The sequence below is a fragment of the Dermacentor albipictus genome, chromosome 8 (genome assembly GCF_038994185.2).
Source record: "Dermacentor albipictus isolate Rhodes 1998 colony chromosome 8, USDA_Dalb.pri_finalv2, whole genome shotgun sequence".
Classification (NCBI taxonomy): Eukaryota; Metazoa; Arthropoda; class Arachnida; order Ixodida; family Ixodidae; genus Dermacentor; species Dermacentor albipictus.
The window spans coordinates 41,760,850-41,885,833 of NC_091828.1; the positions used below are offsets into that span (position 1 = coordinate 41,760,850).

At 48.0% G+C, this 124,984-nt stretch overlaps 2 protein-coding genes across 2 annotated transcripts; both read left to right on the forward strand.

Annotated features, from left to right (window-relative positions):
- The first annotated feature begins 48,690 nt into the window (after positions 1 to 48,690).
- On the forward strand, positions 48,691 to 49,197 carry LOC139049230 (uncharacterized). The gene has a single exon (XM_070524600.1). It carries the CDS (start codon positions 48,691 to 48,693, stop codon positions 49,195 to 49,197), a length of 507 nt encoding a protein of 168 aa, XP_070380701.1.
- A 6,310-nt stretch (positions 49,198 to 55,507) lies between these two features.
- Positions 55,508 to 117,183, forward strand: LOC139049231 (uncharacterized). The gene is made up of 2 exons (XM_070524601.1): positions 55,508 to 56,086; positions 117,079 to 117,183. Exons 1-2 carry the CDS (start codon positions 55,508 to 55,510, stop codon positions 117,181 to 117,183), a joined length of 684 nt encoding a protein of 227 aa, XP_070380702.1.
- The last annotated feature ends 7,801 nt before the right edge of the window (positions 117,184 to 124,984 follow it).

Genomic DNA, 124,984 nt, shown 5'->3' on the forward strand with positions numbered 1-124,984 from the left:
TTGAAGGCCCGTTTCTGCAAGGTCAAACAGGTGGTGTCGTCCGATTCAACAGCCTGTTAAGACACTATCACGGTCTACAAACATTGACCCTGGAAAATTTTGGTTTCGCTCAGTGACGTAGCTAGCTAAACGTAGCAAACAAGGGCATTCATGGCGATAACGGGTAGCAGGACAGCTCCAAATCTAAGCCCGTAGATAGTCAACACTTTTCTTCTGAGAGTAACGACAGTTCTGCAAGTCAAAGTTGTACGTTTTACGTAAAATGTTATGTATTAGTCTTGAGGCGTAATGTGCGTGTCTTTTCTCTGAAAAATTGAAATAGATACTTTCTGCATAGCGAAAGAACTTAGAAATGCGCATTGCGCTCCAGCGCAGTAGACTCATAAGGCCCGTGACCAAAAGACTGTTGGGGCCGCACTCTCGCTTCTATTGTTGAGCAAGGAAAGCATAGAGTTTCTCAATGTAACACCTAGAGGAAAATCTGGCGCCACCGTCTTTGAGATTTTCTTAAGGGGTGCTGTGCCGTCATGGGAAGGACGGTATATGTGTCTGCGAGGCTTGTGTTGGCTTGTGTTGTAAGAGGCTTCGTCTAAAACGTGGGTATGGCTACACAAATAACGCGTTCTTAAACTAATACCTTCATAAAGTGTTTCAATTCACGCAAATTGCATCTTTACTTACCTACAATGCACGACGAAGGAAAAAAAAGCAAGGACAAACAACAAATTGTTTCATAGCGACGGCATCTTGTCGTCGGCCCTCCAACTTTAGCGGCCCGCTGATACTTTTTACTTTTTATGTAATTGTACATGCAACAACAAGTTCTCATACATAAGCAAAACATGTTCTTTGTGTAATAATAAAGCTAAAACAGCTCATGACTTGCTGTTTTAGAAGAAAATTTATCCTTGGGACAGACAGAACGGTGCTTGCCTGGCTCTCCGAGAACGATGCCAATCAGAAGTCACAATATACCGGCATTCCCGTGCATACCACAGTGCAGCAGCGCCAGATTGCTAGAGAGACGCGTTCACACTGAACAATGCGATGGGTCGCTTTTGATGCGCCATTTTGCCTTGTTGGTCCTTGAAACCTTCGCGTATATCAGTTTCATTAGTGCATCCGATTTTCACACTTTGTTCTTCCGATGAAGTGTCTCCTCCTCTACAATGTTCACGCAGGGATGGTACGTAAGCGAGCTGACGTTCCGTGTCTCCAAAGTGGAAGAACTCTGGGACTTCGCTATAAAACGGCAACAGCTTGAATTTTTCCAGCCGGAATAATCGTTGTTGCTGTGAGATGACCGTTATGCAGAGAGTGAATAAAAGAACACTGATAGCTGAAGAATTGGACTGATATACCTGCACTCCCACTTTTCTGTAGAGAATGACTAATAGTATGTACTCTGTGAAAGCTGAGGGAATCCCCATGCTAATTGTTGGGTGTTCAGAATCCCTAGGCGTGAATAATTTTTGCATAGTTGGCTCCATTCGCAACCATTCAGGGGTTGAGGTCGATGTGTTGTAGATCACATAGAGGTGGACAGGTTGCTCTACCAAACGTAGTCCCTAGAAACGCTACCACTATGCCTTCCCGTATGTTAATTATGCCTACGTGTACCATAACTGTGAACGTAGTGATAGCGACACGGCTACGATTGGTATGTGTTTTCCACACGCTGACGACATAACTAATGTGCACACTACATGGAGACCTGGAACACGGCCAGGTCAGCTGGCATACCCTCGGGTAAACGGCAGTTGCGTCACGAACGCGAAATTCTACCCTGGTGCTGGGCAGGCCAAACTTCGGGAGGAAAAAATACAAAGAAGAAATGAAGCCTGCTTCCATGGCAATGATTTTGTTGATGCGCGAGGGGGAAACGCCCTCCCGCTTTCTCTGCAGGCACTAACGGTAAACAACACCGCCTGCATTTATCTTTCCATATTGTTTTTCCTCTGTCAGATTTAGTTTCCTACGCCATTCGGCTTCTAATTTTCTTTTTCTTCTTCTCTTCAAGATGCGCGCCTGCATGCTATGCCGCGCGGCAATTTTGTTTCCGCAAAACATAACTTGGCAGAAAAGTGTGGTTTATTCACTGTCTCTATCAGTAACCCAACGCAGAGCAAGTCCTTCAATACAGAGTACAATGTATCACTACAAATTGGCGCATTCAGTTCTGTGATGGCACATACGTAGGAATGGAATGGAATGGAAAAACTTTAATTCTCTATATCTCAGAGAGATTGGCGGTGGGCCGGTGTCTTCATGTTTTGAGTCCTGGCCGCTTCACAAGGTCGGCGCCCCTATTCCAGGGCACCGCTGAGTCTTGCTGCCTCGCAGGCGTGCTGCACAATTGCCCGTTGGGCTGCGAGCTCGCTGCTGGTGAGCAGACCCTCCCATTGTTCCGCACTTGGGTTATTTAGGACAACTTCCTACAATTTTTGAGACAGAACATTGTACAGAAGCCATGCTTGATTGCTGTTCAGAACACAACGTAAGCAATTTTGCCCCAACAGTTACTTGTGAACATTACCAAGAGCGGGAGATCTGCATATTTCGCATACCAGTAACAAAAGCTTTCTTTTTATTTCCATACAACGGGTATACTGGCTTTTCCGAACAACATGCCACACCTAGTCAATTTTCTGCAAAGCTCTCTGTGTGCTAATGCACCGATAAATATCTAGCAAATTATTTTGAAAATGTAGTCTATTTAAATGGGGTTTTCTTTCGCCATAGAGCACGTAAGAACACTACAGCTTCATTGAGATCTCTAACATTGCGAACAAGGTATTAATACAAGGTCCCTCGCGAGGAGATTGCATTTGTAATGCAGTTAGTTTGCCCTATCTTCATATACGCACAAATGGCACAGCTCCAAGATAACAAGAAGCCGCGCTGAGTTTTTTGTTGAGAAATTTTTAATCCAGGAGAAGCATGTGTCAATCGCCGGTTGGTCAGTAGAGAATGGGCAAGGGCAAAATATTGTGCACCGCTAGTATTGAGTGCGTAGCTTCGGGACATGGAGATATATTCTAAATGCAACGCAAGTCGGCTGCATTCAATGCATAATGGTAACCTGCTGAAGACTATTCTCTTTTGATTGTTTTTAAAGACCTCATTCTAATACGCTTAATGTATCTTACGTACTTTCTTTAGATGAGCCTAGAGGCTAAGTTACTTGCAATCTGTTTGAAGGCTAGGAAAGGTATTATTAGAGTTATGTTACAAGTTTCATCATTGGATGGAGGTCATTCGTTATGAGCATCTATGTGCGGACACAAAAGAAAAAAACGGAAGACATTTTTGTCGAGACTAAACTTTGAAATGGCGGAAGTCTGACAGCATTGCCAAAGGCGATTTGTTTCGTCAGAAACACCACGGAGGCACACAACTCGTACACTGGTATGGAAATATTTGTTTATTTATTAAATGCCTGCAACGTCGTTTACGCTGATGTCTATCGTTTCGATGTCTTCTGAGCCCATCATTTCAAAGCGGTCTTCTGGGAGGTTGTCGGCTTGCAACTCTTGGACGGTGAACTCCATCTATTTTAGTGGGTCCAAATCCAAGATGGCTGCTTTGCAGCGCCGAATTGTTGCAGCGCCGTTTGTGGATCAGGTGGAGACGCGTCTTCCATGGCGGTGTCGGGGTGCAGTTGACAATCCACATCATCCACCACGCCCGATTGACTTGCACTTGCTCGGCTTGCCGCGGCAAGAGGGCGGTCACGGCGCTTCCGAGTTTCATTTGCCTTGGTACCCGGAGATGCAGCGAGTCCCTTAAACTCATTGCCACCCTTGCGTTGGACCATCGCGTCCCTCGACTATGTGGTGTCGGACGCGCCTCGCAGCCCGGATGCATGCGACGTATACGCTCAGCCTCTCTTGAGTGCCGCTTGCATTCAGCGGCTGCCCGACGTCGCGTGTTGGGAGACACTGGTTAGGCGAGACGAGGCATCCTTCCCACACGATATCACAGAGTATAACTGCCACCACCACCGCCGCCACACCACAGCCAAGCAGACGGTCGCCACGCGCGCCGCGCGACAGTGACGTCAGGCCACACAGTGCCCAATCGGGACGCCACCTAAAGCGCCTGAAGAGTGATGTCAGGGCGGACCGTCGAACACACGGCCGCCACGCGTGCCGATGTGATCAGTCATCCCGCGCGGCACCGACCCACCCCGACTCCCCCCCGCCCCCCCCCCCCCCAACTTGACGACAGTGACGCCACGCACGCGAGACAATCAGGGGCGCACACCTATGCCTAGTGACAGTGACGTCAGAACATAGAGGAGACCAATCGAGAGGCCGGAAAGCTGCGACAGTTTCTGCTAACGGCAAATGACCTTAACAATGAGCCATTAAAGGCTTCAGCCTTAATAAGGAAGCGAAAGCGTTTCAACTTTCCTACAACACTCCTGTCTGGCACAGCATGCTTTCTTTGCTTATCAAGATTGTTCATAACGTTGCGGAGAGCTTTCCCCCTCCCAGTTTTGCTCTATTAATGAAACCCTGAATACAACAGTGCTGAGCAACACAGTGCTTGCACACATTTACTGAAGTAAGGTCAAGGTGATTCTAGCATCCCAATACCAAGAGAGAAAAGGATGCATAGAAAGGCAGGCAGGTTAGCCAGAGGCAATTCCGGTTGACAACCCTGGATGGGGGAAGGGTGAAGCGGGTAAAAAGAGAACGATAGCGGAAGGGGGAAATAGACAGAAATAGAGATGAGCATGAACAAATCTCGTAGACTAGAGAGTGGTAGGAGGCGGCGTTCTTAAAGTCTATCATGAAGCCCCGCAGACCGCAGGACCCTTATAACGCGAGTAAGGCCTTTAGCGTGGATGTTCTCTGGGAGTACTGAACTAAAGCTGTGAGTTCTCATAGTTGACGATTGTCGAACTGGTCCAGTGTTCTGCACAGCACTTGTCTCTGGGCACTATATCGAGGGCAGATACAAATAATATGTGCGAGCGTCTCATCGATGTTGCATGTGGTGCACGTGGGGCTGCTGGTCATTCCAATAAGGAAAGTATACGAGTTTGTAAATGCAACGCCTAGCATCAGATGGTATGGCATGGTCTGTTCACGTCGTGGTAACCCAGGCAGTACGTGCATACGTATGTCCAAAGACAACGAACGCAAACGACACGCGCTTAAAGCTTTAGAGTCCCACAGAGGCAAGGTATATTCACGGGACATGTGTCGCAGCCCAGCCACAGCGTCTGTTAGCGAAAGCGGAATCAAGGAACGTTTACCGCTTTCATGTGCAGATCGGGCGGCTTCGTCGGTGTGGTCATTCCCGCTGATGCTGCTGTGCCCTAGAAGTCACTGAAAGATTATGTTTTGTTCTTTGTCATGGCTGCGATGATACATGCATTGAATTTATGAGGCCAGTTGACATTGGGTCCGTGGCTCATCGGGCTTTGTATGCACTTAAGGGCTGCCTTGGAGTTACTAAAGACTGTCCATTGTTGCGGGGGTTCTTGATTAATGAAATCAAGTGCAGCACGGAGTGCCACAAGTTCAGCACCCCTTGAGGTGGTTGCACATGAAGTTTTTAGTTTGATTTCTTCAGATTTGTCCAGGGTGATGACTGCGGCAGCTGAGCTGTTTAGTTTTAGCGAGCCATCTGTGTAGACGTGTTGCCGGTATCTGTGGACGTTGTGAATGTGTTCCAAAGTTGCTTGTTTGAAAGTTTGCAACGGCGCTCCAGCTTTCTTTCTCATTCTTTTTATTGTCAATTGCACTTGCGGCCGGTACAGATACCACAATGGATCTGATAAACGTGTAGCTGGCGTAAATTCCGATGGCAAGTAGGACTCATGTCTTACAATACTTTTAGATAAAGTTGAATGTGGCCTCTTTGCTGGCAAGCAAGCAAGATGCTGCGAGCGAATTCGAGTCAGGTGTCGGATATGTGCTCTCAGGACATCTGTATCTATATAGACTATCGAAGGAGGGTATCTGGCGATGACCGCTGTCTAGATCGGTGACGTAGTTTTGGGGAGACCGAGCCAAGTTCTTAGCGCTTGTGCTTGCACACTCTGAAGTTTGCGGGTATTTGTAGTGCAAGTATTTCCTAGTTTAGGTAAGCTTTACCGCAAGAAGCCCAAAAACAGTGTTTATATAGTTGCAACATTGATGGTATTGTTGCGCCCCAGGATTTCCCGCCGAGATATGCAAGGTCCACAACGGCGGCCAAACGCTTTGTCATGTACGAGACGACAGGGCTCCAAGACAAGGCCCTATCAGTGATGACGCCAAGAAAGCGCTGCGTTCCTCTGTATCGTAGGGTTTCGCCATTATTCCACAAAGCATATGGGGACATCGCTCTGCGAGTAAAGGCAACGAGTGCACATTTCTCAAGGGAAAGCTCCAGGCCTTGCCTTCTTAGGTATGTTGACACGGCTGTTGAAGCCTTCTGAAGTCGTGCGCGCAGTTGTAGATGTGTCACTCTTGGAGCCCATATGAAAATGTCGTCTGCATAAACAGAGAGCTGAACGGTTTGCGGTAACGAATTGGTGAGGCGAACGGGCACCTTGCGGAACAGAGTCTGGCTGAGTACTACGCCTTGCGTTTGACTACGACTGGCATAGCTAGACAGCGTTGGTCCTTCTTCAGTCACAATAAACAAAGATATTCCATTCCAATAGCTTCGCGTCCAGTGAAAGGCGTGTCCACCAATCCCTACACCTTCTAAAGCGTCCAGAATAGCATGATGATGGACATTGTCATACGCACCTTTAACATCAAGGAATAAGGCCGCAGTGATTCGCTTCAGGCTCTTCTGACGCTGTACGTATGTTACAAGGTCAATAACACTATCTATTGACGAGCGTCCGTGTAGAAAGCCCGCCATTACCTCTGGATAGACGTTGTAAAATTCCAAGTACCAATCTAACCGTGTAAGGGTCATTCGCTTCCTTACCTTGACGACTCAGCTGGCTAGTGCTATCAGACGGTAAGATGACAATTGCAGTGGAGACTTGCCACGCTTGAGGATCGGAACAAGGAGGATATATGCCGTACTCGCGATTCTTGCGCAGTAATCTTCAGCTATGTCGACTTTTCGGCGTCCTTGATGGAGGGCTGGGGATTTAAATGGCCGGCGCTGTTGAGGAGCTGGTCGAAGTCCGCGCACTGTTCTCCAGACAACTGACAGAGGTTTACGTGGATCGAGAGACTGTCAAAAGGATTTCCAGCGTTGAGTTTGCAGCACGGCAAGGCGACGTTGAATTTTCTTTTGTATACGACTGGCCTCTCTAAGGTCGTAAAACGATTTCACCCGTCTGTACCGTCGCTCCACTCGCCAGCGGATTGCACGGAGGCTCTGCATTTCCGCATCAAAATTTGTGTATTTCGTCAATGGCCGAAATGAACGCATAACATCCTGCATAGCCTTGCCCATGTGAATTTATAGTTTGTACGAAAAGCCTTCGTGGCATGCATTATTCATACGTGATTTAAAATGGGCCAATCTATTGTTTGTTTAAAATGCGATGGAACGGATTTGGTTAGGCCTTTAATCTTCAGGTAGGTAGGAGTGTGGTCGTCTCCGTGGGTTTCTATTTCTGCGAACCAAACGACTGGGCGAGTGAAGCATCACGAGACAAAAGCCAAGTCTAAACAACTACTGTACGTCTGGTAGCGCAGAAACGTGGGACGACCATTGTTTAGACAGCAAAGTTCATGGTCGCAGGCAAAGGAAACGAGGTTTTTTCCTTTGGAATTTACCTCGACACTTCGCCAAAGTGAATGATGTGCATTAAATCCCCAACAACAATCCATGGACGAGGAGTCGCATATGTAAGGCCACTCAATCTCTGTCTGTCGAAACGACTTGATGGAGAAAGGTCAGAGTTCACTAGAGTAAATGAAAGTTTGCGGTTTTTCATTGTCAAACAGACATAATGATTACTGTCATGTGGCAGCACTGCATCAACAATGTAAGTAAGTTTGCATTGTATGTAGACGATCACCTTGCGAATATCGTTACGAGTCGATGACCCATAGGGTTCATATTCTGAGATCCGGACGGGTTTCTGCAGGTTCGGTTCACATATGACAATAGTGGGGATTCAATTGGTGAAAATGTAATGGCGAAAACCAGCAATACGAGATTTCAGCCTGTTACGTTTCGCCTACGACGCGCGGTGTAGCCGGCGCGGATGCAACGGACGCCGGGGCTTCGTTCAAAGCGGCGGACATTTTGGCCCGTTCGGAGCGGCCGCGACGCATCCCCGCCGAGCGCGTCCCGGCATGTTCCGTGCCACGTGTCTTTGTGTGTGCGTGTGTGTGTGTGTGCCCACGCTTGTCAAAGCGCGGCAGCCGGGGAGAGGAGCTCCCCAAGTGTGAAGCGAGGAGGTGTGACCGGTGCCGGCCCGGCTGATGCGTCACTACACTCGTCTCTACATGTCTCTCAGCTCGTCCGTGCCTCGCTGTCACGTGGTGTCATCCCGTGACCTTCCTTCTTGCCCGCGACGCCAAGAGTATAAAAGCAGCTGCCCCCGGACGCCAAGAGAGAGGCTCCGATTTCTTCTGTTGAGTAACGTGCGCTCCCGTCTCTCCACTTCGGTCGACCTGACCGGCCGCTCTTTTGCGATGCTAGAATAAACAAGTTGTTCTGTTAGCAGTCGACTCATGCTTTGCCGGGACCTTTGGATGCTTCCAGTTGTGCCCCAGGCCGCCAGGCCAACGCTACCCTTGGGGCCTGCGACCCATTTGCAACAACTCGTGCCAGCGGTGCGACTGCAATAACGGGTGTCAGCACTGAGGTTCCAACAGCCGGTGCCATCGGTGGGATTCCAACAGCCGGTGCCATCGGTGGGATTCCAACAAGCCCAAGGGCATTCCATGGGATAATAGACGCTTCCTTGATTTGTGTGAAGAACGGCTGGCGCGGTTCACCGTCGACCTTTGTTCTGCTGGAGCACTTGATGTCGGATGTGCAGGCCAGGCGTTTGCAGAATACGTATTCAATGCGTCACCGGACGCCGTGTTGCTAGTGTGGGTGAGCGCCTAGGGAGCACCAGCTGTTGGAAGTAGCGTCTTTCTTACGATGGTCTCAGTATTTCTAGTAGACGAAGACCGCCTGCAGCGGGCATGATGCCGTCGCACTTTGGTGGAGGCATTTTTGCGTTGTCTCTGACCATTTGTTTTAGGACTTTCAGCTCTGTCTTGTGTCTCAGGCAGTCTTTCGACAATGCTTCATGGGGACCAGAGCAATTGCAGACTTCAAATCAGTCGCACGGCAAGCATCAGCGCTGTGCTGCTCAGAACATTTTGGGCACACGGTCGAATTGTTGCAGATGCCGTTGACATGCCCTATCTGCAAACAAGTACGGCACTGAAGTGGTCGTGCAACAAATGGTCGCACTGAATAACGAAAAAATTCAACTTTCACGTGTGACGGAAAGTTTCCTACCTTAAAGGTAATCCTCACACAACGCGATTTTCCAAGGTGACAGATTTCAATAATAGTGACATCTGCTGTGGCGGGTTTAACCAATACAGGCAAAGCGTTGTCGTTGATTTACTCATCCACATAATATATCCCATCACATTCATTATAATCACATTCTCATTTCTGTAATCTCATTTGGAACAAGAGCCTCCAGTGTGACAGATATGGCTTGCCTGTTTAGGCGATTCAGGTCGTCAGTCGGCGTCTCGGGCAAAATTAGGATGGCATGAGTCATGTCGTAGCTCTTTGCCATCCCCGACGTCCTTGTTGTGACGATTCTCCTTTTACTTTTTTGCCTCACAACTGTCAAGTAATCACCGTCATCCGATAGATCCTCGTCTGAAGCAGAGGAGTAGAGCATGGTGTCCTCGCTGCCTGTGTCGCTCATGAGGTGGTTGCGCTTCCTAGGAGCGCTTGACGCTGTGACGTCTGTCTCCTCCGGACGTCTACCAGACTCTGCTTCCATCGCCGAAGGTCTCGAGAGCCGCGTCTTCCGAAAGCACGCAAGCATACTCGTATAATGAGAGCAGTAGAAGACGGGGTTCCGCACAAGAATAACTTCTTCTTTCACCTCCTAAGGCCAAAGAATGCTAGCTATGTAATGATCTAAAGGAGGGTGCAAGTGTGGGAGCATTGACTGCCTGCAGAAATAACACATTGCACGACATTTATGCAAATATTGAAATATGCCTAGATATTTTCAAAAGATAGGCTATTCAGGAGACTGCCCTAATAGCTATCCGAATTACAAAATAATAAAATATCAGTCAGAATTCTTTTTTTTTATTTCCAAGCTTTTAGAACCTTCTTTCTTCAAGCGGTTTTTCTCTCACGCTGTCTCGCGATGTCGCAAAGACAGCAGGTCTATGGGACATTGATTAGAACAAGACATTTCTCATCATACACTTCTGTTTAGCTCATCTGTAAGTACTGCGTACACCTCAAAACTGCGCGACAACACCAAAGTGGTCCGGAAAAATTTATCCATGTTCTTGCCGTCCGCTTGCGATATTGGAGCTTCACCTGGCACTGCAAGAGTTGGTAGAACTCTGGGCTGACAGGATACATATACTTCTCTAGTGCTTCCCTCGTGGTATTCTTCCAGCAGCTCTAACTTGGCTGGCTTGCGATACGTTTGTGAATCATCCCTCAGTCGGTAAATGACACCTGCGGCCTTTGTTGAGTATATTTTCAAAGAAAGATACAACCATAAAGAAAAGTGCTTTTAGTAAAAAAAATAATGAACTACAGAAGCACAGATTGGCGACCACTTGTAACTTGTTTTCCTTACCTTAATCCACGAGAGGCTGCTTTTCCACTCCAACAGTCGGCACAGTCGACCAACCACGTTGGAGTCGGCCCATGTAGAGGCCGTAGCCGTTATACATCGGCTTCCATGTCACCCCCGCAGTACTCCCCTTTTAACATAAGTTCGTCACATGTCACTTCTGTGAAATGGGCAAAGTGTAGCGTGGACGTGATTCAAGAACATTTAAAAACCAAATCAAATTAGGCTGAGAGTTCGAAGAAGCGACTAAAAAATTCTGCCCTTCTAGGCACAGGTTGGAATGTGAACCTATGTGGTCACGTAGGTAACTTGAACTTCTTGTATTTTTTTTTTGCTTCTGCCTTGTTCACGACCCTTAGTAATGTAATAACACAAAAAAAACTCTCCAGCGTAACCAGTTTGTGCAGCAAGCATTAAAATACTACAGGCTGATATAAATTGCAAGTTTTTTACTCGAGGAAAAAGATGAAGAGGAACCGCTAGCACATACCAAAGCGATATTTCCGTCAGCGCGTCAGCTACCATCAATCTACCAAGTAGCTTCAGTCTCTTGCAGTACCGTAGAAAATGCGCCGTGCCTAACCAAGAAAAAAGATATTCACTCGAAAACGAGCGCGGAAAGTCTTTCGTTTTATTCTATAGTTGTTTCCACAGGAACAGCGTTTGTTTCTTCATAGCGGCTGCAGAAGAAGTGTGCTTACCATTTTTCCGCTGGGAAACCGAAAAGTTTCGCACTTGTGTTGCTCCCCGAGCTGCCACATCACATAGCCAAGCAGCAAGCCATATAACCTCAACTCAGTTTTCCAGCACCACCGAAACATTCGCACGTGCATGAAGAAAGTTTTAAACTGCAGAAGCTAAGAAACCACGTGCACTTGCATAGAAAGCGGCAGAAGCAAACGTAGAGAATGACAGCCGTAGGGATAAGAGCAAAAGTTTCGACCGCATGGCGCACCGAATGAAGCGACCGAATGAAGGCATAAGACGCCGAAAAAGGAAATAGTCATAAGCACATTTTCTTTCTACGCAGTATTGCATCACTTCACTTTAATGGACATGTAGTTTGCAAAGATAATGGCACATATGCAAAACCTATTTAATTTTTCCCTGCCTAACCGTGCCATGGCGAAGCATTATTGCCATTACCGGAACATGCCCCACTGGTGAAACCGTTTCTACTAGAGCAAGGCGTTCACCACTGAACTATGCGGCGCGTAGCCCTTGATGCGTCATTTTTCCTTGTTGGCTCATAAAATCTTCGCGTACGTCACTTCTATTAGTGCATTAGTTACATCAAATTTTCTCCATTTCTTCCTTTTTCGTTTTGATCAATTGTCTCCTCCTCTACCATGTTCATGCAGCAATTGCAGGCGAGCTAACGTCGTGCATTCGGGAAGTTTAAGCACTTCGCGAATGTGTTATAACTCGGCAACAGCTTGCATTTTGCGGCAGAAATACTGCTCCTTGCTATGATATGCCCGATATAAAAAGAAGCGATTAAAAAAACGCAGACAGCTGAGGGAGTGCCTTGACATCAATGTACTGTCGCTTTTGTACAGGGAATGAATAATAGTATTTACTAAGTTGAAGCTGACGCAACGCCCAGGTAATTTGAGGGCGGGGATGTTCAGGATACCTAGCCGTGAACAAGTGCCAGGATGGCTGCATTCGCAATGTGTTAGCGGTATACGTTACGAGAGTATACCGAAGACACCCGCCGTGGTTGCTCAGTGGCTATGGCGTTGGGCTGCTGAGCACGAGGTCGCGGGATCGATTCCCGACCACGGCGGCCGCATTTCGATGGGGGCGAAATGCGAAAACACCCGTGTGCTTAGATTTAGGTGCACGTTAAAGAACCCCAGGTGGTCGAAATTTCCGGAGTCCTCCACTACGGCGTGCCTCATAATCAGAAAGTGATTTTGGCACGTAAAACCTCATAATTTTAATACCGAAAATAGGGGCAGGCTCCTCTATCAAAAACATCCAAGACACGTTAATACTGTGCCTTCTCGCATGTTTATTGTTTGTGCATGTGTATTATCTGCAAACTAAGTCATAGACACACGGTTAACATCGGCGTGTTTTTGTACACGCGCTGATGACGTCACAGTGTGCACACTGCATGGATGCTTAGAACGTCCACAGGATGCTCTATAGGAACCCTCAAGATGGTGTGCCCGCATGGGACTAGCATTTTCGGATACAAAGGGTGAAAGAATATTCATCACCAATACACTAGGTCACCGACTTATCCTGCAAACACCCCTTCACCTGAACCTAAGTGGCTCACCCTTGGATGGGCGATCCATGTGCACTCAAACTGGGAACTTCTGGCTCAAAGACAGCACGGGTTGCACGTCATCGCATGATGCTTTGCACAAGGGTTGACACGTCAGCATAGGCTGAAAATCACTTAGCACCTCAGCAGAGGGTCACCGCGCAGGCTCCTATCCGGCCCACTAGCCGAAAGTAAGGACGTATGACACAAAGCTGGGCGAGTTGGATTTCATGTAACTGATGATTAGAACTAATGATGATGATTAACTGATGATTAGGCATTTCTTAAGGAACAGAAAAATTCCGAGTAAGAAAGAACAGAACAGGGAGGACGCTGGTTCTTACACTGATTCCATGTCAAGCGGCTGCAGTAGAAAGAACTAGAAGCATAGAGCACTCATCAACCAACTCGTCAGGGGTGTTAGCATACCAAGCCAACAGAAACCAGCAAGAAGGAAAGCGTAGGCGAAATTAATTTTTAATTTCAAATCAAACGCTCCAATTATACATGAATGTAATTGGATGAAGAAGTTGTATGGTTGACCCTTCATTCACGGGAATCGGTAAATACCGAAAGCGAAACTTATCTTCATAGAGGCTGCTGCATGTTTGCTTCGTGAACTCACGGTCCGCTGAAGCGAAAGGCGCACGATTGGACGGCCGGCGACCGTGTTGCGGGTGTACTTTCCTCTCGGTGTCCTGTTGGCGAGCGGTGTCCTGCTGCCTAATCACTCCGGCGAAGGCATGGTACTTTTGGTACGGCTCCGTAGTGTCCTTTGCAGCGAGTTGTTGGACGCGCTAATCTGCAGAAAGTGTCATAGTTGCAAAGCGAACGTGCGAAGGCTTTATGCTTCACGCTGGCGTGTGTCTCGTCTGACCAAAGTGACATTTACCCACCGACGTCATTGCTTTTCTGTGCCACTTGACGCAGTAGTTCTCTTGGTTGATGGCAACGCTAGCGAAGCAGGTGCCGGCGTGTAAGCATTGCTGATGCGTGTTGAAGCTAAACACCGTAGGCGACGGAGCGTCACAGGCTAATCAGTCGCAAAAGACGAAATTTGTCCGGAAACTGCACCGTCACCTCGGCAGAAGGCCTACACCGCCTACACCAGGCTACATATGGTTGTGGCCTCCGCTGCCCTGAGACAGTCGAAGCAATGACTATCTGCGCTCGTTAGTGTCATGATTCAGCATTTCGCTTCACCGTTACTATGTGGCGGCACCGTCGCTATTGAGATAGACCATAATATTGCGATAGCGTTAAGGTCGCTATGTCGCCAAAAATTCGATGTCGGGCCCCTGCGCCGGCCGACTTATGAGCGGAAAATCCTTCCTAAACACGCATTCCCCCCGCGCGACGCACAGGCGTTAATGAACTAATTGAATTTCTCCACGTAAAACGCGTCAGGAAAATCGTAAAGTACGACTCAAACACAACCTACAGACATGATAGCGTCACGCTTTAATTTGTAAGTAGAAAGCATAATTCTATTACGTGGTAACTCAAACACGAACCCCCTTTTGCAGCGTTTCAGCATTCATTGAGCGGCACACCCCGCTTGGTTCCTTGCAACACCACCATCCAGATGGCGCTTTCTACATTCGAATCAAGCACCTTTTGTTCATTTCTATTACATAAATTTCCTCCTTTTGCATTTTCCATATTTATGTTTTCCCGACAAACCATGTGTCAGCTCACCCGTTCTTTTTTATATAGTATATTCTGTGCACCTGCGGCCTATCGTCGATGGCAGAGTTTATTCTCGTCTGCCGTGTTCTCCTCTTTTTTATTTCCTGATGGTGAAATGGGGTGGTAGGTCTATTGATAATTGAAAATAAATGATGGGGTTTCCCGTGAAAAGACTACGATCTGATCATGGACCTGCATCACTTTTTTTTTGTTCTGGCTTGCACAATATTAACACTCCAACTGGACATGGCGCAGGGTACAGTGCTAATAGATACAACGCGAATAGGTACGAGACTACTACCATGCACTACTTTTTTGAGAGCCTCTGCTGCAATTTGTAACATTGCTACATTTGAAACAGTAAAGCCCAACACTGGAACAGCATGACGCAAGGAAACCAGCACAGAGATAAGACGTCAATTGTCCATGAAATTACGGGCAAAAGCGTTTTGTTAATGTTCCCGTGTGAAGTTTTTGCATTCCGTGTACTTTTTATGTGAGCGATGTTGTCATATACTGCACTATAACAGCATGGTAACGCAGCAGTTCATACAACGTTAGTGTAACGTATTGCACATTGGATTCAAGTGCGTCTATCTCGGCTCACAAGTTTTACACGGCAGTTATCCTATGTTCACTAAGTTTTATCCTAGTTAAACTTGTAGTTACGGCAGGTCAGTGGGCTAAGTTTTGAGCTGCCACTAAGCGATAACCCTCCGGAGCGCTTGCATTTGTACATCATTGCAATGATCGTCTTTACGCGAAACACTTTGAATATGAATAGCCATAATCAATTATGTGTGCCTTTTTCCCAGCTTATGTTAGCGTTCTTCCAAGATTCCGGTAAGCTCGAAGTCATGAGGCATTGCGTATACAGGGTGGCCAGTTTTTCTGGAACAATCTGCCCACCATACCTCAACGATCTGCTGTTACCTGATCCGCACCAGCTGCCTTCCCCTTTTGCATAGCTCGCAATGTTTTCTTTACTTCTTCCGGCGTTACTTGTGGGATTTCAAATTCCTCTAGACTATTCTCTCGTCCATTAGTCTAGAGGAATTTGAAATCCCACAATAACGCCTTCACTAATCCAAAGTGAAGAAAGTATGGCAGAAAGCTGGCTAGTTGGATTTTATGTAACTAGATAAATTTCCTGTGTTTCAGAAGGAAAAGAAAGATTCGGAGTAAAAGAGAACAGAACAGGGAGGTCGGTGGTTCTTCGATATCATGTCAAGAGGCTACAGAACAGAAAACTACAGTCATGGCTCATGCGTCAAGCCTCTCGTCCCAGGAGCAACCATACAAAGCCAACATACACGGTCAACAAGGAAAGCCTAGGGGAATTTGTTTATATTAAATCAAATGCAGCAAATAAACATAAATGAAATTGGATGAAAAAAGATAAGTTTTATCCTTGTTTCATGGGAATCAGAAGAACACGAAATTGAAACCGGTCTTCACAGAAGCTATTGCATGTTTGGATCGTGCTCTCACAGTCCGTTGCAGCGAAAATCCCCGTGATTTGCGGGCCGGCGACCGTGTTGCAGGTTTACTTTGCGCAAGGCGTCCTGTTGGCGAGTTCCTTCGGCAAAGGTACGAGCATTGCGGTGCGAGTGTCTGTGGCAGCCAGTTGAGTTGTGACGCGCTCAGCTTCAGGAATGCGAGTTCGAGAGTTTGCAGCGTGCGCCGCGGACGCGCGAAAGCGTTCTCCTTCACGCTGGCGTGTTCCTCACCGGACCAAAGCGAGATTCGCCCGTCGACGTTGTTGCCTCACTGCAGTACTAAGCGCAGCAGTTTGAGGATTTGGATCCTGTGCGTGTCGGTTTTTGCTAAAAGGCACGTGCTCTGCATTGATACAGTATTATAGTATCTACATTAGCAATAGCATTATTACAGTATTATAGTAGTTGCAAAAAGCCGTGCAATACATGGCAAGAAAGCCGGTAATGCAGGCAGTACGCGGGGGGTCCCTCAAGGCAGATGAGGAGACGGATGAGAATGGAGAGGGCGTCGAATCAAGCGGCACACAATGTGATGTCGATACTACGCTGCAGAAAATGGAGGCTTTCCAGGAAGAGCTCCTCAAACAGGTGCAAGCTAGAGCTAAAAAATGAGCTAACCAGGGAGCGCGATGCAAGGAAGATAGTTGAAAAGAGACTTGAAACAGCCGAGGAAAAGCTGAACAGGGCCGCACTTGCGACCAAGAATGTGCGTGACAATAGAACGCAGACTGCCGACGCGACAGGCGAGGGAGGGTCAGCGAAATACGGGGAACGCATGCAGGGTGATGAAAAGTTAGCTGGAAAGAGTGGCACCTACACTGAGGCCACCATGCCGAAAAAGCAGGAGCCCAGGGGACAATGCCCCTTATCGAGTCCGAATCACACGGAAAAGGACAAAGGGAAGTAGGGAGAGGTAGGAGAGAGTGAAAGGCCTATTATCGCTGGCGACTCAAACCTGGCTGGGTGCTGAAAAGCAATTGTGGGGAGGGTGAACGGCGACAAAAGAGTGGTGGTAGGGACACTTCCAGGGCGGACGCTGAGTTCTGTCATGGAGCGAGCAAAACAAAAGATCGCGGAAAAGGCCCTCGTGCGCAACCTTGTCATAGTAGCAGGTGGGATAAATGACGTCCTAAACTGGAAAGAGCCAGGACTAGCCCAGCGCTTGGCGAAGGGAGTGGACGATTTGCGTGAGCTATCCCCTCAGGTGCAGATCGTGGTGTGCACGGTGCCGGAGGTGCCTGTGCGTGACAGTCATGTACAAAGAGCCGTAGTGCCTGCTAATGAGGCAATCTGGAAAATGAGCCGAGAGAAAGGCTTCGAGGTTGTCGAAGTAAACAGGGAAGTGAGAAGTTGTGGTGGTTTTAAACGAGACGGGATCCACTTCAACTACAGGCTAGCACGAGAAGTGGGCTGGCGACTTGGTGGTGGCGCTGTTGCTTATTTGGAGGACCCGCGGGCGCTCAGGAGGTCAGAGTAGATAGTAATGAAGAAGGTCCCTTAGGGGAACATCAGAAGAGAATCGCCGTTGATAACAGAAAAAGGAGGAAAGCAAGAAAAAGAGCTCGCCATGCAATAGGCTACATAAACATGCAGGGCGGCAGAAGAAAGGAAAAGTGGGCAGAGATTGAGGAGCAGTTGCATAGAGAACAAATAGGGGGGTATGCGGTTACAGAAACGCATCTTAGAGACTCAGAACAGCCGCCAGTTATTGAGAATTATGTTTGGGAATGGTGCAACAGAACTAAGTTGGAAAGAAAGAGAGGGGGAGTCGGAACGCTCGTCCATCAGGGAGCCAAATGGAAAAGAGTAAATTCACAATGTCAAGAGCATCTTTGGTTTTCAGGTACAATGACTGGGAAAGAAACTTGGCTGGGCGTTACGTATTTGTGGACCGGAAAAATTGCACAGAGAAGATCAAAGAGTTAGTGGAATGCATAAGCGCTGATATTAAGGGTTTCAGGAATGGTGCTGAAATTGTCCTATTAGGTGACATGAATGTTCACATACAGGATTTAGCTGGCTATAACGACAATAACGGGAAGTCAATGCTAGGCTTTTGTGAGCAACTTAACCTCGTGATCGTGAATACAGGGCCTAAGTGTAAAGGACAGATCACGTGGGAAGTGGGAGACCGGCAATCGATCATTGATTACTGTCTGATGACAGAGGAATTCATGAAAAGTTGAGAGAAATGGTCGTCGATGAGGAAGGGTTTAGCACCATAGAGAGTGACACGTCATTTTGAAAATGGAATATGTAGTTGGTAAAGAGAGCAAGGAGAGCTAAATGGTGAGTCCACATTTGAACTCTGAACAAATAGCAAATATAGACACTAGAGTTGAGGATGAACTTGGCAAATGGCCAAGTAAAGAGTGCATATATGGTGAACTGCTAAGTGTAATAACGGCAGAAATACGGAAAGAGAAACAACATGTTCGTTGGAAAGGAAAAAGGAAACGGAAAAGCTGGTGGAACAAGGAGATAGGAGAAGCGATCGCCGAACGACAGAACGCATCTCGGGAGCACAGGCAGACAAAGAAGGCTCAGTTGCCCCAGGATGAAGTAACAAGTAAATGGAAAATATACCAGGAGAAAAAGTCATGGTTAAATACTGGCGCAAGCAAGATAAAAGGTGAAAGTGAACGTTGGTTTTCAGAAATACGTGAGAAAAAGAAGGCTGCAACTAGAATATCTTGGAATCACATAAAATGATTAGGCAGGAAGTCAACAACAATGCAACAACATATCCTAGACGAAGATGAAAACAGACTGGAAGGAGAAGCGGCAATAAATTACATCCAAAAACTAACAGCCGAATCTTTCCAAGGCAATGACGAGGTTGTACTTGAAGAAAAAAAGAGCATGAAAGAGACCCAAGTGGAAAAGGAGCTGGTGCTGACAAATTTAAACTGAAAGAATGCGAAAGAGGAAATTCCTAAGCACACAGCCACTGGGCTAGACGAGGTTCCCGTTAGGCTGATAAATGAACTAGGACCAAAAAGCAAGGAAGCTTTGGTCAAAGCAGTGCAAAAACCTTTAAAAGATAGACGAATACCCGACAGTTGCGACAAAGTAGAATGAATTCAATTTATAAAGGTAAGAGGAGAAAGACAGAATTCACTCGTATAGACCATTGACAACTACATCGGTAATATACAGGCTAGCAATGCAGGCAATCAAATTAAAGCTTCAAGCATGGGCAGAGAATAATGGCGTTTTGGGGGAGCTTCAGAATGGCTTTAGAATAGGTAGGCGTTGGGATGATAACTTGTTTGTTCTTACTCAGTGTATTGAAATATCAAAAGCATAAAACAGACCGTTGTATGTGGCCTTTTTAGACATTACAGGAGCCTACGACAACGATGACCGCAACATTTCGTGGGATATTCTGGAAGGGGAAGGCTTAGGTAATGATTGTCTACAGCTTTTGAGAGAGATTTACCTAGAAAATACCGTTTGCGTTTAATGGGAAGGGAAGAGGAGCGAGGAGAAAGTTCATATCAACAAGGGACTGAGGCAGGGGTGCCCTTTATCCCCGCTGCTGTTAATGACGTACATGGTGAGGATGGACAGGGCGCTAGAAGGAAGTAATATCAGGTTTAATCTCTCCTACAAACCGGCGGGTACACTAATAGAGCAGCGACTCCCAGGTTTATTTTATGCGGATGACATTGTGTTGCTAGCTAACAAGCAAAGTGATTTGCAACGTCTGCCTAATATCTGTGGACAGGAAGGCAACGATTTAGGCTTGAAATTTAGTGTTAGAAAATCAGATGTTATGGTATTCAATGAAAGCAGTGAACAGACAGTGGAGATACAGGGCCAAGAAATACCTCGGGTAACAGAATATAAATACCTTGGTATATGGATAAACGAAGGCAGTGGATATATGAAAACACAGGAAAAAATCATAACAGTAAAGGGGAAGAGAAATGCAGCCATAATGAAGCACCGAGCGCTATGGGGATACATAGGTACAAGGTCCCCCGAGGTATTTGCAAAGGTGTAATGGTTCCAGGACTTGCTTTTGGAATGCGGTTGTTTGCTTCAAATCAGGGGTACAATCAGGACTCGACGGGAACCAAAGGTCAGTGGGTCACCTCGCATTGGGCGCTCACGGGAAGACTACAAATGAAGGTGTGCAGGGTGATATGGGCTGGACTAGTTTTGAAGTGAGGGAAGTTCGCAGTAAAATTGAGTATGAAGAGCGGCTGAGGCATATGGAAGAAAGTAAATGGGCTGGGAGAGTGTTCAGGTATCTGTAAAGGAAAAACATTGATTCACAGTGGAGGAAAAGGACTAGGAAGCTTACCAGCAACTATGCGGCCTGTAGAGTGGACAACACAGCAACAAAGAAGGTCAAGCGGAAAGTCAGAGAGGCTGAAATAATCTCATGGGTGGCGGCAATGGAAAAGAAACCTGCCATGAGTAACTACTTAAGAGGAAAAAACGAAATCAGGAAAGAAACCATTTATGATAACTCAAAGGGAAGGTCATTACTTTTCGAAGCGAGATCGGGATGCCTTAGAACACGCACCTATAAAGCGAGATATAAGAAAGAAGAAGAAGCATGTGCTTGCTGGGGTAAAGCTAGGGAAAAGACGGATCATGTTTTATTATTACGTGAAGACGTCTACCCAGCGGTCGATTTAGGCACCACTGGCCTCCTTGAAGCCATTGGGCTCAGCGGGAGCAGTGGTAAAGCAAACATGTCCGCAATAGACATTAGTAAGAGGTGATTGGAGGATTGGTGGAAGAAAAGTAGGGAAACGGCAAAAGACAGAGACGTACAAAAACACCGTTGCCAATAGGGGGTCAGAAAATGTGGGTGTGGTAGTTCCTAGTGTTTCTTTTTCTTTTTTCATTGTTTAACCTAGGTAGGATATTAGGCAGTATATTAGCAACAGCTTAGTGGCGCAACCCACCGCCCCGTTCAAAGGGGATGCTCATAACATCCATCCATCAATGCGTGAAATTTTTGTTTTATTTAGAAAAAGTTAGGTAGAACAATCGAGAAAATAGGAACAGCTTGATGGGGCTACCCACCGCCTGATTCAAAGAGTACGCTCATAGCATCCAACCAATCATCCATCCGCGGCGGCTAAAAATGCAAACAAAAAGAACCAGAAAACTCACTTTCGCACACCGCAGGCAGCGGCTGCGGCATTGGATTAGCTTCTTTATAATAGGCCTGAAGGATACCTTCTGTATTACTTTGTCTGGACACTCAATAAACACAAACTCCTCTTTTGACTCTTTATGCCCTCACACAAACCTTCGCTGAGTATATAGATTGCAACTGGTTGTATCTGCTGCATTTTTAATACCTGCTGTTACCTTCTAGGAGGTAATGTTTTCGACAGCTGGCTGCGTTAGACATCGCGTAGACAGTATGTACTAGAAGTGACCGGGCGCACTTTCCAGCTGACAAAGAAAGAAATTAGGCCACGAGTTTGTCGCCGCAATTCTCTGTGCGTCGCTCATCGTACTGCGGCGAGCAGCCGCGTTTCGCTGTTTACAAACATAGGCCCTGGACTACACCCGGCTTTGCTCACAGAAGTCGCCGGCTAAGCATGAAGGGCAGTGGCGGTGATATCGAGTAGCTGGGGTGCGTTAAATTCTAAGCCCGCCTGTTTTGAAGACCTTTTCTCTAAGCATAACGACAATTCTACACATCAAGGTTGCCGCAAGGTGAACGAAAATATTTAGGAATTAGTCTTGAAGGGTAATGCGCACGTCTTTTACCTCAAAAGTTAAAAACAGTTTCCTCACGACGAAAGATCTTGGAAATACGCTTTCTGTTGCCGCGCAGTAGACTGATAAGAAACGTGATCGTGCATTTCTGGGGGCCGCCCTCCCCCTTCTGTTGTCGAGCAAGCGAAAGCGTCTTAGGTTTGCTTTTTTTTTTCTAGAGGTATGCGCTCCCACTGAACTATGCGGCGTGTCGCTTTTGGTGCGCCATTTCGCCTGGTTGGCTCATGAAACCTTCGTGTACATCAGGTTCATTAGTGCATCCGAGTCGCACACTTTCTTCTACTGAGAAAGTGTCTCCTCCTCTGCTATGTTCATGCAGAGATGGCAGCTAGGATAGCTAACCTCGTGCGTTACCAAAGTGGAAGCAATCCGCGACTTTGCTAAAAAGCGGCAACAGCTTGCATTTTTCCGGCCAAAATAGTTCTCTTTGCTATGAGATGCCATTTGTACAAAAAATAAGTATAAGAGCTCGGATGGCTGAAGCAGCGTCTCGAAATCCCTGAAACTTCGCGTTTCTACAGAGCATGCCTAATGGTATTTACTAAGTTTAAGTTGAAGCAATCCTCGTGCTGATATTAGGGGTGTTCACGATACCTAGCCGTGAACAATTCCTTCAAGTTGGCTCCATTCGCAACGGTGGGTGGTTGTATGCGTTGGCATGCTGTACTATTGAAGTGCGATACGACATTATGTCAAGTATTTGCAAGAAACGCTAGTACTACGCCCTTACGTATGTTCATTATTTGTACATGAGCAGTATCTGTGAACATAGTCCTAGAGACGCGGTTAAGATCGGCATTTTTTTTTTCGACACGGTGATAACGTCACAGTGTGTACACTACATCGAGACTTTGAATACGGCTAGGTTAGCTGGTATACGCTGAGGTAAACGGGAATTGCGTCACGAGCACTAATTTCTACCCTAATGCTGGCTATTCCAATCTCCGACAGGAAAAAAAAGGAAGCCTGCTTCCATGGCAACGGTTTTCTTGATGCGCGAGGATCAAACGCCATCCCGCTTGTCGTCTGCTAAGTGCTCGGCGAGCACACAACTTTCTCTGCAGGCGCCAATGGAAACCAACACCACCTCCATTCATTTCGACTTCGTTTTCAACACCCGTCTGAGTCTAATTTTCTTTTCTTAGTCACAGGATATGTGCAACGCATTTGTGTGAAAACTTTTCTTTTTCTGCTGAAGATTCGCAAGCTGGTATGCCATGCCATGAAGCTAAATTTTGATTTGGCAAAACCTAAGTAGACCAAAAACTGTGGTTTATTCCCTATTTTTATCAGCAACCTATTGCGCAGCAAGGCATTAAAAAGAGAATGCTGTAATGTGCAGCTGAGTATCTGATTTGTCGGCACAGATGGGCGTATTCTGTACTATGATCATACATGCGGGAGACAGCCTCCTACAGTTTCACGTAGAGAGAAAATTGCTGCAGAGGCAGTGTTTGTTTGCTGTCTAACACACAACTCTACCAAACTCTACCAACTCTTTCTGTGTCCGTGTCACTTCGCGCTACAATCCAAGATCATGTTACCGTGCCAACTCGCCCAACGTTCTATCCTATTGCAAGGTATAGACTACCAAATTGAATGCCGAATGATCAATGCAGACGCATATATTTGTAGGAAGAATAAATATTTAGGCATTAGAGAGTACTAAGCCTGTAGTCGCTAGTGTAAAAGAAAACACGCAACTATTAGAGAGAAACGATCAATTGTAAACAATAGGACCACTAACTGTATCAACAAAAACTTAGCGAGGGGTCTCTCCAAAACCCCAGAGCGTGGTTTTCAAACAAGCTTTCAAATAAAGAATGACTGATGTGGGACTAGCATCCAAACACGCCAAATAAGTGGCAGCCGAAATTGGGAAACAAGTTGTGGAATAAGAAAAAAAAACAAGCTCCTGAAGTACTTCTGTGCTGTAGACACATGTAAAAGGGCTGTTGCAAGAAAACCATCGAAAGTTGTGCCATAAATAATAATTGGTGCTAAACTGTTGACTAAACTGCCGAAACCACTAACTGGCCGACTACAAGAAAAAACAAGTTCTTATGCATGATTCCGCGACAACATCGCAAACAAAGTTTCCATCGCGCAGTTTGCTCCTCCATTTCTTGTAAAAACTTTGTTGTTGTTTCACGTCAAATAATTTGAGCTAATTTATTTAGAAGACAAAGCATGGTAAGCGCACTTTCACCCTCGATCCGGGCAAAATGTTTGGCTAGTCCCGAATATGCAAAAATAGTAAATAGTTCCCTTAGAATACGAATTCAAAGAATACATAATATTGTCACGGCTCACTTGAGACAAGAGCGGAGAGCGTTATTTTAACCTTGACAATTAGGACAAGCGTTCAGTGTTCGCTTCTTCTTCTCTAGCACGCTCGCTTGCACACACGAGGTCGTCGTCCTCGTCGTCAGCGTGGTTGGGCACAGATGGCGTCACGGCATTTGCCCCCCTTCAGAAGGAGCATCGTCCCGATGCTTGGCGGGTAGCACCCGGTGTCCAGCCCACCAGCAAGTGTTCATGTCATTCAGTCAAATAAGGTTTCATGCGCACCACGTGCACAGTCTCAGGCAGGTCCTGACGGCGCCTCGAGCAGGATTGGCTGGCAGGAATGACTTCATAGTTGACGTCGCTAAGGCGTCGTAGAACCTTGTACGGTCCGAAGTATCGGCGCAGAAGTTTCTCCGCGAGGCCTCGGCGGCGCACTGGAGCCCAAACCCAGACTCTTTGGCCGGGCTGGTAGACGACGCATCGATGGCGTTGATTGTAACGTCGCGCATCACGGTCTTGCTGGCTAGTTATGCGAACGCGTGCGAGCTGTCTTGCTTCTTCGGCGCGCTCTGTAAAATCTGCGGCGTCATTCTCGGAATCGCTCGAATCATGAGGAAGCATAGCATCCAGCATTGTAGTCACTTCTCGACCGTGGAGGAGACTGAATGGCGTCATTCTTGTTGTTTCTTGTCGAGCCGTATTGTAAGCAAACGTTACGTAGGGTAATATTTGGTCCCAGTTCTTGTGTTTCACATCGACATACATGCACAACATGTCTGCAAGAGTCTTGTTGAGGCGCTCCGTAAGTCCATTGCTTTGCGGGTGATAAGCTGTCGTCCTTCTGTGTGCTGTGCCACTGAGCGTGAGTACAGTTCGCAAAAGTTCAGCCGTGAATGTGGTTCCCCTGTCGGTTACGATGACCGCTGGAGCACCGTGCCTAAGAACGACGTTTTCGATGAAGAACTGCGCGGCTTCGGCTGCTGTACTGCTCGGAAGTGCTTTGGTTTCTGCATAACGCGTAAGGTAATCTGTCGCAACTATGATCCACTTATTTCCTGCAGTGGATATTGGGAGTGGGCCCAAAAGGTCCATCCCAATTTGTGCAAACGGTGTTTCCGGCACTTGAACGGGATGTAATAGTCCGGCAGGTTTCGTAGGTGGCACTTTTCGTCGCTGACAGTCAAGGCACGTTCGAACGTAGTGCTTCACGTGTGTTGCGAGCCGTGGCCAGTAGTATTTCTCTTTGATCCGTGCTAAGGTTCTGGTGTAGCCCGACGTAGCTTCATCGTGACAGGAGTGCAAGATTTCACTGCGGAGAGTTTTAGGGATGACCAGTAGATATCTCTTCCCTGTTGAAGAGAAGTTCCTCTTAAAAAGAACACTGTTTCGCATGCAGAATGATGACAAGTTCCTTGAGAACAATCTGGGCTTGTTTGTGGTGCGGCTTTCTAATAAATCAATTAGTGAAGCGAGCTCGTGGTCATCTTGCTGTTGTTGAGAGATGGTAGCTGCACCAACAACTCCTAAAAAGCCTGCGGATTCGTCATTATCTCGGCCTGACGACTCGATCGGTGATCTGGACAGGCAGTCAGCGTCTAAGTGCTGTCTTCCCGATTTATAGACCACTGTCATGTCGTACTCTTGAAGCCGTAGGCTCCAGCGTGCCAAACGTGCAGATGGATCTTTCATGTTGGTCAACCAACACAGAGAATGATGGTCACTTATGACTTGAAATGGGCGGCCATATATGTACGGGCGGAACTTGGTAATGGCCCATACGACAGCCAAGCATTCCTTCTCTGTGGTGGAGTAGTTCGACTCGGCACGTGACAGTGTTCTACTCGCGTAAGCGATGACACGCTCAGCGCCGTCTTGCCGCTGAACAAGGACGGCACCTAGACCCACATTGCTGGCGTCGGTGTGGATCATTGTCGGCGCATCCACGTCAAAGTGGGCAAGAACAGGCGGAGTTTGTAGACGGTGCCGCAACTCGTTAAATGCCGCCTCCTGTTCCTCGCCCCACATAAACGTGACATCTTCTCTGGTTAGGCAGGTGAGCGGTGAGGCGATGCGTGCAAAACCCGCAATAAATCGCTGGTAATATGCGCATAGGCCCAGGAAGCGTCTGACTGCCTTCTTGTCCGTAGGCCTTGAAAACTTTGCGACGGCTGCGATTTTCTCAGGATCAGGTCTGACGCCTGTGTGACTTACAATGTGGCCCAAGAACTGTAGTTCTTGATAGCCAAAGTGGCACTTTTCAGGTTTTAAGGTAAGCCCAGCGGACCGCATGGCTTGAAGAACTGACCGTAGCCGACTGAGATGTTCATCAAATGTGGCAGAATAAACAATCACATCGTCTAGGTACACTAAGCAAGTCTTCCACTTAAGGTCTGAGAGAACAGTATCCATTAGTCTTTGGAACGTGGCTGGGGCGGAGCACAAACCAAAAGGAAGAACTTTGAATTCATAGAGCCCATCAGGCGTCACAAACGCAGTCTTTTCGCGATCCCGCTCATCGACCTCTATTTGCCAGTATCCACTTTTTGAGTCCATCGATGAGAAGTAACGTGCATGCCGTAGCCTGTCGAGGGAATCGTCGATGCGTGGTAAGGGATACACATCTTTTTTCGTGACCCGATTGAGCTTGCGATAGTCGATACAAAACCGCAGGCTGCCATCCTTCTTCTTAACGAGTACCACGGGCGATGCCCAAGGGCTTTTCGACGGCTGGATAACATCATCGTCCAGCATTTGCTTGACTTGCTGCTGTATTGCTTCACGCTCTTTCTCAGCCACGCGATACGGATGCTGTCGGATGGGTATTGCTGTTTCTTCCGTAATGATGCGGTGTTTCGTCAGTGGTGTTTGACGCACTCGGGACGTTTTAGAGAAGCAGTCTTTAAAATGGTCAATCAGTTCTCTGAGCCCTTGTTTCTGTTGCGGCGCTAAACCTGGGTCAACGTCGACGACGGGCATAGATGGCATCGTATCGGTGGTTGATTCCTGCTGTACAGCAAAGCAGTGTTGGACGTGGTCCATTTCGTCAAAGTACGCCACAGCGGTGCCTTTACTGATGTGCCGGCGTTCATTGGTAAAATTTCTCAGTAGTACCTCTGTGCGACCGCCGATTAGGCTGACGATACCCCGAGCGATGGCAATACCTTGATGGAACAGAAGTGCAGTTAGTTGTTCGGCTACACCGTCCTTGTCAAACTGTTCTCCGCAACTTACGGAGACAAGACTGCATGATAGTGGTGGTATGCAGACGTCGTCGTCGGTGACACGTAACGATGTACGTCGGCGCTCTTCGTCTTGGCTCGTGTCTGTACTAGTTGACAAGGTTATCTCGCCGTCCCGTATGTTAACCACGGCGCCGTACTCCCGCAAGAAGTCCATTCCAAGGATGAGTGATCTGCAGCACTCTTTTAAAATCATAAAAGTGGCGACAAAAGCTGTATTTCCTATCTGGAGCCGTGCAGTACATTTTCCTGTAGGTACCATTACCTGGCCCCCGGCATTTCGAATATAAGGGCCCGTCCATTGCATTCTGACTTTCTTAAGCCGGTCTGCCAACTGCTCACTCATAATCGAAAAGTCTGCACCAGTATCAACTAAAGCTGTGACGTCGTGCCCATCAATTGTTAAGAGTAGGTCGGCACTTACAAATTCGTCGGCGGCCCTTTTCTCCGGGTTGCTGTGCTCGTTTCTCAGTAATAATGGGGGATTTTCGGCGGTTCGACGACTTGCAACCTTCCCCCCGGAGGTCGCTGATTTCAGTTTCCCCGCCGTGGGCTTGGAGAGCGGCCTCGTACCACGTCGGCGAAGCTGCGACGGTTCGGCGAAGAATAACGTAATGGAGACGGCGAGCGCGACCGCAGATTAGCTGAGCTGCCTTGTTCCTGACTGACACTGTCGTCGAAGCGTGGATGTCTCTCTGGAAACTGGCGCGGAGTGGCAGGTGACATTTCCTGGATGCCACGCTGGCGATGAGGGCAAAAACGATAAATGTGCCCTGGTTCGCCACAGTGAAAACACAATGGTCGGCGGTCAGCAGTGCGCCATACGTCGGTCCTGCGAGGCTGGGGTCGCCTGAAATGCTCCCTCTGTGTCCAGGCAGCAATAAGTGGCCGCTGGTGGTACTGCTGTACCGGCATGGTAGAAAGCGGGCGACGGACAGCGTCTGCGTAGCTATATGCGCGTGGCTCGAAGCGCGGCTCGGGACTCAGTTCAGGGAGCGGCTCAGGAGGTGCTAATGCTTGCCGAATTTCTTGGCGAACAACTTCAGCGACCGAAGCAACAGTAAACTCCTTCGGTGTCACAGTCTGCTTCGCAATCTCCTCGCGCACAATGTCTCTTATCAGTTGACGCAGCGAGGTCTCGTCTGTCACTGTGAGTACTGCGGCTCCTGCAGGCGCATCGTTAGTCAGGCGTTCGTATTGCCGACAACGCTGCTGGAGCGCCCGCTCGATTGCTGTGGCTTCCTTAATGAATTCTTCCACCGTTGTAGGCGGGTTACGCACGAGACCAGCGAATAGCTGTTCTTTGACGCCGCGCATGAGATGGCTCAGCTTCTTCGAATCCGGCATGTTGGGATCCGCGCGACGAAACAAACGAGACATGTCCTCGGCAAACATGGAGACACTTTCATTGGGCTTCTGAATGCGCAACTCGAGAAGTCGTTGTGCATTATCTCGGCGATCAGTGCTTCCGAAGGTGTCAAGTAGCCGACGGCAAAATTCGTCCCACGTTGCCAAATGTGCCTCGCGGTTTTGGAACCACGTCCTTGCGCTACCTTCAAGAGCGAAGTACACATTAGAAAGCTTCTGGTCCGGACGCCACTGATTGACCTTAGCTACGCGTTCGTACTGGTCCAGCCAGTCTTCGGCGTCTTCGTACGTGTCACCGTGGAAGCTTGAGGGGACTAGATTGTTTTGGATAGTCACCTGTGTTGGACTTGGAATCGCCATTTCCTGAGTCATTGAGGTCGCTGACGAAGTTCGTTGCAAGAGACCGAATTCCGGGCACAGACCTTGCAGGCGGCGGCTTGCACGGTGCACAGGTGTCTCGACGCGGGGATGATGTCTTGAAGGGCTGGACGCAGGGCTACTCGCAGGAGTCGTCCCTATCATGAGGCGATGATGCGATACCCAGCACGTCCACCAGTGTCAATATTATACTTGTATTCGAAACTTCGAATATATCCGTCCCCCTAATTATTAGACCTAGAAGGATGCATCACATATTATAGTTAGTCGCTGTAATATATGGTGATAACATTACGACGAAAGCTTCTACATGTGCATTCCATGGGTCGACAAGCAAATCCCAATGCCGTCGTTTTGTTTATAACACGTACATATGAAAAATGAAGTAAATAAACATGTTGAAATAAATGTTTGCCAAATTATCACCACAGGTTGTAGGTACGATGTACCAGAGGTGCGCTCTTTAGATCTGGAAAAAGTGCGCTCGGCTTTATGCTATTATTCATGATAACTGTCTATTTAGTTGCGTGTTGCAACTAGTTGTTGCAACTGTGTTGCCTGTGTCACTTTTTATCGAAACGGGAAAAGGTATCTGAAGTGAAGATGGGCTATTTCAGAAATACTTTGCCACGAAAAGTAATTTAATGCGTTCAGCAGCAGCGGATTTATTGCCAGTAAAACACGGCCTCCACTGCGCTGCATCAATGAATATTTCAAACAATGAATATGTCACGCTTTCAAGCACTCGCTAAAAGAGTTTGTTAAAAACAGTGTTTTTGATCCAGTGAGCGCGTGACTCCGCGCTGATTAAATTAGTTAAAACAAGTTGATGGTCTAGTTGGTGTGAATCTATGACAGAATGTGTCAGCGCGACTGAACAAGGACGTAGAAAGAAGCAGACTTACAAAGACAGCGCTGTCTTCACGTTTCTGTTTCTTTCTAGGTCGTCGCTGAGTAACGCTTACACGTTCTATTATTGCTAACTTAGTTTGTAAGTGAATGTTTACATGTTTATGCAGCAGATAAAACTACTATCTTTACTTCGTACAGCTATCTACTAATTTGCTATCGGAATCGGTGCTTCGCTCTTCCGGTGGTACTGCGAAGTTTTTGTTGATCAGGTGTTTAAGAGAGTTGTTGAACAATGGCGATTCTGTGTTTGGAGCGTATATTCCTTTGAGGTACAAAGCTGGAAATTAAAGATAACAGTATAGTGTTTGAAAAGTTGCATATATCCTCAACTGAGCAGTCGTCAAAACCGGCGATGTAAGCAGCTATAGAAAACGTATCAACGTGCATGTAATCACGAACAACCTTAAAGCTGTTTTTAGTAGAAGCATGCGCACGCAAAGTAAAATGAATAAGCAAGTGATCACTTAAACAAGGGGTGTATGTAAGTTTGGAAACTAAGTCCGATGTAGTAGTAAAAATGAGGTCAACGATATTAGCAGAAACTGTAGTAGAACCAGTGGGTTCATCAGCAAGATGTGCGAGGTTGAAATCAAAACAAACATCAAGAAACTTAACCCATTCCGAATAATTTTTTGTAATAGTGGAGGAACAATTGAGCCATGAAATATTTGGAAAGTTGAAATCTCCTAGCAGAAAAGGACGCAATGTGCGGTATCGCGTAACAATGTTATTTAAGACGTCATGAAATTCATCACAGAAGGAAGGAGGTGTACCTGGGGTCTGTAACATTCACTAAATATACAATCCCTACTGTCAAAGGTAATACGCATGCCCACAACTTATAACGCGGACACGACTGGGACATAAGAGGAACGGAACTCTTCATTAACGGCGATCAAGACACCCCCGCCGACACGAATATCGCAGTCACATTCACAAATAGCGCATTTTCTTTTTCACAGTCTAAAATTTCACTGCTTTGAACTTTTACACAAAGCCAAGTTTCGGAAGAAACAACAGTATCAACAGAACATTAATCAATATAACCTGAGATTGCTCTTTGCTCATTGGGCACAGTGCGTGCATTGCTAAATTTAACAGACACATTCTTTGTTTTTGCGTGGCGGGAAGATAGCTATGCTGTCGAATTATCAGAAGTGCTTGAATCCGCTTTGTGATTAGCAGGTAGGCGTGCCTCACGAGGCTAGTCTACTTCGTAAACAGTATCAGTGGCTGCACAGTAGACGTAGCGTTTTTTGTTGATGATATGCTTGTTGAAGCGCAGTGAAAAGGGTTGGCCGCATGTTTTCCCATATTGAATAAGTTTTTTTTCGTCACAAGCGTGCTGATCTACAGAAGCCCTCGCCCACAGGAATTCCAGCTGTTTTCAACCTATTATTCTAAGACAGAACTAAATCTTTGGTTTTAAAAGCTGAAAACTTGACGATAAGAGGTGTGTCTTTAGTTGCTCAATGGAACCTAGCATGTGCGCTCTGTCGATCACACCGTTGGTAACGTTCAAACTTAGATGACGCGACAGCACTCTTCGGACTGTGCCACCGTCTCGTTAGCAGTGCCAGATATGCCGTAAAATTATAAGTTATGCCTTCCAGACCGATATTCTTACTCGTGAAGCCTTGAGCTGTCTGCGGCACCCTCAGTTGTAACAGTTTCATGAACAAGGCGGTTAATTGAAGTTGGGCCCGACGCATTTTCAATAGATTCTACAATAGATTTCAAAGTTAATAATCTTTGTCTAAGATATCATTTTTTGCGTGCGTGCCTATTGGGTTTTCCTTTAACTCGGCGAAAGACTCCATTACTTCCGTATGACGCTTGCCAAATTTAGTTGACAAGGCAGCAATGGGATCAAGAATCTCGTTGTTCAATTGGCTACGGTCAGGCTGAGGAGGAACGGGGATTTGTTCTACGTCATCGCATAGCATGAGGAGTTGAACAACAAAAAATATAGAGCCGTTCAAGTTATTCCAAACAAAACTTGGGCACGAAGACAGCAATATACATCGTTGCTTCAAGGTTTACAATAAAGAGCTGCGTTGCACCAAAATGCACATGAAAGCAGAAGGGGATTTTGAGCAAAGACATCGTCGCTGCTCCCCCGTGCCCTCTATTTAGAAAAAGATAGGTTGGTCAATTGTCAAAATAGGAACAAGATATCGGTGGTGCAACCAACAGCCTGCTTCAAAGGAGACGCTCATGGGATTCATCCATTCATCCATCCATGGCGGCACCGGACGTGCGGGGGGAAGCAAAACAAAAAACGAGAATCAGAAAATTTACCTTGCCGTATCGCAGGCAGCGGCTGCGACATTTCAATAGGTTCTCTACAAGACCTGAATGAAGCCTTTCGTGTCACTTTGCGCGCACAGTAGATAAATAATTAAATTTGCAGTTCCACCCGAAAGGCGAAGCACTGAATGGGATAGCAAAGTAAATGAATAGCTGTACGAAGTAAGGATAATAATTTTATCGGCCTTATAAACATGTAGACACTCGCTTACTAAATAAATTGACAATGACAGAATGTGTAAGCATGACTCAACGAGGACGTAGAAAAAAAAAAGCAGAGATAGCGCTGTCTTTGAGTGTCTGCGTCTTTCTACGTCCTTCTTCAGTAGCACTTACACATTCTATCATGGAATCATACCAACTATCCCGCCAACGTGTTTTACCTAAATTAATCAGCACGGTGTCTCGTGCTAACAGGCAAACATGAAAACGTTTCGCTCGTTGAGCACGGAAACCCACTGTCAAAATTCTGGAGTGAGGAATCGCGGCGGCAGCAAGTGAATTGACCTTCATGAATGTCTAGCTTCAGCACATATATATATATATATATATATATATATATATATATATATATATATATATATATATATATATATATATATATATATATATATATATATATATATATATATATAAATATGTGGTTCGGCATATATAGATTCCAATTTGTTGGATCAGTTCCAATTTTTTGCCAATATTCCCCTGGTGCAAAGTAAATAATTAAGACACTTGGCTGGTTAGGCGTCGTAGAACAAAAACTTTATTATAAGTGACCACGGACGCCTTAAAATAACGCCACGCATTCGTCGACCAAACTGTCGGTGCGTATCGGTGCGTCTCTCGTCGTAGTGTGACTTGAAGACGCGTTTCTGCAAGGTCAAACACGCTGTGTCTTGTGATTCAACACGTTTTAAGACTCTTTCGCTGTCTACAAACATAGACCCCGGAAAATTCTGGTTTTCCTCACTCACGTAGCGAGCTAAACGTAGAAAACAAGAACGGCATTGGCGGTGATATCGGGTAACAGGAGTGCGCCAGAATCTAAGACCGCAGATTGTCACAACTTCTGAAAATAACGACAATGTTTTCTGCAAGTCAAGGTTGTCGTAGGTTATACGTAAAATGTTATGTATTGGTCTTGAGGAGTAATGCGTGTCTTTTGTCTCAAAACTTCAAAAGACAAAAAGATACTTTCAGCACAGCGAAAGAACTTAGAAATGCGCATTCCGTTCCGGCGCAGTAGACTAATAAGACCTGTAACCAGAATCTTAGGGCGCACTCTCGCTTCTGTTGTTGAGCAAGGAAACCGTCTTAGATTTCGCTACGCGTTCACACTGAACAATGCGATGGGTCACTTTTGATGCGCCATTTAGCCTCTTTGGTTCTTGAAACCTTCGCGTACATTAGTTTCATTAGTGCATCCGATTTGCACACTTTGTTTGTCCGATCAGCTGTCTCCTCCTCAGCGATGTTCACGCAGGGATGGTTGGTAGGCTAGTTAACGTTCTGCGTCACCCCAAGTGGAAGAACTTCGCGACTTTCCTATAAAATGTCAACGGCTTGCACTTTTCCAGGCGAAATACTCGTTGTTGCTATGAGGTGCCAGACAAAGAAGGAATGAATAAAAGAGCACTGAGAGCTGAAGAAATATAGTGAAGCGCCTACACTTCCACTTTTCTGTAACGAATGGCTAATAGTATTTAGTGAACGGAAGCTGAGGTAATCCCCATACTAATTGTGGGGTCTTCACCATCCCTAGCCGTGAACAATTTGCGTTCAGTTGGCTCCATTCGCAGTGCGCTACCTGGAGATTCGAGTTAGCTGTAGATGTTCTATATGAGATTATCACAAAGAGGTGAAACGGCTCCTCTACCAAAAGTACTTCCAAGAAACGCAACTACTGCGCCTACCCGTATACAATGTCCACATGCGCAATATCTGTTGACGTAGTGACAGAGACAAGGCTACAATTGGTATGTTTTTTATGCGAAGCGTATTACTAGAGCTCAACCCAGCTCCTCAGGCGCGGCGGTGTCACCTTCAATACCACGTGACACCGTGACGTCACGACAGAGGAGAAACGGGGCTCCAACTCGCGCCGTCGCTCGCGGCGTCGCCTTCAAGGCTGACCACGTGACACCGTGACGTCACGGCAGAGGAGAAACGGGGCTCCAACTCGCGCCGTCGCTCGCGGCGTCGCGGAATACGGCCTCGAGCTCCACCACTGGAAAAGCTGGCGCCACCGTCGGCGTGACGTGCTAGGAGGGATCACGTGGACACAGCGGCCGCGTCGGCTGCTTCGGGAGCGCCGAAGCGAGCTGAAAACGAGTTTAAATTCCCTCGTACGCTGCGGTCCTCATTTAGTGCCGAAATTTCCCCCCTTCGAGTGTCTCCTTTACAACGCTTCAAAGCACTACAATAGGTAGTGGCTGCCTTTGAAGGCGCGCAACATGGTAGGCTACTGCTCGGTGCCGCAGGGCCGGACGCACGTAACGGAGGCCGGTGTCAGCCTTATTCACACGTAGCCGCAGGACAAGAAGCTGTGTGAAGCTTGGCTCGCGAAACATAAAACCGGCAAACAGTCATCGGCTACAACTCGGGTATGCAGCAAGCACAGACGCGAGGAAGATTTCTGCTACGGCGCCCGGTCTGCGATGTTCTGAAAACGCGCACTGAGACGCTCGCCCCAGTCCGCTGCTCGACTAATGTCATGATGGTGTGGTCTATGAACTTGTCGATGTTATAGATACTGGCAAGTTCAGTGGAGTGGAAAGGCAGTGGTAAGAAGCACATTTAAAGAAAGCATGGCATATGGTCATGTTTATGTTATGAATTAATGCACTGGATTACAAAAAAAGAGCAGCGGGAAATTGCACACTGGGAACACCGATAAACATACAGTGCGACGCAACTCGAGAACTAATATTGAAAGTTCAACGTATTTAGAAGAAAAAAAATATTGAATCGTCGCGGCGGCACATCACAGTCCCTGTAGGCGTCGAAGTCTCTACAATGAAATTATTTTTGAACAGCTTTGATAGCGCCCACGCAGCAATGGTTGCTTGCATACTGTCAAATGCTCATATTCTGCGGCCTAAAGCTCATGGCACGGTGCGAAAACGCGCGCGTGGAGAAAGCGAAACAGTGCGCGGACAAGCATGCAGACGCGAAGTCGGTCGCTGCGAATCTGCGCGATCGCTGCATTGAGGCTTCGTTCTATTACGCTTCATTTAGTTATACAAACACTATAAGAACATATTTCACATAGTTTGCTCTCAGCGTTTACCTACCTTTCACGCAAGAAGCCGATTCGGGAGGCTCCATCGCGGCAACCGCGCGCAGTGGCGATCACTGTACGTATTCGGTAAAAAGATCGCGTCTGTAAACGATTCTGTGCTTTCAGTTTGCCCAAGATTATTATTTGGGCAGTAAAAACTTCTCTCGTTTCAGAAGTACTTACAGAAATGTCCCGGAGAGCTCGCGCATGGTGTTTTCAGTGAACGCTGACCGCAAAACCAATGAGGTGCGCGCCACGTGATCCCTCATACTACGCCAGCGAGGCGTTTCCGATAGATGGCGACTCCGTAACTCCTCGCAGCAGCTGCGTTTGCCTCTGCTAGACACTCACGAGGTGAGATGCCTCCTGGAGACAGAGCTGCTCGTTGGAATGAGAAGCGAAGGTTGCGGCGTGCTACAGATACTGTTTCTAGGTGGCTTTGCTGCGGCGCAGCGACTACGCGCCCCGCATCGGAGCGGGGACGCTACCAGCGCGCGTAGCGAGCGGACGCATGGGACATCGGCTCCGGCGATTTTCGACCGTGGCGGCGGCCCAACGCGTTTGATCCCGACAATTTTGGACTTGACAGGACCAGCAAGTCAGCCGGCACGCAGGGAGACCACTCCCAATCCGGTGGGCCGATTTGTTGACCTTTTTAAGCGTTTTTCCTCCCATCCGCCATAGCGCCGCGACGCAGCCTCAAGGCTGAACGCCGGCGTTCGGCGGCGGGGAGGCCGCTCCAAGCCAACATGGAAAGCGCAAACCAGCAACGCGGCTACGACCCGGAAGGCATGGCATGGACAACTGTGCCGCAGACCAGTCGGGACCAAGCCTGCAACGCTAATGTGATCCGGGCCTTTGAAACAAGAGCCCAGAAACTCCAAGCCTGCGCACAAGGGAAGGCCACGTCAGCTCACGGAGGCCACCATGCGCAACCCGACAAGGCACCCGATGAGCGCGCAGCCGGAGGCCCAAGGCAAGTCAAAGCTGCATGGAAACCCAAGTTTCTCTGCAGATTTAGACCAGACGATGTGGTGCTAATCATCAAACCATTAACGGCGACAAGCTTGAAGAACTTACAACACGGTGAGCTAGGCCTAGCCCTACGACAGCGAGTCGGGGAGGCCGAAGCGGACAACTTTTACTTCACAATATCCCCGGACCAAAACCTGATCATCGTGGGCACGTCGAGCATCCACGCGGCAAACAAACTGGTCGGGGACTTTGCGATAAAAATCCAAGAAGGAGCAGACCTCCATTTGCACGGGCACGTAAAACAGAGCGAAGACAACGTGATTCACGGAGTCATCACAGTGGCCAATCTGGAAACCACCGAGTCCCTGCGAGGGAAGGTGAAAAGCTTTCACGGAGAAAGCACCATCCTGGAGATCCGAAAGTTCGGAACTTCTAACAAAGCCAGAATCACCTTCGAAGGCAAGTACAAGCCCAGAGCTGTACTGTACAACGCGCAAGTCATACCGGTAGCAAGGTACCGCCGCACCATACCAGCGTGTAACTTGTGCGGCACAGTGGGGCATAGGCCAGATACCTGCCCGACACCGAGACAAGAAAACTGCGGACTCTGCGGAACGCTAGCCCCGTTTGTGGAGGGAGTGCGGTCCCCTCACCTGTGCAACCCAAAATGTGCGGTGTGTGGCGGCGAACACGCCACGAACTCCAGAGACTGCACGGCGAAATTTCGCACGAACGCGCAGCAACAACCCAGCAATCAGGAGAAAAGGAGGAGGAAAAAGAAGAAAAAAAACAAGAAGAAGAAGAAGGGAGGAAGCAGGAATCTCCCGCCCCCTCCACCTAACAGGGAGTCGACTTCTGATCAACCCAAGCAAAAGAAGACCTGGGCCAGCATAGTCCAGAACGGGATGCAGCAGGTGAGTGGGACCGCCTCTCCTCCTCCTCCTCCCAAACCTTCCTCTCCACCCACACCCAACCCAGTAGAAACCGAGTTACGAAACCAGATAGCAGCCCTAAAAGCGCAGATCGCGGTGCTAACGAGCAAACTAGAAAGTGCGCTAGCTAAACCCCAGCCACCTCAGCAAGAGGAGGCGATGGAAAGCGACACAGAACCTAGTCTTGAAAATAAACTAGAAGCTATGATGAGAAGGGTCCAGGAATCCATTCCCACCATAGTCTCACAACAGATAGCGAAAGCGATGACGGTTCGCAAATACGCTAACACGAGGAGACTCCAGACTCCCCGAGCCTACAGGATGCGTAGGGTGATAAGCGAGGACGAGGAGGAAGACCACCAGGAGCAATTTCCCCTCCAGAATAACAACAATCTCCAGATACAACATGGCGAGACAAACTAAAAAGAGTCCCATAACATTAACGCAGTGGAATAGCCGAGGCTTGAAATCGAGGACTAAGAGAGCGGATCTTAGGATGCACCTGTCTACGTACGAGCATACTCCGGCAGTGGTGGCCGTACAGGAACCTGGCGGGAACGTGAGCCTCACAAACTACAAAACGTTCCAACTCGACCCCCTAACGTGCATCTTTGTGCACAAAAACTACACTGCAAATTTGGTAGATCTGGAATTACAAACCAGCTTTTCGCACGTGATGGTGACTCTTCTGCCACTGAAAAAGGAGGATTCGCCGCTACACATCCTGAACGTGTACTGCCCACCCAAAGCAAAAAACGTAACCTTCTCCACACTCCTGAGCAGAGCTATCAGGGAAGCAGGACGAGACCCGTTACTAGTAATGGGAGATTTCAACGCGCAGAGTCCCTCATGGGGCTATCATCGAGAAGACATACGAGGACGGAAGCTAGCGGAGGCGGCGTCCGCGTTAGGTCTAACCCTACACACTGACCCGGCGTGCCCCACGCGGATAGGGAACTCGGTGCAGAGGGACACGTGTCCCGACTTAACCTTCACGAAAAACGCGAGGCAAGTGGAGTGGACGAATACGGAGGAAACTCTCGGTAGTGACCACTGCCTGATCACCATAACGATCCGTACGAAACCCCTTACCAGGCCTACGGGGCACACTATGCTGCCGGACTGGACGAAATTTAGAAAGGAATACGAGGTAAGCTCCATCCAGGAGCAGGGATATCAAGCCTGGACAAAACAGCTGCTGATCCACCTGCGTTCGACGGAAACGCAGGTAAAGCTCTCAGAGGCGGTGACGGACGTGGACACCCACCTCCTCCACCTCTGGGCAGCCAGACGCAGCATGGTCAAAAGATGGCGTAGACAGAAGCATAACCGAAAGCTAAGAGCTCGGATCGCGGCAATCACTAAAGAAGCGGCGGAGTACGCGGCGCAACTCGCGGACGCGAACTGGGTAGATAGGTGCAACGCGGCCGCTGGGCAGATGTCTAGCAAGAACACATGGCGCCTCTTCCGGGCACTCATAGATCCCAACCAGACGCGCACCGAGACGCACAAGCACCTGCAGAGAGCGGTACATGCATTTCAAGGAAATACGGCCCAGCTTGCACTGAAGCTTCGGGACCAGTACCTGACCACAACCCAAGATCCAAGGGGAGACGCTTACAGATACAATGGAGCCCAAAATGCTGAGCTGGACGAACCTTTCAAAATATACGAACTCAAGGCCGCTCTAGCGAGGATGAAACGCGGGACCGCGCCAGGAAGGGACGGGATCTCGGTAAAACTCCTAGCCAATCTGCCGGACCGCACATACGAATCCCTCCTAGAACACTTTAATTCGATTTGGGTGGGCGAAGCTCCATTTCCCACGGAGTGGAAGACGGCGCTGATAACTTTCATCCCCAAGGCGGGCAAGGCCATAGATACGGATAACCTAAGACCTATTTCTCTCACCTCGTGCGTGGGCAAACTGATGGAAGCTATGGTCAGAGACAGACTATCTGAGTACCTAGAAAACAAGCGAGTCTTCGCCGACTCGATGTACGGCTTCAGGCCAAATAAATCGGCTCAGGACATCCTGCTGCAGCTCAGCAGGGAGGTACTAAACCCGATCGAACATCCGAACGGGGATAAGATAGTGCTGGCCCTAGATCTGAAGGGAGCCTTCGATAATGTGACACACGAGGCGATCCTCACAAACCTATCAGAGACGGGATGCGGCAGGAACGCTTTCGAGTATATAAAACGCTTCCTCACGGACAGACAGGCCTACGTGAGGATCCAGAACGCGGAACACGGCCCCTTTCTATTAGGCACGAGAGGGACGCCACAGGGAGCGGTGCTATCCCCCTTGCTTTTCAACTTGGCAATGAAGAACCTGCCGGTCCACTTGGAGAAAGTCCCGGGTGTGCAACACGCGCTGTACGCGGACGACATCTCCATTTGGGCCACGCAGGGCTCTCTCGGTGAAATGGAGGCCAGCCTGCAGGAGGCGGCCACCGCGGCGAACGAGTACGCGAAAAGATGTGGCCTTCATTGCTCCCCTCAAAAATCCGAATTCGTGCACATTCGCCCCAACAAAAAATGCACAAACAAGATAGAATTGAGACTTGGATCGGAACCGATACCCGAAAGAAAAGAAATTAGAGTCCTAGGTCTTTTCATCCACCAGCGTCGGCTGGCGACGACCACGCTCGACAAACTAAAGAAGGTGGGAGATCAGGTGGGCCGAATGGTCCGCAGAGTCTCGAACAAGAAAGGGGGACTGCGAAGCAAAGACGCCTTGCGGCTGGCCAATGCCTTTGTAACAAGCAGAATCCTGTACTCGACCCCCTATCTCCGCCTCAACAAACACGACCAGAACATCATCGAGGTGATAATACGCAAAATGGCGAAGAAGGCCCTCGACCTCCCGATAACCACGTCTAACCTGAGACTCCAAGGTCTGGGTATGACGAACTCCTTCGATGAACTTAGAGAAGCCCACCTCACAGGTCAATACACGCGATTATCGCAGACGCCGTCAGGACGCCGCCTTTTGGCCCGTCTGCACATAGAACACACGACTCTAACCGAGGAGAGTGTAAGACTCTCTCAGGAATGGCGTTACGCCCTGCACGTAAGACCACTCCCAATTAAGATGTCCAGGGACGACCACGAGGGTAGACGCAGGGCCAGGGCAGAGGCCTTAGCTCACCACTACGGAAGGAAACCCGGGGTATACTACGTGGACGCATCCGGCCCGCACCATGGCGGGTGGTACACGGCGGCAGTGATCCACGAGTCCAAAACGGTGAACGGGCTCACCTTCAAAGCCCGAAGCGTCACTCAAGCAGAGGAAGTCGCCATCGCTTTAGCGGCAACACACTCCGATTCCAAGACAATCATAACCGACTCGCGAGGGGCGTGTCGGAACGTCCAACAGGGCTGGGTCCCGTACCTGGCCTACCGGCTACTGCAAAATAGCTCGTACGTAGGAGGTCCATCCCACCGCTTCATAGTCTGGGCTCCGGCCCACTCGGGGCTAGGAGGAAACGAGGCAGCAGATGCAGCCGCCCGCGCGCTCTCTAACCGGGCAACCTCGTCCCCCGCCACCTCTGAAGAAGCAGCGGAAGCCACGCCGACCTACACTTACAAGGAAATAACACAATTATACAAAGATAGACATAAACTGTACCCCTACCCGTGTAAAGGATTAACGAGAGCGGAGGAACGCCTGTTCCTCCGCCTTGTCACGAACACCATGATGTGCCCGGCCTCGCTAAAGCACTTTGACCCTGCCTTCTCCGGGGAGTGCCCGCACTGTGGGGAGAGGTCCTCGGACCTCTACCACATGGTGTGGGCGTGCCCCTCCAACCCTGCTTTTACTCCACACCCAAACCCCACCCGGGAGGACTGGGAGGCGACCCTACTCGCCTGTTGCGACCTGAAAGCCCAAAAGGCGATGGTCGAAGGAGCTATGGCGGCAGCGGAAGCCACTGGGGTCCCGTACTAGGGACTCCACCTAGTGTTTGTGAGGGGAAAGGCACTAAGCCTGACTCCAGAGCACCCTCCATGTAACTCCCTCTTTTCAGAGGAAATAAACGTTTTCACCACCACCACCCCGCATCGGACGCGGTGAGCGTCGAGCAACGCAGCGTTCGGCGCGACAACGAAATGTGCGCCTGAGCAAGCGCCGCACGCCTGAGCCGACGCCGACGACACCGGCTTTTCTGCGACACGAGCGCCTTAACGCTGTCGCGTTAAAATAGAGGCTAGTATGCTTCGCATCCTGGGCTTAACCTTAGCTAAGCCACAGCCAGTTTTTTGCACGCGCAGACGACGTAACAGTGCGCACAATAAATGGAGACCTGGAACACGGCTAGCTCAGTTGGCATACCCTCATTGCAAACGGTAGTTGCGTCACGAACGCCAATTTCTACCCTGGTGGTGGGTAGGCCAAATTTCGGGAGGAAAAAAAGAGAAAAAATGAAGTTGCTTCCATGGCAATGGATGCGCGAGGGGGAAACGCCATCCCGCTTATCGTCTGCTATGCGGGCGACGAGCACACGACTTTCTCTGCAGACGCCAACGGAAACCAACACCGCCTGCATTTATTTTTTTGTATTGTTTTTCCTCATTCAGATTAAGTTTCCTACCCCCTTCGGCTTCTAATTTTCTTTTATTACTCACAACATATGTGTAAAGCATTTGTTGAAAACGCTTGAAGATGCGTGCACCAGCATGCTAGGCCACCTGGCAATTTTGTTTTGGCAAAACATAATTTGGCAGAAAAGTGGGTTTTATTCACTGTCTGTATGAGCAACCCAACACACAGCAAGTCCTTTATTACAGAATGCAATAGGTCACTACAAATGGGCGCATTCAGTACTCTGATAGTACATACGTAAGACAACTTCCTACAGTTATTCAAGGACAGAACATTGCTACAGAGGCTATGCTTAGTTGCTTTGCAGAACACTACTCTACCTAAGCAATTTTGCCGCCAGAGATAGATGTGATTAAAAAAAAGAACATTATCAAGAGCGGGAGATCTACATAATTCGCGCACCAGTAACAAAAACTACCTTTTCAATTCCATACAACGGGTGTATTGGCTTCTCCACATAACATGCTACACCTAGTCAGTTTTCTGCAAAGCTCTCCTTGTGCTAATGTGCCCATAAATGTCTAGCAAATTATTTCGAAAATGTTGTCTTTTTAATATGGGGTTTGTTTCGCCATACAACAGGTAAGACTACTAGACGTTCAATCAGATCTCTAACCTTGCCAACAAGGCATGAATACTAAGTCCCTCGCGAAGAGATTGAAGATTTTTCTTAACATTTGTAATGCAGTTCGCTTGCCCTATCGTCATCTAGGCACAAATGGCATGGTTTCATGATAATAGCAACAAAACGCGCTCATTTCTTTTGTTGGGAAACAGTAAATCTAGGAGAAGCATGTGTCAATCGCCGGCGGATCATCAGTAGAGGATGGGCAAGGACAAAATGATGCGCAAAGGAAATATTGAGTGCGCAGCTTCGGGACATGGATATATATATTCTAAATGCAACGCAAGTCGGCTGCATTCAATGCATAAGGGTAACCTGCTCAAGACTCTTCTCTTTTGATCGGTTTTAATGACCTCGTTCAAATACGCTGAATGTATTTTACGTACTGTGTTTAAGAGAGCCTATAGGCTAAGTTACCTGCAATCTGTTTGAAGCATAGGAAAGGTATTAGATCTATGATACAAGTTTCATCATTGTATGGAGGTCGTTCGTTATTGGTCCACACAATAAGGAGGCGAAAGCATTTCAACTTTCTTAAAACACTCTCGTCTGGCACAGCATGCTTTCTTTGCTCATTAAAATTATTCATGACTTGGCCGAGAGAAGTTTTCCCCCTCAAAATTTTACTCTATTAATAAAATACTGAAGTCAACCGTGCTGAGTAACACTGGTACTATCACACCTTTATATAAGTAAGCTCAAGAAGATTCTAGCATCCCAAGACCAGAGTATGGTAGCTATGTAATGATCTAGAGGAGGGTGCAAGTGTGGGAGCAATGACTGCCTGCAGTAATAACACATTGCACGATGTTTACGCAAATATAGAAATATGCCTAGATATTTTCAAAAGATAGGCTATTCAGGAGTCCGCCCTAAGAGCTATCCGAATTACAAAAAATAATATACCAGTCAGAATTTTTTTTTTCATTTTCCACGCTTTTGGAACTTTCTTTCGTCAAGCAATATTTCTCTCACGCCGTCTCGCGATCTCGCATAGACAGGAGGGTTATGGGACATTGACTAGAACAAGATATTTCTTAACGTACACTTCTATTTAGCTCGTCTTTAAGTACAGTGGACATACCGCAAAACAGCGTGGCAGCACTAAAGTGGTCCGGTAAAATTTATCCATGTTCTTCCCTTCCTCTTGAGATAATGGAGCGTCACCTGGCACTGCAAGAGTTGGTAGAACTCTGGACTGACATGATGCATCAACTTCTTTAGTGCTTCCCTCGTGGTATTCTTCGGGTAGCTATTTAACTTCGCTGACTTCCGATACCTTTGTGAATCATCTCTCAGTCGCTGAATGACAGCTGCAGTCTCTGTCGAGTGTATTTTCCAATTCCTACCACGTTGCGGCGGCGTACAACCTTTAAAGAAAGATAGATTATCAGAACATCTTGTTAGGCTTGTCGACAAATTTTCGCCGATGTTGCATGTTGTGTCAAGGAACAATACACACTGGCACACAGGAGAAGCGCCCAGCCCTATGTTTGAGTGTCATCTTGTATTGGCAACACATCCGTGCCAAGCGACATGGTTTCACGTTTATGGAAACACGACATGAAAAGTTCATTCATTATCAAATTTCTTCTGCACGTGAAATACAGCGGAACTGTTTTCGTAAAATAGTACTTTTATTTCATGCAGGAGAGGTCTGTTTACATTTCGCTGTAGACTTTCATGCACAAATGTGCGCTCAAACTTTAATAAGCAATGTTGCAAATTTTACTGCTGCTCTACATTCATGATATATGTTAAGCATTGCTGGTTTCTCAATAGCTGGCTCAGAATACAAGGAATCAGTTTTTAGAGGTGGTTTTCTTTATCGATGAAAGTTTGGCTAATATTGCGAAGGATTAGATAATTGAGCGTTCTGTTTGTTTTGGGTTGATGTTTCTGCGAAATGGCCCTAAGAGTGAAACTAACATCCAATAGTTTAAAGGTGCTAGGCAACCGAGCATTGGAATGATTGCTCCTGAAGTATTTGTGCTGTAAAGCGGCAAACCAATCCTACAGAGAAGACGGCAGCGTGCAGACAGAACTGTCTTTGCCGTATCGTATGCTGAAGCGCCAAGTGTGCGTGCCATTTTACCAACGTGAATTCGGTAATTTTTAGCGAAAGCTGTTCGGCCTTTTAGTTGAGCTTAAAATCGGGAACATCGCGCACCCCAGGCGAGCAAGCGATAAAGGCCGATCCACAAGATGGACCAAGTCTGCGGGCTGTTCGGTCACGCGAAGCGTCGTCCCGCACCGCCGCAGTCCGGTCCGGTGCAGCGCACCTCCACCCAAGAGGACATGGTGCTTAAAAAATATAAATGCTGCACGCACGTGAAGGTGGAACGGCGGACATAAAATGACTCACTTTTGCTGAGCCGAAAACTAGATTAGATTTGGCTGAAGACACTCTGTTGCCGGGCAACATTCATTGGCTACGCTAAAATCGCTGCGGTTTTCATGCGGTCCGCCGCCAAAACCGAATCGGGAAAAGCCACGGCCATTTGTTGGACCGCGAGGGCCACGGTCTTGCGCAGGCCAACGACGGTCCGTGCGAACTGGTGACGTCCTATCCCGTGATGCGCGGACCGTGGTCCAAAAGAGCAATTTGTTCCGTCGTGTAGATCGGCCTTAACGCGAAACTGACAGGCGCATGGTTTCTTGGCGCAAGCGGAGCAAATTTTTCTGCGTAATTTCACAGCACACCCGGTGCCGCAGCAAATGATTTGGAAAAGGCAGCGCTGGCCCTCCTATGGCACTTGCGCCATCACTTGTCAAGTGGTTTCTGTGCGGAAATAATGAAATACAGAAGCACAGATTGGCGACAACTTATAACTTGCTTTCCTGACCTTCATCCCTGAGGGACCGCAGTTCCTCTCCATGAGTCGGCAACGGTTAACACATAGCGATGCGAAATTTTCGCCTGCGCGTCTGCTAGCATAAATCGGCCATGTATCTTTAGTTTCTTACAACACCACACAAAAATGCGGTGCGGCACACCAAAAAAAGATATTCACTTGAAAACAAGCGCGGAAGACTTTTCATTTCGCCATATAGTTGTTTCGGTAGAATAAGACTAGAAACCGGTGTGCGCCAGGAATTATCGAATGTAAAAGAAAATAAGCAAGCAGGTATTTTTCTGTCACTTAGGCTCACCTTAAAAATTAACTTTATGTCTCGCAGAAGGTGTAGCAAACCCAGTAATCCTAATATTTTTTTGTGCTGTCGTAAGCAGGTCGAATGGTTCGGGGATGTCACGTGACGACGCCTACAGACACGTGCCGCACGCAGGAGGCATTGACGTTTCTTAGTCTGACGCTTTTAGTTTTATTGTAAATACGCGTTACACAATAAGCTTTAACTTTATATTTCGAGATATATCAGTTCATTATTGGCCGATTTTGTTTCGTACTCTACCGGCACGCTCTCGGTAGCCTGTCCTGAAGGAAGCAATGAAAAGAGTTCGTCAGCGCCGCGTGTCTGCTGCACAACACCTCTTCAGTAAAAACTGTTTCAACTTGGTGAAAGCTCCCTTACGTAAACGAGGTTTTGCGAGTTTTCGTGTCAGAGGTATAAGCTATCCTTGCTAGAGGAACGCGTTCGTCACTGAACTATATGCGGTGCGTCGCTTTTGATGCGCCATTTTGCCTCGTTGGCTCATGAAATGTTCGCGTGCAGTAGTTCCATTAGTGCATCGGATTTACACACTTTCTTTTCATTGCGATAGCAATTATATGGACACTGCAGGACCATTTCTGCCGTCGACGCCACCGTGAGGTTTTATGCGAAGCATATTACGAGAGCTCAAACCAGCTCCTCAGGCGCGGCGGTGTCGCCTTCAATACCACGTGACACCGTGACGTCACGACAGAGGAGAAGTGGCTTTGGCTCAACTCTTGCAAGATGGGCTGGGTGGGAATCGAACCAGGGTCTCCGGAGTGTGAGACGGAGACGCTACCACTGAGCCACGAGTACGATGCTTCAAAGTGGTACAAAAGCGCCTCTAGTGATAGCGGTGTTGCCTTAGAAACGAGCTGTTTCTAACGCTCAGGCGTGCGTCGCTTGCTCAGGCGCACATTTCGTTGCCGCGCCGAACGCTGCGTTGCTCGACGCTCACCGCGTCCAATGCGGCGCGCGTAGTCGCTGCGCCGTAGCCCATTGTAATGGCGGGTCGACGGGAACGCTGTCGCGTTCCACTCTTGAAGGCGAAGCAGAGTAACGCATGAGTTGTTTCTTCGTCTAGCCGAACCAAATATAGCCAAGCAACAGCAGTTCACCAGGCTAAACAGTGGTTCAACAACTAAAATAAAGGCTAGTGTGCTTCGCATCCTGGGCTTAACCTTACCTAAGCCACAGTCATTTTTTTTATGAGTGAAAGCCTTGTGGGGGTGAGACGGCTCACGCGGTTCATTCTCGCGTTCCCGCGTGAGGGCAGCGGCCCGGAGGCTCGCGCTCTCCGCAGGCGCCCGAGGCAGGGGGCCAGCCGAGGGAGGAGGGGCGTTCTTCCATGGCTGCTGATCAGGGTGCCTCGATGTCCTCCTCGCACATCGCTCCGTAAGAGTGGAGACAGCCGTAGCGTCTTCTGCGGTGTTGGCAACGCGAATCGCGGGTACCGTAGGGACGCGTTCGCGGCGCTCGTGAGTTTTGAAACCGATCTACGAATTGGTCAAGATGTTCGCCGGCGCGGGCCTCACTTTCAAAGCGCTCTGCGATGTTTGCAGAGGGCGTGTAGTGGCGGTAGTTTCGTATGCGCTGTGCTTTCGACGTTTTGTACGTGTTGAACGGACATATGCAGGGAGGTCAATTGGCTCGCGGCTGCTGCGGTGATTCCTAACTCCAGCGTTTTCACAGATATTTCCGCTGTGATCGACCGAGATGTGTTCCTGTTTACCTTTGCGCGCGTGGCACCATGCCGCTTACTTTAGTTAAACACGTTAACTGGCTAATTGGTTTGAGTCCATGATAGAATGTGTAGGCTCGACTGAACAAGGACGTAAAAAGGAGACAGCGCTTTCTGTGTGTCTTTCTACGTCCACGTTGAGTGTCGCTTACACATTCTATCATGCTAATTTAATTAGTAAGCGAATGTTTGCAAGTTTATACTGTGAAGAAACTGCCAACTTTAGCCTCATTCTTTTCGTCAACGGGCAACCCTGTACTCCTCCGAACTCGCTCGGCGACGGGCATCCCTGTCGAAATAAAGTTTAGTTGTTTTGTTCACCTCAAACGAAGCAGTCGGTTCTTTTTTGACCTACCATAATTTCCTCAATATTTGGTGCCGAAACCCGGGAGAAACGATCGAACTTAGCATTGAGGCAACGAGGTCAACAGACGTCGACACCACAACGAGCTCGGGGAAAACCAGCAACGATCCTCGGGCAGAAAACGGTCGATGAGGCGCGCCTTCAGCAACAAGGCCTAACGACGCCACACCCAACCGAAACCGACACCACGACTCAAGCCCCATCGCGGTAAGCGAACTGTAAACATTGATGCCACGGTGGAACGGCTCAAACTGAAAAGAAGTGCATTGAGAACTCAAGTGACTAAACTGATTTCTGAAGCGGACTTATTTTTGGAGAGTCATGCAGACGAAGGAGCTCTTAATGTATTGTCTGCGAGGCTTAGCGCCCTCCAAATACAGCTAAACGAGGTGGACGCCGCCATCGAGCCCTTAGTACAAGACCAAGATGCAGAGCTAAATTATGTGTGGACCATAGAATACAACGACCGTATCATCGCACACATGGCAAAACTCCGCCAAGAAGCAGAAAATAACCTGCTAACAAAACAAGCCGAAATGGCGGCGACGCGGGCGATGACCGACGGCCCTCCTGCGGGGACAAAGTGCAAAGTGAATCTGCCGAAGCTCAAGTTACAACGATTTAGCGGCCCCGCCACGGAGTGGCAGTCCTCCTGGGAGCAGTTCGCGCAAGCGGTGCACGGAAACGACGGCCTCTCCAACGCAGAGAAGTTTTCGTACTTGCGATCACTGCTTTCGGGAAAAGCCGCAGCGGTCATTGCCGGCATTCAAGTGACTGGGGCAAATTACACCCCTGTCATCGAACTTCCGAAAGAGCGCTTCGGTCGACGAGACGTGCTGATTCAAGAACATCTGACGCAGTTACTCGAATTGCCACCGGTACAGAACGAAAAGGAGCACATCGGCCTACGTCGACTCTATGACCACCTGCAACGCAATATCGATGGTCTCACAGCGCTCGGAGTCAAGACAGAGTTACGGCACCCTACTCTCCTCCGCACTCCTGCGAATGCTGCCAACCGATCTTGTTGTCAGATCCTATAAGGGACTTTCCGCTGCAAGCAAAGATGACGCGATCAGCATCAAGAGTTTGCAAGCTTTTCTTAAAACAGAAGTTGAGAGCCGGGAAAAGGCACTGCAACCTGGTAATCTCGCAGCCAGAAAATCAAAACATCGAGACAAAGAAAAGAGCAAACCTCATAAAGGGCCAGCAGCTTCTCTTTTTTTCTGCGGGTACTTCGAAGCAGTCCAATCCATGTGCATTCTGTGCTGCAAAGATAATGCGACTCACAATTGTCAGGCGAAAATCTCATTGGATGAAAAGAAGAAAAGGCTCACTGCAGCTGGCCGGTGCTTCCGATGCTGCATAAAAGGGCACACTTCAAGGGAATGCCGCAACAAAAGAATAAAATGCAAGGAATGTGGCAGAAGACATCTGACTCAGATGTGTGACCCGACATGGACAGACAGACAGACAGAAAAACTTTATTCATAGCATGTGAGTTTGGACTCTTCTGGGTCCCTGGACCACCGCACGGTCCCGCACTACGTCGAAACGTTCATGCTCCTTTTCCTCATGACGTCGGCAGCCCGAGCCACCGCAGTAAACTGCGATGTCGGGTCCGTAGACGAGAGCAGGACCTCCCAGTCCTCCCAGCTTGAGATGGCGGGCTGTCCCTGCGGGGGAGGATCGGCAGGGCAGCCAAAAAGGATGTGGGAGAGTGTGGCGTGAGGGTCTCCGCATAGGGAGCATGTAGGGGAGTTGCCACAGTAGTGGGATAGCAGCTGAGGGGATGGGAGAGAGCGGGTCTGGAGGCGTCTCCAGAGGATCTGTTCGGAGTGCGTCAGGGAGGAGTGGGGAGGAGGGTAAGACCGACGGTCCAAACGGGGTATTTGCGTGAGCTCCGCAAAGCTGTGTACCCGCTCCCTCGAGAAACCCGGATCGAGGCTATCCTGAGCCCGGCAAATTAAACCTCGGGCCAATTTATCGGCAGCCTCGTTTCCGGGGTTCCCAGAGTGAGCCGGCACCCACCGGAGCTCAACCCTACGTGGTAAATTCTGGGTGGGGATGTTCAACAAGTTCCAGGCAGGGTTGTGAATTCTGCCTCTGGCAAAGTTGGACAAAGCAGTCTTTGAATCGCTAAAGATGTATTCAGCATCCGAAAGGGCAAGGGCTAAGGCGATGGCGGTCTCCTCTGCTTCCTCAGGTGTAGAGCCCGAGGGAAGATGGTGAGTTAGCGGTCGGGGTAAGGTTGGGTTGTAAGCAACTGCTACAGCTTCATGCGTTGTACATGCGGCGTCCACCCAGATGGCTTTCTCGACCTGTCCGTAATACTTGTGGAGGGCATTTGCGCGAGCTATGCGGCGAGAGATGTGATATTGGGGATGGACGTTTCGAGGAAGGGGTTTCACTACAAGGGGTGTATGAATGTGTCGAGGAATGGCCATAAGGGTTGACTGATTAGCGGGTATGTTGATGCCAAGGGAGGCGAGGATATGGCGGCCAGTGGCGCTCGCGGCAAGTCTTAAATACTGCGTCTGAAGGTGTGCCTCAACTAGTTCAGGAAGCGTGTTATGCATGCCTAGTGCAAGGAGTTTGGCTGTGCTAGTACTGCGAGGCAGGTTGAGGGCTGCCTTAGTTGCAAGGCGGATCATGGCGTTCACGCGCTCGGTTTCCGTGCAGTTCAGCTTGAGATATGAAGTGGCGTACAGAATGCGGCTAAGCGTAAAAGCATGAACAACTTTCATGTTGTCTGCTTCGTCTAAACCCTTGTGCAGGGAAGATACGCGGCGTAGAAGCTGCAACACTGATTGCGTGGAGGCCTTGAGTGTTTTAAGGGTATGGTCATTGCGTCCGGAATCCTGCAGGTAGAGACCAAGGATGCGCAGGGTGGGAGTGATGGGGATAGGGGATCCTTGTAAAGTGATTTGGATGGGTGAGTTGGCGGCAGATTTTGGTCTAATTAGGAGGAGCGCGGACTTAGAGGGGGAACATTCGAGTCCGATAGATGATACGTGAGCGGAGATCGTGTCGACTGCTAATTGTAGAGTTTCCTCAATTTCCCCGTCTGAGCCATGAGTGGTCCATGCGGTAATATCATTAGCGTAGAGAGTATGTTTTAGGTGTGGGATGAGATTGAGCTTCTGGGCTAAGGGGATGAGAGCAATGTTAAATAGAAGGGGGAGAGGACCGCGCCTTGCGGGGTTCCAAATTCACCGAGTGTATAAGAGGGTGTGCTGAGCTGATCAATGTGCAAGGAGGCAGTGCGGCCAGAGAGGAAGGCGCGAACGTAGTTGTAGGTCTTAGGGCCTACCTGTAGTTCCTGCAGTTCCCGTAAGATGGCAGCGTGTCGTATTCTGTCAAATGCCTTAATGAGGTCAACCGCCAGGATGGCTTTAGTAAGATGGGGGATGGTATCATCAAGCACATCGTGCGTAATTTGAAGTAGGGCATCCTGCGCAGATAGGTGCGCACGAAAGCCGACCATACTGTGGGGGAAAAGGTGATTTTCTTCCATGTACGTTGTCAGTCGGGCGAGGATTATGTGCTCAAAGGTCTTGCCGAGACAAGATGTAAGAGAAATGGGGCGGATGTTCTCGAGGGTGATGGGCTTGTGGGGTTTTGGGATAAATATAATTTTTCCATGCTTCCAGGAGGCAGGGAGGGTACCTGCCTCCCAGCACTCGTTAAAGTAGGTAACGAGGTGAGATATGGAGGCATCATCAAGATTTCGGATGGCAGCATTCGTAATTTGATCTTCCCCGGGTGTGGTATTGCGCAATTTCAATAGGGCTGCACGAAATTCAGATTCTGTAATAGGAGCGTCAAGCTGTGGTTGGGGTGAGCCCGTGTACTCGGGATGTTTGCAAGGAGGACCTGGGGTGGTATAGGTGCGTTTCACCTGCGCGAGGAAGGCGTCGGTGTCCTGCCGATGATTATGAGTGAGGCGGCGAATGCTGAGACGCGTCTGAGTTTTAGATTGCGTGGGATCGAGCATATGGCGTAACAGGTGCCAAGCGCGGGTTGTGGAGAGATTGCCTCGGAGGCCGTCACAAACCTGAGCCCAGTTAGCTTTGCAAAGAGTGGCACTATGGTGTTCTATTTGGGATTGAAGCTGGGTGAGTTTGAGTTTTAGTTTCCTGTTGTGCTTTTGAGTTCTCCACCTTCGCGTTATGTTCTCTTGAGCTTCAAGAAGGTGGGCGAGCTTACTGTCGATAACGGGGGTGTCTGGCGTAGTATCAAGCGTTTGGGTATGTTGGCGAATGTCTTTCTGTAACTGAGTAGTCCAGGTGTCTAGGTCGAAGGGGCCCTGTGCTGGCTGCGCTTGCCTAAATTTACGGAGCTGATCCGAATTAGTGTGCCTAGCGGTAAATTTGCGCTGAGGTCGGCGATAGTTCACCGCTATGCGAATCAGGTGGTGGTCGCTGCCTAGTGTGGCTTGCGTTCTTTCCCACTGTAGGTGAGCCAAGTTTCTACCAAGCGTGAGGTCTGGGCTAGTATCTGCAGTAACACTGTTACCAACCCGCGTAGGTAGGCTAAAATCATTAAAGATGGTCAGGTGAAGTAATAGCGTATTATTGTATAAAACTGTGCCTCTGTGGTTGGTGCGTCGATAGCCCCAGTCCACGTGAGCGCAGTTAAAGTCACCGGCAATCAGTAGGGGGTTTGATCCGGCCATTTGGGTTACGGATTTGAGGAGTGGAACAAGTAGGTGAATCGGCTGTCGTGGGAGAAGATAGCAGTTAAGCATGAACAGGGGAGATTGTGCAGGGGTGGGGGGTAAAATTTCGATGAAGGTGTGAGCGATAGGGGAGGTAACGTCGTGCTCCGCGTAATGCAAGGTGTTACAGACGTATGTAACCACCCGAGGAAGATCAGTGGAGTCAGAGGGGATAACAGCGTATCCTGGCAGTTGCCTGCAAACATTGGCATCCTGGATAGCGATAATGTCTGGTGGGGACGAAGAGTTGGCGATAATCTGCTGCAGAGGGTCGCGCTTTCGCCGAAAACCCCTGCAATTCCATTGAATAATTTGTAAGGAATTATGGTGCCTCGGAGGAGCCATGTTGAAGGGTGGCGGGGCGAAGGAGGAGTGCAGAAGGTGGGACTGCGGGAGGAGAGGCCGCTGAGAGTCCAGATATAAGGTTAGCTAAACGCTCCTCAACCTTGGCCATGATGCTAGATATGACCCTATCTATTATACCGGTAATGGTAGCTTCAATCATAGTCTGGCACTGTGCAGTGACCTGCGCAGTAATGCGCTCTGTGAACTTGGATTCTAGGTTTTGGGCGAGGTCCTGAAATTTGGCTTCCAGGTCTATAGGTTGGACTGGGCTCTCATCAGGCCTCCTCTTTTTCTGAGGAGGTTGGTCGGACGGGTTGGATGAGGAAGATGGGGATGGTGGAGTGGGGGGTAGAGCAGGGGTGGAGGTAGAGAGGGCTGCCTTGAGCTGCCTTACCTCATCCCGCAGAGCCTTCACGTCCGAGTCCTGGGAGGTCATGATATTCGTCTTGGCAACCTTGGAAGCCCATGTAGAGGTAGACGGGAGGGTCGTGTTAAGCGGGGGAAAGTCCTTCTTGGTAGGGAACTTTGACTTCTGGGGCGGTGGGCTATGTCGTTTGGTGGCGGAATTTCTTGCCTTGCACGAGCCGGTGCCCGTGAGGTGCTGCCCCCCACAGAGAATGCAGATCGGGATGCAGGAGGGAACATCTTGCGGCTCATGCTTGTCCCCGCACCGCGGGCAGAGACCACTCTTGGGGTGGGGGCACACGTCGTGTCTGTGGCCCGGTCGACGACAGTTTGTGCACGCGTCTGGACTTCCCTTGTACGTCGTGCATCTATGCACTACACTCATGTAGCGTATGGTGTGAGGGACTGGGCCGTGCGCAAATGTGATCAATATGGAGAGGGTCCTACCCATTCTGCGGGCTGCGATGATATCAGCTTCCGGGTTGCGAGTCTGGAGGTCTTGTAGCATCTCTTCGGGTGTTTCCGCCCAGTAGGCTTGCGAGATGACTCCGCGCGCAGCAGCGGGCGGTGGTGCGATGTAGGCGGCGACGGGGTAACTGGTTTCTTGAAGGACCACTTCCTTGAGTTAGACGAGGTGAAGGGCCGTTGACTCGTGAGGTGTAGTGACCGTGAAGGTGTTATTCGTCGGGTGAATCCGGAGGTGAAACTCTCCTAGGTCCCGGTCAGCGGCGGTGACTCGCAGAGCTTTCATGAGTGGCTGCGCCATGGCTCCGTTCAAAGCGAGGCCTCCTCTTGGTCGGAAGACTACCCTTATAGTGCCGGGAGGGAGTGAAGCAAGTTGCTTACTTCGCAATGCGATTGCGTGCGTCACGCGCAGCTGTTGTTGTTGAGCACGTTATGTCGGCTTGAAGGTCGCAGGGGCAGTGTCGGCCGGAGCACCGACGGCGGGCGCGGCAGGCTTATCTCGAACAGGGGCTGCATGAGGAGGCACAACCAGCGTTTCCGGGCTTGGTTTGCCTCCCTTGTACGCGCGGAGTATCGTGGTCCACTCACTGGGTCTGAACGTTGTCGGGTCGAGGTCTTCGCCCTGCACTTCCATGGCTGTTGGGGGTGGGTGCGCTACCAGTGATTAGCGAGGCAAAACCAAGTGCGGCGGCTGGCCAGGAGCAGACTTTCCGACATCGATGTGGTCCAAAAAAGTTCGGATGTAGGTTTAGCGGTCGGCAGCGGCGCAAACGGAGGGGATTCGTGCGTATTCCGTGGTGATTGGCACACACAGCGCACGGCACCTCGGGAGGCCCGGGCGGGGGGCGACGGGCAAAGCTCGCGCCTCGGGAGGCCCGGGCAGGGGGCGACGAGCAAAGCTCACGTCGGATCGGTTCGGAGTGTGCGCCGACGGCACGTACGTTCTCTTCGGGCAGATTTCGGGGTCCGGAGAGCGCCGACGGCACGTCCGCTCACTTCGGGTGGCTGTGGTCGACTCCCGACATGGAAGCCACCCGAGAATAAAGTCACAGAGTTGCACTCTTGGACAGGAAAGAAATCTGAAAAGGTACCAACTGTGCTGCTCCAAACCGCTCAAGTATGGGCAGAGGGACGAAGGAGAGCGCTCACTCGTCTACTCTTTGACGGAGGTAGCCAGCGAAGCTTCGTCACTAAAAGACTTTCACGTGAACTGCAACTAGAGGTCGTAGGTGAAGAGGACATCACAATCTACCCATTCGGAGGAGCAGGGAACATTAGCAAAGAGAAGCGCAGAAGGGTAAAAATTTGGCTAAGAATACGACCGTAAAGAGCACTCTATCGAAGCTCTTGAAATACCGGAGATTCGCTCTGATCGGCTTCACGTTCCTGAAGATATCCTAAAGAAGGTGCAAGCGGACATGGCTGAACTGGCAGATATGACTGTTGCGCCAGCCCATTTGATGGGAAGCGGGATCGACATTCTTATCGGTGCTGACTATTGCTGGACTTTGGTGTGTGGTGAAGTCAAGAAGCTGCAAGGCGCACTAGTTGCAGTAAAGACCGAATTTGGCTGGACTCTACAAGGAGCGATTCCCAGCAGTAGCTCAGCTGCCTACTGCTCAACCGTGGCAGTGCTTCGTGCCGGAGTGTTCGCCGACACAACCAGCTTGTCCAAGGAGCTTAAATCGTTCTGGGAACTTGAGAGCATTGGAATTATCGACTCTTGTGCCCAAACGAACGAAGAAAGCGAAGAAGCCATGAGCACATTTTCGGCATCGGTCGAGGAAATGGACAAGCGCTATGAGGTAGCGCTGCCCTGGAAGCCCTTGAACATGCAACTCGCCGACAACAAAGCTGTTGCAAAGAAGCGCTTGACTAACCTCCCGAATAATTTCATGAAAGATCAGACGACACTGATCAAGTATGACGACGCTATCCGTCAGTACCTGGAACAAGGGTTCGCAGAACGACTTCCATCGCTAGAAACCAACAACGATGTAAGCAGATTATACTACATGCCTCATCGTGCAGTTTTTAGACCTGACAGCCTTTCCACCAAGATTAGAGTCGTCTATGACGCATCTTCTCACGATGTAGGTTGTATATCTCTGAACGAAGCCCTAGAACCAGGACCGAAGTTGAATCAGATTTACTTAAGGTTTTGCTGAACTTCAGAATTCATCGTATTAGATTAAGTGCAGACACTGAAAAGGCATTTCTGCAAATTTCGGTGCAACCGGCTGATTGCGATGCCCTCCGATTTCTTTGGTATGCACATCTTCCAACGATGCAAGACCCAGAGCCTCCTATTGAGGTCTGGAGAATGAAACGTGTCCCTTTTGGCGTGACAAGTAGTCTATTCCTCCTCGCAGCCACCGTGCGCCACCATCTGTCCACGACAGGAGATTATCCCGAAATAAGAAAAACCATCAGCGAGAGCCTTTACGTGGACAACCTCATAACAGGAGCGAACACAGTGGAGGACGCTACAGATTTCTACCGAGGGGCACTAGATGTCATGAAACGAGCAAGCATGATACTGCGTTAGTGGAACTCAAATTCCGAGAAGCTACAACAGCTACAGCAGTTCCCTTAGCTACGTGGAATGTCCAACAAGTGTCTGACGGGTCCTCGGACTTGTACGGGATAAGGACAAAGATCATCTAGCATTTTCCATGGAGGCCATCTTAGATTTCCTAGACCGAAACAGCAACACCAGACGATTCATTCTTGAAGCATCGGCTGGTATATATGACCCACTTGGTCTCATTTCTCCGGTCACAGTTACAACAAAGTTGATGTTTCAAACACTGTGGGAATTGGGTATTGAGTGGGACGCCCCTCTGCCTAAAGAAGTCAAAGCAGCTTGGACGCAGTGGCACACCCGGCTACACCATTTAACGGACATAACAGTGTCAAGACGATATGGTAGCTTACCCAACGATAGCTAGAAGGATGTACACATCTTCACAGATGCCAGACCCAAAGCTTACAGCGCAGTTGGATATTGGCGCATCTCCGGGGTCAAGGAAGCAAAGGTTACTATGATCCTCTCGAAGTCCCGAGTAGCACCTATTAAGAGAATTTCTCTTCCAAGACTGCAACTGATGGACATGGTGATAGGTGCTCGACTGAGGGAGTATTTGGAGCGGTCACTGAGCCTTCCAATAGCCAAATGGTATCTGTGGACTGATTCATCTATTGCGCTGCATTGGGTGCGAGGTCCCGCACAACAATGGAAAACCTTTGTCGCCAACAGAGTATTGGAAATTCAGCAGCGATCGGATCCAGACATCTGGAATCACTGTTCTGGGATCGAAAATCCCGCCGACCTTTTGACGAGGGGAGTCACACCGCAGGCACTTAAGTTGAGTTTACTTTGGTGGAATGGACCTGCTTGGCTTTGGAAGCCATCTACTTGCTGGCCAGTGCATGAAGGCAGCGCTGACATGATCATCGCAGAGGAGGAAAGAAGAACCCTTCGTGTTCACAACGTGACTGTAAAGGAATCTGTCTTGACTCTGCAGAAATATAGCTCTCTCTCTAGACTGGTTCGAGTGACAGCCTGGGTTTTACGATTTTTCCACAAGGCCAGGCACCCCGGCCAAAAATACGAGGGACCTATTACGACAGAGGAAGTTCAAAAGGCATATACTTGTTTGATTCCTCAAGTACAATTCGAGGCCTTCCAAGAGGAGCTCCCGTGTCTTCGCCGCTCGACACGCATGCCAAGCGATTCTCCGATACGTGATCTCAGCGTCATCCACGACGACGAAGGAGTGCTGAGAGTGGGAGGAAGGCTCAGTGCAGCCGAGTTGTCCTACAACGTGAAGCATCCTGTTATCCTACCGTCAAGACATCCCTTCACAGAGCTAACAATCAGCGCAACCCACCGCCGTCTCCTGCATGCAGGCGCACTGGAGACTCTTACCGAATTGAGGGAAATGTACTGGAACGTGCGGGGAAGGCAAATGGTGAAAAAGGTGCTTAAGAAATGTGTGACTTGCAAGCGTTTCAACAGCCGAGCTGCTACTGAGCCAGTCGCTCCTCTACCTCGTGAGAGGGTGACACAAGCTCCACCCTTTGATGTTACCGGTGTAGATTTTGCTGGCCCACTGAACACAAAGGATCAAGGAAATAACCGGAAGTCTTACATCATTATTTTCACATGTGCAGTTACCAGGGCAATACACCTTGAATTGGTGGCCCACATGTCCACCTCAAACTTCCTGATGGCGTTCTGAAGATTTATCTCGAGAAGAGGAGTTTGTCGAGTGATCTTTTCTGACAACGCCAGGACATTCCAGCGCGCTTCTAAGGATATAAAGCGACTATGGACAACAATAGGAAAAGAAGAAATTCACAACTTCTTCACTAGCCACCAGATCCGCTGGATATTTATAGCTGAGAAAGCTGCTTGGTGGAGAGGATTCTGGTAAAGAATGGTTCGGTACGTGAAAACATCGTTGAAGAAGGTCTTGGGAAACAGCTACTGCAACTTTGAGGAGCTCACGACAATCCTAACTGAAATCGAAGCTGTCATCAACTCTAGACCCTTGACCTACGTCTACATGGAGGCGAGCGAACCCGAACCTCTAGCACCATCGCACTTTCTAGTGGGAAAGCGACTGACCACTCTTCCTGACAGTGGTTCCGCTACAGAGGTGGCTCAGCCCCCTGGTCGACTCACTCGTCGCTGGCACTACCGACAGAGAATGGTCGACCAATTTTGGCGTCGCTGGCAAAAGGAGTATCTGACGAGTCTCCGGTCAGCACATTTCGCTGTTCCAAATTCGTCAAGCGCACTGAAGAAAGGCACTCTTGTTTTAGTCCATGAACATTATCTACCGAGGCAACTCTGGAAAACTGGACAAGTGTCAGAAGTTCTTCTCGGACGAGATGGAAGAATCAGAGCTTGCATGGTGCGCATGCCTAATGGAACCACATTGACAAGACCGATCCAACTGTTGTGCCCCATGGAATACATGGACGAATGACCTGAAGCTCATTCCGGGGGGAGTATGAAGAAACTGCCAACTTTAGCCTCATTCTTTTCCTCAACGGGCAACCCTGTACTCCTCCGAACTCGCTCGGCGACGGGCAGCCCCATCGAAATAAAGTTTAGTTGTTTTGTTCACCTCAAACGAAGCAGTCGGTTCTTTTTTGACCTACCATTATTTCCTCATACTGCCGATAAAGCTACTATGCTACTTCGTACAGCTATCTCCGAGTTTGCTACGCCATCTGTTCTTTTCATTCAAGGAGTAACTGCGATTTTTTTTTGATGAATTGTCTCCTCCTTGTTCGTGCAGAGATGGCAGTTACCTGAGCTAAGGTCGTGCATTACCGAAGTGAAAGTACTTTGCGACTTGGTTATAACGCGGCAACATCTTGCATTTACTGTCGGAATTGCTGCTCCTCGCTATAAAATGGCCACAATGCAAAGAATAAATTAAAGAATGCAGACAGCTGAGGAAGTTCCTTGAAATCACTGTGCCCGTGCTTTTAAGTAGATATGAGCAATAGCATTTATTGAGTCGAAACTGAGGCAATACCTAGACCTTTGTGCTGGATGTTCAGGTTACATAGGCGTGAACAAATGCCGACAAATGGGCTCCATTCGCAATATGTAACACTCTTGCGTCATCTTCGTTTTCAATCTTGCTGTATTATTGATGTGGTACAAGACTATCAGAAACAGATAGAGAGGCTTCTCTATCAAAAGTAATTGCAAGAAACAGTACTACTAAGCTTTCCCATGTGTTTATTACTTATACGAGGACCACATCTGGGAACAAAGTCATATACAGACTGTTACCATTCGGTATGTTCTTTCCGCACGCTGACCACGTCGCGGTGTGTACACTACATGGCTACCTAGAACGTCGACAGGATGCCCTACACGAGCCCGCAGGATGGTGTGCCCGCATGGGACTGGCGCTTTCGGATACAAAGGCTACATTCCCGTTCAGCACCGTTACAGTAGGTCACCGACTCCATCTACATATATTCATCTGAACCCAAGTGACTCACTCTAGTACTGACGATCCACGTACTCCAAACCGAACTGGACATTTGTGGCTCTGCGGCAGCATGTATTTAATGTCATCGCATCATGGTTTTCACAAGGATTGCTATGTGAGCACGGGCTTACCACATCGCTTACCACATCAATAAAGCGCCAATGCGCTCAGTCTTATCCGCCGCACCAGTTGAAAGGGAAAAACGAATGCGAGAAAGCTGGGCTAGCTGAATTTTACGTAACTGATGAATTTCTAGCGCTTCCGACGGGACAAAAGATTCAGATAAAAAGAGATCAGAAGTGGCAGGACGCTAGTTCATCAACTGATTTCATGTCGAGAAGGCGCAGAACAAAAGTCCTAGAACAATGGCACAAGAGTCCAGGCGCTCAGCTCAGGTGTAACTATACAAAGCCAACACACACGGACAACAATAAAAACGCAGGGAAAATTACTTGTTCATTTAAGTCAAATGTAGCAATTCTAAATAAGTGAAATTGGATGAAAAAATATGTTTTATGCTTCTTTCATAAGAATCGGCAGAACATCAAAGTGACAAGTGTCTTCCCAGAAGCTCTTGTGTGCTTGCTTTGTGCACTCATAGTACGCTGCAGGGAAAGGTGGAGGATTTGGTGGCTGGCGACCGTGTTGCCTGATTGCTTGGCGTACGGCGTCCTGTTGGCGAGCAGCGTCGTGCTATTGAGTCGCTTCGGTGAGCGTACGATCATCTTGGCATGGTTCCTTAGTGTCTTGGGCAGCCAGCTGAGTGGCGACGTACTCAGCTGGCTGAGTACGTCGCTACGATTCGCAAGCGCTTGGATCACCGACAAGGATAGCGTGGTGCGAATGTAGACATGGATGACGCAACTGAAAGTGTAATATCTGCTCTTACCAGCTTAATATCTGAATATCATGGTTCCTTACTGTCGGACTCGAAGATTGGGAAGGCGGTTCCCACTCATAAATCTGGTAACAGGCACTGTCCTCTTAACTACCAACCAATTTCATAGCACGACTCGTATACCTCAGCTTCAGGAATACGAGTGCCAGAGTTCCCAGCGTGCGCCGCAAACACGCGAAGGCGTACTGCTTCAGGCTGGCTTTGAGATTCATCCGCGAACGTCGTTGCCTTTCTGCGCTACTTGACGCAGCAGTTCTCTTAGTTGATGCCACCGCGATCGAAGCAGTTTGCTGCGTGTAAGCAGTGCTGATGCATGTGGACGCTAAACTCCGTAAGCGACGAGTCGTCGCAGTCTAAAGAAACGCGGAAGAACAATGTATAGTAAGTGCGTCGCCGCCCGAGCAGAAAGCCTACGCCGCCTACTCCAGGCTACACCGCGTTGGAGCCTTCGCAGCGCTCAGACTACAGAAGCGCTCACTGTCGGCGCTCCTTAGCCTAATGATGCAGTGCTTCGCGTCAACGCTGCACGGTGGTGGCGGCTTCCCTGCAAAGATAGATCATACTAACCTGGTAGAGTTAAGCGTCGCGTGTCGCACAAAATTCGGTGTCAGCGTCCAGCACCGGCACCGACCGTCTCGAGAGTGAAAAGTAATTTGGAAACGCGCAGGCCCTCCGCGTGGCGCACAGGCATCACTATAGTAATCGAAATTCTCCAAGTAAAACGCGTCCGAAAAATCGTAAAGTACAACCCAAACACAACCTACAGACGTGGCAACGTCGGACTGTAAGTTGAATAGAGGAGAAAGCATGATCTGCTACGCGGTAATTCAAACACAAAGCGCTTTTCCAGCGTTTCACGATTCATAGAGGGGTGCGCCCTTCTCGGTTCCTTTCAACAACAGCATCCAGATGGCGCTCGCCTCCGCGCATGCGCGGAAGCGGCGCGCGGAGGCAAACGTGAATAAATAGAAAGAAAGCTGCAGTTGCCGGGAGCGCTACGATCCGTGAGGGATCTTTGAATGCTTCGCATTCCACTGTAAATGTTGAAGCTTAAGCATCCTTCAAATTTTGTTGTCGGTTTCAACTGGCCGCACTTTGGAGGTGAACCCGTCTCTTCGCATTACGCGTATAATGCCCTTCCTAATTTCACTACCGTGGCGCCGCTTTTTCCCGTCCACTTTTTTGGCGTTTCCATGTGTTTGCTATAGTTATCCTTAGGAGTGTTAGCAAGCGCCACCGCTCACGTCCTTAGTGCGGATGTGGAACATCCTATCTGTCACAGGCGCCACGTAGTGCGTGAACTTGGTTGGGTGACATATTGGACCTTCGCGGGCTACGGATGGGACCGCTGCTAAATGCCGCCAACTGAAGCGTGAATTACTCGCACCCGCCTCCATCCATTCAATGCATCCCATTCACATATCTGGTCTATCCACATTGTTGGTCTATAAAATCTGCAAGAAACATCCTGCCCATCACGAAGACTCCACAATGTGTTCAGCTACACCCGCATTTATGGAACTACATTCGCTTTCAATTTTTCAGCTCTGCCTTACGCTAGCCATCTATGGAACGCTCCCCTGGATTACATTGCTTCTCAGTTTAACCATGACAGATTTCACACTTGACTTGTAGAATACTTTGCCGTCTGAGCCCTCTGGAGCCCCTGTGTGTTCATTTGGCCTTGCGCGTTCAGTCTTCCCTTGTACCTGTCTACTTACTAATCAAGCATCTTCATTCATTTGTAGTACATAAATTTCGTGCCTGTTTAATGTTCCATATTTATTTTTCCCGACAAATCATGCGTGAGCTAGCACGGTTCTTTTTATGTAGTGTGCACCTGCAGCCTATCGCCCATGGCAGAGTTTATTATTGTCTGCTTTGTTATGTTCCTTTTTTCGGCGCTGTGCAATTCGGTGGTTCATTAATCGATAATTAAAAACTAAATTATGGGATTTTACGTGCCAAAGCCATGCTCTGATTAAGAGGCTCGCCGTATTAGGGGATTCCAGAAATTTTCACCGCCTGGGGTTCTTAAAGCGCGCCTAAATCTAAGTACACATTTGCTGGCCATCGAAATACAGCCGTCGTGGGCGGGATTCGATCCCGCGACCTGGTGCTTAACATCCCAACACCGTACCCATTTATACATACGCGGCGAGAGGATTCACGCTCCCTTTTGTATGGAGACCCTGTTATACGCTGATTTAAATTTATTATATATACGTTTAATTCTGCGTAGATTTGCCGCTGTTTTAGTTTTTACTGTATTTGAAATTTCCTATTGACGTTTTACTTTTTACGCTATAGCTTTACATGAATACTGCTTTTCTTAAGCTGATGCCGCTCCTGTTTGACGAATAATGCTTGTATCGCGTTTACGCAGCCCAACTTTCCCATTACACGCAGACTTCCTAATGGCTTCTACGGTATTCCACAAAACAAACAAATAAAACAAAAATATGCTTTACCGAGAAGGAATGGCCTCTTCCTGAACTGGCGAGAGTGAACACAAATGAAAACTTCAAGCGCGTGCGCGAATTCGCGTGTTTATCGGTTGTGCATCTCGATATAGCGTCATGGCAGTAGGGCTGATTTTCTACCTCACGTCAATATAGGTGTAGGTATTATCGCTAATGAATGCCAAGTAATATGAGTTACAATTTTGCTAACATGTCTAAACCTAATTTCCCCATGCAAAATATTTTATTAGGAAAAGAACTTTACATTGCAGTATGTGAAGATACACAAATAACCACCATGTAGTTCTCAGTAGTAATAAGTCTCTGTGTTACAGCAGTCCTTGCACGCTTACTGCACTGACCTACTGGACGCCCAATTTTTTTTTAACCGGAACTTCGCCCATTTTAGGTTTTGGTTATAAAAATCAAGGCGTAAATTATGTTCCTGCACTGTACAACAAGCCACATAAGAGCTAAGAAACTACGAATTGGACTTTCATTGTGAAAGTAGAATGCATTAATTTTTCCGATATCATGCAACAGAACGGGGCTTGGCGCTTAGGTTCAAACAAGTATACAAATAGTGAGATTCCAATAAATGAGTCCTATAATCACATGATGAATTTTTTTCAGCGAAGCTGTGTATGATTAGGGCCCCATGTTTTTTTTTTGTGCGCGTCAAAAAAAATGGCTGTGGCTTAGGTAAGGTTAAGCCCAGGATGCGAAGCATACTAGCCTTTATTTTAGTTGTTGAACCACTGTTTAGCCTGGTGAACTGCTGTTGCTTGGCTATATTTGGTTCGGCTAGACGAAGAAACAACTCATGCATTACTTCTTCGCCTTCAAGAGTGGAACGCGACAGCGTTCCCGTCGACCCGCCAAGGGGTGTAAGACAATGGGCTACAGGGCAGCGACTACGCGCCCCGCATTGGACGCGGTGAGCGTCGAGCAAAGCAGCGTTCGGCGCGGCAACGAAATGTGCGCCTGAGCAAGAGACGCACGCCTTAGAAACAGCGCGTTTCTAAGGCAACACCGCATTCACTAGAGGCGCTTTTGTACCGCTTTGAAGCGTTGTACTCGTGGCTCAGTGGTAGCGTCTCCGTCCCACACTCCGGAGACCCTGGTTCGATTCCCACCCAGCCCGTCTTGCAAGAGTTGAGCCAAAGCCACTTCTCCTCTGTCGTGACGTCACGGTGTCACGTGATTTCATGGTCACCGCCGCGCCTGAGGAGCTGGGTTGAGCCCTCGTAATATGCTTCGCATAAAATTATCGTCCTAAGGGATGGCTCATAGCCCTCGAAATGCTGAGGCTGCAAGAACTCAGCAAAATGACGCGAAGAGTGTATACATTCACAGGAATCACCCAAACAGCGTACAGAAAAGGGTCCACCCGGCGTGCACATGGTTGCTCAGTGGCTATGGTGTTGGGCTGCTGAGCACGAGGTCGCAGGATCGAACCCCGGCCACGACGGCCGCATTTCGATGGGGGCGAAATGCGAAAACACCCGTCTACTTAGATTTAGGTGCACGTTAAAGAACCCCAGGTGGTCGAAATTTCCAAAGTGCTACCCTACGGCGTGCTTCGTAATCAGGAGGTGGTTTTGGCACGTAAAGCCCCATAATATAATTTTTAAAAGGGTCAGTTTTCATTAAGAACACGCTCAAACGGGAGAGGGAAGGAAAGAAAAGGAGATACGCAAGCGCTTGGATTGCCGATAAGGAGAGCGCGGTACGAATGTAGACATGGCTGACGTGGTTCAAAGTGTAGTATATGCTCTTACCAGCTTAATATCTGAATATCATGGTTCCTCCCAGTCGGACTCGAAGATTGGGAAGGTGGTTCCCATTCATAAATCTGGTAACATGCACTGTCCTCTTAACTACCACCCATTTTCATTGACGATTATTCCTTTCAAAATTATGGAGCCTATACTATATTCTAACATCTTTTGCTTCTCAGGAAGGAAGAAGACGAAGTGCTTCTCTTGCGTAACACATCTCCCCCGTCTCTGTGTTTTTCTGGACTTCTTACTGCACCTGTGCGGTCCCTCGCCCCCTCCATCGCGGTGATGGATCTACAACACCCCGAGGATCCTCCCGGTTCCCGTGCACCCGCGGACATCGGTTCGAGGAAGCGAGGAAATACGTCGAGTGGTAGCGAGGACACATAGCTGTACTGCGCATCAGGTGACGAGTCCTCGGAAGACAGCTTTCGACTTGTCCAGTACGGCAAGGCCAAACGAAGAATTATCAACTCATCTTCGGCGTCCAGTTCGAACACTGTGAAAACAGCTCCTCAGCGATGGCCTCGCTCCATCCTCTTTGTGCCACAGAACGCGGCCGACAACCTGAGCATCCTCAACAGGCAAGCACTCTCCGTGTATCTAGAAAACACCGTGCCAAATGAGATCAAGGATGTTAGGATAAATACTAGGCGAAACATCCTGGCAATCGATGTGATGAACCCGAGTGCACTGACCATACTACAACATGTAACGCAGCTGGGAAACATCAAGGTCCGATCCAGCGTGCCAACGAATGGTGCCCACAATAACAGGAGTCATCTATGACATTGACAATGAAATATCTAATGCAGACCTTCCAATTCTCATAAAACCAGCAAGCGAACACAATGTGATTGTGCATGTTGGTCGCCTCGGCAACACACGTTGTGTGAGGATAACTTTCAAAGGCGACTGCCTTCCACCCTACGTGAAGGTCGGCCACTTTCGCCACCAGGTTCGACCATTTATTCCAAGACCATTGCAATGCATCAATTGTCAGAAGATTGTACATGTGAAGGGTGTTTGCAGAAATTCGGCCATGTGCCCTCGATGTGCCAAACCCCACTCAGAAGACAACTGCAGCGCAACCACGTTGAAGTGTCCTAACTGTCAAGGTGATCACTGTGCCTCTTCCAAAGACTGTCCCCAGATCAAGAAAGAGATCACCATTCTTAAACAAATGGTGAGAGACAACTCTACCCACAAAGAGGCCGCTGTGAAAGTACGGCGAAGACGACGTCACCGACGAAGGTCTTCAAGGCGGAAAACATCAAGCTTTCAGGAAAAGTCCCCTCGTCAAGCATCATCATCAGCGGACGTTTCCAGCAACCCGAACACCAATGTTGGAAGGTAGCAAACTGCCAGATCTCTCTCCACAAAAGAATGGCCGCCACTTCCGCGTACACGACCGCCAGAAGAGCCGCAGAAGAAGCCGCCCCCAGTACAGCAAGGTGCTGTATCCGAGAAGTCGCGGAAAACAGATGAGCAAGTGATAGCACTTATTAGGCCTTTAATGAATGCCATTCGCGTGCTGCTAAGCAACATGCACACACCGTCTGCCAGAAGTGTGCTTCAAGTACTGGACGCTCTGAGTCCGGTGCTTGCAACCCTTGAGTAGATCATGGCTCCACAGCCACGGTCTTTTAGGGAAGAGGTCCGACAAGCAGCTATTTTTCAGTGGAATGCCCGCGAACTCAAAGCGCGCCTTTCGGATTTCCGTCGCTTCGTGTTCGCCAATATGTTTCCCATTATCATCATTTGCGAGCCGAACTTATCGAACAAGATCAGGCTTTCTGGATATGAATCATTTATGTCGTCAGCTGTTTATGAAAACAGTAAGGTTTTGGTGTTTATTCGCCGTGACCTCACCTACACTCATCAGCCTGTACCACTTAATGACAGTAATCAATATATATGCCTAAACGTAAGGAAAAAGAATCTGGCCTTCACTTTTGTAGGTGCCTACCTATCTCCGTCAAGTCGATTTGATTACAAAAGACTACGAGACATCCTTTCCTCAACTTCCTATCCCTGGGTCATCATTGGAGATTTCGACGCCCATCATACACTCTGGGGAAGTCCGATCATCAACGCAAGAGGCAGAGCTCTGGTATCTTTCGCCTCCAGTAATGAACATTGGCTGCTGAATGATGGAAGTCCTACGTACTTACGTGGCTCGACGTACAGCAGCTGTCTTGACTTGGCTTTCGTCTCACGAAGCCTAGTCAGACGTGCAGGGTGGTTTGCGGACATAGAGACGCACGGATGCGACCATATCCCCACGTACATCAAGATCAGAGGATTGACCACTTCCAAAATACGGGATACGATCCAAAGAGCGGACTGGCCTAAATTTCAGTCTATTATGGAAGAACACTGCGACGCCAATCCATCTTTCGACTTGGAAGAGGCAATCAAGAGCGTGGTGCAAGACACTATGCGTACTCTAACATGCTCCTCGAAACTTAATGATTTTGATGTGGAACTAGAATGACTTCGAGCAATCCGACGACGTGCTGAACGAAGATACCGACGTACGAAAACAATGGATGATCTACGGACCGCCAGGCGCACGCAAAAGAAGATACAGCGCCGGTTAGACAAGCTAGAATCGCAACGTTGGGCTGCCTTCTGTGAGTCGCTAGATCCACGCAAGCCTTTATCGCAACTATGGAGAACGGTGCGCAGACTGCGGACACTTCCCGTACAGCGATTCCCATTCAAGGCGCTTGCCCTCTCTCAAAAGAGATCGGAGATTGACGTGGTAGAGGATTTCTGCGCCAGGTTATCCGGCCAACTCACAGCTACCAACATTTTATCGCCTTCGAGCAGCTGTCCGCCACCACGTGATCACCGGTTGGATCTACCATTCTCGATCCACGAACTTAGGGCAACATTAGCTTTGTGTAGCCGCACATCAGTGCCAGGACCTGACGGAATTTTCTACCGAGCTCTGTGTCACCTGGGGGAGCGAGCGAGAGGGGTTCTTCTCGAGGTGTACAATGAATCTTGGAGAAATGGCACGCTACCAACAACCTGGAAGACAAGTCACCTTGTTCCACTGCTGAAGCCTGGCAAATCGCCGTTGGAGCTCTCATCATATCGCCCGATCGCTTTGGCGAGCTGTGTGGGCAAAGTAATGGAGAGGATGGTCCTAGGACGCCTGGAGTGGTACTTGGAGTACCACAACACCTGCCCAGATGCCATGGCGGGCTTCCGACGCGGTCGATCATCGCTCGATAACGTCGTCGACCTGGTGACCTACATTCAACATGAGAAACGCCGTAAGCGTCTCTGCGCATCCTTATTCCTCGACGTTAAAGGGGCGTATGACAACGTTACGCATGAAGCCATCCTCTCTGCTCTCGCAGAGGTAGGAGTGGGTGGTCGGATGTGTCAATGGATACGGAGCTATCTATCCATGCGATCCTTCTTTGTAAGCACCGGGAAAGGCCATGCTTCTCTACATTATAGCTACCGCGGCGTCCCCCAGGGCGGCGTACTTAGCCCCGTGTTATTTAATCAAACACTAATTGCTCTCCTTGAGCACGTGCCAACCACAGTCAGGCTATCAATGTACGCGGATGACATCTGCATATGGACGTCTGCAGTAACACGCCTACAGTTGAGAGCGAGAATTCAGACAGCCGCCACACAAACTGTTATCTACCTCCGTAATCGAGGCCTGGAAATTTCCTCCGAGAAATGCGCACTAGTGCCATTTACGCGCAAACCCATGGCAAACTACAGTGTAACGATAAATGGCCAAATAATACGACGGGTCCGATCGTACAAGTTTCTAGCTGTCATAATCGACAGGGACTTGTCATGGAGCCCACACATATCATACGTGAAAAAACGGTTGACAGGCATCTGCCATCTGTTCATGTTTTTCGCTGGCAAGACCTGGGGAATGTCGCCTAGTGCCATGTTACAACTGTACAGGGTGATTTTTGTGGGATTCCTGCGATACAGCTTGCCAGCAATAAACAACACAGGCAAAACGAATCTACGCACAATACAAAGTGTTCAGGGTCAAGTGCTCCGGATCTGTCTAGGCCTGCCTCAGAGTTCTTCAACAGTGCCTACGATAGCAATCGCTAGAGACCATCTTGTCAAGACCCACATTGAAATTGAAGCACTCAGGACCCATATACGGCATCTAGCCAGGACTCCTCGTCACCATTTAGCCTCTCTACCAGCGGACAGGCCACACACATATTTCAGCCAAACGATAACTGCATATGATGAATCATTGCCAGCTTGTTTTACTCAGGCTGCGAGACCTTCGATCCCTCCATGGTGCCTCGCTCAGCCAAAAATCAGCCTCGCAATACCTGGTATCTCGAGAAAAGCTGATCTGTCATCACCAGCCCTTAGACAGCTCACGCTACTATATTTGTACGAGAACTACCGTGACTCTACGCATATTTACACTGATGGATGTGTCCTTCCAAGCAGCTCCGCGGCGGCAATCGTCATACCAGCGAAAGCTACAACAATCAAATCTAAGACGACCCACGCGACAACATCGACGGCAGCAGAGCTCGCAGCGCTCTTTGCTGCCCTTCATCACATTGGTGATGAACCGCCACACAAATGGACAATATTCTGCGATTCGAGGGCGGCACTGCAGTCTCTACTGTCACCTTTACGACGCGGACCACACGAACAACTAATATTCCATATTACAGAGACATTACACCATATAAGTGATGCAGGCCACGAAATAACCTTTCAGTGGCTTCCAAGTCACTGCGGGATTATCGGCAATGAACGGGCGGATCACGCTGCCCGCTCAGCCCATACTGAGGAGCGCCATGTCCCAATTCCTCTTTCTGGAAGTCAAGCGGCACGGAAGCTCCGCCTACTTGCTCGGCAGTGCACCGCGTCGCAAAGGAATGAGCCACATTTAAGAAATGCGCGACTGTACTCACTTGATCCAACATTAAGTCTTCGAGCGCCATCACAGCTTCGCCGTAGAAACGGCACGCTCTTATATCGACTTTGGTTGGGCGTTGCCTTTACTAAAGCCTATGCATTCCGCATAGGCATGACCGACACCCCAACCTGTGACCACTGCGGCCATGAAGAATCAATTGGCCATATTTTGTGCGTCTGCCCGCAGTACAGTCCACAGAGGGCATGCCTTAGCCACGAACTTGACCAACTGGACGACCAACCGTTATCCGAAAAAGGAATCCTGCCACATCGAAAGGACCTACCGTCACAGAAGAAGGCCGTGCAAGCGCTTTTGCGCTTCTTGCGATCTACCGGCCTGTGTGAACGACTTTAACTGGAACGCCTTTTGTGTGTGTGCCTCCATGTGTGCGCGTTCCTTTCTTTTGCGTTTTCCTCTCTGTCATCTTTCTAACCCCTATCCCCCATCCCCAGTGTAGGGTAGCAAACCGGAGACTCATATCTGGTTAACCTCCCTGCCTTTCCTCTTAATTCTCTCTCTCTCTCTTTGCTTCTAAGGCACAAATAACTTCTTCACGAGTGCTGAACTCGGTTTCCGCCGATCCTACTCACATGGCACACAACTTCTACTTTTCACAAATCGCTTGCACACCACACTGGAGAGAAGTTCTCCAGTTGACTGCGCATATTTACACTTCGCCAAAGCGTTCGATAAAGTATGCCCCGCAGTTCTTGTGGTCAAACTTTCAGTATTGAACTTAAATCATAAATTGCCAACATGGCCAGAATAATTTCGTACTAATTGACTTCCATATGTCACGGTTAACGATCATGATTCTTCACCATTATATGTTCCATCTGGCGTGCCTCAGGGCTCAGTCTTAGGCCCATTGCTTTTTTTATTTACATTAATAATTTACGAAGCTGTTTCCCTTCTAATATTCACCTCGTACACCAATGATTGTGTTATATATCAACAAATTCGCAATGGGCACGATGAACACATATTACAATCTGTCTTAGATGTCATAATGCGGTGGTGCGGTAAGTGGCTTATGAAATTAAACAATAATAATTGCGAATTAATGGCTGTTTCTCACATAAAGGAACGCCGCCCAATTTATAAACCTAAAAGTAGTACGCATGAACAAATTTCATGCTATCGATATCTCGGAATCAGTATAACGTCTGATCTTACATGGAAAACTCACGTCACTGTAATAAATATTAGCGGAAATCGAATGCTAGGATACTTAAATCGAAATTTCAGTCGAAATTTCAGTAAGTCCGAAACAGAACTAAAACCCTTGTGCGCCCGGAATGAAAATATGCCGCTGGTGTTTGGTATCCTGACTGTCATAACCTTATTAATGCACTTCAATTGATTCAGAATAACGCCACATGTTTTATACTTGCCAATTATTTTCGTACATTAAGCATAAGAGCAACGAAAGTCAGTTTAGCGTTGTCTCCGTTATCGCTGCGCAGAAAAGTTTTTCACTTATGCTTACTTCAGAAAGTCTACCATCATCATCATCATCATGATCTACACGCTGAGATCATCCCTACGTACGTACCTTTCATCGGGGGTTGACGACATTAGTGAAGTAGGGTGTGCATCCTCTCGCACAATCACATTTCTACACTATTTCACACCGAACACCTCAAGTGCCTGGAACCACCTTCCTTCCAGTCGTGTTTTATTCACTGTTCACGCTTTGTTGAGACAATAACTATTTCCGTTTCTTTTTTTTTCATTGTAACTAACTGTGCCACATGACGAGTCATTTCGCTTGTATCAAGCTGTTTGTTTTTTGTTTTGTCGTGATATCTTGTATTCTACCTGAAGTTCTTGCAATACCGTTTCTCTTGTATAACATTGTATTACTTATCGTTCCTTTGTGACGACTCCCGTCTACAATGCATTGGCGTGTGAGGGTATTTTGAACAAAGAAATCAACAAATGCGTGTTGTATTTCAACTTACGATATTAAGCTCACTTTTTGCAAGTTGGCGGTGTGCTTAAAGCCTGCTTCACCTCCGCCGCGGCTCAACCCGGTATTGCTCTATCTTCGGATCTGCCCACGTAGGGGGAGAAGTTCTCGTTCTGCACGGCTGGATAGAAGTACGCAATTTTTTTCTAGAACCTAGCCACATACAGCTTCTCCATAACAATTTGCGGAAATCTTTGATGCTGCTAGTCAATGTTAACAAATCGCTCATTACTTATAAAAAGGTATTCCCTCGGTTATAGGAATGATGTACTTCAAAGCCTATGTTTATTGTACTGAGGAGAATTAGGCACGATTTTTTGTTCGATTGTGATATTAATACACGTCAAAACAGTTGACCAGACCCACCGTAGCTGTAGTCACCAGTCGGCTTATCACCGGTCGGCTTACACATAAGCCGACTGGTGATAAGTGTTTTCTACAATGACGGGAACGCTGGCGTGGAAGGTAGTCTGCCGCCCTCTCCTCCTCTTAACGAAGTCCTCTCCCATAGTCGCCACTAAGAAGAGGGCGGAGAGAGGAGGAGCAAGAGGAGGGCTGTGTTCCCCTATTGTTCTCCCACAGCCTTTAAACAACGGTTATAGAAGTGCCAAATCTGTCCCGTGACAACACCGGCCAATCAAAGAACCATATTAGTTGGCGTTCAGTAAAGAACGCGTACCGCGACTCGGTAGTTCAAAAGCACGCGCAACTTGCATCGGTGACTTTGATTGGAGGTAGAAGTCAGACCACCACCAACAGCTTACAACGAAAACAGACGAAAGTGTGGAAGAGAGTTATGCTCTAAAATCAATTTCTTTCCCACTTGCACGACGCATTAAAAAATTCCGCCTCCATTCCGCCCTGTGAAATTGGATCTACAGCCAAGATGTTGCCGACGTTAGGCAAGCACCACCACCCCAGGCGCCGTACAGGGTCGCCCACTCTTAGTACGCGCATGGCGCAGCGTGGTCAAAGTTGCACTGATGAGATTGAACGACCGCCAGCTAGATGTATGTCGGATGAGAGTCAGGTGTTGAAGTTATAGTGATGATGACTGAACGACCGCGATGGCATCCAGGCGACGGCATGACCACAAATGCACGACAAGGACTGTATGACGACGATGCAGTGACAAAGATAGCATGACAACGGAATCAGGACAAGGGGATGACGACGAGTGCATGATGATAATGGCGTGACGGTAACTGTATCAGAACACATGTAGATGAGGATGGCGCGACGATGATATGGTCAAATGAAAAATCTGGTGCAGAAATATTGGCACCCCTACCACGGTATGACGACGACGGCCTTAGCGGGAATGACGACGATGAAACGAACAAGACGGGCATGACGACGATGCTATGACAAAGGATGCGTGATAGCGTCTGTGTGACAAGGAAGCAATGACGATGAAAGCATGACAATGGAGGCAACATGATTACGAAAGAATTAAGATAAAAGAAAGACATCGATGGATCTACGAAAGTGATGGACTGTTCGCACCTGCGGCGCTCGTGCTAAGTCAGTCGTGCGGGATCATACCTTTGCCACGCCTCATGGTGATGTACCTTGAAAATAGCGCACAGATGCTTTCGTGGGAGCAGTACGGACCGTCGTAGAGGCCGGGCCGCATATTTGGAAAATGTAGAAGGTACAGCTCTCCTTAGCATGCAAACCGCGGCTGGACGCGAGTGGCTCAAAGGCCGCCTGTAACGCTCGGCGCCCCTGCAACGCTGTGAGAATACGTCGCACAACCATAATACCTTTTACGCTAAGGTAACCCAAGCAGGCACGTACCCAAAGGGGGGGGGAGGGGGCGGGGGGACCCGGCTCCCCCTCTTCCCGAAGTTAAGCGGCATACCCCCCTCCCCCTATCCGGCCACACCACCTCTCCTCACACATTCCTAAAGCTCCAACAAATCAATCTTCTCGGTGGTCAAGATTTTGCTGCCTTTTACAGCGAAATCAGTGCATGACTAACTTCCATAGTTTTTTCGGCGTCCGAGAGGCGGTGACGAGGCAAGGCCTCAAAGTCCCCTCATGGGAGACCTGAGCCCGGGTTGTCAAATTTCCCGGATTCAAAATAAGGTTGTTTCCATCCATCCATTAGCAGGAAAAATCGCGTGGGCCGATCTTGGTGATAGTTTGAAGAGAGTCCAATATCAATGACACATTACCCTGAGGACTCGGGAACCTATAACGCGCCCTTCGGAATCTTCGGGATGGGCCCACGTATGGGGAGTGCTTAACGCCGGTTTCACCTTCACTGCGGGTGGGCCCGGTATCACAATATCTTCGGGATCGACGGACGTATGGGGAGTGGTTAATGCCTGCTTCACATTTGCCGCCGGTCGACCTGGCCTTGCACTACTTTCGGGATTGGCCCACTTATGGGGCGTTCTTAATGCCTGCTTCACCTCCGCCGCGGGTGAGCCCGGTATGGCAATAGCTTCGGGATCGGCCCACGTATGGCGCGTTCTTAATGCCTGCTTCACATCCACCGCAGGTGGGCCCGGTATTGCAATAACTTCAGGATCGGCCCACGTATGAGGAGTTCTTAATGCCTGCTTCCCCTCTACCGCGGGTCGGCCCGGCATTGCAATATCTTCGGGATCGGCCCACGTATGGGCAGTTCTTAATGCCTGCTTCACCTCCGCCGCGGGTGGGCCCGGTATTGCAATAACTTCAGGATCGGCCCACGTATGAGGAGTTCTTAATGCCTGCTTCACCTCCGCAGTGGGTGGGCCCGCAATTGCAATACCTTCGCGATCGGCTCGCGTATGGGGTGTTCTTACCGCCTGCTTCCCCTCCTCCGTGGGTCGGCCTGATATTGCACTAACTTCAGGCCGACCCGCAGTGGAGGTGAAACACTTTGCTTTTTGTTTGAGAGCTTTGACTGTCGTCAGCATTCGTTGCCATTCCATCTTCGCAGAGTGGACCGGTTCTCAGTTTTTTCACTCCTTTTGGATGGCGGTAGTTATCAGCATCTCCTGGGGTATGGAGGCCGGTTTTCTCATCAATTCGGTGCCCGCGCGATTAACTCAAGATTATTTCAGTTGTCCTCATCTATTGCAGCAGGCAGGGTTTACTTTATTGTTTTAATTATAATATTTCATTTTATTTATAATGTCCAACACAATTTTTATGTCGCGATGTAATCAACGATAACGCACATCGCTGTTGCTTAGTTATTCAACCTTCTTTGTTTAGTCTGATCCAGGGACCACGGAAATGGTTAGGTTCATAGTCAGCTGGTCTGTATGCTCATGGAACGGGTTGTTGCCGGAGAAAACGCTAGTTGCGTTTAAATTTTCCTTTCGCTTCATTATTTTCTCGAGTGACGGCTCGCCGCGACGCTGGCAGATATTGGGAACGATATATCCGCGATATCGGTTAGATAAGGTGGAAAATAAAATCGTGTGAAGCAGCATCCATCATCAGACCCATCTATAACCGGTCAGCCCACAAGCAATATGACTGTCACCCGTCTCGTCTGGTTTTTCCCTAATTGTACAGCTCTTTTCCTGTAAAATTGGCAACTGGAAACAAGTGTCGCAAGATGAGAAATTAGCAATCTACTAAGGGAGAAAGCCAAGCCAACAGCCAAACAGGGAGGAAAAGCAGAACTTGTTTGTGAAAATAATAATATATCAACATCTTTTTATTTAAAAAGGAAATAGAGAAAACGCTGCCGGAAGTGGAAAATAATTCCGTGTGTTTTGAATGACGCTTCTACAGTTACCAATCGAGCCGCCTGACGTAGCCCCTTCCCTGCGGGGCTAATGCGGGGGGGGGGGGGGGGGGTGGGTTCTAACCTTCCGCAGTGGGGCAGTACGTCTAGAACAGCAGCGTCCTGCGCTCTACGTGGTTGTACGGGACTGGTGACCACACATCGTTACGGAACTTCCCAAATAACAACAGGAGTCGGTTTTGGCACTTGTTAGAGCAGTAAACAAGGGATCCAAAAAAACTGTGATTGTTCCGAAAATATACATTTCTTTATATTTATTCGACAGCTAATTGAACGTACGCTACTAGAAACCTTGATTGCACAATTTCTTTTGTTAACTTGTTCTTGGCAAGGTTCGTCCTGCGCATCTTTCATGCCAAGTCCATTTGATGTGGTTCTGTCTTTGCCAAGTAAAGAAGTATCTCAATGGCGTATGTGTGAAATGCACGTTATTTCAAATATATTCTGGGGGTTTACGCGTCCTCATGACGAATGGTGGGGATTATTCCCGTTTATTCTAGTAAAAGTACTCTCCCCCCATTTGCATAGGAAAGTTACCTTGGGTTGCCCCCCCCCCCCCCCCGAAAAAAAATCTTGCGTATGTACCTGAACCCAAACTTAACCTGACCTAACGTTAACCTAAGCTAACGTGGCCGAGAGGCAAAGAGAATAATTCTCACTCCTTAACCGCTGTGAGAATACGCCGCGCCACCGTAACGCCTTTTGCACTAACCTAACATAACGGTAACCCAACCTAACCTAACGGTAACCTAACCTGACGGTAACCGAACCAAACGTGGCCAAGACGCAAAGCCAATAATCATTACGGCGCGACATCAGACAACGGCATTCAAGCGCGATTGCTAAGGCGCTGTGCGTTTGTTTCACTCAGAGGGGACCACTCAAGAATGCTACTAAAAAGTCACGAACATCAGCATAAGAAAATCCTGCAAAGAGCAAAGACACTGCACCAGGACAGCAGGCCCAGCCCCTACCGCTCCACCGGGAAGATCACCTTTTTAAGATAGTGAGCAGTAAAGTGCGAGAAAGGTTTAATTCGGCAAGAATGACTTAGCAAGAGCGTCGCCGGCACGAGCTCTGTCCGACGTGCCTTCAGACACAGTGATCAGCAAATGGGGCGTCCGTGCCCACTGCTTCAGCGCGCGGATAGCCAGCGTTGGAGCGTAAGCGAAACTCTAAACCATTTTGCAGTGCTGGCACGCCTAGAGGACAAACACACCCAACACGAGCAAAGAAACTTCTCCGTAGTGCCTAGGCAAAGTCAGAAGTTCAAGATGGAAAGGACCCCAGGTTTTCTCACTCGCACATGCTCTTATTCGCGCGTGCACAGAAACGTCTAGCACCTCTCGAAGTGCCTGGAGAAATGCCACGTCCCGCGGTATTTACTAGTAATTGTGAAGTTGCGCCCCGGATCTGTTGCAGAATGGATGCGGAGTGGCCCAATGCATCCCCTTGGTGTGCGTGTGTGTGTGTGTGCGTGTGTGTGTCTGTGCGTGTGTTTCAAAAGGATAGCTGGGACATTAGGCAAAATAAGAACAAAAGCTTCGTGGCGCAACCCACCTCCTCGTTTGAAAGGCGATGCTCATAGCATCCATCCAACAGGCCGCTAGTATTCTGTGCACAGCAGTGGATGGCACTGTACACAAGATCGTTTCTATCAGACTGCGGCTGCACGCACACGCAGGTGGCAGAGTTGCCTGGCGCCAGTGAATGCTATTGAATCAGTAGCCAGACTAATGCGCTATGGCCGCTTCCTTTTCGTGCTGCTCCGCTTTTCAAGAGTGTCTTTGCGAAATGTTAAATTTCATGCGCCGTTTATAAATTTACATATAGCTAAGGATTTACTCAAAGGGACTTGCCGAAAGCACATGCACACAACTCATTTGGTCGAAACGGGTTGCCACGTTTTAGCACAGGCCCCGTCTTGTGAAGTGTTTGGTCGCTTGGCTGGATGCTTTCATATCTTACTGCGAATATTCGTCATCGTATTTATTGCTACTTTTATCATCAACGTTGCCACTGAATGCGGTGCCGCTACAATAAATATTATTTGATATACGCTTTTTTCCTTGAAAGATGCTTTGATCACTGAAAAAACAAGACAAAAGTACCGGGTATTTTGATGCCAGAAGAATTGAAAGATAAATACCTTTTCTCGAGAGCGTGACTCCACCACAGTTGTGGTCTAGTATGCAGGGCGTCCGCCACGATGGCGGTAGGTGGGTAGTTCGAAAACCACCGCCGGCACGCAACGCAAGAAAAAGCAAAGGGTACAGGCAGTCCGCAGCCCGGCTCCTGGTGGTGTCTGTGGTATAACGTCTGGTGAGTGCACCCGACGTCGTCATGCGCTACGGGCACCCAATTTCAAACTGAAACCCCGAAGGGTGGATATTCTCACTGGCCGTAATGCGGACATGGCTGCCAGATGCAGCTTGTGTTGCGCACGGCTGTTCGTCGCTTCCGTTGGAGTCGAGTTTCACGGTGCCTGTTTTTTTCTTAATTGGTGTCAAACGACTATATTCGGTGTCAGTAATTTGCTTCTCGAACAATATATATAAGGACTCGTAATAAGTATACGTTAGTGCGACAACATGCGCTTTAGTCGTTTCCTGCTATTCTAGAGATACACACTGGGTTACTCGTGTCTCCCTTCTAGAGAACTTGGATAACTCAACTACATGCGGAGTAGTTATTGCGATCGGTTTCACTGGCCGTCGTGGCGAGCAGGTTTGGCGTTGCGCTGATAATCCTGAATGTGCGGGATGAAATGAAATCACCGCAACCGCGGCTGCATTTCATTTGGGGATAAATACGAGAACGCACGTGTACCGCTTATTAAGGCGGAGGCCTTCAATGGCTCCTTGTCAAGGTCACCTGCCGTTAGCAGAAACTGTCACTGCTTTCCGGCTACCTGATTGGTCTCCTCTGTGTCGTGACGTCACTGTCGCTAGGCGCAGGTGTGCGCCTCCTGATTGGCTCGCGGTTGTGACGTCACTGTCTTCAAGTGCGGGTGTCGGGGTGGTTGGCACCCCGCGGGATGACTCATCACATCGGCACGCGTAGAGGCCGTGTGTTCGACGGTGCGCCCTGACGTCCCTGCCGTCAGGCGCTTGAGGTGGCCTTCCGATTGGGTGCTGTGTGGCCTGACGTCACTGTTGCGAGACACGCGTGGTGACCGTCTGTTTGGGTGTGGTGTGGCGGCGGCGGTGGCGGCAGTTTACTTAGCAGTATCGTGTGGGAAGAACGCCTTGTCTCGCCAAACCGGTGTCCCCCAACACGTGACGGGCGGCAGCCGCTGAACGCAAGCGGCGATCAGGAGAGGCTGAGCGTATACGACGCATGCATCAGGGCGGTGACGCGCGTCCGACAATGCAGAGTCCAGGGACGCGACGGGCCCACGCAAGAGAGGCAATGCGTTTGAAGCGACTGGATGCACATCCGGGTGCCAAGGCAAATGAAGCTCGGAAGCACCGTGACCACCATCTTGCCGCGGCAAGCCGAGAAAGTAGGAGTCAATGGGAGTGCAGTGGATGATGAGGATGGCCAACTACACCCCGACCCCGCCATGGAAGACACGGCTCCTCCTGGTCTACAAACGGCGCTGCGACAGTTCCAGGTGGCCACAAACTCCTTTCACAGACACTTCGTTCAGAACGACGTTGCAGGCATTTTAATAAACAAATTTTCAGATAACAGTGTACGAGTTGTATGCCACCGTGGTGTTTCCGACGCAACAAATCGCCATTGGCAATGGTGTCAGGCTTCCTCCGCTTCACACTTTAGTCTCGACAAAGTGTCTACCGCTTTTTTTTTCTTTCACGTTAAAGAACCTCAGGGGCTGAAAACTAATCCGGTGTCCCCCACAATGGCGTGACTCATAATCATCTAAAACACATGAAACGTAAATGCAGGAACTTCTTTATTTGTTTCGAGAATTCGTCGTTTCCAAATGGCGAATCTTCGCTCCGGTTCGTATCTATGGGGCAACAGCATCTGATAATGTCCTGAGTATCTGACAATTATGAAAGTGAGGGCACTTCTGAATACTTTTGCTGCACATGAGCCGCGGCAGTGCGCAGTGACTCGAGTCCCTGATGAAACCTACGAGAGATGACTGTTACTGAATGTTTCCGTCTCATCTTTTAACAATGTCTAGTTTACAGTAGCCTTTCTTTTAGTTTAAGGCTCAATTGAGGTGAGGCATTCTGCCAAAATTTCTCATCTGTATACTTTCATCCCTACGCACACTACCACTCTGCCCCCCCGAAACTGCTCTCACTGCGGTTGATTCCAAACTTCTACATATGTGGGAAGCCAAACAGTCTCTTCTCAAACGGTGGAAGAGGCAACGGCACAACCGAAGACTAATACTCAGAATTGTCAAATTAGACTTCCAGATACAAGAGTACACCGCACAACTGGCATGACAACAGTAGGTCTAGGTGTGTGAAAGTATGCAGGACTACCTGGATAACAAGCGCACATGGCAACTCTTGCGCCACTTATTAGACCCTACCGCATCGCGCACACACCACAACCACAGCATAAACAAATTGCTACATGCACACAAAAACAACCTCAACGGACTATTCGACGACCTCCGCCATAAACATCTGCCTCCTGCTCAGAAGTATGACATGCCAAAGTACAGAGGCGAAGCCAACGAGCTACTAAGCGCCGCTATCAGGGAAGCAGAGGTTCACCATGCTCTCGCCACCCTGCGCACAATGTCAGCACCAGACCCTGATCTTATTTAACCACAAAATGCACCGCAATCTAGACAACTTCATCACAGCCATCACGGCGTACGTCAATGACTGCTTTGGCACTAGCACCCTGCCTAGTTCGTGGAAAGATGCCAGGGTAATTTTCATCCCAAAGCCAAACAAACCACTCAACACTTCTAATCTCAGGCCTCTATCACTGACCTCTTGTCTAGGTAAAACACCCGAACAGGTCATCCTGAACTTACCCAGTAAATACATGGAAGACAACAATCTTTATCCATCAGAAATGGTAGGCTTTCGAAAATCCCTCTCATGCCAAGATATCATGCTTATAATGAAACATGGCATCATTACACCCAATAGCAGTCTAAATACGCAAGCAATTCTCAGTCTGGACTACACGGAGCCTTCAATAACGTTTCACATTCCGCCATCCTCCGAGAGCTTAATCTCATTAAGGTTGGCGGAAAGTCGTATGACTACATAGGTACCTTCTTAGCCATCCATACCGCAACCATACACATGGCACAGAGTAATCCCATTCATACGCTTTAGAAAGCTACGGCACGCCCCAAGGCTCAGTGGCCTCCCCTTTTCTTTTTAATCTTTATATGATGCCGATGGCGCGAGCATTGCGATCTATTCCTCATCTCAAATTTTCTCTCTACGTGGACGACATCACTCTTTGGACGACTGGCGGCGCCGATGGAGAGGTTCAACACACTCTACAGGCCGCGGCAGACGCTGTGGTGGCTAATGCAGGGGCTATGAATCTCACATGCTACCATCAAAAATCCGAGCTACTTCTTCTGCCATCCCATCGGGGGGCCGAAAAACATGCCTGGTATACAGGTCATCCTAAACCACATTCCTGTTACTAGAGTGGACAGGCTCCGGGTACTCGGTTTACACATTCAAAGCAACCGGCTCAAGAAATATACCCTACATACACTCCAAACCACAGTCGATCACACCCTGCGCCTTCCAGGGTGAGTCTCCAATAAACATGGTGGACTAAAGGAGGCTGAACTTCTCCGCTTGATCCAGGCCTTCGTTATCAGTAAGATCACATTCGCAAGACTATATGTACATTTACGTAAGTCAGAATCAGATACTCTTGCACTCTTTTGATACTCTTGCACTCTAGCACTCTATTACTAAAAATATATAAATTCACTCAGTGGAGGTACGTAAGGGGGGTCCCCTTACGTACCTCCACTGAAAGGGTAATGCTTACTGGTACCTTCACCACACTTACTGAGCTCACAGAAACTCACCTCACATCCCGATATAGCAGACTTTCTAGCACCGCAACAGGTAGATGCATTCTACAAACTCTTTCTATCACTCCGGCACCTGTCGTGAAGACTAAATACACCATGTCTTCCGCGAAACGCGAAACGTGGCACTGTCCCGCTTGCAAAAGCGGCACGGGAAGCCAGTCCTCTGGAGGCGTAGCTCATGCGGACAGTACTATCGCGCAGCAGTTGAAGTCTGTGAACGAGAGGCTTGACAAGTTGTGCACAACTGTCAGTACGCTCGCTCTGAAAGTGGGTGAGCTGTCGATGTTTGGGGAGGCCTGTGCTAGAATTTCAGATGCTGTTGAGGAAATGCAGAGATCTGTTGATTTTCTCTCCACTAAATATAACTCCGTAACATCCTTCGTTACAACCACCAAATCAGAAATAACAGAGCTTCGTAGCCAGGTTGTCTCTCTGTCGTCGACGCTGACTACCCAGACGGAGCAACTTGACAGAGCAAACACAGGACTGAATGATTTAGAACAATACAGTCGCCGATGCAATTTTGAAATTCACGGCCTTCCAGCTAAATCTAATGAAGATTTGACTTCCTTCATTTTCGAACTTGCAGTGAAATTGAAAATATCTGATTTCAGAGCAGCTGACATTGCCGCCGTTCACCGTTTGCGCAGTCAAGGCGTCACCCCGCCCACTATTCTGGTCCAGTTGCAGAGCTTCGCTGCGAAACAGAAATGGTTCGAGGCACGTGGAGCTCTGTCTGGTCTAGCGGAGTTGGGAGTGCTTCCACGCCTGTATTTTAATGATTATTTTAACTCGTGAGAACCGAGAGCTCTTTCGGATGGCATGGTTAAAGAGCAAGAAAACAAATTATAAATTTTTCTGGACACGAAACGGCAGAATTTTTGCTAGGAAATCAGAAGGGCCGTCACTGCTCAGAATCGATAGGAAGTCCGATCTTGATAAAATTGTTTGAATATGCACAGTTTCGGCTTTCTTGTCACTACGAACTTTTCCGAAGCTAAGGTATTTTTATCTGAGCCACAAGGTAATGCTTTGCGAATAAGCCATGTCAATATACGTAGCATTAAGAAACATTGGAACCAGTTCGTCGCTGCAAACTCAAGTGTCCGCTCTTTGTTTGATGTTTTCGTCTTGACAGAAATAAACATCCCATTGGGATGTACTGTGCAATATACTCTGCCAGACTATCAAATGTTTACATACACACGTCCTGTAGGAAAAGGGGGAGGCATCGCTGTTTTTGTTAAATATAAGTGGTCCGTTTCGGAACTAACTGTTTCCTTCGTTCACGCTGAAGCAGTAGCACTTCGCCTGAGCACTCCTGAGCTTTCAGTTGCCATTTTTGCAGTTTATCTCCCTCCGCGCTTCAATACACGGTTGTTTCTGTCTGAGCTAGATACTGCTTTATCATCACTTTCACTTGATGAACATGTGTGCCTGATAGGCGATATAAATATAGACACACTCTGTCCTACGAAGGCACTTGTCAGTGATTACCTTGACACTATATCAAAATGGGGCCTAGAAACAACAATCCATTGTGCCACACGCGAAGAATGTTTGGCGGATAGCCTTACGGTTTCATGTATCGACCACATAAATGTGCGGTCATGTAATCTAGTTATTAATTCCACAGTAGTTCAAACAAAAGTAGCTGATCGCTATTTCGTATGTACTTCTTTAACACAGCCATCTGCCACTATTGCTTCTAGCGCGTCGAAGAGAGAAATTTCAATAACTCATCCAAGGTTATTTGAAAGACTAGTCAAACAATATGATTGGCACATATTTCTATCAACCGTGCCCCCGTCGGAAACTTCTGAAAAATTCGTTGCCCTTTTTGATGACTTCAGGAGAGAATCCACTCGAATTATAACGGTTAAACAGCGCAGCGCTAATGATGGTTGGATGTCGGCAGAAATTCTTGCTGCTGTAAAAGAAAAAGATATGCTTTGGAGTCTGTGTCGCCGAGCCCCTAACTGCAACACACTTCGGTTAAAATTTAAACTATGCAGAAACAGGGTTAATGCAGCTATTCGCCTTGCTAAACACAATCACTTTCGCAACAAGTTTAGGAATGCCCGGTTTGACAGCCGCAAAACCTGGTCCCTAATTATTGACCTCAGAGGTGTTGGTAAAAAGCTACGCAATGATAACTACTTCCTTTCTCACTATTCATCTGATAGCTAGAGTATAGCTAATGATTTTAACGATTACTTTTCTAGAATATCGGGTTTTTCTAGACCACAGATGGATACATGTACATTAAAAGCAAGTAACCTACAATCGGCTAATCTACCGTTGCTGGCTGATTGTGATCTGAAAACAATTCTTTGTAGTTTTAAACTCAACAAGTCCGTCGGTGTCGACGGCATCTCTGTCATCGAGCTTCGAAGAAACTACAGCTACATCAAGGACGTTTTGATAGCAATAATTAATCATATCTTGTCATGCAGCGTTATTCCAACCAGACTGAAAACGGCAATCATTTTACCACTCTATAAGAAAGGATCTCGAGGCAAAGTTGAAAACTACCGCCCCATATCAGTTTTACCTTGCATAGCACAAATTTTAGAGAAACACATGCTGCTCACTATGAATAGCTTCCTTGATACTAACAACAAGTTATCACCGCAGCAATACGGCTTTATAAAAGGCAAAGGCACTCAGGCACTTCTGGATGATTTTTCTGATTTCCTAAACCTCTGTTTCGAAACTAACCAGATAGCGTGCGCATTGTTTCTTGACGTAAGCAAGGCATTTGACAGTGTCTGCCATGACTTGTTGTTAGCAAAGCTTTCTATGATGGGATTCCGTGGTTTGTTTCTGTCACTTCTCGATAATTTTCTCCGGGACCAGTTTCAGTACGTTTCAGTTCAAAACTTTCACAGCAGCCTTTCTCCAATCAAAGCCGGTGTTCCACAAGGTTCTGTATTAAGCCCTCTCCTATTTAACATTTACGTTAATGACCTGTCTAATGCAGTCCCCATTAAGATATTTCAGTATGCAGACGATACAGTGTTAGTTCCTCATGCGAGTCAATATTCTGATGCAGCTTCTCATCTACAAGAAGCAGCAACGAAGGCAATGGACTGGCTCGCCACAAATTTAATTTAACGTATTAAAAACACAACTTGTCTGCTTTCGCAGTCCATTAAAGAGAGTACACTTGACTAGGGAAGTAATATTACATAATTCACATTGCAATCCATGTTCTTGCGCCCCTATCGACTACACATCTTCCGTAAAATATGTCGGTTTGAGTTTTGACACCGACATGTCATGGAAATCGCATGTTTCTTATGTCTGTCAGAGGATTCGCTCAGTGCTTTGCTTACTTTATAACATCCGTCAACTCATGCCCATCTCAGTCAGGAAAACCACCGCGCATGCGTTGTGCTACAGTGTTGTCCGATACGGAATTACTGCCTACGGGCATTGTGCTCTTGGTTATCAAAAAAGAATTAACTCATTGATGCGCTCCCTTTTAAAAGTTATAGGTTATGACTTGTGTCTTGAAGGCAACACCGACATTTTTAAGGCATTATCCATGCCGGATTTTTCTTCGGTTCTACTGCACAGAATAGCCCTGAGACATTTCTGGGACGATCGTTATAAAGTACCATATGTAACTCCCCGTAGCCTTAGACCAAAATGACGTTATCAGTTACCTCGTTGTGCAACAAAATACCGCAAGAGAATGCGCGAATACTATGTTCCTGCGTTGTTTAATTATTTACCCCGTAACGTGCTGCAGTCAATACCAAACTACGAGCTCAAGAAAGCACTAAAGCGTGTGGATTTAAGCGGCTATAAGATGTAAAGAAATAAACCTCGCTTACCTCCTCCTGTATTGCGCCCACAGAGTGGCTTTGATTAAAAATGTGATGAGAAAGTTTGTTTCTGCACAGCTTTTATTGAAGCATTTGTGGTTTTTGAGTCATTTTGTTATTTATAATCATCTACTCATTTTGTGCCACACAAAGTAATCATGAGGCATGTTGATACTTGTACGCGCCAGATGTCTTCTCAAACCTGTATACGTGCACATACGTACACCTATATTAAATGCGTACAATGTGAGTATCAGTGTATGTATATACATTTATCACTTCCCTGTATCTCTATTTCTTTCTTTCTTTTTTCTTCTTCTCTTTATTCCTCGATATTGTAACAGTTTGTACGCTGCCTGTCACGCTCTGCCAGTCAAGCCCAATGTGGCTTTGGCAGGCCTGATGAATGTATATGGTTTTACAGAAATAATAAAAGAGTTTATTATTATTATTATTATTATTATTATTATTATTACACATCATATACACGAGAACCTCTGCATCACCCCACTTCCTAAAGCATGCACCCTGTGCACCGCAAACATCGCAGGAGGCAGCGAGCAAACGCTCTCAAAAAACAATTCTTCACCTCAAAAGACGTGCTCTATCCGATGCCGCCGAGTATCGGAACAGAAATCATTATGCAATATCAGTCGTCGCCTCCTCGCCACAGAGGAGGCGATGTTTACAGGGCGGGATCGGCTTATTACCTACCACGACATCTGCACACACTACCGATTAGACTCTTTAACCTTTCCGCCACTCATGGGCAAATCCCCGCGCTGGTGTGAAGTTCTGTGGCGACAGCTGCAGACTCGTACCTTTCCCTCCTCTTACCTCCTCCACCGCATTCATCCCTCCATTTACCTTTCTCCCTCTTGGAAATTCTGCGTCTCTCCCAAAGCAGACTTAAACCACCTCATGTGGGTGTGCCATAAGTACCCCCTTTCCCCTTTTCTTAAGGAATTGATGTCTAATGAGGAGCAATGGGAGGCTGCTTTGCGCGGCTCGAGGCCCGACCTTCAGGAGGCAATCCTGAATCCTGATATCCTGGAGTGGTCTGAGAGGATAGGGAGGCCTACTTCAAGTAGTTCCTTCCCCACGCTATATTCCGTTGCCTCCTTCCCTTTAATGAAGGATAAACGAACTTTTTCATCATCATCATCATCAATAGGCCAAACGAAATAGTGATTGCTGTCTTCGGAGTGTCACTGGGGTCGACAGGAATTCGGCAGAACGCGCTCATCAAATCGATCTTGCTGTATATTTGGCTCCTGCACGACGAGCGCCGAAATCATGTATGTGGGGAACGGGATATTGATCCAGAATAGTGACGGCATTCAAAGCTGTGCAATCCCCGCAATGCCGCCATTCGCCACTGTCATGTTTTGGAAACAGACGAAGATGTGAAGACCAATTGCTGAATGAAGGACGAATAACGACGAGCCGAAGCATGTGTTCAAACTGACGGCGGGTGACTTCGATCATCCGTCCAGCGAGCCTCCGTGGCCGGGCGGTGCCACATGGGCGGTGGTGGTGATACAACGCGTTACCTTGTGCTTCACTGGCAGCGCATCGTTGCGGTGCTTCGTCAATTGTGGGCGCTCAGCAAGTGCCTTGTACGCTGAGACTGGCCGAAACGTACAGATGCCGAATGAGCTGAGGTCTGACTGCAGGCCAAATATATTCGGCGATGTGACGTTATCGTTTAGGTGTCGATAGCGAACGCTCGCTTCAAGGTGGATGTGGCTGACGAAGTCCGCTCCCAATATGACAAAGGTGACGTCGGCGATCTCAACACAACTGTGCAAGCGCCGGAATCAGATGTCGAGCGTCATCGACCAGAGCACATAGGACGCGATGGCAGTGTAGTCCACAACGTGGAGCGTGAGTGTGGATTTGCTAAGCTGGCAATCTGCGGCCGTGGCGGGAACGATAGACAGCTCGGTTGCGGTGTGGACGAGGAGGCGGGTGGCGGTGATGCGGTCGAATGCTAAGAATATGCGGCTTGCGCAAGGGCCGATGTCGCATGCCGCCGTTAGTGACGGGCCGGCGCGTTTTCCTTCCACGATAAGGGCTGGGTACGGCGACTTGCCTGTTCTCGATAGTGACGGTGGTACGAGTACAACTGCCGCAGCGAGTATCTAGGTGCACTGCGAGACTGTGAATGCGAACGGTTGCGCCAAAGTTGGCCGCCATTGTTTCCACCCGTCGTCAGCTTCTCCAGTGCACTAGTAAGGCGGTTGACTATTTCCTCCAGGCGCGAAAGTCGATCTCCCGGCTCTGAGACTCTCGCAGCGGTGATAGGTAGCTGCGCCACAGACAAGCAGTCGCATATGTGGTCAGCGAGTGCAAGTAGCCGATCGGGACTTATCCCGTCGGAACTTACCAGTAGCATGCGTGTGCACAGTGAGAGGCGTTGCAAGAACAGCTCGCTCAAAATTGGAAGCTCGCTCACATTTGCGCAGTGCTTACCCAGTAACTGACGCAGCCAGTGCAACCGTTGTGATGGCCTTTGGTCGACGAGTTCCTCGGCGAGGAGGTCTTTCAGTAGCTCAATTGCGATCGCCCGAGGTGCCGCAGTAGGCTAACACTGTATGGTTTCTGCATACTGTCACTAAATTAGCCAAAATTGAACTGGCACAACAGAGGGTCATTAGGATTATTCATTAGAAATACAAGCAAATCGACTCCCCCAATAACCTTTCATAATCTGCCGGACTACCTATGGTACAGACAAGAGCAAACCTGGTATGTCTGAGGTTTCAGCACCAACTCCGAAGTACAGCCGTATCGATGCGTCCAAATACATCGTTCTTGCAGAATCTCGAACATTAAAAAACAAGCATGCATACACTCTAACACAATTGGCATATAACGACGATTACTTCAGACAGACTTGCAACGAACTTTATTTGATCTTGAGGAGCAACTGTCTGGACCTCCTCCTGGGAGGCAGTTGTCACCGCTTGCCGCGGCCACGTTTACTTCAAACAATATTTTCTTCTCCTGCCAATCAGTGAACGGAATCGTTTAGACCCATCCGTTACTAATAAAATATCTTTTGCGGATTTCCCCTAAAAAATTGAAAGCATGTTTAGCTGCTAGTCTTTGGGTTCTTTCTTTTTTTCAGTATTTTGTAGCAAAAAGCCAGTTTGCTGCTTTCTAGGTGTGCGTATTTTTTGTTGTGCATAGATTGGTCCGCTGTCCAGTTCTCGGGTAATTAGCGTTGTTATTTTTTTGCCTAAATATGAGTAGTGTTTTCAGATGCCATCTGTAAAAATATAATGAAGTTGTGTCCACAGCATTGTTCTGTTCATGCCCTCCTGCTTTGGTGCCGTATGACACAGGCAGTTTTGGGAATAAATAAATATCATCCTTATGTAAACTCTGCTAATTGTCTAGTGCACCCACGATGCCAATAAAACACCCATATAACCTGTTTCAACGCTTCCAGCCATATCACAGCTTCGATTTAACTGTACAAAGCGGCGAGAATTATAGGGAAACGGAGCTTGAATATAGGAGACATTTTTGACAAAGAATAAGCCTCGACGCGGAATAATACTAATGCGGAAATTCACTTGGATGCAGGAAGACCAAACAAATGCAAGTAGTGCCTCTGTTGTTTTGATATCATACTGTGAAACCTGAATGTGAGAGCACGCGCATAGGCACGCAGCAGTTCCCTCTGGCGGCAGGGCCAATATACAGATCGGCCGCCGTGTGCTACGGTCGTTTCTTGGCGCTTCTGCTTCACTTTTCTACGCCGCCTTTGTCAGCTGCGCGAAACCATGCTTAAAGAATGCTGTTCAGGAACCAGAGCTTGCGCAACGCACGCTCGCGCAGTTTATCGACGGAAGCGAGTCGTCACGTTTCAGCACAATCGATAGAACGGCCCCGTCATTATATGTGGGTGGTAACCAGGCTACATGCTTTTGTCTCTTACTGCCAGTTCTTATAGTCGTGTGGTTCGTAACATTATACAACGGGCTCGTATAGAACGTGGTTGTACCAGTTGTACAGCATCAAATGTAGACTTCATTTCCATTTTCAAAAAGAAAAAAAAGCGAATGGTGATGCGAGACGAATTGAAAGATAAATAACATATTCGAGAGATTGCCTTCACCGCAGTGGTGGCCTAGTGTACAGGGCGTCCACCTTGGCTGCGGTAGGTGGACAGTTCGAAACCCACCGCCGGCACCCACCGATAAAAGAAAGATGGGTACAGGAGCTCCCGAACCTGGCGCCCGGTAGTGTTTGGGGTGTACCGCCTGGGGAGTGCACCCAGTTTCAAGTTCCATAGTTTCGACACGCAACCCTGAAGGGTGGATACATTCACTGGCCGTAATGCGGACACGGCTGCATTAATCAATATCACGCAGATTGTGCAGCGCACGGCTGTTCGCGCGTTCGGAGTTCGTCTTCCGGGGGCCTATCTTTTTCCCTTTCTACTGTCACACTTTCAATCAATCAATCAAAAAGTGAGCTTTATTTAAACAAGTGAAGGAATGCGTACAAAAATAGTTGGACCAATAACGTATGTGGCTAGTAGCTGGTCCAGTACACAAAAATACATATGCAGGTCAATCAAATACATATCTGCTCAATGATGAAGAACATTATTTACATGAACAAGTATTTTTTTAAGGAAGACCTATTACATTTGGCTAGACAAGAAGAAGCGTTTAGATACAAGATCAAAATTTCTGGTTACTTTTATTGCCACAAGCACAGAGTTCCAAGTTTTAGCGCCAAGGAACTCTAACAATCGTTCACCCTATACATTGCTGAAATAAGGAAGGTTTAAATTAAAGTTAGCTGCTTGCCTGGTGTTTGCACGTGGGAAGTTAACAACGGAACAGTAGCCAAAGATACGTAACAGAAATAATCTTTTGCACAAGTATTTATTCCTGAACGAATGTTTTGGTTTCCTTCTATTCTGTAGACAGGAATGTGTTCGTGATATGTCGGTTTAAGTGCTATCGAAATATTCATAGGAGTTTGAAACATTTCTTCATGTTACTTTCCAGAATTCCTTATTTTAAATGTCCAATATGCGCTCTTGTTCGAATATAATGGAAAGCAACACAAATGAAAGTCTCCGTTTATGCCAGGGACGCCAGTTTCTATTGGATTAGCAGCACGAGCGGCGCGGTTGTGGCGAAGTTGTGCCATTTCCTCATAGAATGCATAAGGCAGGGAATTACTATTGAACATTTTCTTCTAATTTATTCAGAATTGCTAGTTTAAGAAATAAACATTCTAGGTATTTTTTTCTTTATTTGTGTAAGGCGTCTCGCTATTTCGTCAATCTCTCCATACTCGCATCCCTTCAAACATTATGTGGAACGGAAGCTCATTACTTCTGACCTTCAGCGATTGGAAGCTTCAACCTAGGGTGATCTATGGTTGCTCACCCTCGTAGCTTACGTTATGATTATGCGCCCGAAAACTGCCTTGAATGCATTAGTAACTACATAAGTGCCTAAATGATTCTCCACCTTTGCCGTTAATGGCATGCTGTTCCCTGTAAAGTCCAAGTTCAGGGCGGATGAGAGGCCTGGGCCCAGTATGACGTGGGTGTAAAAGGAAGCGTGTGAGGTCGAACTTAGTACGATTCTGTCTTGGTACAGGCTACTTTCCTGTGAGCCGATTCTTTCAAGTCACGTCATCTTGCGCGCACAAGGGAAGAAGAGTTTCCGTCCCGTATTCATGACCCCGCGGAAAGGTCAGCAGTCGTACAGTTTACCTAAGCGGTGTGCACAAGGACATCAACGTAAGGCTTGAGGCGCTCCTCACAAATGATACCTCATCCACGGCGGAGCTCACTGGCAGGCGGCTTATGGGGCTTAATGATGCAGTTAACAAGGGATTGGCGCTCCACCACGTGGTCGGACTCACAACAGTTTGGGTGTTATGTTGCTTCAAAATAGACTAGGAATGTGGGGTGGTGCGCGCTAGCATACGGGTTCTCCGAGGTGGAAATCGCCGACGATCGAAATGTCGTTGAGTCGACAGGTCACTAAACAGTGAATAAAAACGAACAGACACTTACTGAGGATGTTCCTGAACAGCCTTGACGAGTTTCCTTAGAGGCTTATGAGCGCAGTTGAAGGGCTTATCCCGCACCGGAGAGAGCCCAAGTTCAAAATGATCGTAGTCGAGAACGGCATTCCTACGAGAGAGAAAGAGCCACTCAAGTATGATATCGTCAGAGCAGGCTGCAAGAGCGGTGTACAATGTACACATTATAGTCAATATAGACACTGGTAGTACAGGTATTTTGAGGTGCAACAGGTTCGACCTTCGCTGCGTGCATGACAGCCCAATAAGTGAAGGAAAGTTACATTTAGGAGCATTTGATAAAAGGTTGCTACAATCGAGAGATTTAGCTGCTCCGGCGTTTCAGTAAACGTAGACGTAGTGGCAATGCTACCGGATTTGCACGAGACGTAAACCCCGTAGTGCCTTGTCAGTTGATGTGACCTCGTTGGCTCACGTATGGTTAGCGATTCGTGCTATGAGAGCGTAAATCAAGTGGGGGTATGGCCGGCTCCTTCTCAAGAATACAGTGCTCGCAAACAAATAATTTTCACCCCTGCAGGAGGCTTTAGGGCACTACAGTACTATTGCTTCGGCTTGCAAGAGGGGAAGAAAGAACTACTTCGTGCTGCTCAAACTGATTCCTTTATGATCTAGAAATGACAGCTGAATGTTTACGTGCGATACAGTGCATTCGGAACCTAGATATTCTCAAATGCGTTTATGTTTACGGCACACATGCTCGCCGTACAATCAAGTAGGCATGTAGAACTGGAATTTCTGTGCCAACCTTCCTCACTTGTCTTTATGTTTTTTTTCATGCGTGCCTTGATTTTTCTTGCCTAAGTTTTACACATCAGGAATTCAAGACCAACCAGCCCAATATCTATTCCTCATCGGCTGAAAACCTCACCAGAATTTAAATGTCACGGGTAATATGTAACTGTATATATATATATATATATATATATATATATATATATATATATATATATATATATATATATATATATATATATATATATATATATATATATATATATATATATATATATATATATATATATATATATACTTGTTTGAAAGCTGTGAACAAGGCGGCTGCTTATGTGGGCGCTTGCTTTCGTCTGTGCATTTCACCGTGGGGATACGGCTTGAACTGAGCAAGATGTTGCATTATCCGTCCACAAAAACAAGCCACAATCTGTGGTGTAGTTACGATTGGATGCCTTTTAGAGAACCACAGCTGGATAAAATTATTCCGGAAGGTCCAACTACGGCTTTCCTCATAATCATATCATTGTGTGGTTCGAATCCACAAGAATTTATTTAATTTCACTTTCATCTCTGCTGCGATCGCCGCAGTGACGCCTCCTCCTGCTTAAAATGGTAAACTATAATGGGAGTCAATTTCCCATTTCATTCTGAAATTTCCAACACTATGTACAGATAAAAATTAGTATTCTGCCTATAGACTGCATCACCTGACACGCGAGAACAACCGAAAGAATTGAAAGCGGGCCTTCAAAGAAAACCTTTCTGCTTGTTCAGGTATCTGCGGTGCGTCCCGTCTGTTTGTTTCCTCGTCCCTGTGTTTCTGCGTTACTGCGTATATAATGTCTTACCAACTGGCTCACCAGTCTCTCTTTCTGTATCTAGTGTGCCATTTGTCAGCTAATTAACCAGTCTAGGTCGCATCATTAGGTATGCCAGTACAAAGATAGAAATCCAGCGTGAACTTTTAGTGAAGGTGGCAAACACGCAGTGAACGCTTTAGCAAAGGCGCAGCAAGGAAAAGAAATGTTCCTTTGCGGATAAGAGATAACGTATGTGTTTCTTCATTGTTTTGTATCTCATAGTTTCCTGTGTACCATTGTCCAAAGGCGGGATGGAGTGAGATATTGTGCGCCAAGTGCTACGTAATTAGTATGCTAGTAATAACTTCCTTATTTGTACAAGCACTAGCCATCGAATCAAGTATTAGTGTATCTATAAATCATAATGAATGAAAAGTGTTCTCACTAAACAGAAAAAACTAGTTACTTTCCTACAGGTCTGCTTGCGGCCCGTTTGTGCTATTTATTTATGTTTAAATATATTTATGTACGAAGGCCTAAATGGAATTTAGGAAAGTTTTTACTTCGAAGGAAAGTTAGGTTACATCAATGGAAAATAAGCGGTATTTAACTACGCAGAAAGGATCTGCTTACAAAAGCATCATTCCCACAACGCAATAACAAGAACTTCTGTAAATACAAAAAAGAAAAATTGAAATGGGAGCTTAAAAAGAAAAATAAGCTCGGAAAGATAATGGTAATTTGTATACGAAGATCTTTTCACAAAAGCGTTGGCGTACTTATTTTAATAAAGCCATTTAAATATCTTAGTCACCTCAACCTAAAATGAAAAAAACAATGAGGAGATAAGAAGTCAGATGTTCACCGGAAAGGTGTCGCATTATGTAGTATGTTCTGGGGTTTTACATGCCGAAGCTACAATAAGATGATTCACGCTATATTGGAGGATCCCCGACTAACTTCTGGAATATTTGAACCTCACTATTTTCGTGGAGCCAACACTCGCGCTTACCGCCACTGGCCTTTGATGTGGTCGCAACGTTGACCATCTCCGCAACTGTCGCGGTGACGGGACACCGTCCACTGCCGCGCATGCCACCTCTGTCGCGATCCAATGTTCGCGTGATACTGGAATTTCTTCTACCATATGCGACGGTTTTTAGCCTATGTCATCGTGTAAATACTTGCAACAGGTGCGATCTATCGAGACTACCATTAATCCGGCGTTTCAACAGCTGCACTCCAGCGACGTGATTTCACGCCCGTTACGTATAAGAAGTCGCATACATTTCTAGATAAATAAGATCGGTAAGCTCTTACACTGTGCGTAGCCTCGCTGTTGTCGGCCCTCCCTAACTGCGTGCCCACGTCGACCCAAGTTTTCGTCTTTTACAAGTGCGTGCTCGGCATTATAGCTTTTTCCTGTGAAGCTGACGAACAAGTTGCCCAGATGTGCAGTGATATTTAGGTCCAGAAAAAAATTGTTAATGGTTCCGTAAATTTACACCTATTGCACAACGGTGGTAGCTGTAATGCAGCCTGCAGTGAATAGTGCCGTCTGCAGTATGCGATAGGTAGCAGCGTCATCACAGCTGTCCACGGAATTCCCCATAAAATATTGACGTCGTCCTGCAAAGTGCATCCATAACGGTTTTCTCAGTACGATATCTAACCTACATCCTCTGTTATGATTTCGCAACCGCATTCCTGGTGTGCAGTGCCTGCCGTTAGGCTAACTTGTGAGATTCTGCTAACTCGCGTCACGTTGGATATAGTATTGAGATATAGACATATATGACTGCCCGCTGCGGAGTGCTCTACTTAGACCGGATATCACGACCCGGCGTTATGTAGTCTGCTCTATACAGACGGCATGAAAGCGCTTAGTGGAAGGGTCGTGCGGGGTTTTTTGACACAGGTACATGCGCAATTGTGCATTAATGTAGTTGGTCAGGAAATGTTGTGCACAGGCTACTGACATCTGGCCGGTCCTTAGAATGGGCAGCAAATAGTTTCCCAGCGTTCTCGTGCGCCATATATGTGCAGATAAAACGAAGCCGGTAAAACCACCATCTTATTTTGCTTTAAAGAAAAGGTATGAATAAGAGGACGGTTAAAAATTGGTATCAGATGGCTTCAAAGGTAACGTTAACAAGCCTTGTGGAGCGAGGAGATCTGAAGAACATTGAAAATTAGAGAAAACGTCATGAAGCTCCTCATCTGGAATTTTTCACTGTGCAAGCACAGTGAAAAATTCCCAGGCAGAAGTAATTGCAAGCCTTAAGCAAAATTTCACGCCTTTATGGGTGTTAAAAGGGCGTTTTCGAACTTTACGCATATTGCTACCCACATGTACCAATCTGGCTTAAGACACATTATGGCAGGACTCTGACAAATAACAAAAATGAAATTAAAATTCACAGTCTAAGCAAGCAATTACCGCCTTACATGAAAGGTGTTCGTGCATCTACTAGAACATTCCGTTTCGTTGAAAACAACCTTATCAACTACAATATTGTGAGGGTACAAGCATAACAAACACATTCTTTCCAAAGTTAGATTTGGCCGTGGAGAAAGTTTCATATAAAATGTAGTTGTTGGAGTTTGTGGTGAGTTAATACATATTGCTACCAATGCCTTAAAAGCGTGACGGGATACTTGTGTGGCGCAATCGATTGGGTATCTGTCTTGCAGGTGAGGTTATAGGGTTTAAACGCATATCCGTGCATTTCTTTGGGTAACCTATTTACCAGTGAGTTGCATTACTTTTGATTTGTTTTTGTGCAGCTCGTTAACTGCGAAACGACTAACGAGCTGAGGGCGGAATTTTCTTTTGTTTCCCTTCTACTTCAGCTATATTACCTCGATTCTAGCTAAAGGGTGTTGACCAAATAACATTGCTTGCATAAACAACTAAAGGGTTGTACCCTGGCGACAAACTTGGTTACCCCCTAAACGTGTCAAATTGCTTAGTAGGTACCACAATTACTAAAAGCAAGCAAAAAAATTGGGAGGAGGAAAGGAAAAGACAAGTCTCTCCTCCGTCTTTGTTGCTTCGGCCCTAATATTTATGAATCAATATAATCTAGCGCAATTCAAGAATCTCATTTGTTTAGTGCGAAGTTGGCCAAGACACTTGGCGAAAAAATTGCGACTAGCCAAGAAAATAGAAAAATGCTTCTTAGTAATGCAAATCTAAATGTACAAGGTGTCTTAGTTATCTTACAACAAGTCAAAAATTAAAAAAAAGTGTAATAGTCATAAAATAACAGTTCCTGGCAACTGTATATACATGTGAGAAAATACATAATCGGGAGCACAAAAAAAAATAATGTCGCCGAACGGCCCGGGCCCAGACCGGCCCCTGGCTGAAAAAAACAACTACATATTTTACAATATAAATTGAGCCAGTGTCAATCCGATGCGTAACAGTTGACGTCCGGACAAGAAAATTGCCTTACATCGAAAGAATAGCGAAATTGTTCTAAGAGGCACAATATCTGAGAACGCAGGACGGCGGTAAGGTCACCGGCTATAGAAGAAGTGAACACATGACTGGGCGACCAGTCACATTGAGAAACAGCACTGAGCACGCTTGAACTAGCACAGTACCGGTCATCGGACACGTCCTCGATAGCTTCTACATTGCCAAGACATTCCCCTCGGTGTAGCATCACTGAGTATGGGAGCTGGTTGCAAACGAAAATGGTGCTGGAGCCTGTATAGTGTCCACTATCGCAAAAAGATGTAGACAGTAGTGCAACAGCGTCTGAGTACAGCGTCTGAGTACAACAGTACATGGACAGGACTGTTGGTGCGTTTGGAGGAACGTGGGAGTCGGCTTGGAGAAGCAGTCTCCCCGAATGCGAAGAGACATAGGCGATCGGCAAATGTAACAGCGGCGAGAGTTCTATTTAGGCCTGTGCTGAACGGATAATGGCATTGTGGCGCGAGACAAAATCCCAGCCGAGCATAACGTCATGAGAGCACGAGGAAAGGATTATGAATAGGATGGCGTATAGAACGTCGGCAAGGACAACACGACCAGTGCATGCCGCTAAGGGATGAATATTCTGAGCACTCGTGGGTGGAGCGCCAGCCCAGAATGGGGCGTCGTGGCTTTCCGAAGTATACGTCAAAGCTTAGCGTCTCAAAGACATACGGCTGCTCCGGCGTCCACGAATGCAGATGCCCGTACACCGTCAACAGAGGCGTCGTTTACGTTTGAGGGACTGCATTGAGGACTTTCACATTTCGACGATGTCGCAGCCCTTGCCCCGTCGACTGCCACGATTATCTTTCCTCGCCATAGATAGGCGCACTCACTCATGAGTGCACTCACTCACACCCACTCGCACTCATTTCAAAGGTGTGAGTGCGAGTGGAAGTGAGTGCGAGTGAGTGTGAGCTTAGGAGAGTGCGAGTGGAGGGGAGTGTGATAGAGTGCCAGTGAGTGTGAATGGAGGTCAGTGCGAGTGTGATTGGAGGTGTGTATGAGTGTGACTGGGTGCAAGTGAGTGTGAGGGGAGGTGAGTGCGAGTGTGAGTGCCAGTGAGTGTGGACGCAGGTGAGTGCAAGTGCGAGTGAGTTTGAGTGGAGGTGAGTGCGAGTGCGATTGAGTGCCAGTGAGTGTGAGTGAAGGTTAGTTCGAGTTACAGTGAATGTGAGCGCAGGTGAGTGTGAGAGCGAGCGAGTGCTAGTGAGTGGTACTGGAGGTGATGCGAACGTGACTGTGTACTGTGAGCGTGTGTGTAGGGGAGTGTGAACGCGGCTGAGTTCTGCGAGTGTGATTGGAAGTGAGTGGAGGTGAGTGTGAGGGTGAGTGAGTGGTAGTGCAGGTGAGTGTGACCGTGAGTGAGTGAGTGCAGCTGAGTGTGAACGTGTGAGTGCAGGTGAGCGTGAACCTGAATGGAGGTGAGCGTAAACGTGAGTTATTGAGTGCGGGTGACTGTGAATGTGAGTGAACGCTTCTGAGCTGAGGTTACTCTGAATATGAGTGTGTATGATGGTATGAATGTAAGTGCTCGTGAGTGTTAGTAGACGTGAGTACAAAGGCGAGTGAGTGGGCGTGAGTATACGTGAATATGAACGTGGGTGGGCATATCACAGCTAGCACAACAATTCAAGACGTTAAAAGTTCCCGTTAGGAGTGGAACGCGAAATCGTGCTACGTTCGCATCGGAAGCCATGGGAGGCTTGGTTTGGCGTGACCTTTTCGAAGAGGAAGTGGTCGCAGCATTAAAGGCACGCGGATGTGCTGTGGCCGAACTTCTTCACATAAAGCCCCGTTTAGGAGCGGGCGCACCATCGATGGAGAGTGGCTGAATGAGTTAGCGTGCTGGTCTCGCAACCGCTAGTTCCTGAGCCCGAATCCCCTGTCCACAATTTTGTTTCACCGTTACGTTCGTTTATTTATTGCCTTTATCGGGAAATTTTCACTCACGGCCAACAGACGTCGACAACTCCGACACCAGATTTTCTGTGAACCTGCGAGAAACAAAAACAAATAGCCATCTGCACGACTCCGGCTGACCAGCACACCATTGGAACTCGACCATGTACTTTTCCGGTGATCGTAGGCGTGGCAAGCTGGGGCTTAGGCTAGCTGGGGTTTATTTTAAAATTTTGCCTTTATGGTGTATGGATTACACCGGATCCAGTGAATTTCTCAGATAATATTTTTTTAGGTTTTACTCTGCGAAATTACGATAGGATTAAGAGGCACGCTGCAGTGGCGGACTCGGAATAAACTTTGAACACCTGAGGTTCTGGCATTCAGTCCCCATGTAGATGTAGCCGCTATGGCCTAGGTTCGAATGCGTGTCGCAGAGCTTAGCAGTGCTTCTTTTCAAATATAATGGCGCTTGGGAGAACCGCAAGCATAGTCTCGAAGGATAGCGCAAACACGAAAGCCAACGGATTCTATTATGCCCAGGTCGACGTGCCTCCTAGTGCAAATTTTAGAAATACATGTATTCTGGGCTGTTAAGCAGGTTTGCGATATTTCCGCCCAAAACTTCTTTTATAGCAAAGGAAAATAAAATCTGAAAAATATTCCAATTAACTAGTTTCTTCAGGACTGAAAGAAAACCCAAACGTAGAGACATATCTCCTCATCCCAAACGCCGTGCGGGCTTCCTCTCGTCACCTGACATTCGACCTCTCTGTTTCGGCGCTTGCTCGGAAGGCGTAGAGCAGCGTCCATAAAGTGACCTGAGTTGAGACAATAATAATAAGCTCTGCTTTTTGCGCACGTTTTTTATCGAGTTTTATAGTCTGCAATACTGAGAAACAATGAGAGCGTGCTGTTATCCTGCTCGAAGCAAGTGATTTTAGTGCATCTCAGCCAAATATCTCCATTTCTTCATTTTTTGTTTTCTTTTCTTGCGTTCTATTGGCTGTCTGCTGCCAGTCGCAAGTGTTTTGAAGCCAGATCACCTTCTCTAGCCCTGCGAATCTTGCACTTACCCCATTGCTGTAGTTTATACAGTTTTGTCGTGTTCTCGGCATTTATTGTGCGAACAGCTCTTGCACTAAGTCCTCGTTGTTAGGAGGCAAAGAGTGGAAAAATATTTCCTTCCCGACAGCGAAAACAGCGCAGACTGAATGCGCACAAGTAGGTGGACGGAAGTCACGTAGCATTTATTTAAACATTTAGGAACACTGCCGATCTCACAAGTGATCGTTGCAGGGAGGTCATGTACATATACATACAAAAGAAGCACAATCAAATAATTTATACAGCGTAACAAACTAAAACACTAGCAGAATTAATACATGAAATTATTAGCAGCAGTATGCTTGGCATGTCTAAACAGAAATCACGAAAAATACAATCACAGGTCGCGCGATCATGCGATCAGATTATTCAACGAAAATCCCGAAACAGTTTTTTTTAATTGTCACAGCAACTGTTCAGCATGTGCGCTAATTTCCACCATAGCCGTTGTTGCGCTTCGCTCGTGTGGCAACTCTTAGCGCGAGCGCAAAGCGCAGAGATTCACAATAAGGCACGGGCAGACATTTGCGGACGGCGCCAAAGGGCCGGGAAGCGTAAGGCACTTCGACTTTAGGGAGGCGCCGACCAGTCGCCGAGACACGACCGTTGGAAGTCATGCGAGGGGTGTGTCTCTGTGTGATTGTGTACCAGCGGCACCTACTCTTCCTTCGGACGCTCACCCCTTCTCCTCGTCTGCCGACGCGACAAGTTGGCGCCAGGTTCTTGCAGGTGCCCGCATGAGACGCTTATGCCCATTTATGGCCCGATCTTGCGCCTGCGTTCCTCTTTACACCGAACCGTGCTAGGGTGACCTAGAAAACTGGGAGGGTGAAGCTTTCGCGGAGAACTGCCACGCCGCCGCGCTGCTTTGCCGCACCCCCGGGCTTTCTCCGCTGTGGCAGTTGCGCCAAAGCGGCGGGTGTCTAGTATGCGCTTGATATTTGGTCGGTATTAGCCAACATTGCGATAAATAAGCTCTTATAATATACAATGTAACTGCAAGATAATACTGCAGCGACTCGCAACACAAAGAATGCGTTTACGTGCTGTAAATGCGGAGATTTTCTATATTTCCTTCTATCCGCGCAGCTTGGTCACCAAAATCGTCCGCACCTGCGGAGCTATTTCTGGCACACATTCAGCGCAAACTTTATCCTTAGCGGAGGTATTTATTTAAGTGTGGCATGACGAACGTAAACGTGCTGCAAAATAGAATAAGCACGAGCTGACGCGCATAACCAGGAGAACGAAGCAGATATAAACGGCTTGTTCATGCTAACGCTTTGCGCCTTTCATTTACTTTCTTTTATTTCATGCGCTGGATTTGCTTTACAAGAGCGCCTCCCGCGCTTTGCTGTTTCCTGCTTAACATGAAAGTAAATTGAGCAATTTAGTCTGCATGCTCGCCGGTTCGTACATAGCAACTGTACGTGCTGATCAATTATTATGTAGTTGTAATTACATAATCAAAAAATACAACTGCTAAGAGCCTAAACTTTTTACATTTTACTGCCATTGAAGGCAATAGCATTACTGTTATTTAAAGTTAATAGAAATATTTGCAGTACATCAGGGTGGTAATTTAATGCAAAAACCCATAACATCCTCATACACAATAAATACTTGCTAGTTTACGTAACAATCCTATGTTAGGCAATATATTACGCTTATTCCTCTGGCGGGCCATTTGCATATGATAGCATGACACAAGTTACATGTCGATGATTTATGAGAGAACTGACGAATTATATAACAAAGCTGTTGTAACAGTTAAACTTACACATAATTAATGCGCAAACGGCTGGGCCAGTAATAGCTACATATTCATTTTATTCCAGAAAAATATTTTGTGTATGAATGAAAAGTTTCGTAAAATGAGGAGGGGCCGGACAAATGCACATGACGCATAGGTAAGATTCAATGCTTCTTGCGGTATGACCAGATGTCTCCGCGTCATATCACCTCTAGACCTGGCTCCTTTCCCTCTTCTTATTGATCTATCATACATAAAGTAAGGCCCCTGCCCCTTTTATTCATTCGGCGTAATCTTAGTAATGTCGCCTCCGCATTACATCATCACTTCCAGTCCAGTAAGCTTTCTCGGTTGTCATAGTGAGCGGAGTAATTCCGTCCCCACATTGCATCACCGCTCCCGATGTTTCTTTCTTTCTACTCTTCGCTCATTCCGTAGTTACGCACCTCCGCCGCATTGCTGGGCATTGCATCATTGCATGGATTCAGAGCCAATCATGACCGCCGTGTGAATCTCCGCATGACTGCCATCGGTCCAGTTAATGCAGCCACTCCTTTCGATGCTAGCGCCAAGGCGCCCTTCAGTTACGGCCCTTTCAGGCGGGCGATACTTTAGGAAAGTGGCAGCGCACATGGTTGTTTACGTCGTCATGGCAACAGGAACCGCAGCAGCCATGCGGCACCTCCTTTCCAAAGCAGCTTTTTTTAAAAATTATTATACCAACTTGTCCAACTTGCTAACCATTTCACCCCTCCCCCCTTTCCATGTCGCATGCGCAGTTTTTTTGTGTTGTCTTTGCCTGTGCCACGGCGCGTTCTTTATGAACGCGTGCGTCGCCATGCAACAGCTTATTTTTTTTTCATTGAAATACACCTAATGGACGTCACGCCACACGCGAGTACACAAATAACGCCCATGCGTTCTTCAAAGCATAAAGACGCATTGGAAATGTTTCTTCCAGACTACAGTGCTGTGAAGACACAATTCCGCACCGGATATAAAGAAAGAGCGCGCTGCTCTGTAGATAACTCTGCTTCTAACTTTTGTAGTTGCTGGCATGCATGATGGTGCTGTGTTGCTCGACGTTCGCTCGCCCGTAGTCATGTATCAAACCAGTTTGATGGACGTCGTATCGTCTATGTGCCGTTCGCTCCTCGTTGATCAACGAGGGGCTAGTTCCGAGCTAACGCTGTTGAAGTTCGCGGCCAATCGAAGTCATTAAAGTATTTAAATATAAAGCGTTAGTAATGGAAAAACAAAGTTCATACTGCTCCCCAATTGTAAGAAAATACGAATATTTAAAGGAACTTGAGTTAAAGGTGTACTCATCAGGTGTTCTGGAGTGCTTGTGGCGTGTTGACATAGAACGATTCAAAGAACATCGTACAGATGTGTCAATGGTTCTGCCATCACGAATAAATTTGAACAAAAAATTTATTCGCGCTTGTTCTGGCCTACCTTGCAGTGTTATTAAACCAGCTCCTACTAATAATTCAGTCGATGAATCTATCAACTTGTATTTATTGTAAATAAACATTATTGCCTTCCTCTGCACCTCCTCTCATGAGTTGTTTTGTGTAAGCAAATCAAACAATACAGGCGTACTCCACCACTCGTCGAACAGGCATTTTGTAGGCCAGCAGATTTGCACCCGCTGGCGCAAGACGAAGGCGCTTTCTTAGAAAGATGAGTCACTTTGCTGCTCAGCATATCCGTTTATTTCCACTTGAGGCTATGTTAACATGGATTTCCCATAGGAGAATGCGTGTTGAAGTGACACCTAAACATTTACCATGAAATACAAAAGTGAAAGGTGTGTCATTAGGAATGTAATTAAAATAAGATATATATGTCTTTCTAGTTAGTGTTAGCATTACTTATGTTTCGGGATTTAGACTCATCTGCCACGCCTGACAATACGAAAAGGCAGAATTTTACACAGGGTGTTCATCATTGCAATTAATTTCGCGGTACGAAAAACAATCGTCCGCGAACACACGGATGTTACCATGCAATCGGGAAGACAAATCGTTTGTATATATTAAAATCAAACTGGGCCCAAAACACTGCCGTCTCGAATTCCTGATGTAAGGGGTAGTAAATTGGAAGCTTCGGTCTAAATATACATTAATTGTGAGCGGCAGTGGCAGCACACACACAGACTATTGCACTCACATTCACACGGACTCGTTTAAAAGGCGTGAGTGCGAGTGCGTGCCAGTGAGTTTTAGCGGAGGTGAGTGCGAGTGTGAGTGAGTACCAGTGTGTGTGAGTGGAGGTGAGTCGGAGGGCGAGTGAGTGCCACTAATTGCGAGCGGAGGTGAGTGCGAGTGAGTGCCAGTGAGTGTGAGCGGAGGTGAGTCGAGTGTGAGTGAGTACCAGTGTGTGTGAGTGGAGGTGAGTCGGAGTGCGAGTGAGTGCCACTGAGTGTGAGCGGAGGTGAGTGCGAGTGAGTGCCAGTGAGTGTGAGCGGAGGTGAGTGCGAGTGTGAGTGAGTACCAGTGTGTGTGAGTGGAGGTGAGTCGGAGTGCGAGTGAGTGCCACTGAGTGTGAGCGGAGGTGAGTGCGAGTGAGTGCCAGTGAGTGTGAGCGGAGGTGAGTGCGAGTGTGAGTGAGTACCAGTGTGTGTGAGTGGAGGTGAGTCGGAGTGCGAGTGAGTGCCACTGAGTGTGAGCGGAGGTGAGTGCGAGTGAGTGCCAGTGAGTGTGAGCGGAGGTGAGTGCGAGTGTGAGTGAGTACCAGTGTGTGTGAGTGGAGGTGAGTCGGAGTGCGAGTGAGTGCCACTGAGTGTGAGCGGAGGTGAGTGCGAGTGAGTGCCAGTGAGTGTGAGCGGAGGTGAGTGCGAGTGTGAGTGAGTACCAGTGTGTGTGAGTGGAGGTGAGTCGGAGGGCGAGTGAGTGCCACTGAGTGTGAGCGGAGGTGAGTGCGAGTGAGTGCCAGTGAGTGTGAGCGGAGGTGAGTCGAGTGTGAGTGAGTACCAGTGTGTGTGAGTGGAGGTGAGTCGGAGTGCGAGTGAGTGCCACTGAGTGTGAGCGGAGGTGAGTGCGAGTGAGTGCCAGTGAGTGTGAGCGGAGGTGAGTGCGAGTGTGAGTGAGTACCAGTGTGTGTGAGTGGAGGTGAGTCGGAGTGCGAGTGAGTGCCACTGAGTGTGAGCGGAGGTGAGTGCGAGTGAGTGCCAGTGAGTGTGAGCGGAGGTGAGTCGAGTGTGAGTGAGTACCAGTGTGTGTGAGTGGAGGTGAGTCGGAGGGCGAGTGAGTGCCACTAATTGCGAGCGGAGGTGAGTGCGAGTGAGTGCCAGTGAGTGTGAGCGGAGGTGAGTCGAGTGTGAGTGAGTACCAGTGTGTGTGAGTGGAGGTGAGTCGGAGGGCGAGTGAGTGCCACTAATTGCGAGCGGAGGTGAGTGCGAGTGAGTGCCAGTGAGTGTGAGCGGAGGTGAGTGCGAGTGTGAGTGAGTACCAGTGTGTGTGAGTGGAGGTGAGTCGGAGTGCGAGTGAGTGCCACTGAGTGTGAGCGGAGGTGAGTGCGAGTGAGTGCCAGTGAGTGTGAGCGGAGGTGAGTCGAGTGTGAGTGAGTACCAGTGTGTGTGAGTGGAGGTGAGTCGGAGTGCGAGTGAGTGCCACTGAGTGTGAGCGGAGGTGAGTGCGAGTGAGTGCCAGCGAGTGTGAGCGGAGGTGAGTGCGAGTGTGAGTGAGTACCAGTGTGTGTGAGTGGAGGTGAGTCGGAGTGCGAGTGAGTGCCACTGAGTGTGAGCGGAGGTGAGTGCGAGTGAGTGCCAGTGAGTGTGAGCGGAGGTCAGTGCGAGTGTGAGTGAGTACCAGTGTGTGTGAGTGGAGGTGAGTCGGAGTGCGAGTGAGTGCCACTGAGTGTGAGCGGAGGTGAGTGCGAGTGAGTGCCAGTGAGTGTGAGCGGAGGTGAGTCGAGTGTGAGTGAGTACCAGTGTGTGTGAGTGGAGGTGAGTCGGAGTGCGAGTGAGTGCCACTGAGTGTGAGCGGAGGTGAGTGCGAGTGAGTGCCAGTGAGTGTGAGCGGAGGTGAGTCGAGTGTGAGTGAGTACCAGTGTGTGTGAGTGGAGGTGAGTCGGAGTGCGAGTGAGTGCCACTGAGTGTGAGCGGAGGTGAGTGCGAGTGAGTGCCAGTGAGTGTGAGCGGAGGTGAGTCGGAGTGCGAGTGAGTGCCACTGAGTGTGAGCGGAGGTGAGTGCGAGTGAGTGCCACTGAGTGTGAGCGGAGGTGAGTGCGAGTGAGTGCCAGTGAGTGTGAGCGGAGGTGAGTGCGAGTGTGAGTGAGTACCAGTGTGTGTGAGTGGAGGTGAGTCGGAGTGCGAGTGAGTGCCACTGAGTGTGAGCGGAGGTGAGTGCGAGTGAGTGCCAGTGAGTGTGAGCGGAGGTGAGTGCGAGTGTGAGTGAGTACCAGTGTGTGTGAGTGGAGGTGAGTCGGAGTGCGAGTGAGTGCCACTGAGTGTGAGCGGAGGTGAGTGCGAGTGAGTGCCAGTGAGTGTGAGCGGAGGTGAGTCGAGTGTGAGTGAGTACCAGTGTGTGTGAGTGGAGGTGAGTCGGAGTGCGAGTGAGTGCCACTGAGTGTGAGCGGAGGTGAGTGCGAGTGAGTGCCAGTGAGTGTGAGCGGAGGTGAGTGCGAGTGTGAGTGAGTACCAGTGTGTGTGAGTGGAGGTGAGTCGGAGTGCGAGTGAGTGCCACTGAGTGTGAGCGGAGGTGAGTGCGAGTGAGTGCCAGTGAGTGTGAGCGGAGGTGAGTCGAGTGTGAGTGAGTAATAGTGTGTGTGAGTGGAGGTGAGTCGGAGTGCGAGTGAGTGCCACTGAGTGTGAGCGGAGGTGAGTGCGAGTGAGTGCCAGTGAGTGTGAGCGGAGGTGAGTGCGAGTGTGAGTGAGTACCAGTGTGTGTGAGTGGAGGTGAGTCGGAGTGCGAGTGAGTGCCACTGAGTGTGAGCGGAGGTGAGTGCGAGTGAGTGCCAGTGAGTGTGAGCGGAGGTGAGTCGAGTGTGAGTGAGTACCAGTGTGTGTGAGTGGAGGTGAGTCGGAGTGCGAGTGAGTGCCACTGAGTGTGAGCGGAGGTGAGTGCGAGTGAGTGCCAGTGAGTGTGAGCGGAGGTGAGTGCGAGTGTGAGTGAGTACCAGTGTGTGTGAGTGGAGGTGAGTCGGAGTGCGAGTGAGTGCCACTGAGTGTGAGCGGAGGTGAGTGCGAGTGAGTGCCAGTGAGTGTGAGCGGAGGTGAGTGCGAGTGTGAGTGAGTACCAGTGTGTGTGAGTGGAGGTGAGTCGGAGTGCGAGTGAGTGCCACTGAGTGTGAGCGGAGGTGAGTGCGAGTGAGTGCCAGTGAGTGTGAGCGGAGGTGAGTGCGAGTGTGAGTGAGTACCAGTGTGTGTGAGTGGAGGCGAGTCGGAGTGCGAGTGAGTGCCACTGAGTGTGAGCGGAGGTGAGTGCGAATGAGTGCCAGTGAGTGTGAGCGGAGGTGAGTGCGAGTGTGAGTGAGTACCAGTGTGTGTGAGTGGAGGTGAGTCGGAGTGCGAGTGAGTGCCACTGAGTGTGAGCGGAGGTGAGTGCGAGTGAGTCCCAGTGAGTGTGAGCGGAGGTGAGTGCAAGTGTGAGTGAGTACCAGTGTGTGTGAGTGGAGGTGAGTCCGAGTGCGAGTGAGTGCCACTGAGTGTGAGCGGAGGTGAGTGCGAGTGAGTGCCAGTGAGTGTGAGCGGAGGTGAGTGTGAGTGCGAGTATGTGCCAGTGAGTGCGACTGCGAGTGAGTTATAGTGAGTGTGAGTGGATGTGAGTGCCAGCAAGTGCCAGTGAATGCGATTGGAGGTGAGTGCGATGGCAAGTGAGTTCGAGTGAGTTTGAGCAGAGGCTAGTGGGCGTGAGTGCTAGTGCGTGCGAGCGGAGCGGAGGTGAGTGTGAGCGGAGGTGAGTGCGACTAAGTGCGAGGGAGTGCGAGTGTTTCCGAGTGGAGGCGAGTGCGTGTGAGTGCCACTGAGTGTCAATGGACGTGAGTGCGGGCCAATGCCAATGAGTGTGAGCGGGCGCGATTGCGAGCGTGAGTGGACGCTTGTGAGTGCAAATGAGATGAGCGTGAACTTGAGTGAGTGCGGGGTCTAGAAAAATTATAGTGAGTGAGTGTGAGTGAGCATTCTCCCACACTGCTCCAATCCAATTTTTTCCTATCAGTGCTGTCTGTCGTGCGTGGCGTTCAATGACCCCTACAGTTGTCGGTGTAGAAGCTTGACTTTGCTTTTCTCGGTTGCTGATATGAAAGCGCGTGCCGAGCAGTCTCGCCAGGGAAGAAAAGAGCGAGGTTTAGAATAGTCGGCCTCGGTCAGTAGTTATGTGCCAACGGCAAGCGTACTGCGACATCCACGCAGCAACAAATGCTCCCGCCACTGTTTCAGTCCCGCTGTCTTGTAGAAGCCTCGCCTCAGGCCACCTTGAGTGCAGGCCGACACACATAATTGGTACCTGAAAGCTTGACAGGGTGGAAAAGGCCCAACCAAGTTTAATGCACATAATAGAAACGGCTCTGTGCAGGTCGAAACAGCTGTACCGCTGAACGGGTGTGCCGGGTAAATTTCGCAGCTTGACAGGCTTTGCAGCTTCATGCCCAGCTTCGAACATCTTTTTGATCCCTGGCCGGATGAAGAGGACTGTGGTAAGCCTCCGTGTCGCTCTGCTGCCGTGATCACTGAGCCCATATAGTGAATCGAATAGTGGTCGCCAAAACTGATTGGGAACGAACGGACGAGGAGCTGCGTGTCATGTGTCGCAGGTGATTCGTGTTGTTGATCAGTGAAGCGCATCTTCCCAAACTGGAACGATGAGCCTTTTTCCTGCAATTCTCGCACCTCGGGCTCGTTACATTGAGCGCATGCTATAGCTTGGAAATCCCCAGGGTCGGCACGCTCAGCCGCGATCCGTGACAATGCGCCAGCTAAATGATTTTTGGTCGCTGGGATATGGGGGATGCCTGTGGAAAATTTGGAGATGAAGGATATCTGTCGAAGCCCACGTTCTGATTACGAGGAGCTGTCGTTCATCAAAAAGAAAGCCAACGGTTGAATTTGGTCAGAATGTAAAAACTACAGCCTTCAATACAAAAAGAAAAAACGAAAGTTCTTGACAGCGCAACAGAAGGCCAACATTTCGCTCGCGCAGGTGCTGTAATGAGCTTCTGTAGGTTTGAGGCAATTTGAGAAGCCCAGCGGCCTCCATTCTGCATTCGCGCTGCTGCAGTAAGGCAACCACTGCCGTGGTAGAGGCGTGTGCCGTAACACTTAGTTGGCGCGTGAGGCAACGGATTAAGGAGCAACACTGAAGTCGTCATTCCCATTTTGGCTTCCTCGAAGGGGTGTTTGAGCTCTGAGGACGATAGGAGCGTGGGCATCTTTCTGTCTTTTTTGGAGTCGCGATCCAGCAGGAGGGTAGGCGGCTTACGATCTTGCGCACTGGATGCTACGAAGTGCTTGTGAAAATTTGTAAGCCAGTGAAACTTGCCCAAATTTTGGAAGACCTCGATTGGCCGCATCCGTGATTCCAGTGCGTTGACCCCTTGGAAAGAAATGCAATGGCCGAGAAAATCCATGACTTCAACTATAAGAATGCATTTCTGGGGCTTCAGGACCACGCCGTGTTCATCCAGTCACACAAACAGAAGGCGAAAGTGCTCTTCGTGCTCATCGTCTGTGATGCCTGCAACATGCATGTCGTCAAAGTAGACGAAAATACACGGCAGTTCGAGCGTACCTTACCCTACGGACTTTTGGAAAGCTTCCACCTCATTTTTCAGACGGTAAGGCATACGGACAAATTAAAATAGGATAAATGGAGTAGTAATTGTGTCGCTCGCTTGCCCAGGGATTTGGTAGTACGCGCGCATCAAGTGGATCTTGCTCGATATTATGGTTCCTGCGAGACCTGCGCTGAGGTCATGTGTGTGGGGATAGGGATATTCATCCTAAGTAGCAAAGGCATTCAAAGCTCAATAATGACAACAAGGCCGACAGTCGCCACTGTCCTGGTTGAACCGGACAGAGTGGTGAAGACCAAGTGCTAGATGAAGGACGAATAACGCGGAGCTGGAGTATACGTTGGAGCTTATGGCTGGCGGCTTCCAACCTTCGTCCAGCGAGCCTTTGTGGTCGCGCAACGAAATTAGGGGCAGTGGTTGTGATATAATACGACAACTTTTGGAACACGGACAGCCCACAGTTTCGGAGTCTTATGGGTTGTGTGTATACAGCAAATTTCTTGCCGTATGTTGAGATCGGCCGAAACGTACGGATAGCAGATGACGTGGAGTTGGATCTCACGCCAAGTACATCGAGGCATGTAACGTAATCCTTTATCCGCCGATCGCGAACAGTCAAATCTAGGTTGTAATGGTTGAAGAAGTTTATTCCAAGCAGGCAAGGGGGGCGTCGGCGTTCAAAAACACCCATGTGTGCAAGCGCCAGAGTCCGATGTCAAGCTTTATTGTCTGGTTGCCATAGAGACGATGGCAGTCTTGTTTACTCCGTGCAGCGTGGGTGTGGACTTCTGCGTTGGCGATGTGCGGCCGCGGCGGGAACGGTAGACCGCACGGCTACGGTGTCGACGAGGTGGTGAGTGCTAGTGATGATGAAGAATTGGCAGCTTGCGCGAGGGCCCATGTCACATGCCGCCGTTACTTGCCGGCCGGTGGGTTTCCTGTCCGCAAACAGGGCGGGGTGCAACGACTTCGTTGTTTGCGAAAGCGACATTGTTGTCAGCACAACGGCCGCGGCGACTCTGTAGATGCGCTGCACGGCTATGAAGGCGAATGGTTGCGCCGAAATTGGCTGCCAGTGTTGCCACCTGTCCTCAGCTTCTCCAATGCGTTGGTAAGGCGGCTGAAGGTTTCCTCCAGGAGCCAGAGTCGGTCTTCTGGCTCTGAGACTCTCACAGGGGCGACAGTTTGCTGGGCTGCCGACAAGCAGCCGAACACGCGATCAGATAGTGCACCCAGCCGATCGAGGCTCACGTTGACGAAACATGCCAGTAAAATGCTTGCGGACAGTGGCAGGCGTTGCAAGGACACCTCCCGAAAAATTGGAAGCTGCCTCTGCTTTGCAATGTGCTCACCCAGTAACTGGCGCAACCGGTGCAGCAGTTGTGATGGTTGTTGGTCAGGGAGTTGGCCTCGAGCTGTTCCAGCTTTCACTGTTGAGTTGGTTGAGTTAGCTGGATGCGCTGCAGGAGCGTGAGTTTCAGGTCGTCGTATGCGGCGTCCGAAGGCGTACCCACCAGCAATTTGTCTAAGGCATTGGCGATTGGGTAAGGTGGCGCGGTGAATACGTGCAGGTACTTTGCTGTGTGCGACGTATTGCGCCAAAGTTGAAAACGGGCCTCTACTTGCACAATCCAAACTCGAGGATCCTTGGGCCTAAAATTGTGAAGCTAAGCTCTGTCAGGAGACGTAATCGTGGCGTCGTTTATGTCAGCAGGAGCTGCGTCGTCCATGGATAGAGTTGGAAAAAGACTTGCATATCCTGGGTCACCTCTTTAGGGAACTCGGTTTGGCGGAAGCAAGGAATTTATGTTCTGAAAGCGTCAGAACCGAGAATCGTCTTGCTTTATTGAAAATTAAAAGCATGTTACCGAGTGGCTGCGGTTGCGCCCTAGTCGGGGAGCCGCTTCGGTTCCTGGAAAGACAAAGGGGCAATGACCCTCAGACCGAGGCACCGCGCATTGTCGGACGGTCGCTACAAGTACATCGGCCAATTACGACACAGCTGTTATGTGACAGTTCACCTTTATTTCAGCAAGTGTGCCACTCACCATGGTTGCCTGAATTGATGATGACGTGTATGCACGAAGAAGGAAGACGAAGTGCACAAATAATGCTAACAGTAATCATTTATGCACTAGTTATCCTACGCCATTCTTTAAGCCCTGGATCCCCTGATATCATCCTTCTATAACTCTGCGACTAATGTATCGCACCAAGAATGCTAATAAAACACATATATAGCCTGTTTCAGCGCTTCTAGACGTAGTTGTACCGGGGAATATTATAGCCAAACTGAGGCTCAGTATAGGAGAAGATTTTGATAAAGAATGAGCCTCGAGACGCACTAATACTAGTGTGGAAATTCGCCCGCAGGTAGAAATACGCAAGAAATAGTCACTACATTGTTTTGATGCCACAATGTGAAACCTGAATTTCGGAGCACGAGCATAGGAAGGCAGCGATTGCGTCTGGCACCAGGGGCAAATGTAGAAATCGGCCATCGTGCTAATGTGCTACGGTCGCTTCGTTTCGGTTCTGCGTTGCTTCTCAACGCTGTCTTTGCCAGCTACGTGAAACCATGTTTAAAGCACACCGCTAAGGAAGCGAAGGAGCGCAATTCACGCTCGCGCAGCTTATCGGCGCAGGCGAGTCTTCAGATTTATGCACAGTCGACGAACGGCCCAGCTAGTATATGTGGGTGGACGCCAGGCTGCATGCTTCTATCTCTTAGTGCAAATTCTTATAATGTTGTTGGTTGCGACATTATTCGGCGAGCTAGCTATAGAATGCGGCTGCGCTGCGCCAAGTTAGGCTTCATTTCCATTTTCATAAAGAAGAAAAAGCGAAAGGGGAGGCGAGGCGAATTCAAACATAAATAGCTTTTTTCGAGTGCATGAATTCACCGCAGTCGTGGCCTAGTGTTTAGGGCGCAAGCAACGGCGGCGGTAGGTGGCCAGTTCGAAACCCACCACTCGCACCCACCGAAAAAAAAAATGTGGGTACAGGCGCTCCCGAAACCCGGATCCGGGTAGTGTTTGGGGTGCATCGCCTGGGGAGTGCACCCGACCTCCGAAATTGCCTATAGTTTCGAAATGTAACCCGTAAGGGTGGATATGTTGACTGACCGTAATGCGGACACAGCTGGCTTTGTCACTACGACGCAGATTGTGTAGCGCACGGATGTTTCCACACCACTCGCCAGCATTTCGGGGGCCTCTTCTTTTTGCTTTCCTGCTGTGAAGCTTTTGTATTCTGCATAAGCAATTGCATTTCAAAAACATGGCTGGAGACACAAGCTTGGTGGGTTGCGCCACCAAGCTCTTGTTATGGTACTGCCTAATGTCCTACCTAGGTTGCTACGAAGGGCGGCATCTATGGGCAGTCGGCACGCTGGCTTGTGCGGGTACTCTGTTTTGCAAGGCAGGTATACGCTTGACGGTAGGTTCTTGCGTTTGTTTTCGCTCTCGTGCGGTCTACTTCGTATGACGTGCGTCTTCTACGTGGTAAACAGATCTGTCAAACGTAGTGAAGTGCTTTAAGTTAGTGTGGCCTGACTTTCAGCTGGCGTTGAGACGGGCGGAGCACACCACGCGGATTGTGCGCGCATACTTGAGCCTACAATGAGCCTCGGAGATCAATTGTGTATTTCTGAATGTTCCATTTACTAATGTGACCTTCTTACAGCAATATCCTCTAGTTCTAAGCTGAGTTTTGGGAGCTATGAAGCATACGCGACGATTGTAACAGCCTTGGTACCGTTCTGCTACTATAGGAACTCTGCTGTTATACTTTGACAAGCGTTCAAACCGTTAGCTGTAGATTACATTACGTGACTACTTGGTTCGGTGGATGACGTTTCCACCCATGAATAAAATATTATTGATTAGTCATAACAGCATACCTTACAGTGGGAATTAGGCTTGTTCAGCAAAACGACCGTTTACGAACAGCGTGAGCGTCCTAAGCAGTGGTAGATGCTGGATTACAGATATATTTGTTCTTTATAACGCATGGTCCAACCATACGGCATCAACATTTATAGATCTGTAAACGTTGTGCGGCGCAACTGACTATGCGAGGTCTTATTGTGGCGGTAGCCTGTTTTCTCTTTCTTTGCAGAAAAAAAGGACTATAAGCGAACTTTTTTTCCGGTTGTGTCCGTTCCGATCTCTGCAACGCATTGACACGTATTACGGAAAGTTTGTCCTCAAAAATAGACATCGCATTCTTCTGATGCGATCCCTCTCATATATTGTGACTTTACAGGGCATAAAGGCAATGTCGAAACACATAGCTTATATATGAATCATGCTGCATGGTTTACAAACCGCAGTGATTGCTGTGTTTAACACAGCAATCATCGGCCTCATGCAGGAGGCTAGCGTAGACATATAATGATTTCAAGCCTACTAGACGTGAAATGCGGGAGCACGATGCCGGTGTATCAGAAATATATGATAGCATCGGCCGCTTAGTTGTTTCGTGGTTGCATTAGGTTGGTCGTACACGAGCATGCGCTCTTATGTATTTGATTTAGTCCCTACGCCACGCGATCAGATAGTGAGCGGATTTACCATTTCATGCTCGTAATACAGAGACACGAGTTCTCTTCGTTGAATTAAAGCCAAGATACGCAAAATAGTTCACAACACATGCACACACCGCCGCTGATAATGCGCATCATGTGTTTGCGCCCCCAAGCGATATTTCCGCGCGCTGTAGTTACAGATGCAATGGAAGGCTTTCCTGACGACTTCATACGGAGGGACATTCCGTAAATTTCACAAAGAATGATCCAAAGCATCTCGAAATCGTTCCGCAGAACCCGACAGCAATACTTTCAAGCAGCGCCGCGCCGGATCGCGCAAGCCAGAGAGCAGAAAAGGCGCACCACCCGCCCTTTCATTTCATTGTGATTTAGAAATGACCGCTAAAGTTCTACGTGTGATAGAGTCCATGTGGGCACCTATGTATTTTAAAATGCGTTTATTTTTACTGCACACAGAGTCCCACTAATATCACGTAGGCATGTAGAAGTAAAATTTCTGTCCCAACCTTCGTGTCTTACGTTTTGTTTTCTTCCTGCATGCGTCCTCTTTTTGTGTGCCCAAGTTTTACTCATCAGGAATGCGAGACCAAGCAGCCCTATAGTTATTCCTCTTCAGCTACAAACAACATTATATTTCAAATTTTGGGGGTTATACGTATTCATATATATTTGTCAGCTTATTTAAAACCTGACAACAAGTCGCCTGCTGATGTGTGGCGCTTGCTTTCGTCTATGCAGTTCACCGTGGTGATTCGGGGTGATGAACTGAGCAAGACCTAGCGTTTTCGTCCACAGAAACAAGCCGAAATATGTTGTGTACACACATTTAGGCTCCTGTTCTAGAACCAGAGGTGTTTAAAGATTACTCTACGACGAGCCTCAGTATCATACCATGTTTCGGGGAAGAACCCACAAGAATTTATTTATTTCGTTTTTATTTCAGCCTATGGACCAAATTAGGCCGCAGTGCTAGCTATGTCAGTCAAAAGGCAGATGTTCACCGTGAACTCTTAGTTGACAAACGCGCAGTGAATGGTATAGCTAAGCCGCAGCAAGTTAAAGAAAAGCTTCTTCGCGGATTAGAGAAAACGCTTGTGTTTCTTCGTTATTTTAAAAGGCATAGCTTGCTGTAAAGTACAGTCTCAAGGTTATATGGAGCTAGAAATTGAGCGAGAATCGTGTTGCGATTAATAGACAAGTTTTAACTCGTTCATTGGTATTACCAGAAGCCACCCAAGAAAGTAATAGCACATCTATAAATAGTAATGAGTAAGTAATGTACCCATGAAAGAGAAACGTAATACTTACTTTCTCACGCTTCTGTTTGCGGCACATTTGTGTAATTCATTTTTAAGTATATTTATGCCCGAAGACCTTCAATTGAATTTAGGAAAGCTTTAACTTAGGTAGGAAGTAAGGTTATATTAATAGAAAGTAAGATTATTACAACTAGGCGAAAAGAATCTAGTTACAAACATATCATTCACAGAACGCAATAACAGGGAACATCATTGCAGTCAATACAAAAAATCAGGAATAATATATGACACCACAAAAAAAAAATTAAGCTCCCGAAGATAACAGTAATTTGTATCCGAAGATCAGTTCACGAGAGTTTTGGTGCACAAACGAGAAATTAGCCATTTTAATTGCTCAGTCACTTCAACTCAAACGTCAAAAAAGAGAATAGACAAGAAACGAGATGTTCACCCGAAAGGCGACACACTATGTGTTATCGTATGGGGTTGTACATGCCAGAACCATGATGAGTCGTCCCATGGAGAAGGTCTCCGGATTAACCTCTCGAATATTTACACGCCACTATCTTCGTGGTCCAAATGGTCCCAACTACCGGGACTAGCCTTCACTGTGATTGTAACGGTGACCATCTCTACAACTTGCTAGTTACGGGACTACTGCGTATGCGGCCTCTGTCGCAATTTCATACTCGCTGGATACTGGAATTTCCTCAAGCAGGCAGGATCCTTTTTAGGCTATATCATCCTGTAAAAACTTGAAGTAAATGGGATTTATCAACCCAGCTATTAATCGTGCTTTTCAACATCGCCTGCACTCGAGCGAAACAGATTCACGATCATTATGGATAAAACGTCGCATACATTCCTTGGTACACAAGATCAATAAGCCTTTCCACTATGCGTAGCTTCGATGAAGAACAGGTCCTTACTACACGCGTTCCGACAAAGACCAAAGTTTTCGTCTGTTGCAAGTGCTTGATTGGCGTAAAAGAATTTTCCCGTGAAGCTGGCGGACGAATTCCCCAGAAATATAATGATACTTAGGGCCAGAAGAAAACTGGTAACGGTGCCATTTATATACTTGTATTGCACAGCGTTGGTAGCTGTGATGCAATCTGCAGTCGAGAGTGCCGTCTGTAGTAAGCGATAGCTAGAAGCTTCATCTGTAAAGTTTTCCACTGTATTTTGCAACAGGACTTTGACGTCGTCCTGTGAAGTGTTACTCAACGGTTCTCTCAGTACAACCTAACCAACATCATTTGTTATGGTTTCGAAACCGTATTCCTGAAGTCCACTGCCTCGCATTGGACTAATTTCTGAAAGTGGTCCAGTTGGTGTAACGTTTGACCAACTTTTACATTCTGACAAATATTTCTGTCCGGTGCTGGGTAGGCAACGTAGACCAGTTATCGCCACCCGACGTCATTCAGTCTACACATTAGAGACGGCATGAAAAAGTTTAGTGGAATGGTCGTACCGGGTTTTTTGACACAGCTCGCTGGCCTTTTGTGCATTGATGTAGTGGACAGGAAATTGTCGCGCTAGAAATTGGAGAGCAAACTGTTGCTGAGCGTTTACCGACCGCGTACCTGTACTGCTAATACACTGCCAGCAAAACCACCGTTTTATTTTGCTTTAAGGAAAAGGTAGGGCTATGAGGATCATTCAAAGTTTACATTGTTATATTGCATTTGGGCAGGGCCGCACCGGCAAGAGAGAGACGAAGGGGAAGTGGTAGACTGTCTACTGGAGCTGTAGCCTTTCTACCAGGCTGCTCGTTTACCACCACCTTTTTCTTGTGTAAATATTTGTACATACATTTCTGCGTCGCGCTTCCTCTTCATAATATTTTGTTGAGTTGTGGGGTAACGACTCTGATCGGATCTTTGCAGTGGCCGCCGCAGCAGTTCTTCACCAATGTTACTGAATACGGTGCCTGGGTCGGCAACGCCCGCTCTATTGCGTCGACTCTCGTGCTCGTGCACGCTTCCACGTGATCTCCCGGGAGCCTTCTAGGGCACTGATGGGACCGACGTCGAGGACTGGCTGGAGATGTATGACCGGGGGCAGTCACAATACGTGGGATCCCGCAGTGATGCTGGCGAACATAATTTTTTATTTGGCCGGAACAGCATGAGTGTTGTTTCAAAATCATGAGACTGAACTGCGTTACTGGGAGACCTGCAAGCAGAAGCAGGGAGATCTCTTCCGAAAACCATTGAGTCGGAAGGTCATCGCCAAGAAAGGGTTGGAACCACGAGTTCAAGCTTCCACCGATGGATACGTCGACTATATACAAGATATGCTAGCACTCTACAGCAAGGCCGACGCTTAAACGCCCGAGTCTGAAAAAGCCGGGCATGTCTTAAAGACTTCGTTGATGAAGCTTTCAATCTTCTGATTAGTAAGAACTGTACTTCGAATAAATATGTTATTACGGAGTGCAAGCTTTTCGAGCAGGGTAAAAGCCGTCATATCTAAGCGGCTTCCCAATGCGGCTGACTCCAGCACGGCAGCAGCAGCAACAGCCTTCAGAGCAGGTGACGAAGATTGCGCGCAGTGAGCTGGAAGGCACGTGTACTGCGGCTCTCTGCCAACCTGTCAACAATACATACCCTCCTATGGTGTCCAAAAATATCGTGCGTCAAAATAGAACGCGTATCAGATATTAATCTGATAAAAACAGAGGTTGTTGAAGAAATGCTTGTTACATTTTCCCAGAAATGACTGTTTATTGACGTGAAGACACTAGAGTTCGAAGTTAGTTTCTGGGCAGGCATGGAGGTGTGTGTTCGTTTAGTGCTTGTTTGGTATTTTGGAAGTTTTGTGCTGGCATAGAAGTGTTAGCATAGAAGTGTGTGTTAGTGTATTAAGCGTCCATCTAGTGATGTTCTTCACTTGGCAGCCATGTGCTCTGCGTAGATGTTGCGTGATGCAGCGATCGTCTCGCTCACGGGGAGTTTGCTGAAGAGCCGCAGGTATTTGCGGCTGCAGAATCGGCGCATGACTCGGTCGTTCTAGGATCTCACGATCCGTGTGCCCCAATGACTATTGCCCCCACAGTCACCTTGTGGTATTTCCACTGCAGCTACTCTCGAACTGGCTTGCACTACTGCTCCTTCCCCTGCCGGGCTGCGTTCAGAGCTGCAGGCCGGTTGTCAAACGGGCAGGTTACATCCACAATGATTGCCTACTCGCTCCTGCAAAGCACAAGAGCAAGAGTAAGATTAGTAGTTCCTACTGGCCAATTCTCATTCATTTCATTTTATTACCTTAAAGACCCACGAGGGGTGTTACATAAGGGGTGGGTACATATATTTTGGTGAGCGAGTGTTAACACAACGAAACATGACTGGTAACATTATTGGCAAAGTTGGATGAGCACGTGATGGCTGCGATGTAATTGGGTAGGTCGTTCCAGTCTGCTGCAGTACGCGAGAAAAATGATGCGGCAAAAGTGGTAGTTCGGGCACGAGGTCGGGAAACTTGAAGTGGATGACGAGTGCGATGAGATATGCGGGCTGGAGGGACGATGTAGGGTGCGCGACCTAGTCAACTATGGAAAAATTTATGAAACAAGCAAAGGCTGGCAATGCGGCGATGAAGTGACAAGGGCAATAAGTCGAATTCACCTTTCAAAGCTGACACACTGATGTCGTAAGAATATGATGAATGGATGAATCTGGCTTCTCTGTTTTGGACTGATTCGAGTGCATTTATAAAGTAAGTGAGGTAAGCTCGTGGGTGAAAGTGAACTAGACGGAGGCAGCGGCTTTCAATCTGTTCACGAACTGGTTGTGGCGTTTTCTGTGTGCTTGACTGTCGGTCATACGGAGGCAGAGGGCATGTGGAGGATCTCGGTTTGACCGCCATAAATCCTACAACGTTGGTCGACGGCTGCAGACAACGGCCTCACTGCGTTCAGGAGAATGACGTTGAGTCGGGCCCGGTGAGCTTAATGCCAGTGAGCAAACCTCGTGAATTGGGCGGTACACACAAAGCAGGAACTACCTGTCAGGAACGCAGGAACGAAGATACCTGTCACGAGAATTCTCGTTAAATGAAAACAACGTAAAGAAAACGTGGGCATCGGTAAACGACCTGATGGGCCGATCGAAACACACATGCGTTGAAGATGTGATAAAAAAGAACTTCCCCACAGTAGACACGAAAGTAATGTGAAATAAGTACAATGACTCGTTCTTGCATGCGGCGGAAAAACTAAGAGAAACAAGTAGCGATAGGCACACCGAATACAAACCTAAACCACATGCGCGAACACAGCTTTTCTGCCAGAAATCTCTGAAGTCAAATACGGAATATCATCAAGGGTTTGAAGGAGTGGAAGACACCGGTTTTTGATAAGATTCGTAATCGACACCTCCGTAGTAATTTTAAGGAACTAAAAGACGTATTATTATGAATACTAAAAGCAATATTTCAAACTGGAGATATATCGAAAGGACCGAAAATCTCTGTTTTTAGGCCAATATACAGAAACAGAAAAAAGAGTGACTGTGGAAACTACAGACCGATTTCTGTCCTTTCAGCGCTTGCCCACTTAATGGAAACGCATGTAGCATCCGTGTCGCTGTCAGTCGGTGATCGATTTTCACTGAACAATAATGCGCAATTTGGCTTTACGCAGAATAACAATACAACTTCCTTGTTAGACAAGCTTTCCGATTACATCAACAGTTCGATAGAAAATAGCTGACTGGTCATGGCTTTAATGTTAGATTTACCAAGAGCTTTCGATACCATAGAGCATAATATTATGATAAAAAAAGTTGCAGTACCTGGGCTTTCGGGGAAACATTATTAGGCTTTTTTCAAGTTATCTTGCTGACAGATTTCAGTGTGTTAGGTAAGGAGAAACATATAGCAGTTTGGAGCTACTAAAAATTGGAGGACGCTTAAGCTTCGCCTTCAAGAGTGGAACGCGATAGCGTTCTCGTCGACCCGCCAATGGGTGTAAGACAATGGGCTACAGGGTAGCCATCACTTAGGAGGCATCAGACGCGGTGAGCGTCGAGCCATGTGGTCGAGCAACGCGGCGTTCGGCGCAGCAACGAAACGTGCGCCTGAGCGAGCGGAGCGAACCAAAGAACTCGGTATCCCGGAGGGGGAAATGATGCACGCCAGCCAAACGCCGTGATCGGCACGGGCAGAGAGATAGAGAGATAGTGATCTAAAGAAAGGAAGGACGCTTGATTCTACAGAGGGAGCAAGGCGAAGCGTTGTCAGGGGAGAGAGTCCGAGCCACGACAGCTCCAATGCGCGCGTGGCGCGCCATCTGTCGGGGCAGCGCCGTACATGGAGAGGAGGGGGTCTTCTGTGTTTGCCGCAAGATAGCTCTCCGTGTGCGGAAAGCGCAGAAGAAATGCAGCGAAACGCACTTCGCTACTCGTGTAATTGCGACTTCTGTAAGTTACATGTTCATAATTACCGGTATACACCACAGTATAACTTTCCACGGCTCGTTTCGAAGGCAACACCGCATTCACTAGAGGCGCGTTTGTACCTTTTGGAAGCATCGAAATCGTGGCTGAGAGTCTGGAAGGATTGTTTTTTGTGATTTTGTTTATCGTGAAATTGAATTTCGAGTCATGTGCATATATGCGCCGAATTCTGTAGAAGAGCGCACCTTATTTTTTGAGAGCCTTTTTCAGTATAATTGCAGCGATAAGTGCATGATTTTGTTGGGGGATTTTAATTGTGTTTTGAGTGCTCGGGATAGAGCCAATAATGCCGGTATTCGTGATAGAAGCAGCAGTGTGTTGACTAAACTAATACGTGAAAATGAACTGGACGATGTTTGCGAGTGTCTGGAGGGGGAGCGGGAAGTAATGTACACGCGATTTCAAGGTAACAGTCACGCGAGGTTAGACCGCATGTACATATCGCAAGACATGATTCCAAAGTGCCATAGTTATTCTGTGGCACCAGTATCGTTCTCAGATCACTGCTTGGTGAAATGTAACATAGGCACGGAGAAGAAGAGAGAATATTTTAATTGGGACCTATGGAAAATGAATGCTTTACAACTAAAAGACCAACCATTTGTAGAGGCAGTACATGAGGCCGTAAGGGAGGTTTGTGAGGATAATAGTCAAACAACAGCAGAGAAATGGGAAGGGTTCAAACAAAAGGTAAAAATGAAAGCCTGTGAAAGATCGAGCTGCTTAAAGTTTGAGAAGGAAATGAAAGAAAAGAGCTTGCGAAAGACACTTAAGCAGCTGATAGCGCTTGAGTGCGAAGAGCCAGGGGCGTATAAACAAGATGTGCGAACCATTAAAGAAAAAATCGAGCAGCTCGACAAAGAACGGTATCAAGGTGCGATTGTGCGCGCAAGAACAAATGCATTAGTAGCTGGAGAGACGCCCACTAAAAGGGCGCTTGGACTTGAAAAAGCTCACGGTCGAAGGAATCACGTCGATCAGATTCTATGGAATGGCACAACTGCCGACGACAGTAAGAGTATAGGCCAAGCGTTTTTAGAGTATTATCAGTCCCTCTTTGCGTTTCAAGAAGCGAATGTAGACGAGTTCAAAAAGGTCTTCCTCGGTCGCATGCCGCGATTGAGTGGCGACACAAAAGAACGATTAGAAGAGAAAATAACAGAAAGCGAATTTGAAAAGGCAATTGAGGATTTGAATCAAGGCAAATCACCTGGACCTGACGGCCTGGGCGCTTGTTTATATAAAGCTTTTAAGAAGGAACTGTCACCGTTGCTAGCACGGCTGTTTAATGATGCGTATGAGAACAAAGCGTTGCCACCATCTTTTGGCAAAGCGCTTACCGTACTCCTCCCTAAGAGTGATCAAGTGGAGAAACTTAGGCTAGTGACATCTTACAGGCCGATATCTTTAACCAATGTAGATTATAAAATTTTCATGAAGGTTTTGGCAGCCAGACTTCAAAGTGTAATAAAGGAAATTGTCGCAGATCACCAAACTTGTGGGATCAAAGGAAGGTCGATTTTTTCGAATATTCATACGATGCGGTGCGTGCTCGAGTGCTGCGACGTCACCTTGGGCGGAGTCGCAGTGCTTCAGCTCGACCTCGAGAAAGCCTTTGATTGTGTCTCGCATGGGATTTTGCTTGCCATTTTGGATCACGTTAATATTGGTTCCATCATCGCTGAGGGAGTGGCGTTGGCGTATCAGAACTGCACAACACGCTTAATTGTGAATAAATCATTGGGGGCCCCCATCAACGTCATGCGTTCTGTGCGTCAGGGCTGCCCCCTCAGTCCTCTTTTGTTTGACATTTACATAGAACTTTGTGTTTGGCCATAATTCAAAATGATCAAATACGCAGGTATAATTTGGCAGACACAGAAGTCAAGCTCTTGGCATATGCAGACGACATCGCAGTGTGTTGTACAAGCAAACAAAGTGTAACGGAAACGATAAGCGTAGTGAAAAGTTTTTGTGGTGTGACGGGCAGTAGAGTGAACTGGGGGAAGTCCCTCGGTTTGTGGCACGGAGAGTGGTCTTCCGCCCCGGACCATTTTGCAAATGTGAACTGGATGAAAACCCCGAGCAAGTATCTAGGTGTTCCCATGGACAGTTACAAAAATAGCGACGAATACTGGATGAACCAAACAAAAGAAACTAGAGAAAGAGCAGAAAGGTGGAAAGGCATCAACCTCTCCATTTTCGCTAAGGCAACGGTGTGTAACATGTTTTTTATTACGAAGTTGTGGTATGTCATGCAGACGTTGTACTGTTCAAGGGTAAACGTGCAAAAGCTGCACAGAGTGTTCGCGATTTTTATCTGGGGCTCTACCTCGGAAAGGTGTAGCCGAACAGATCTGTTCAGGCACGTGAGGGAAGGGGGGCTGGGCTTGGCACATCTTTTTGTTCGACAGCTTGTCAACCGCTTTTTCTTTTTTCGCGATGTGCGCGACCCTTTCTTGCGCACCGTATGTCAGCTCAGGTTGAGCGACGCATTGCCTGCATATGTTGTTAGTACGGCAAGCATTACCGGAAAACTTCGAGGTTATTTTAAGGAAGTGGTCGACAGCGTGCGTTTCCTGTCAGTACGTTTTTCCAATGATTATCTGTTTGAAGTTAAAAGGAAAAAACTCTATAATGATGTGTGCGACATTGTGTTCCCAGTGCCGTTATACAGAACCATATACAGTGGAGGGCCAGGACAAGACGTCCTTAAACGGGTGAAACGAATGCAGGTGCCACCAGGGGTTAAAACCTTCTTTTTTAAGCTCCACACAGGAACGCTCTCTGTGAAAACGTTTGTGGAAGAACGAGGCTGTCTTGTGCCGTGGGGATCCCACTGCTTGATCTGTCAGAAGCCGGAGACCATTGATCACGTTTTCTTGCATTGCTGGGCGGCTGTTTTCCTTTGGGACGTGTTAAAGCGAACGCTGAAAAAGGAGTTACCGGTGGACCCCCAAGGGATCAGGTATCTGCCAATTAAAGATGAAGACGGAGTACCGTATGATCTCATTATGCTGAATGCCCTCCACTCTATATGGCGAGCTCGCATGGCCGGGTACCATTGCGACGCCGACGCTCGGCCAGCGCGTATATATTTCAGAGAGTCTATGTCCTTATTTATTGAAACGCAGAAAATGCAAGAGTGTGCACCGGATTGGCTGTCGAGGCTCGAACCTCTGACAGTCATGAAGGAATTTTAATTTGATAACGTCAGTCCTATGCGGATAGACGGCTTTGTAGCACTTTTTGTTTCTTGCCTTCTTTTGCTCTTGCAAGAAGCTTGCATTTGTGTCATGAGTGTCAAATTCATATGTACGATGTTATATTGAAAACCGGTAATAAAGAAAAAAAAATCGTGGCTGAGTGGTAGCGTCTCCGTCTCACACTCCGGAGACCCTGGTTCGATTCCCACCCAGCGCATCTTGGAAGTTGCTTTTTATTTATGGAGTGCCTGCCGTGATTTATCGCTCACGGTCAACGCCGCAAGACGCCGACGCCGACACCGACGCCGACGACACCGGCTTTTCTGCGACACGAGCTCCTTAACGCTCTCGCGTTAAAATATGGGGTACCTCAGGGTAATACGTTAGGACCCCTGCTTTTTCACATTTATGTTACAGACCTCAGCCTTCTACCATTACATTCTAAAATTTTCCAGTATGCGGACGACACTGCGATTACTATAGATGTTGCCAACATTGATACAGGGTTCCAACAACTACAGAGTGATATCGTTATATTATGTGATTGGTTTCAGGAAAATTATATTTTCATAAATGAAGGAAAAACACAGCTGATTTCTTTTAAGAATCCCCACAAAGATATCACAATTATTAGGAGAATGTTCTTGCATTCATCACACTGTAATTCATGTCCTTTCCTACATTTGCCACTCGAATCAACTGTAAAGTATTTAGGTGTACATTTCGATCAATGTCTTAATTGGAATAGTCACGTTTAACACATATGTAAAAAGCTAATCACCTTCGAGGCAGACCTCCATTTAAAGTAAAGCTTAGTGTATTTAAGGCGCTAGCTGAATCATTACTTATGTATGGCATTACATTATACGGCACTTGCTCTGAAAGCAAAAAACAAGAAATTCTTCGTGCAATTTGTAAAATAATCAAGAGCATAACCTACTGTACAGCGTTAGATAGCGCAGGTACAAGGGGAAAATACCAAGCCCTGGGTGTACTACCAGTGAAAGAGCTATTTAATTATGTAGTTTTGAAGAATCACTACTTCAGCAAAGAATTTAGGGTTGCCGTAAAAAAGAACGTGACATTGCGACAAACTGAGAAATACGTGAAACCACGTGTCTATACTCACT

Excerpts from the sequence above, each read along its gene's own strand:
- LOC139049230 (XM_070524600.1), top strand. The coding sequence starts at position 48,691 with ATGGCGGCGACGCGGGCGATGACCGACGGCCCTCCTGCGGGGACAAAG.
- LOC139049231 (XM_070524601.1), top strand. The coding sequence starts at position 55,508 with ATGGCTGAACTGGCAGATATGACTGTTGCGCCAGCCCATTTGATGGGA. Across the intron at positions 56,087-117,078 it reads CGCTAGAAACCAACAACGAT|TGGCCGCCGCAGCAGTTCTT; the intron begins GTAAGCAGATTA and ends GGATCTTTGCAG.